The sequence below is a fragment of the Dermacentor albipictus genome, chromosome 7, assembly GCF_038994185.2.
Source record: "Dermacentor albipictus isolate Rhodes 1998 colony chromosome 7, USDA_Dalb.pri_finalv2, whole genome shotgun sequence".
Taxonomy (NCBI): domain Eukaryota; kingdom Metazoa; phylum Arthropoda; class Arachnida; order Ixodida; family Ixodidae; genus Dermacentor; species Dermacentor albipictus.
This window is the reverse complement of record NC_091827.1, coordinates 74,936,421-75,058,316: the sequence shown is the minus strand read 5'-3', so window position 1 is coordinate 75,058,316 and position 121,896 is coordinate 74,936,421. Positions and strand designations below refer to the sequence as shown.

The 121,896-nt window shown below is 47.6% G+C and overlaps 1 protein-coding gene across 1 annotated transcript; it reads right to left on the bottom strand.

Annotated features, from left to right (window-relative positions):
* Positions 1 to 327: 327 nt before the first annotated feature.
* On the bottom strand, positions 328 to 114,147 carry LOC135899100 (scoloptoxin SSD14-like). Its single transcript, XM_065428378.1, has 13 exons — positions 114,006 to 114,147; positions 106,650 to 106,931; positions 101,809 to 101,931; positions 98,230 to 98,315; positions 92,948 to 93,140; positions 92,325 to 92,467; positions 80,496 to 80,646; positions 59,855 to 59,935; positions 35,061 to 35,127; positions 23,817 to 23,974; positions 15,072 to 15,285; positions 2,864 to 2,968; positions 328 to 573 (listed from the first exon to the last, which is right to left on the bottom strand). Exons 1-13 carry the CDS (start codon positions 114,026 to 114,028, stop codon positions 349 to 351), a joined length of 1,851 nt encoding a protein of 616 aa, XP_065284450.1. The 5' UTR covers positions 114,029 to 114,147; the 3' UTR covers positions 328 to 348.
* Positions 114,148 to 121,896: the final 7,749 nt, after the last annotated feature.

The following is a 121,896-nucleotide window of genomic DNA, read 5'->3' as shown; positions in this document are numbered from 1 at the left end:
GCCTACCATTTATACACTTGCCTGCCTGGTCGGTGATACATTTCCTCCAGGTTACATTGAAGCGGTAGATCATGGAAGCTCTGCACTTACGTATTGAAACAGGCTGAAAACAAACTTTTATCAGCAAGCAATTACTTCTTAAGAACCCCTACATTTCAAATTTTGCCTGCCATTTATGCTTGCATTTGCCACATTTCTTCAATACGCGAACTTCGTCGCACTGGTATCGGGAAACCTAGAAAGTCGCACAGTATTATATTGAGCGCTTCAGTCGCACTATCACCTTCACGGTAAAAACTAAGAAAAAAGAAAAAAAAACACATTGAGTAGATCTTCCAATATTGCTCTTTATTTGTGTCTGTTCTTTGTCTGCTTGGAAAGAATGTCTTTCATTATCTGCTCAATCACGTGGCATTCTTTTGTCCTCACGCAGTAGTCTTTCGATCTGACTGCGTTGTACTTCTCGACCGCCGTTGTTTCCTCGCCGTCACTGGTACCATCGCAGTGCACGTTGTCGTTCGGGGCGAGCCATGACACGAGGGGCTTCTTGGCGAATATTCCACTGGCCGTGGCCTGCAATACCAAAGGGGGCACTTCGTTGAACGCTGCTCTCAGACGAATCAAAATACGGATGTATTGATTGGATTTAATACCGAGCTATATCATCTATCTCAGTGCAAATTTATGCATGCGTGGCGAAGTGCCTTTAATATTTGTGCTTTGCAAGCTATTTACAATCACGCCTCTTGTCCTGCCATCTGTGTTGTAAGAGTTTCTGGGCCCCGTCAAGTTGTCTGGAAAACGTTTCTAATTATTCTTGGCTCTTGTGCCTGATGACCCAGCGTAGGGAGCTTCGTCATATTCAATTTGTGCTTTCAATTCAATATTTTCAAATATTCAATTTGACCCACAGATGAATGAACAGGGAGTTGTGCTCCTTGGAAGCTTCCTATGCGGGCAAGAGTGCAAAAGTGCAAGTACCGTCAACTTCATGTTTAGAAGCTGAGAGTGTGAGTGTTGGCATTATTCGTGCAGAGCTAGTAATCAGTCAGGGCGCTATGATGTGTCAAGTGCGCATTTACAGCATCTTCCAATCTCTGCTTGGTAACCGCGCAGTGTGCAAGTAATTTTCTTTTTCAAATTTTACATTATTAGACAAGTAGAACGAATGCATGCCTTGCACTAGTCTGACGCCTTCAGCACAATTCTTGCCTTATCACTAGAAAAGAAGTTTCGCTGTTTGTGTCCGTACCGCGCTACGAGGTGACTAAATTAAATTAGGCCTGATTCATTTAGAGGGCTCATTGATTTAGAGTAAACCATTTAGTGTTTAAACAAGACTATTATCTATACCAGGCACCTTTCCAGTTTCGACATTTTATGGTTTGATAACGATATTTCTGGGCTGCCTCCGTTAAGCTTTTTTATGTGTCAAGCAGTCAAGTACGTCGATATCATAATCTCGGTTCGATTTGCAGGAGGAGCGCCTTTTCCTAATGTAAACGTTTTAGTGAAATTCAAATTAGTTGAGATCCGTTTAACAACTGCCCTTATCTGAGCATACCCAACTGACTTATCCACTGCCGTGGTGTCATTCCGCTTTCCTACTAGGTTGGTGTATTAGTCATATCAACAGGTAGCATTTCAGATAGCATGTGTAGTTAACGATTAGTGCCAGAAGTATTTTCCCCACACCAGCAGTGAACAGCTTTCTATAAGTGCTCTAGCGTGCTTGCTGCAGTTACGTACTGTAGGGAAAATACGCATTCAGGAAACTTGAAAACCCGAGCTCAGCCAATTCCGTTGCTCAGAAGAGGCAAGGAATCTGAGCCACTTTTCTTTACTGCAACGAAAACAACAAGCTCTGAATGCAGCATGAATGCACTTGCAATTTTATTTTTTAGAACTCCTTAGACGACAGCAATGATCACACAGGGTTATAAAAATAGGCAGAATGTTTCTCTTAAGATAGATAACGTGAGAGCTTTCTGAAGTGCAAGATTTCTGTTATGCGAGGATATTCTGTAAAATTTTACTAAATCGGCCACGATTTGTTTTACATACCTCTAAAATTGACTAATTATTTGTTCTTTTTGCAACTTTGGCACCTTTGGGATTTTATTGCGGAAAATATAAGTAATGTAACTCCTCATGGCTTCTTTTATTTTTCAACCAACTCACTGTTCATTCCTCGGAACATTTTAAAACCTTCTCGTTTTAGCTAAATTGCCTTCACAGGGGCATCTATTCGGTATCAGTGAGAGGCGCTTGCTTGCTCAAGAAGCGAAATTCACAAATTTTCAAAAAGCATTGTGCTCGTCATTAGTCCAAGCTTCGGTGAGCCAGTATTTCCAATGGTTCGAAACAGAAAAAATGTTTGGTGGTGCACGACGTTTTATTTTCGCGTGAAAGGTTTTCTTTATTAGCAAATTTGCAAGTCGCAATAACGCTTCGCACATTTATTCCATTACCATATTCGGATTCAATATCTGTGCCTGTACTGTTTTTCGCCATGTCGGGCGATGACGTACTGTTTGCGACGCGTAAGATTGTTTAAGAGCAAGAAAGCCACTTCTAGCGTATAAGATAGCAACATTATTTCACAAGAATAGCGTTAAAACTATATTTCTCAATTAGCTAAAATTTTGCCACAATACTGTTTGATGTCACATTTACTAATGTTTTCTGTTTTCGTAAAGCAGCGCTTTTGCCGTCATGCAGGACTGATATAATTGGAAAGAGAACCTCGGAAAGGGAACAAGAATGATTTTTATTTGAAGAAGTGTGGTTAAACACACCCCGTAAGCTCTCCCAAATTTTCGTTCTTTAGCGCATGTGCCGCAAATAAATGACAAACACCAACCTCAATGTCGGGATCGTTGTCTGCGGTCACGGGTGGTGTGGGAAGGGTTCTAGTCGGCGACCGGACGCAGGTAGAAACATTGCGAGTAAAGATGCACTTTAAGACCTGCGAAGAAATAGCTGTGTAAGCAGCTTCTCTAAATTAAATATTAACTTTAGAGAGGTATGCTAATCTGACAACAAAGACACCTAAGACCGCGAAGATATATGCGACATTTCAGACCTTTCAGACCCTTTCGTTCGAAAGGCACAACAGTTGCTCGTGTGTTCATAGGCGCTCACATGTTCGAAATATGTCGATCCCGTATTTGGTCTATGATGTGTAAATAAGCTGAATGGGCTACAGTGGTGTTTCCCAAGGTTTGGTTTTGTGCAAACGACTGTACAAGCGAAGGGCAATACAATGAACTTGTTTGTTGTGCGGCAGCTGCAAGTACTTCTCCCGAAGACGTTACTTGATCTTTACAATCCCTGGGTACACATCGTGAGAAAGCTCTAAAAACGTAAGTGCTACCTTCCCTATTGTAACGATGCCTTCTGCAAACATGAGCAAACTTTCAGCTACAGTCAAGTGTTCTGAACCTTCTCAGTATAAATTCTTTTCAGTCGACAGTTTGCCTCGGACTAGGCATGATGCGCGAAGGAACTTCAGACTTATCTCAGCTGTACAATTTTCAGCATTTCCAACTTTGAAGTTGTTCATGTCTAAAACCAACGACGCCAGTAAAACAAAAATAAGGTCACTATAGACGCCCCCGCTCTGCCAACAAGTGGCCGTGGCCACTTGAAAAGGTGGTCGTTTTTGAAACATTTATGTAAATGTGTTTCTGGGTTTCAGCATCGCTGCTGCTGACGAGAAGTTCCTCCTGCTGTCAACAGCGCAAGACTTTGAAGGGACACGAGATCAGAAGACGACCCCACCCCGAGCGCTTACTTTCAACAACTTGTATTCGAAAGAAACACGGCTTCGTATACATTTGCCCACGTGTGTCACAGACGCGTCATTGTAGATGTGAAACAAGCACTCCTGCGCACTCAAGAAAGCGAGTGCACGTGCAAACGCTCAAGTTCTATTTTTTGTTTGAAACACGGACAGCGTACTAGCACATTGATCTCGAAGTCTGGCAGTCTCGGCTGCTTCAATAATCTTCTCAACCAGCTGTTCATTGTGTTTTTCTAGCACTTCACAGGGTCTGAATTCTACGGCACAAGCATTGGAGTGAAATCCCTGACTTCGGTGCCTAGATTCCTGGCCGTATGCTCAACATTAACTTTATGTTCTTTAAGTCTTTCTATTGTGCTTCTTCCAGTTTGCTCTATATACTTTTTCCCACAGTTCAAAGGTATAGAATGCACCACTGCTTCTGCGCAATAAACAAAGCGGCGCTGGTGAATTATCGTGCACCCTTGCTGCTTTATCGTCTTTTTACTATTGACGCGTCGGCAAACGCTTTTCAGTTTTTCTGGGTGAGTGAGCGCAGCATTAACTCCAGCTTTGCGCCCTATCTTTTTCAAGCGGTTAGATATGTTGTGCACGCATGGCAGGGCCAGCATCCTTCGCTTTTCTTTCGTTTATGTGTTCTCACCACCTTGCTCGACATTTATACCTTCGAGCTTCAGGTTCTTCCTGACTCGTTCCACAACACTTAACACATAACTACTTCAAATTCGAATATAGTTACTACCTACAAATACAAGGGATAAGTATGGGTATGCCTTTTGCACCAACCAATCGGAACATATTTATGAGAATTCTAGAACCAGATTTTCTATGGCGCTGCACTGACAAGCCCCACACATACCTACGATACTTAGACGACATATTGATAATATGGGGACGCGACGTAATAGTTGTGCGGAAACCAGCAAGGAGGGAAAAAATTAATAAAAGGAAATAAGACATCCACCTCATTGTAGCGATTGCTACAAGGGAAACCGATACGGGTTCCTCGAAAGAAAAGTCTCGCAGTTCGAGAAAAATTCGTCCTGATTCGGTACTAGAACCCGGGACTACCGCCTTTCCGGGGCAGCTGCTCTACCATCTGAGCTAAGCAGGCAGCTAGCAGATAGCAGGGCGAAGTCAAATTTATTGACAGCTCCATGCGAGGGCAAGTGCTTGACGTAATTGTTCTGCGGACACCGGCAAGGAGGAGGGAAGTAATTAATAAAGCGAAATGAGACATCCACCTAATCGTAGCAATTGCCACAAAGGAAACCAATACGCGTTCCTCCAAAGAAAAGCCTCCCAGGACGAATGTTTGTTCAACTACGTAGCCTTTCTTTCGAGGAACCCGCATGGGTTTCCTCTGTAGCAATTTCTACGATTAGGTGGATGTCTCATTTTCCTTTATGTGAGGATATAGTCAATACAGCCTAGATAATACAGGCAGTGTTCTCGCAGATCTAGTCAGCCATTGCGCATTGCTTCAGTATTATTATTTCCGTCGTCTTTGAGGGTGACCACCATCTACCACTCGACCAGGATATTTGAAATTTGTATCGCATGAGGAATCGCCCAACACGAGGCAAATAAAGCGAAAACAATGCTGGCAAACTTCAGTCAAGGATTTAAACACCTGGAGCGCCATAACATAAAGCTATTACAAGCTCTTGACGTCAAATTTACGCAACCACAGATACAAGCATCGGATCATAAACCACGGCGCTGTGTGAGCAACCAGATGAAGCGCCCTCCTAACTTATAGAAGGTCTGTTTGGTTAGCTTTCAAAACGATTAAGATTGGCTACAATGAGCGGTTTTTCTTGTTTGATTGGCTTACACGAAATAACCGATAAAGAGCGTGGCGCTGGTGAGTGCGATTGGTCCTACTTCCCTTTTCCTTACTTTTCTTGCGGGGGCTCGTCAAAAATCGCAGCAGCGCGCAAAGTAGTGTTAAAATGCCACCAGAACGATTACTCAACAAAGTATCGTTAGCAAAGCAATGTCATACATGTGCCAAAAAGTATCGGTAACCTTATAGTGTGATGCCAAATATTTTAGTATACGCAAAAAAGCCCATGCTCCCTGGAAGCTCCAAGCAGCTACTACAACAGGGATCGGAGGGCAGCCATCTCCTATCCCTTCCGGAACGGGGAAGTCTAGGGCTATTCAGAAAACATTTGTTTTGTTCTACATATTAAGACGCTTTTAACGCGCGCACGTCCCTTTGGCGCGATGAGTTTTCGCGGTTTCATGACGGCGCATAACAGACAGGCAAACTTTGTGCAGCCCGAAATAGTTTGACATGTATTTTCTCGCAAATAGTGAAAAAGGCATCGAATGAGAATTCATTTTTCTTTCGTTTAGTCTAATCATGCATAATCAGCGCGCACATATCATAATACATGGGGCGTTTTCGCTCTTTTACTGACGTCGCGTGGCAGACAGGTGCGGTGGGTGGTTGCTCGAAGATTTTGTGACCAATCGTGGATGGCTGATTGCAGAGTTAAAATCGGAAAGTTTGTAATAGATTTACGTTAAACGCCCGTGAACAGCAACATGAAGATTGCCTGCGTGGAAAAAGTTACAGCAGTTCGCGATTCGCAGGTCCTCTAAGATTCAGTCGCACCTACAATGGTGGCTGGTGTTACTTAACGAAGTTTCACTATTACTCGTTTTCGAAGGTATAAGAAAGCACAACTCAAAGGTCTCCTCAAGCAATACAAGAGCTGCTTCTCGTCATCACTGGTTATTAGGAAATCCTTAGCCACTGGTTTCATCAGATCGTTGAGCGATATAACACAGAACTATAACAATCTGTTTTATTCCAATCCTCTGACCTCACATTTACGTAACCATCTACGTAAGCACTCGACGGTAAGCCGCAGCGGTGTTGGAAAACCCCAATCAAACACATTACTCAATTATAGTAGGTCTTTCTTTCTTGCTTTCAAAGGGAATAGCACTGCTTACATTAGGCAGATTTTCAGATAGAATTGGCTGACAAGGCCACGCGCACACTCAAGTGAAGGGGGTTTTGCTGAGGCCGAATCAGCACCGTGAAAGAGGATAACCGGATGAAGACGGTGCTGCCGGCGTCTGGCGTTTGGTCCATTTCCCTTTTATTTAGCTTGCGGTGGCTGGACGAAAACCGCGGCGTCGTCAAATGAATGTTAAAAACGGCGCCAGAACGAATCCTCAGCTAAGAAGAGGTGGCAGAGATAGGTTGTTCTGGTGCCAACAGGAATCAATAAGGTTATACTGCTATAGAAATGTTTCTGTTATACGCAAATAAATTCATGCTCCCTGGCAGCTTAGAGTAGGAAGCGCCAGAGCAATCAGCGGTCAGCCATCATATATTCCTTTCGGAACACGGCAGTCTCCGGCTATTGAGAAAAAAATTCACCATTGTTCTGCATGTAATGACAAAAACGGGCGGCAGAACAAGACGAAGAAGACGGTTGTTGTTCGCGATCGCCCCGCTCGGCCGTTGCCTCTCACTGTGCACTCATACAAAACCACGAGCGCATTTAACCTTAAACGCGTACTATGAATTGGTGGAGCACGCTGGTTCCACTTTTCATCCTGGAACTCCCTACCCGGACTCTACCTCGAGCCTTGGCAATGCCTGCTGACGTGCAACAGCAAAGTGTTACCGCAACACCGGCGGCCGCCTGCTCCGGAGTAGAAATATAGTGAGGCCCTGTCATTTTCAATATCACTGACGAACACGACGCCGAGGACTGGCTCACTTCGTATGAGAGGGTAAACGTCCTGACTTGCATTTCAGATGCTGGACTGCAGTTTTATTTGCAGAAGTGCCACTTCTCCGCCCGCCGGCTTACCATCTTGGGTCATGTTGTCAGCAAGGACGGTGTCCTTCCCGACCCTGCAGAGCTTCGTGCCATCGCTGAGTTCCCCAGGCCGTCTACGCTGAAAGAACTCCGTAGCTGTAGAGGCCTGTTTTTGCACTTTCACCAATTCGTGCCTAATTTCGCGTCCATAATCGCCCCCTTAACGCCGCTGCTTGGCAACAGCCAATGCATCTCGGCATGGTCTACCACTTCGGTTGACGCGTTCGCCACATTACGCCATCTTTTGATCATCATCAGCATCATCAGCATCATCATCATCATCATCAGCCTGGTTACGCCCACTTCAGGGCAAAGGCCTCTCCCATACTTCTCGAACAACCCCGGTCATCTATTGATATTCCAACCTATTGTACGCCACTTTGACCCGGACGCTCCTACCGAAATCGACATGGATGCAAGTGGAGTAGGCCTCGGCGCTATTCTTGCCCAGAGTACGTCTGGCTTCGACGAGTACGTCGTCTCTTACGCCAGCCGCACTCTCGCCAAAGCGGAGACGAACTATTCGGTCACCGAAAAAGAATGTCTTGCAACCGTTGGGCAATCACCAAATTTCTACCTTACGTATATGGCCATCCATTTGACGTCGTGACCTATCACCACGCACTGTGCTGGTTGTCGTCATTAAAAGGCCCATCTTGCCCCCTAGGTTGTTGGGTACTGCGTCTACAAGACTATCAAATCCGTGTTCTCTACCGGTCGGGCAGTAAGCATTTGGATGCCGGCGCTCTTTCGCGCTCACCACTCCCCGATGAACATGGTGCTCCGTCTATCTCCAGCTAAGATTATTCGCCTCTTACATTCACCGACATGCCAGCAGAGCAACGCCGGGATATTTGTATAGCCTCTCTTCTAGAGTATGTATCTCAACAGTCACCACGTACCGCCAGCTTCTCGCTTCGGTGCACTGGTCGTCACTTTGCCATCCACGAAAGGCTCCTGTACCGCCGCAACTGCCTACCTGATGGCCGTAAATGGTTGCTAGTGATTCCTCGGAATCTACGTTCTGACATATGTGCCTCTTTTCATGCATATCCACAATACACCAAAGGCTCTGTACTAAAGACGTATGCACGCTTTTGACTTCGACACTATTGGCGAGGAAGGCACCCCTTCGTTAAGTAGTACGTCCGCTCGTGTTCAAAGTCCCAACGCCGCAAGAGCCCTTCTCAAAAGTAACAGGGCAGCTCCAACTATTGTCTTGTCCCTCCTGGCCTTTTGACCATAACAGCATTGATTTGTACGGTTAATTTGTAGGGATTTACCATACACCAAAATGGCAACCGCTGTGTCGTTCTCGCCGTGGACCACCTCACGCGCTACGCCGAAACTTCAGCGGTCCAAAAGCCACAGCACGTGAAGTCGGCTTGTTCATCCTTCGCAACCCCGTTCTTCGACGCAGTGCGCATCGCGAGATAATGAGTGACCGTGGTCCTTCATTCCTCTCCGAAACTGTACAAGCCCTCCATCGCGAATGCAAAATTCTTCATAGATCTAGAAGCGCCTAGCAATCGCAAGGCGCTTCAGTCACCTTCAGTCATACACACCAAAGTGGTATGACTGAACGCTTTAATCGTACTCTCGGCGACATACTCGCCACGTACGCCTCCACTGACGACACTATCTCGGACCGCATCCTTTCCTTTATTATGTATGCTTACAATAGCGCCACTAAGTCTGCCACGGGATTCCCTCCCTTTTGTCTTCTTTATGGTCGCAAACCTTCCTCGTATATGGACACGTCTCTTTTGTATCGCCCCGACGCTTTAGAACCTACGACTATATCTGAAGCCGCCACTTATGGCGAAGAATGTCGTCGGACAGCACGTTCTCTTCCCGCGCAAAACCAAGGCAGCCAGAAACATGGCCTGGACGCAGGCTGGTGTTTTCCGTCATATTCACCTGGAACGCTACTAAGGCTCCGCGTTCCCTCATATACTCCCGGCCTTTATACAAAATTCAACTAAAAAAATCACGGCCCTTACCGGTTTTATGACAGAGGTCCCCGGACAGCTACGTCATTGATCCTATTCAGCCATCTACGGACCATTGGCGTCGCGCACGCGAAACTGGTCATGTCGACCGACTGAAGCCGCACTACGACCAACCAGTGCTGCCTGTTTCATAGGTCGCCAGGATGGGTCCTTTCTCACGAAGAGAAGAAGACGAAGAGAAGACGGTTGTTGTTGTCGGCGCTCGCGCTCGTCCCGTTTGGCAGTGGCCTCTATTCATATAAAACGGTGAGCGCATTAAAGCTCAAACACCGCAAGACCACCAGGTCAAAGACACTTTCCTAGGGACAATAAAAGCCGACGACTGCCAAACATCAGTGAGCTGACATGGAGCTAAGAGGAAGCCTTGTTGCTTTCTTGGAAGGGAAGGTGGACTTTCTCCTAAAGGTATTTAGGCACCGATTTTTGTCGTTTTCATTACAGAAAAGCGAAATATTCTTCGCCCCTACGCACCAAATAATCTCTGGTTGTGCTTTCGAAACGGCGGCCTGAAGTTCTGCATGCCCTTCATGATGACCAAATCACACGGCATCTGGGTTTCTCCCGTACACTCAGGAGGTTGCAGGAGAAGTAATACTGGCCATGCCTCAACGCCGACGTCACTCATTACTTCAATATGTACCGCAGCTTGCTAAGATGTAAGATACTAACGACAAAGCCAGCGGAATTCCTACAGTTAAGACAGCCTCTTTCGCGACTATTTCCGCAGATCGGAATAAACTTACTTGGACGTTTTCGACGTCATCACCGGGAAACAAGTGAACCGGGGTGGCCAGCAGCCACCGTACGCGCTGTGGGGAAACGAAAGCCCCGCCCACAGGTAGTGTAGTGTAAGTAGCCAGACTCGTAGTCGAGAACAATTCGCTGCGACATGGTGCGCCAGAAGTCCCCATTACTACCACGGAACGGGTTTTACAGCGGAGCCTATTCAAGCTATCCTCCAGTAACGACATGCAAGTCACCGCGCGACAGCTGCTTACCACCAGCGGAAGAAAGAACTTTCGGAGAGGCTAATGGATTGCCAATGCACGTCGACGTCGAACACAAAACGTGGGAGGCGGCCTTCCGTGAGTATCCTTCGCCTAAAAGACGGCACTGCAAGAAACAACGCAGGTCACGCCGTTCAAGTTAGTTTATGGAAGGAAGCCGACGACGATTCTCGACACCATGCTGCCGCACGTCATCGATGAAGAGAATCTCAACGACGTCCTCTATCTGTCACGCGCACAGGAAGCGTGACGACTCACCTGCCACCGCACGAAGAACGAGCAAAGGATTAACAGTTGACACCAAAATATTCTATGATGCTACATGGAATACGAATTCAGTAGCAGTGTTTGGGTTTGGACACAGATTCGCTGAAAGAACTTCGTGAAAACGCTATAACGGACGCTACAAGATCACCCGGCGTATTGGCGCCATGGACTATGAGTTCTGGCCGGACCACAATACTCAGACAACGTGGTGTCTGTTGCGATATGAAGTAGTCCGTGTTATGCGCATTAAGCGTTTGCACCATCGATAACGAAATAGGGTAATTTGTTCTTTCTTTGTTTGTTAGTTTTCTTTACTACGCGTTCTTTAGTTTTCGCTCTCTTGTTTTTGGCACAGGCACTATGCTTTTTATGAGGTGCGCATAGACACGTGCACTAATTTATCCGATTTCCAGGGACTGAATTTCGCCAGCTAAGTTATCGCTAAGCACAAGCGGCACCTGCATGCTTTGTAACTTGCTTGAAGCCGGTGCCTGTCGCAATATGAAGTAGTGCATGTTATGCACATTAGGCCTTTGCGCCATCGATAACGAAATCGGGGACATTGTTCTTTGTTTGTTTGTTTGTTTTCTTTACTACGTGTACTTTAGTTCTCGCTCTCGTGTTTTTGGCAACGGCACTATGCTTTTTATGAGGTACGCATAGACACGTGTAATAATTTATCCGTTTTCCAGGGACTGCATTTCGCCCGCTAAGTTATCGCTAAGGACAAGCGGCACCTGCATGATTTGTAAGGTGCTTGAAGGCGGTGCCTGTCGCAATATGAAGTAGTCGATGTTATGCACATTAGGCCTTTGCACTACAGATAACGAAATCGGGGACTTTGTTCTTTGTTTGTTTGTTAGTTTTCTTTACTACGCGTTTTTTAGTTTTCGCTCTCGTTTTTTTGGAACCGGCACTATGCTTTTTATGAGGTGCGCATAGACACTTTTACTAATTTATCCGTTTTCCAGGGACTGAATTTCGCCAGCTAAGTTATCGCTAAGCACACGCGGCAGCACCTGCATGATTTGTAACTTGCTTGAAGCCGGTGCCTGTCGCAATATGAAGTAGTCTATGTTATGCACATTAGGCCTTTGCACCGTCGATAACGAAATCGGGGACATTGCTCTTTGTTTGTTTGTTAGTTTTCTTTACTACGTGTGCATTAGTTCTCGCACTCGTGTTTTTGGCAACGGCACTATGCTTTTTATGAGGTACGCATAGACACGTGTACTAATTTATCCGTTTTCCAGGGGCTGCATTTCGCCCGCTAAGCTATCGCTAAGCACAAGTGGCACCTGCATGATTTGTAACTTGCTTGAATGTCATCATTGATATTAACTGTTGTGTGTGTTCTCGCTGGACTTTGAGTGATTTGATTGCATACGCGACATAATCATTTAGTACTTTCTGGTAAGCACGCGAGTGCCATAGATTTGAATGAAACGGTCGACGACTCGAGTATAGAAGTCTACACACTCGGCCCACAGATCCGATTTCCACAATCTGCGACTGTTCTCGTCACTATCGCTGAACTTTAGGATACACTTTTCTTTTTGCTGGGCACGAGTTGGCCAGACTACGAGTTAAAAGTTTGCTAAATATTCGAAAGTCATACTTTTGATAGTGCGTTAGTCTACGTCGTCACGGCAACTTGTCAATCTGCGAAAATTGATTGTAGGCTTATTGTTACCTTTTAAAAAAACCAACCTGTAATTGGCACCAAGCAACGACAAGGGCTTTTGCATACATTCAGTCATCAGTTAAGCAGTTCTTCTTCATGGTGTACCAGGACGCGGAGCAAAGAGAGATATGGCTATTTAGCAAACAGCTTAGATAGCAACTCAGTTTACAGGGTGCAGACAGGCTCAATTTTTACTAGCAAGGTGACAGTCTTCACAAACACATTTGGCTACGGCAATGAGGCGATAGAGAACAGTTGCCTAAATTAGTTCGGTGGCTCTGCGCAGCCCCGAACATCAACTCTTTATTATAAGATTATGTATGCAAGAATATTCGGAATCTCATTTCCAAGGTCTGGCTTCAGCGAGAAAATATATGTTTGCACAAGATGGCACCCTCCGTTTATGAGAAGTGAATGTCGCTCCAAATGAACTTTGTAACGAGTGACGCTCTTCCCTGTCTCACATTCTTAATTCATCTTGTTTCGCGTTCCATGGTGCCATCAAAACTATCAATTAACCAGTACATGCACCGTTATTCTTGTTTGAGTAAATTTCCCGTTATACCTGAAAAAGTCCCCCAAGTACTTTTATCCGTAGCAACATTTCACATAATAAAGGAAATAGAGCAAATGGTGTTTCACAGGTTTAGAATATTTTACATTTCTTTTAGCAAAACAACGAATAAGTGAAACTGCGTTTAAGTGAAATAGTAACTGTTATTCGCAGCAGTGTTCGTGATATTTTTACCTAATATGCATAGCATCCTTCCACACACCTGCAGCTGTAACTTTGTTTAACCCTGTCTCTGCTAGCTCAACTATATGGCTCATCACACAAAAACTTTCCCAAGTCCAAAAAAGAAATCTAAATATTAGTGCGTGCCTTTGAATGTGCCTTTTTTAGTTACTTCCTCAACTCTGACTTTGGCTAAAATACCGGCCCTCAGTATGAGAAAATTATGTAATTACAATACCTCTAGGCTTCGTGGTTCTCTACTTAGCACAACTGGCAGTCATATTCTCGCCACTGTAAAAGTTATTTCCTCTGTTTAGGTAAGCGCCTATATTTTTATATATATAGAAATGCATCTCAAAAACCCACAATGACATGATCAAAGGGAATTCACTTCTAGATATCTTGTAGGCAATGACACGATGACACTAAAAAAATTGTTAAACTGGCAGTTAAATGCCAGGGCACGCTTCCCGTCCTGTGCAAAAGGCGCACTGCGTTCACGGCCTCTGTGATTTTCAAGGTAAAATTATTCAGTGGAAATTGTATATATATATAGCAAGTCTCAATTGCACAATCTAAAACGTTTCTTGCGAAAAAAAAATTATTGAGCAGCCGACACACACTACCGGAAAAACAGTTTGGGATCTCATGGCCCTAATTCTTGGTGAGCTTCTAACATTAATATTACCCCAACATAGCCGTGAACAACATTATATTCTTCGACAAATGGAAAAGGTAGCTAGGCAAAGGACAAAAGGTCCATTCAATTCATGCCACGTAAATTTTCGCTGATGTGGGAATAATGTAGCTATCAAAGTGCATGAACTAAAACGTCAAATCATTTCGGGAGACGGCAGCAAACATGTTCTTTTGCTGATTTTGTTCACGGATCAACTCCATCGCGTAATATATGCTACAATAAACTGAGCAATCACTCACTTCTTTGACCACACTGAAACGCTGAAGTTTCGTATTCGGATTCTCGTTACTGACGATAGCGCAGCGAGTGCGACAAAACGAGAAATCTTTTCTTTTCTATATTACAAAATCCAAAACATCAATAACACCTAATTTCTAAACCAAAGTGCCTAAAAGTGCCCAAATGGTATGTTCTTATAAACGTTTGTACTAATTTCCCTAGCTGCGGCAGGAAATCAACCGCTCAGCTGCTCTGGAACTGGCATTTTGCAGAGAGACTACTCTCGCTTTTCTGACTCAGTTGCTTATGGATAGAAATATTCACAATGCGATCTTACACTGCGTCTGAAGAGGAAAAATTTTTCTTTCGTTTCTTTCATTGGTATCACAGTCATTACTATCATTAGCAGTATGCTGCAAGCTTCCATAAGCAAGTACCAAACACAAATCCTGACTTATTGGCAGCTCAAATATCTTTTTGACGTGCTGCATCTCAGCTTGCGGAGAAAGGCTTTCATATCTCATTAACTATGTATTGGCGTATCTGAAACCAAAAATGCATTGATAAAAGCACCCTACGTTACGTATTTCGTATCTCATCAGTTGGAATAAATTGTTCGGTCGTGCACATATTTCATTAATTTACATGAGACGTTGTTCCGGCTTAAGTGGAAACCTCTGAAGAATTTTTTTCGCTTACGTATTTCACCTCAAGTAAACGATATGAAAATGTCTGCTCACGGCCGCGTTTGCCACGTCCGCGCTTCCTTATCACTGTGCGCGCAGGTTACCTCAACCAAAGCCCACATTCCAGGAAGTCCTCCTCCGGCCCCCGCCTGGAAGCGGAGGACTCGCTGTCCGCTCTTTTTCGCGAACACGGCGACCATAGATGTCCTGGGCTGCTTGCCGCCTTTAAGACCATTTGGCATGTCGGGTGTCGTGGCGAACGCGCTCATGTAGTTGTTCATGATGAGGCCTGGTACTGAAGCCTTCTTGCTTCCAAACCTGCACGCGGGACAATGCGCGCGTTTTACCGCCTTACTTCGTGCTTCGCTGCGCACTTTGAGTGGAAGGCCAATCACCCTTACTCTCGTTCAGCCTATCTTTCATCGCAAAGCGGAAAGATCAGCAAAGTGTTTCCGCTTACTTCTCAAAAAGCGTTTCCGTTGAAATCACATAATATAAGCCAGTGTGGTCGCCACGTGTTGGAATTAATTGCTTTTATAGCTCACTTACAATACAAATGTGGAATTATGGTCCCCATAATTCTTTTCGAAGACCGTTTTACTTATATCTGTACCTGTATTTGAACATATAACAGGGCATCACGAAGAAACAAGGACGAAGCCAAGCAGGATGGGCGCAAACTTTGTACTGCATTGTGAAGTAGCAGTGACGGTGAAGAAGGCAGCAAAACTGTTAACAAAACTAGCGTTTTATTGGCCAAACTTGTGCCCTCAAAAGCAGGCTACACTCAAAAGAACAACGATAGTGGCGTACACACTCGGCGATCGTCGAAAATCTGATCAGCGGGTCAAGCACGTCGGCTTTTATACATCAGTCGTCCTACATTCCAGACTCATCGCAGGGACCCGCGGGTCTTCCACAAAGTTCTACACCATTCGCGTCACGCGATGAAATTAGATAACACAAGGTTCCGTAAAAACATACAGCTGGGGTGTGATCGGAGATCGTTGTTCGGTCCGTTCGTTCGGTTACCGGCACGCGGGATTGACTTACTCCGCGCCGACGCCGCCAGCCGCGGGGCGCCGCCACGTTTTTGGTGATGTCAAAATGACGACACGCTCCTGTCAATCATATTGCCACCGAGCACGTCGTCTGCTAGGCGCCGAACCCGACGGCAGTTGGGAAGTCTTTAGGGATCATCGCTCGTTACGAGACCGGCTTCGCATGGCACGTCTAGTGGGTTGAATTGTATCCAAACGGCGGCTTCGACAGCTGAATTGCACTCTCCGATCCATTCCATAGTTTAATTCGAGAAAAATGGCGCTTGCGTTGAGAACTTCGGTAGTTGCGCTGGCGTTGCTCGAGGAGGAAGGAGAGCGAGTGGCGGTGCGAAACGCGTTTGAAGAAACGGTAGAAAGCGAATTGCGGTGTCGCTTTCGTTTCACGAAACAAATAGTGCGTTGGATGTATGTACAACAAATTGGACCCCATCTTCAGTGCCAGTGAGCCACTGGAATGTTGTTGCTGGCTCTTGAAAATTGCGCTACTGTTCCCGTCGTTTCTTTTCTCTTTTTTCTTATCGTTGTACACGACACCACCTAGCGACGACGCAGAGAAACTGAAGACAATCCTTGCTCAAATGCCCTTGGGACAACGTCGGTATACCCTTCCAAATACTCGACGAGGCTTTTGAGCTCCAGGTCTGCTCGTTGCTGTTCAGCGAAGTATTCTGCATATATTATTCCAAGGAAGCCGTCGTCATCCTCGTCATCTTGCGGCGGTGGATCAATGACAGCGCGTGAGCGGCAATCGGCATCAGACTGTTTTCGTCCGGACTTGTAGGTTACCGTGATGTCGTACTGTTGTAGTCAGAGGCTCCACCGCGCCAGCCATCCTGAAGGATCCTGTAAATTCGCTACCCAACACAACGCGTAATGCTCCCTGACGGCTTTTAACAGCCTGTCATATCGACAAGGGCGAAATTACGCTGTAGCCCAAACGATGGCGAGGCATTCTTTTTCGTTCGTAGAATAATTGCCTTCCGCTTTTGACTGCGACCGGCTAGTGTATGCTATCAGCCGTTCAAGTCCGCCTTTCCTCTGGACTAGGACGGCACCGAGGCCTAGGCTACTCGCGTCAGTGTGGCTTTCGGTATCGGCATCCTCGTCGAAGTGCGCTAGGACTGGCAGCGACTGCATGCGTTGTTTGAGTTGTTTCAGTTCTTGAAATGCGTCGGCCTGCGTAAATTCCCTTTTGAACTCGACGTCACATTTTGTCAGATGCGTCAGTGGTTCAGAGATGCGTGAAAAGTCATTGACAAACTGCCTGTAGTAGGCGCACATGCCAAGAAATCTACCCACTGTCTTCTTGCCGATGGGCTGCAGAAACTTTGCGATGGCAGCTGTCTTCTGCTGGTCGGGGTGGGCCTCAAATTTGCTTATGACGTGTCCCAGGAACAGAAGCTCACCGTAGGCGAAGCGGCACTTTTCCGGCTTCAGAGTGCGCCATGATGATCTGATGGACTTTATTACTGTCGCAAGCCGCCTGAGGTGGTCGTCGAAATTTTCGGCGAAGAGGGGGACATCCAAATAAACAAGACAGGTCCGCCATTTCAATCTTGCTAACGCCGTGTCCACGACGCGCTGTTACGTTGCAGGCGCCTAGCAGTCCGAATGGACTGCTAGGCGCCTGAACCTTGAACTCGTAGAGGCAGTGTGGCGTGATGAAGGCTGTCTTTTAGCGATCTCTCCCGTCCACTTCCTTTTGCCAGTAGCCACACTTCAGATCCATCGACGAGACATATTTAGCATTGCAGAGCCGATCCAATGCATCGTCTATCCGTGCGAGGGGGTATACGTCTTCATACGTATAATATAAGAAAATATAAGTATACGCATATTTCAGGTATACGTCCTTCTTCGTGATCGTGTTAAGTCAACGGTAATCGACACAGAAACATAGGGTTCCATCATTTTTCTTCACCAAGACTACATAAGATTCCCGCGGGATTTTCGACGGCTGGATGATGTCGTCACGCAGCATTTCGACGGCTTTTTGCCTAATATGTTCACGTTCTCGCGTTTAAGCTGGTAAAGGCTCTGACGGAGTGGTCGAGCGTACTCTTTGGTCATTATGCGATGCTTTGCGAGTGATGTTTGTGGAATCCTCGATGACGTCGAAAAGCAGTCTTTCTATCATGAAGCAGACTTCTGAGCTGTTGCTGCCTAATGATGGGGAGACTAGGATTTGTGTCGAAGTATGGTTCGGGTATTATGGTCGTCGGGTTCCGATAGGTCAAATTCGATAGGTCAAACGCATTGCTGGTTTCCAGAATTTCCTCGATGTATGCGATCGCCGTGTCCTCGTTGATCTGCTTGAACTCCAGGCTAAAGTTTGACAGCAACACTTTCGTTTTTTCTCCATGCAGACGACCGATCCCTCTTGCGACCCAAATTTCACGGTCGAGTAATAGACGTTGGTCACCCTCGATGACGTCTTCTACGTCAGCGGGTGTTTCGGTGCTGACGGAAATAATAATGCTGGAACGCGACGCGACGCCCACATCATCTTCGAGCACACTTAAGGCGCGGTGACTGCGAGAGCTCTCCGGCGGTATTGCTGATTTTCCGACAGCGTTGTGGATTTCCACTAAGGATCGATGATTGCGCCGTATTGGTTCAGGAAGTCCATGTCGAGAATGATGTCTCGTGAACGTTGTTGGAGGAAAATGAAAGTGGCGGGGTAAGTCAGGTCATGAACGGTAATTCTTGCCCTGCGGATTCCAGTCGCTGGAATGAGGTGCCCTCCGGTCCGAATTTTAGGGCATTCCAATGCAGACTCAACTTTCTTCAACTGTGCATTCGATGCGTCCAGTCACGACGGAGTAATCGGACCCTGTGTCCACTAAGGCTTTGACTTCGTTGCCGTCGAGATGCAGGTCGAGCTCGGTGGTGCTTCGTCTTGCGTTACTGTTACGTCTTGGCGTCGGATCCCGGCTGCGTCGCGTAGAGCTGTGGATTATACGTGGCGTCGTCAGGTCGTCTTTCATCGGCGCATTTTTGCTTCCAGACTTCGTGGGGACGGTGGCGTGTCGTTGTTATGTTATTGTTATGTCGCCGATAAATTCTCTTCGGCGTCGTCATCGGCGGCCGAGGACCTGCGTCAGTTTGACGAACAGCAGCCGCACCTCCATCGGTTGCTCCATTGGTTTTCCGGATATGGGCTCGCAGAGCGGCCTCAGGCTGGGCCAGTGTATGGACGACGCTGCGGCGACAAGTAGGGGCCTGGTGATGGCGAACGGGACGATGGTGGAGAGCTCCACTGAGTAGCGGCAAGGTAGTCGGTGATATAGCAAAGTTGTTCGCCAAGCTGTGGTCGCGGCACGTTAAAGGTGAACCCTCGCAGTCCCATCTCCCGGTATTGGCATCGCCGGTAGACGTGGCCCGCTTCTCCGCAGTGGTAGCAGAGCGGGCGGCGGTCAGGAGCGCGCCAGACGTCTGTCTTCCTCGGGTAGCAGCGCTTGGTGACGGGTGGACGTACTGGTGGCGGCGGCGGTGGACGACGGAATAGGGCGTTAAAGGGCCCTGGCGCAATCACGGAGGGGGGCCTTGAGGGCGTCCGATGGCGGCGTAGGGTATCGCTGGCTGAGGCTACAGTAATTGTGGTTGCACCTCAGAAACTCCAAACGATCACTGACCCTCTTCTTTCATGATGTCGGCGATTGAGGCCACTTGAGGTTGTGACGAAGGCAAGACCTTGCAAAGTTATTCGCGCACAATGGCCCTGATCGTCTCTTGAAAGTCGTCGGAACGCAGTCATTGGATGGCACACCTCAGCGTGAGCGCTTGTCAGGTATACTGCCGAGTGCGCATTTCCAGAGTTTTCTCGATTGTCAATGCCTCTGCACAAAACTCAGCTAAGGTCTTGGGCAGGTTGCGAATCAGTCCAGCGAAAAGTTCTTCATTAACGAGAAAGCGGACTTTTTTCTCATCCGACATTTCTAGGAAGGCGTGCCCGAAAAGACTCCTCCGTGAATATCGATATGCTCTCATTGAGGAGCTGTACTCTGGCTTCTAGTAGTGCTTGGGCGCGCTTTTTACGCACGACGCTTGTGAATGTTTGCAGGAAGCCGCTTCGCAACAAGTCCCACATCGTTAAGGTGGCTACTCGATTCTCGAACCACGTCCTCGCGGCGTCTTTTAATGCGAAATGGACATGCCGCAACTTGTCGGCGCTGATCCAGCTGTTAAACGTAGCGACCCTCTCATACGCTTCCAGCCAGCTTTCCGGGTCCTCGAGTGTAGAACCGCGGAAGGTCGGTGTCTCATGGGCTGCTGCAGAACTATTGGGGACGCTGCGGCTGTTATTGTGGCTGTCTAGGCCATGATCTTCTTGGTTGTCTCTGGTATAAGTCTCTGCTCCGAGGGCAGCTGATGAAGCCGGTGGCTTGCTTGATGTTCCGGGACGACCCTGATATTGTCTTTCAGGTCCGGGCTGGGATTACGGCTTGTCGGGGGCATCCGGTAAATGAACGTAAAGCACGTCCACCAGACGTCGCGCAGTAGTGACGGTGAAGAAGGCAGCACATTTTGATTATCGAAACTAGTGCTTTAGTAGGCGAACTTGTGCCCTCAAGAGCACGCTACACTGAAAAAAACCAACGATAGCAGCGAACACACTGGGCGATCATCGAAAATCTGATCACTGTGTCAAGCGCGTCGGCTTTTATACATCAGTCATCGAATGTTCCAGACTAATTGCTGAGACCCGCATGTTTTTCACTAAGTTCTACACCTTTCGCGCCACGCGATGAAACCAGATAACACAAGGTTCGGTACAAACAGACAGCGGATAAAGCCATCGATACCTTTCGAGAAACATTATGCGGGAGCGTCCTGCGCTGTGCGATGAAATTTCTTAAGCGGTGAAACCTGGTCGCCCAATAGAGATATACAAGTACACGTGTCAATACTTTCGAACATCAAAGCGAGCCTATGTTAGGACACATCAGGTCAACGCGTGCGAGACAACTTTCATAATCTGCACCTATTCTTTAGAATTACCTCCCAGACACTGGTAGCTTAGGACCAAATAATTAAATGTTCCATACCTCAGTAAGGAAGCTTTCATGGCGGTGAGGCCACCTTATGTCACTCTGAAAGCTTCCTTACTGAGGGACCCTCGGTTAAGGATTCCGTGGTGCTTCCTCAGTGTAAGGTAGCTCCGAGGTTGCCTCAGGCATCCTTATGCCGCTCCTGGCCCTGAACGAGCACCCCACCTCATTGCTTAGCCACGTGACGTTTGCTTGCGCATGCGCGCTGTCGCCCACTTGCGGAGAAGGGCGCGCACGGTACGTCTTGCCAGGTATCTTCGTTTCAGTCACGCGTGCGGCATAAAAGTGTTGCTAGCCGTTGCACGACGCCGGCGTGCCAGCGTTACTGGAGCCCATCAAGTTTTGCACTGCAATGTGGTACTTTTTATGTTTAGTAAACAAAACTACAAGAAAGCGTCCACGTATGTCCATATTAGTTACTCAATTTAAACATTAGGCGACAATACAACATTTCTTTATTCAATAACGGTGTTCGTGTAAAGCTTTTAAGAAATCATCACGAACCCAGGCATGCGGCAACCGCTCCTTAATGGAGGACTGGCGAAGGGAGCTTTCAGAGTACGCTTGCTTCCTCCATCGGTCCTCCGCTCTAAGGAGGCCTTGCGTAAAGTTAGGAGGCGCTCGAAAGAGAGGAACGTTTCATTGTGTGGGCCTTAGCCCACGTTCGAGTACGTGAGACACACCAGTGGCGTAGCAATAGGGGAGGCCGGGGGGCCGTGGGCCCCGCGTGCAAGGGGCCTCAGGAGGGGGGGGGGGGGTGTCATATACGTCTGAAGACATCCCTCTTTCCGCCGGCTGCACCCGGGGGGTGTACAGAAGACCTATGGGCCCCGGGTGCCAGACGACCTAGCTACGCCACTGATACACACATCTAAAGATGGTATGTAAACTTTGCTGATATACAGGGTGTTTCAGCGAACGCTTACAAAAGTGTTCGCAGAAAGTCAATTTTACATGTCAATTTCTTGTGCCAGTATTGTACGCCCCTTCGAATAGACCAGCTCATGAACTAGAGATGTGAAATCAACCACAGGCAACTTTTAAAGATTTTTAAAGTGTTTGCTCAAACACCCTGTATATGGGACAATGTGCCACATGTAAATGATTTCACTTACACATTGCGCAAGAATGCGCATACCGCTTTCTATCACAACAGGTACACCCTTGAGCAAAAGTATACGGACCACAAGGTCGCCAGAAAGACTGGATTCCTTCGTAATCAACATGCAAAAAATAAAATTGGCGGTTGCACTGGGAAGTTTGCAATGGTAATGTAGCCTTTAAATTCAAGTTTTTTCATGCGCAGAGGGAAAATTGGCTTCATCATGGAATCCACGGTTCGTATACTTTTGCTCACGGGTGAACGTCTATGTAACAAGATGTCCGTTAGCTGCAACTATTTTGCGTGAACTCGCACATAGGTCACAAATTTTTGTTTTAATATATTAAAAATACTTCAACTACATTTTATTCTCGGCATCTTGTAGTTCGTGATATAATATGGCACGTCTTTCCATATAAGTAAGCTTAAAATATTTGCAGACCATGTTTCACGTATTCCGGAAACCCAAGTGGAATGCGATTAAGATTACCTGCAGAACTCATACATAAGTACATTAAAATGGAGATGTGCTTTTGCTTAGTATTCGCTGGGCCAGGGCATCTTTGTAGTAAAAACATAAGGAGAGCAGGTTTCTATATTGAGATCTTTATTTTTTCAAAAGTTGCAGTTATTTAGGCAAATAAACAAAACGAAAGAGAGAGAAGCCTTCGGTCCAAAATAGGAAACGTCTCCATATGTAAAAGAACATTGTTATTCCTTCAGTCATTCTTTCCGCTATTCAATTTAAAAGAAAGGTCGTCATCGTAACTTCTTTGTTGTTACGCTAGTTACTACTTGTATCTAATTCACAGTTCATACACCTTCAAGTAACTCTCACACATTAAAAACGTTAACAAAAGAATGCACTAAGTATCTTCCTAAATATCTACTCTACAGCAAATCTTGGAGTTTTTTCATTGTAACCGGTGAGTTTGCGAGGTTTAAATACATGGAATCAATTTACATAACGACACCCCTTCGGAGTTATGTGCCATCAAACTCGCTATAAAGATACATTGTTGTTACAATTCGTATTTTTAAAGAAAGGCGTTTGTACAAAAGTATCTCGGATGCCCTTGTGTTTCGTTCCTCACTTTCGGAAATATCTCAACTTTATCCTCCAAAATCATTCCACGGAAAGGCTTTATTAGTCACTTTTTAAGTTCATTATATGTTTAAATTTCTCCTTCTAGTATTGACCACTCTTCGAATAATCCAACTCAAGGTCAAGAATTTCGCTATCTGCAGCAGGTAACTTTCTTAGATTTTGTAGAAGTTAAAAATAAGCAATCCGTACACGTTATGGCAAAAATTTTTTTATCCCACGCAATAACTGCATTTCAAATTGCTAGCTGAACCTGCTAGTAACAATTAGTATCTTGCTTAGTCAGCGAGGTTACTGTCTCTGCTCTTACCTACTGCAGCGGTACTACGCTAGTAAATAATGTGTTTTAAGTAATAGGTACAACGGCATTTTTAAGCGTTCTTGTTATAATGAAGCAGAGAAAAACAAGCACCGAGATTTCGAGCCTAGTCAGCGCCCATTTCCTGACTAGACATGTTTATTTGACACCTTCAGGTTGTTTTCTGGAGCTTATCTGTGTAGGACAGTACAGTAATTTTATGCGAACTTACGGTTCGTTGATGCCGGAGATGATAGTCACGGCTTCGTAACCCTTGATTATAGATAAGTGGACACCACCGTAGTCTGGAACGATCTTGTGCTGTGAGCTCCTGGCTGGTTGGTTATAAGCAATGCTGTCCTCTATTTCTTTCACAAGTTGCGGAAAGCCCTGTAAAGGTGCGTTTGTTGAAATTTGTTAGACAAGAATAACACGCGCTGTAATTGAGTGTTCATAGGGGCTGAACACGTGGATCTGTTTTTGTCGGGGTCTCTCATTTACTGAAGGGGCCCATTTGCGTTTGTTGTTATATTCTTCGGAAGTTACATATATTACGAAAATTCATTGAGTCAAGTGACGCGATTGCACCTCTTGATGTAAACCTAAAGAAAGGCTAGTGTCCTGCAATAGTGCAAGTAATAAACCTAAAGAGAGGAATCTACTCAGTGCGCTACTAGCGAGTTTTACAGAGAATCTGGTAAGTCCTAGTTTCACCAGGACTCTGTCCATGTGTACACACAAAGCTATGATCCTCGGGATGGGCTCCAGCATTGTGGTCATCTTCCACATCTGGCCTGTGGGCGCCCACTGGCGCTACCGCGCGAACGCGCTCGTGCCACTGCTCCCGCGTTCGTCGTCGCCATTAATTATTTAGACTACTAGGTAACGGTAATAACACTGCATTATTTAATGGAGCAATCATTCAATTGAGTAATAACGTATTATTAGGTAATAATCTTTGTGGCCATATCACGCTGTCATTCTGATAGCGCACAGACTGTTAACACGTGACGTCTACGTCACCCCCTTTCCAAGTGTACATATATCGCTCCCTCCCATGAATAAAGCACTTTCGTTACCGGACCGCCGGCCTGCCTACATGGTGGCAGCGGTGCAACGCTCAGCGGGGCAGTCGCAGAACGCCTGGGGTTTATATACCGCGTACAGAAAGTCGCCAGTGAAGAACTATATCACCCAGCCCAACCTTTCGCAGATGTTTTCAGTGGGCTAGGACAACTGAAAGGCGTAGAGTACTCGATGAAGCTGAAACCCGGCAGCGCGGGAACCGTCGTGCCTGCTAGGAGGGTCCCCGTCGCCCTGCAAGACAAAGTTCTGGCAGAACTGCAGCGCATGGAGCAGCAGGGCGTCATTACTAAGGTAAATGAACCAACCGAATGGTCTAGCCACATGGTGACGGTAGTGAAAAAAGAAAAAGTGCGTATTTGCCTTGATCCAACAGCCCTGAACAAACAGTTGCTTCGAGAAAATTACCCCATGCCAACTTTAGAAGAGATAGTTCCGCGGCTGTCCGGGCAAGTTTTTTTCTACGCTTGATGCAGCATCGGGATTTTGGCAGATTAAGCTAACGGAAGAAAGTTCAAAAATCTGCACTATGAGTACGCCACACGGGCGCTATCGATTCCTCCTAATGCCCTTTGGAATATCGTCAGTCCCAGAAATTTTTCAAGTTGCAATGCTTCGTTTGCTACACGGTTTACCCGGTGTCACAGTTGTAATGCATGATATACTAGTCTGGGGCAAGACAAAACATGAGCATGACTGCAACCTGACACGCGTACTGACGCGCTGCCGTGAGCACAATCTGCGACTTAACCTCAAAAAATGCACCTTCCTGCAGGCGGAGGTTCACTACTTGGGACACATCCTCACTACGCAAGTCCTGCGCATCGACCCGGAGCGTGTTCTGGAAATACCCGAGCCTAAGACCAGTAAGCAACTGCAAATTTTTCTCGGCACAATGAACTATGTACAGCGTTTCATTCCCAACATGTCTGTCTTGACGGAACCGCTAAGAGAACTACTGCGAAAAGATAACGCATGGGTCTGGACAGAAAAGCAACAGGCCAGTTTTGAAGCACTGCGCCAGCCACTGATAACGGCGCCGATTCTTTCCTACTTCGACCCGAAGAAGGCAGTCACGCTTTCTGTCGATGCTAGCCAGTCGGGATTAGGGGCTGTTTTTATGCAAGATGGCCATCCCGTAGCCGTCTCGTCCAGATCTCTAACAGAAGCACAACCGTGTTATGCGCAGATTGAAAAAGAAACGCTTGCGATGGTACATGGGTGCACGAAATTCCATGATTATATTTTCGGCCAAGCAGATGTGATCGTCGAAACGGATCACCGGCCTTTGATACCGATCTTCACCAAGCCCCTGCATCAGTGCCAGCTTCGTTTGCAGCGAATGCGCCTCAGCTTGCAGCGCTACCCAATAACTTTGCAATACAAACCGGGTAAAGAGCTATTCCCAGCGGACGCGTTATCGCGGTTTCCTAATAAGATGGCACTGCAAGAAGAAACCGAGCAGTTTCAAGTGAATGTGCTTGACTATGTTTCAGCGTCGGAACACCGCTTGAAAACCTTGCGGAATGCTAAAAACGAGGATCTGGCACTTATCATCATCCGTGAATACGCAGAGACGGCGTGGCCGAACTACAAGGATGCCGTCCCAGAGCCGGGAAGGCCATACTGGACCTACAAGGAAGAAGTTCACGCACAAGATGGGCTAGTCTTCCGAAGCAACAAGGTAATTATACCGAAATCGAAACGGGCAGAGATGATGCAGCTCCTTCACACAGCGCGTGCTGGAGCAGATAAGATGAAAGCGAGGGCCAGCAGTGTAATGTTTTGGCCAAATATGTCCGCAGATATTAAACAGTTTTGCAAGACGGGCAAGGTATGCCAAATGCACCAGCCACGAAACCAGAAAAGGCCCCTATTGAGCCATGATGTTGCGACCCTGCCATGGGAGTCCGTTGGCGTGGATCTGTTTCACTATGGTGGTCGGGAGTTCGCCGTCATGGTTGACTTCTATTCCTTTTTCTTCGAAGTCCGAGAACTTCGCCACACCACGTCTAATGCGCTGAAGACTTGGTGTGTACAAGTTTTTTCAGTGCATGGACTGCCACAGAAGCTGTATAGTGACAATGGGCCCCCCTTCAGCAGCTCAGATTTCAAGGATTTTTTAAGAAAACTAGACATTGTGCATGTCACGTCAAGTCCATATCACCCGCGTTCTAATGGCATGACGGAAAGAGCTGTTCAGGAGGCCAAGAAGCTGCTCAAAAAGTGGTCTTTTCGCACACCAGATTTTGAAATTGCTCGGCTTGAGTGGCGTAATACCCCCAGGGACCCGGTTTTGAAGTCTCCTGTGCAGAGGCTCATGGGTCGGCAGACCCGGACCCTCCTGCCGGTACCAACAACTCACCTGGAGCCAGACGCCATACCCAGCAAGGATGTCCACGACCGTCTCCAGGCGATCCGGCGCAGGCAAAAGATCCACTACGACCGCAGCGCCAGGAACCTTTCCCCACTGACGCCGGGACAACGCGTAACGACGTACGACATTCTCCAGAAAACCTGGTCTCCAGCTATTGTTCTAAGGCCAGCCGCAACGCCAAGATCTACGATTGTGAAGACCGAAGACGGTCGTGAAATTCGTCGCACAAGAGAGCACCTGCGGGAGGCAGCACCTCAACCGGAGCCAGAATCAAACCCGCAGGGGCCTTCAGAAGAGGAGCTCCAGCCTGGACATCAGCACTTACGCAGGAGCACAAGATTGCGTCGGGAACCCTGTCGATACCCGTTGCCAGATGAAACTTGTAGACCGTCTCATCATTAAAGGGGAGATGTGGCCATATCACGCTGTCATTCTGATAGCGCACAGACTGTTAACACGTGACGTCTACGTCACCCCGTTTCCAAGTGTACATATATCGCTCCCTCCCATGAATAAAGCACTTTCGTTACCGCACCACCGGCCTGCCTACAATCTTTTACAATACAATAATTAGTTATTCCGTTTATTAATTATCAATTAATAAACGGAATAACTATAATTGCTTGCGAGTCCCTATTGCAAAAACCAGCATTTTCAAGTGCCCTCCGGTGTGCAACCAGCTCCAGTGAGAACACTGGATAAGAGCTAGGTCACACTGGATGAGAAGCTGGTTTCAGTGCTATGACGCTGGGGCGCATTGGTTTGTGCTGCACACGCACTGGTTCTCACCGCAGTTCGCTGGCTCGCACTGGAAACTGCGTTCGTTGCGTTTCTATGGAAGGTACGAATATTCAACTCTAGATACTAATATCTTGTCCTGAATAAGGCTACATCTTCGGGTCATAAAAGTATATTTCGTGTCGCAGCCAGGCTCATGCCCTCTTCATGCATACGTTCATTTGACATTGAAAATCACTTTCGATTTTTGCATTTCCCTTTTGACTGGGTGGATAGCACCATTCTTGACAAAATCACGCAAACGCATATGACGCCTCGTTCGTTAGTAGATTGTACGCAACCGATCACTGTGAGTTGTCGCTGTGGTAGCAATGTTGTGGTGTCGACATGAAACGCAAAAGTCCTTCAGGCGCGCTCGAACGGACTCCCAGAGAGCCTGCGGCTGATTGATATTATGGCACCGATCACAAAGCTGAGGCAATTCGAGTGCTTCCACTTTCCCTAGTATACTGAAAGATAATAGATAAAAGGCTCTAAGGCTCAAATACATTTCAGCAATCGCCCGGTGCCCGCGCCAAGACCATTCTCTTCCACCGAAGCTTAGGCCTAGCATGCCCACCCAGTCCGTCTACACGCTATCCGCCAGTCTGGGCTCAGGACTCAACAAGTCTGACAAGGTTAAATCACTATGTTCCAACAACGGCATCGGTGTTCTTAAATAAACATTTTTTTCGTGCGATCAGCGATCAGCGCCGATGTAACGTTTTATAATCATACGTGCATGTGCTGTCACCAAAGTCGGCCAGCACTAGCTTACACTTCTCTGACGAAGATGTAGGACTAGACAGACGCGTCCATTGAAACAGATCGTTGAACGCAGAAGATGTTGCATGTCCCATGCCCGAAGAACAAGAAATGGCTACCAAAATCGGCAGCAACAATCCATGCAGCGTCCGAGTTTGGCGGTTCATTGAGGACTTCTTCGAAGTTCAAATAACAATCGCTAAAGCAAATCAGTGTTGTGGGACTTCCAGGCATACTATTCATTATAGACAGCCGTTATTCATTATATATACAGCCGTACGCTTTAGTTGCGTGGTGATTCCGCATCTGGAATGTCTACGCGAAGCGCGTCTGCGAAAAGTAAAAGTGCACCTGAGTGTTGATATGGAAAATTATGGACACCATGTCGTTTGCTGGCGTTGTTTAGCGTTAAAGTACCGAGGGTTGGGATCTGTAGGTCACTGTTACGATGGTTGACGGGCGGACGCAACGCCCCTCCCGTCGTGAACGACACAGTCGTACCAGCCGAAGAACGCCGGGTTGATTCACACTCGGAAATATAGAGAAAAGGTAAGTGGGGAGGGAAGGTGTGATAGAAAGAGTGCCGCACTAAAGGAAATAGGTTGCTTCTCAAGTTTATGGCTTACCGCAGTCATAGCGTCGAATCCTGGCGGCAACCTTTTTATTTTTACTTTTTTTCTTCATTGCTATAAAACGCTCTCTGTTCATTTCCACATTCAAAAAAATATATGCGATGCCCAAGCACTACGTATTTCATGCACTGGAGCTCCGTCTCGCGACTAGTACCCAGCGCCCCAGCATCTAGAGCGCAATACTGGCCCATAATCCGGCATGGCACTGGGCACTGGGTTTTGCAATAGGGCATTTATAAATAAGAAACACGAAGACGTAATCAATTTTGCACACAAGTTCTTAAGGGCTATTTCGCCCCGGATCGTCTCCGTGTATAGAAACAAAACTCCTCATTTGTGGGCCGATCCCGAAGACAGTACAATGCCGGGCCAACCCGCGGTGGAGGAGCAGCTCGCGGTTAAGGGGCCCGCATACGCAACTTCGCTCATCTACCTTCTTCTCAGAGTGGGAAGGCACTCAGCGTTCTTTTTTTATGAGTCTGGTCAAAATGACTGTCAATATAGGGCGCCCATTCGTAGACATTCAGAACTTCAATTTTAATAATATGTGGGGTTTTACGTGCCAAAACCACTTTCTGATTATGAGGCACGCCGTAGTGGGGGACTCCGGAAATTTTGACCACCTGGGGTTCTTTAACGTGCACCTAAATCTAAGTACACGGGTGTTTTCGCATTTCGCCTCCATCGAAATGCGGCCGCCGTGGCCGGGATTTGATCCCGCGACCTCGTGCTCAGCAGCCTAACACCATAGCTACTGAGCAACCACGGCGGGTAATTTCAATTTTGTAAATTACAGAGCAAATCAACACCACAGTATTAGCTACACCATGCATCACTGCGCAGTTTGGCGGACTTTAAGAATTTATTGTTCCACGTTCAACATCTGCCTATGACTTCGCCAATATATATATATATTATAATATCAGGAGTATATTGGCCGTCTCTTTCATACTTATTGATGAAACATTTTACTGTATCAGTTACCAATAAAACAATGACGCCGAATTTACTGAAAATAAATACGCACCATATAGCAGGAAGTGAACTGTATTGTACATGGGAGAAAGATTTTGCTCTAAAGTTGATATAAAGCACATGAGAATGGATCATCTCTGTTTTCTTTTTGTGGAGGAGGGGGGGGGGGATAACCATTTCAGAGAGCAAACGTCCAGATTTAGTGGCTGCTGTGAGTACATTGTTTAAGATATACATCCCTTAAGAAAAATTCTAGAAAGGTGCAAAATTTTCAAGAACGCATGAAGCTTAAAATCACACAACAATCTAAAATAATGTCACAATTTCTATCGTGTACGTAACATTGCGTCAGAAGCTTGAAACATTTATGGATTATACAAAGATAAGATACTCCACTAATTGCGGAGTAGGACTTTTGCACTCTTAGTCAAGTCTTGCCTCTGTAAAAGCCTTCGTAAAAGCATTATTTTTTTTATTTCTGTCGACACCGCATATACCTGTACTTTCAACTCCTACTATACAAGACAAAACATGGGTGACCTACTTTCTGGTCATGGCTGTATGCGGTCGATTAGGGAGCGCAGAACCTCTAAGCGGCCCTGCCAAATTGGCGCAAGAAAACGCGCGCTGATGCGCTGAGAGAATGTTAAAAACGAAAAGCTGTAAAGAGCGGAGAGCGAGACAACTGCTTTGACGACTGCGGTCTCAAAAGAGCACGAAAAGCAAGAGGTGGACCAAGGGAACGGATGCACTGAGAAAGAAGTAGCGGTCTTTGTGCGTTCCTTAGAGGATTCGATTGGCAGAAAGAAGAAAAGGCTGCGCCGGCTGGGAAGGAATAAAAACATGGCGGAAGATAGCTGGAAGTGTCCATTGCTGTCGCTGCCAATTCTTGTCATTTCTTTGTACCAGCGAGCTAAGGCTACTGTGTTCGTGTTGAGAATTCATCTGGCCGCGACGATAAATCCCCTCAGCGATCTCTGTGATCTTCAATTCCACCGAGGTTACCGGAAATTGCAATAAGCCAGTGCGACCGCTACAGCTTGTGTAAGTCTTCCGACCAAGCAGGGGCGATCAGCGGCGGCGGGCAGCCATGTGTACTGGATCAGGCGGTTGCGAAGGTGTGCGCGAAGTACAGCAGTGAAGCAGCGTCGATTCCGTAGGTTAATTATCGCTTACGATACTCTATGGTTGCTAAATGTTTCATTTCTGGCGTCGCATTATTCATTCGTCGCACGGCTGTATCAACGTCCTATAACTGCATGCTCAGTTCCCTTCTTTGACCTACAAATGCAATATTTCAGCTCTTCTTTTTTTTTCTTTGCGCAGCCTAATGACCTAATCGTCGAAATATCATGCACGAATGTTTGTTTGCACCTGCACTTAAAGCGGTGCTAATAAGCCCATGAAGCGTTGTAACCATGAATTATTCCGTTTTTATCACTGCTTTGCACACCTAGAAGGAATTCATTGCGTTTTTTACTTGAAAGTTGTCGAAGGATGGTAATGTTTTGAAACGTTTTTGGTCTGTTACGTACTTTCTGTTGTGTAGTCTGTAGATTTGCGACGATTTCTTTGTGTCCTGTACAACGCATCAGGTTCACTAAAATTCAAAGTGTAATTTGACTCCCTCGTGCATGCATCACGGGCAAATATTTATTCATCTCTGACAAAGTAGCAGCTCCGAAATGCTGGTTCAAGAAACGCTCTAGAATCAAAATTATCCATGAACGTCCTCTAGGTGAGCTGTACTCTCGTCACTCGGAAAGGAGGCGAAGTTTTATGCCACTAGCAAAATTACGAAAGCGTAATGTCTGACGTACAGTGTAGCGGTTTCCAGTTTCCTGGCCGCCTGAAACAGTTATGTTTCTCAGCACCTGTGTTGTCGCATCATCTTCGCGAAAAGCAGCACTGCATGTCAAAAACTATTTTAAACGAAATCAAAACATCAATAAGGCGAAAATTTTGCGTATTGTGAAACTACATAGTGTTGATTTTTGTCTAAGGGATGTCAACTAGTCCCACCCTATTCATTAAAAAACAGTACTTGAGAGCCTCTGTATCTGAAAGTGTCAAATTTCACTTTTTTTACATTCTCATCGAAATAATTTTTGCTATACAGCAATAATGTGCTACAGTTGTAAGAACTCCCCCAGGGAAAGCAGAACACCTGCCTCTCCAGTGAAAGTTCAGAGTGGCCCAGAGCATTGTTAAGCAAAAATCAAGCCAGGAATTCATGTTCGTTACAGGGAGCAAAGATCGTATGAGTATGATGAACCAGAAGAAAAAGCTAATAGCTTGAAGTACATGAGTGGGCTGGGGCTGACCAAACAACCTGTTTACTGATAACATGCTAATAATAATTAGGCAGCACGTAGATGCACTGTAACGTCACCACAGGTACAGAAACATTTTGAGAGCCGCGTCATTGACTTGGGTTCATTTCTCAAGAGTTCACAGTCATTGAGTTCGTTTAGGTGAGTGTAAATGTATGAATGTGGAGTTGAATGCCAGTTCGTGTTAGTGGAAGAAATTAGTACGAACGAGTGACAGCTGACACGATGACCCGATTAGACATTACCCGCATGTGTGGAAAAATATGCCTGACAAAAAGAAAACATAAGGCCATGCCCAGGGCTTAGATTTTAAAGGGACCAGCTTTATGGGGAACGTCTTCTGCATACTGTATAAAACACAATTGGACGTATTTTCCTCACTTTTGTAACTTGCTCAGAGCACTAGGTATCTCCGTCCTTATTGGTATCACTTATTACTTTGTTTACAGTAGGTAAGGAATCATTTCATTCAGGTCAAATACAATTCAAATTCAAATACAACGCTGTAACTTGAAAGGCCGGACACACTCACATGTCCTTGAGTAGTTGAGCCGAGTTATAATAAAAGGAAAGAAAGGTGCACTAAGCAACAAGATGCAGTGTTTTACAGCAACATCGCGCATGTCAAGCAATAAAAGGCAGCTTGCGCACAGTCTGGACAATGGTTCTTTTTTCCTACATGCTGCAAATACAGCACCGTCGAGAGTGGAGTGCTAGGCAAACCGCAATGAGGGCATGCACATTAAAAGGTCTCGGATCCTCTTCTTGCTGCCTCAGAACTTTATGGCAAACACTGAGACAGATTTCCAGCAATATCATTTTTGTATCGGCTTTCAACAGCTATTGAACAATACATAGCCCTAACAGGGTCTAGGTGCCACCTTGTCTGGCATTTTCTAACACCAAGTGGAATTTCTTATTCCTTCCAGGTACGACTATGGCATAGAGTTCAAGGGGTCATCAGGATACAGAAGCTTTGACACCTACAAATGCTATCTGATGTGTTAGTGGTGAAGACGCAATTATGCCAAATAAAATGCATATTTGGGAAGGCTTCTTTCCCTATTAGTATTGCACACATAAGAGCTTCACTTAGAGTTCTCCACCGCTATGCAAAGACAGCGACATCTAAACAACATGAGCTCCACAGGACAATAATTTTTTATGTTACTTGTCTCTATGAAGCGAGAAGAAAGGGGGGTGAACCAAGGGGCCAGATTTTTATTAGTCATATCATAAGAAGCCAACAAACACTGACACGAAGGACAACAGAGGGGAAATTACTTGTGTTTAATGAATGAAATAAAGAAACGTTAAATTAATGGAAAGTAAAGTGGATGAAAAAACAACTTGCCGCAGGTGGGAACCGAACCCACAACCTTCCGATTTCACGAATTTCCCCTATGTTGTCCTTCGTGTCAGTGTTTGTTGGCTTCTTATGATTTGTCTCTAAGAAGGGCTCCTAATTAAAGTACGTGCATTTTTCATGCAGAACTTTTGTCCAGACTTGCCATAGGTCTTTTCATTAAAACTACGTGCACTTAGCTGTCTAAAGCCTCCATAGAGAACAAGTGTATGATATAGATAGCAGGTGTATGTACACTTCAATAAAGCAGGCAAGAAAGTTGGTGACCAAGTACAGGGTAACTGGCAGTGACGCAATACAACCAGCAGTTATCGAAAAGAAAGTGGTAGAAACAGAGGCTGCAAATTCCATGTAAAAAATGGAAACGAAAAAGCCATGAAGATTTACAAGAATGAAAAGAAATCAATTAGGAGGAAAAATCTGCACGATAAAACGAAAAAGACTGCCTCGCTAATTGAGGCTCACGCTGATTGTCTAAGGACAAAAACACACCGCAGCAAATATTAAAAATTTGATGACGCATGTGCCTGCTGCAACCAAAATCTTCATGCCACTCAGCATATTCTAATGGTATGCAGGGGATTCACCCAGCTGGACCAGTACGTAGCATACAACTTGCAGAAGGGCTTAGATTTAATGTAGACGGAAGTACCAACCTGTCAGCAGTCGATATAAGCAAGAAATGTTTTCAGTATTGGTGGAAAAAAGCACGGAAGAAAGAGACTGATACGACCTAATCCATTTCAGCCATAGGCAGCTGTACGAGGCAGATAGAGAAGTTTGAAAAGATGCATACAAGAATGCTACCAGGAAAAGCATTGATAGCATACCTCAGTATACTCAAGCAGGATAGGTGACGATTTGTTCCCGCCCCGTTTCAAAGAGGATGCCACTAAATCATCCTCATCATCATCAAGTGGGTGATAGGAGCCAAGCTGCATACACGTTCAAATCTTGGAAGAACATGTCACTATGTTGCTTGAATGTAAATCGCATTTACGTCGACATTCAATGCTAGATGGATTCTTCGTGTCTTTTTACTCAGTTTTCATGGCTTGATGTTCTATAAAAATGGGAGGCGGTGAAAACCTTAAAAATGACATCTGTAGAGGGATTCCGAATTATGTTCTTCTCTGCACGCTTAGACTATGTAATGCCGTTCTCTTACTTTGTCGGGTGCATCTCCATCGAGGTCTGGTAACTTTGCCAGCACGCTGCTCAGGCTCTGCTCCAAGCTGCGGAAAGAAGGCAGTAGAATGCGTCAGACTAGTGCCGACCGACAAGGAAGCATTATTGGATTGCGAGCAATTACCGTCAACTATGCCTGTGCCTGCCACGTCCCATACTTTCTCTCTCTCTGTCTCTCTACTCTTTATCTCTGTATCTCTCTCTATTGATGCATATATATAGAGGCAGAGACTTTCTTCCGGCTACGCTTTAAACGTACAAAACTTTCAGCGACGTTACAAGGAGAACAGAGTAAATATTTATTTACACTGGCGTGCACCACCATACGATTGGTGATCAAAGTTTACAAGTGTAAATATAATGATATATGCGCATTCATCCTCCGTTGTAGTACTGGCGAACTTCGCTTCTACCTTCGCCAAAAGCAATCAAGGTAAAACTTATTTTTCTGCCCGTTTCGACAGCAAATATTCTGAAAGAAAAACAGTGCTATCGGAATGGCAAGTTTTCGGTAGAGAAGAAAGGCATGTAATCAGAGGTACTTTCCATGGTTTACGTAAGATCCCAGCTTCGCGACGTTCGAATTATTTACAATTTATTTTACTTGAGCGCTCTCAATGCTGATGCTCGACCAACTAGCTCAACATAGAAAAGTGAGCAAACAGCCGGAGCTGTGTTAATCTCCTCATAAGTCCGAAATTAAAGGGTGCGCTTTCGCGAAATCTGTGGGAGTCCGGATATTTTTGTTATGATTACTGAGCCTAAAAGAGGCCCTTCAGCCTCCAAATTTAGTATTTATGGTAAAACGAAGGTCGTTTCCTGCAAATAACTTACACCGGTGGCACAAATATTTATGCCACGTCAGGCCAGACATCCTAAGTGCAAAAGATTTAATGACAGATACTGACCTCCTAGTGGTTATTCAATAAATTATGAAACTAATTTTAATATTTGTAACATGTAGATGGACAAGTTATTAGGTTGATCGCGTCATATATAGTATAAGGAACTATAGTAAGTTCGAGCAGTGATGCAGTCCCAATCGCTGTGCTTCTCCTTGAACAGGTCTGTGCGTCTTTTAGGGTACTTTCACACGGCATTTGAAAGAGGTCGCATAACCGATGATGACTGGCGACTACGGAGAGCCTCGTGACGGCCAGTGTTTCATCAGGTAAGTGCTTCATGCCCATCGAAAAACCAAGGTTTCTCGCCATTAGCGCCGTTCAAGTCTGCTCGCACTCCCGTCGCCCCGTAATATAGGCTCCCCCGTATGAAAACGTCCGTTTACAGCGCCCCTCTTTCGTTCGGCACGTTTCCCAGTGCGGTCGCGCGACTGAAACGTTTACCAACAATCCAAGCAGTTGCTTTCCGACCAAAGGGATCATTTGCGACCATTTGTAACCCGTCTCCTTGCCGCCAACTTGTCGCGCGACCTCTGTGTGTAACCAGTATGAATGCACCCTTATATGACAATGTCTGTCATTACTTTTCCTGCAAAAATGAGTCATACTATTTTCTTTTGTTTAGTCAACTGCTATCTCTAGATTCACTCCTATGTTCATGATCATTATCTTGTGATAAATTGACGCTATATTCTGAAATATTTGCCTCTCCACGTAGTAAAATTGCGAGAAAAATTACTAGGAGACCGAGGCTTTTACATCACTTGCTGTCTCGGCGAATAGATGGTGTAGAACTTGAGGCATATCGAATACGTACGTGTCCCGAAGGAATGAACATACGCAGTAAAGATCTTGATAATTACATTAGTTTAGACCTAGAGGTTTACTTCTGCGCAGCCTACGAGAAGCCGTCGCCGCTGCTCTCAAGCGGTGCGCAAAGGCCCGTAGATGTGATATCAGCCATAAATATTTGACTACGATAATTTACCAGGACTGAAACATTGGGCAAGTTCGTTTTCGTTCGAGGTAAAAAACTGCCCTTATTGAACAGCGGAGAAATCACGTATTCACACATACAGAAATTATCAAGAATGCCGCCCATAAAAAGAAATGGAAAGAAACTGCACCTCTGCAATTGAATTGAATTGAATTTCATTTCTAGTTCATTCAAACGTAGGTAGACTGAGACTAAAGGCATAAAGCCTGACAAAGGTCTCAAACCCACGAACGACAGGTTTGACAGCAGATCAAACATATATGCACAATTTCGCGCGTTACAACAGCGTTGGTTACTGTGAAAATTCATGGCAGCAATGTATACATGGTCATTCAATTCTTCAAATGTATAGTTCAATGTACAGCAACGGCTAAGTACACGCAAGCATTTGAGATTCTAATGGCGCGCTAAAATTGTACAATTATACAGGAAATAAAGGTTAGCGAATTTATGGACCAATATAGAGCAAGAACCTGCGCAAAAAAAAAGATTAAAAGAAAATAAAAGATCCTAATTTTGTGCCAAAAGTAATAAAACACTGGGAACAGCAGGTGGATGGAAACATATTTGTGTTAATACAAAACCCAACAATAAGTAATAAGTGAAACCATATGTGAATCCTGAAAAGAAAATATATGTAATTTATGGCAGAAACATTTTTCATTTTACTACACGCATTTATTAAATATTAAAGTATATGTCCACCCTATCTAACCAATACCTTATTCCTTCTTTAAATGTCTGTAAGGAATAAGATATTGCTTAGATAGGGAAGACAAATACTTTAAAATTGAAACGCGTGTAAAAAAATGAAAAATGTTTCTGCCATACATAAACCGCACTAATGAATGAATGAATAAATGAACCGCACAAAAAAAGTGCAGAGCATGGATGTATCAGAACGCGCCATATTATGTGAGGCGCTGATAAGTCTTTGCACAGGAACTGTGTTTATAGAGCGTTTTATTGAGCACGCCGCCATTTTACGATCACGGCGCCGTCTATCGTCTACACTATGCTGGTATGTGGGACCGCGCTGGAGGCTGAAACGTGTACGTGCTGTTAACGAGTGGCAAGTTTTCGAACTTTCTGGAGAGCTTTCAACTTGTTGTTCAGAGTGGGAAACATCTTAGCGTGCCATCACTAAGTTTTAGCTTCGATATAGCCAAAATATCGAAGGGCGACGACCCTAGAGGCGCTCCCGCAGCTCTGCCGACCATAGAAATAGGAGGCGGGTCAAGCCTGAACATTATCGATACGTAATGCATACATGTAACGTGTTAGTATTGCTTATGTAGCGTTTACCTCTATTAAGGTAACGCTCAGGCGACCACAATCAGTGGTGTCTCCATGTTTCATGCGGTCTGCTGCACAAGTGTGCATCCGACTCCAGGTAACCGCGAAGCTCGGAGGAAACGCGTTTTGTTAGCTTCCGTGCTCCTAAAATTTTCGCGGTAGGATTTTTTAAACTGCGACGAGGTTTAGTGCCGTTCACAAGGATGTGTAACACTAGGTAAATCAAGCCACTGCAAGGGCTGTCCGTAGCACGGTGCTCGCTCACGATCGCGGCATGGTCCTTCTTCTTCCGCTTCACACGGCACATACACAGGGGCGCGTCTGCTTCATTACAATGCCCCGAGAGCAAAGCGTAGCCATCCTGGCAGCTCAGGGTGCAGAGAAGATGAGCGGGTAGTAATACGGTTTCAGGCGGTTAACATGTACTGGCTCTCGCCCACGACGACGCAGGTCTGGTGACATGGTGAGCGGCTCGACGATGTAGTTGACCGGTGAAGTGGCCTCGTTGATACGGTACGGACCGTGATAACGGGCCAGGAGTTTGGATGAAAGGCCAGGAATGTGGGCCCGTATCCAAAACCACACAAGCGAACCAGAAGGAAAGTTGTGCGGTGGTTGATGAGCATGGTCATGTCTTGTCTTTTGACGTTTTTGAGTCTCACTAGTCAGGGCACGTGCCAGCTGACGGCAATCTTCAGCATATTTGGCGACTTCGTAAAGTGGAGTATACTCTGTAGCATCGGGTTGGTATGGCAGTAGGATGTCCAAACGGCATGAAGGTTCACGGCCATACAGAAGAAAAAAGGGGGAAAAGCCGGCGGTCGCTTGCGTCGCGGTGTTGTATGCGAACGTAACAAAGGGCATGAAATATAGATCCGCAACATGTCACCAGTGTGCGATTGAAGCGCTTGGTCAGACCGGTGGTTTGGGGATGGTACGCCGTCGATTTGCGATGAATTATCCTGCACTCAGCGAGGAGGGCTTGGATGCCCTCCGGCAGGAAGACACGGCCCCTATCACTCAGTAACTCTCGGGGAGTATCGTGGGGAAGAACAAAATTGCGAAGGATGAAAAAACCAACGTCACGGGCGGTCGTTGCTGGCAGAACTGCAGTCTCAGCATAGCGAGTAAGGTGATCTACGCGGACAATAATCCACGGATTTCCAGGCCTGCTGCACGGAAACGGGCCGTAGAGGTCGATGTCGATGCAGTCCAATGGACGAGACGGGCATGGTAGAGGCTGCAACAGTCCTGTGAAACGCTGGGTAGGTATCCTGCCTTGTTGGCATGTAGTGCAAGACTGAATGTACTTTTGCACAAAATTGCACATGCCTCTCCAATAATAGCGCTTACGCAACCTTGTGTATGTTTTGAGGACGCCGGCATGAGCGCTTAGGGGATCAGCGTGAAAAGACGCACTGACGTCAGAGCACATATGACGAGGTATAGCTAGGAGCCATTTGCGTCCGTCGGGCATGTACTTGCGGCGATATAGAATATTGTCCCGCACGGAAACGTGGGTTGCTTGGCGAGGCAGTGCTCGTGTCGAAGGGACATCAGACGGAGCGGCAAGGTAGTCAAGTAACATTGCAAGGGTTGGGTCCTTGCGCTGCACTGTGAGCATGTCAGTGATGGTGAACGGTGACAGGGTGGACGAGGAAGCTGACAAAGACGCCAAGTGAGGCGTCAGTGGGGAGCGAGAGAGCGCATCAGCGACAGAGTGCTTGCGACCGGAGCGGTACATGACGCGGATGTCGTACTCTTGCAAGCGAAGCGTCCAACGTCCCAAGCTATTTCAAGGAAGACAGGCAGCAGAAAAGACAAGAAGACAAGACAGCTATTTCAAGGAAGAAAGCCAACAAAACGCATGGTGGTCAGCAACAACGGCGAAAGAACGGCCGTAATGGTATGGGCGAAACTTGCTTATTGCCCAGATGATCGCGAGGCACTCCTTTTCTGTGACGGAGTAATTTAATTCTGCTTTCTTTAGAGTACGGGTCGCATAAGCGACGACGTATTCATCATAGGCAGCTCTTCGTTGCGCTAAGACAGCGCCAAGGCCAACTCCGCAGGCGTCAGTATGGACTTCCGTGGGAGCATCAGGGTCGTAGTGGCGAAGAATCGGTGGTGAGGTCAACAAGTGGCGCCACTGCTGAAATGCTGCGTCACACTCAGGTGACTACGCTGCTATGCCGTTACTCGCAGAAAGCAAACTTGTGAAAGGCGCCACGATGGATGTGCAATTGCGTACGAAGCGACGAAAATTGTAACATAGGTAAAAAAAACTTCTGAGGGTTTTGATAAACGTGGGCATTGGGAAGTCTGCAAAGGAGCGGAGCTTGTCGCGGTCCGGCAGGACGCCGTCTTTTGAGATAACATCACCCAATATGGTTAGCTTTCTTGCAGAAAAGTGGCACTTCTTGAGGTTAAGCTATAGGCCGACAGATGCGAGACAGGTCAGAATGTTATGCAGGTGAGCGAGGTGTGTCTGAAGATGGGTTGAGAAGACAACGATGTCGTCTAGGTAACAAACAGGTCTTCCATTTGTGGCCGCGAAGGATGGTGTCGATCATACGCTCAAAAGTAGCAGGCGCGTTGCATAACCCGAAAGGCATGACGTTAAACTCTTAGAGGTCATCGGCTGTAAAGAACGCCGTTTTCGCACGGTGAGGCTTGGTCATTGGAACTTGCCAGTACCCGAAGCGCAGATCCAAAGAACTGAAGTTTTCTGCGCCTTGTAAACAGTCGAGAGCGTCATCAATTCGAGGCAGTGGATAAACGGATTTTCTCGTTATCTTGCTTAGGCGTCTGTAGTCGACACAAAAGCGAATGGAGCCATTTTTTTTTCACCAATACGACAGGTGAAGACCAAGGACTTTGAGAGGGGCGGATGACTCTACGTTTGAGCATGTCGTCCACTTGCTCCGTGATGATTCAGCGCTCTTTGGCGGAGACACAATACGGGTGCTCTCGCAAGGGGGAGCGGGACCCGGTTTCGATGGTGTGAGAAACACCGGTAGCACGGCCCAGTGACGTCTGAGGACAGTCGAAAGAAGAGACAAACTTGTGAAGGAGAGCAAGAACTTGGCGGCGATGAGGTGGAGAAAGAGCACGGTCGATGGCGTTGTCGAAACCACTGAAGGTGATGAGCGCGGAGAGCGAAGCGATGGCGTCAACGTGATGGAGGGAGCCGGTAGGAACAAGGAGGTCGTCGACGTAGTCGACCACCTGGAAGCATCCTACGGTCTCTCCACGCAGCAAGCTGATAGGGTACTGGTAGTAGTTCGTGACCTGTATCACAGTTGGCCAAGATGTTACTGTACGCACGGCAAACGGAAGAACAATGCCCTTGCGTTGAGCAAACACATCGGACGGCGTGAACACTACAGTGGCGTCAGATGCGGCATCAGACGACAAGCCAACAGCCATCGATGACTCAGGTGAGTCCCGACGACACAGCCACCGGGACTCAGGGGTCGGCATCAACAGTGCGTTTGTCGGCAGTCAGGAGATTTGGTCGGCAGTGATTCACATAGTGGTAAAAGCGACACTTCCGCACGCGAGCAGTCAATGACAGCATGATGACGTTACAGGAAATCCCAACCAAGGATGAGGTCGTGAGAGCAAGATGGTAGCACGAAGCACCCGATTATGTACAGAACGTCGTTGATGACGGCACGGGCCATGCATAAAGCTGAAGGGTGAATTCGCTGCCCAATGGCAGTGGCGAGCACCAGGCCAGAGCGAACTGTAGTCAGTTTTCCTAGCTTGCGGCAAAGGCTTTCGTGAATGATGGAAACGGTTGGTCCGGTATCGACTAGTGCCACTGCGTGTACTCCCTCTACAAAAACGGTAATGACATATTGCGGCGAGGATTGAGGTGGTGAGAATGTCGATGTATTTGCAGTTCTTCCCTCAGCAACTGCAGCAGTCAGTTTCCCTCTTCAGTGGGAACTCGACGACGCAGGGGTGAAATCGAACGCCGACCAGGGTAGGGGAACGCCGTGTTTCCAACGGGCGATCAGTGTCGAGACGTCGCGGTGAAACAGGAGGCGTGGCGCCGTATTGTGGTAAGTAGCTGGGCGTGTCACAACTGCTATGACCAGTTGGGGCGCGGCGGCGACAGAAGCGCGCCACATGGCCAGCAATGCCGCAGGCTAAGCAGATAGGCCGGTTGTGTTGAGTGCGCCACGTCTCGTCGGAACAAAAAACTGTGGTGATGGTCGGGCAACTGAAAATGAAACCTGATGCACGGGCGATGAAAAGGAAGCTGTCTGCGCAGGTGGCTGTGCAACCACAGCTGCATAACTGCGCGGCAGCGACGTAGTGTGAGTGGGGAAGTTGGTATGGGCCAGCGGCCTACTCATAGGATTGGGTGGGGGGTTTTAGGAGCTGCAGGAAGCGCTTCAGATATCTGAGTTTGGATGGCTTGCTCCAGCGTTGGAGGCAAAGCTGCCGTAGGTGCGTCGCTGTGAGGCAGCAGCGAGAGCTGCTTGGCCACCTCTTCACGAATAAAATCTTTAACATGCTGCGAGTGGGTCGAGTTGGTTATTTCAGTAGAAACCGTGAAGCTCGAGACGGAATGGGCGTGCTGAATGTTCTGGCAGGCGATGCAACGTTGGCGGCGTCTCGTAAAAGCTCTGGCAGAGGTTAATGAGGACTGATACGCAAGTTAGGCTTTCGGCCAGCAACATCTTGAATGCCCTGTCCTCGATGCCCTTGAGGATGTGTTTGACCTTGTCATCCTCTGACATGCTGGTGTTTACGCGCTTGCACAAATCGAGAACATCCTCGATGTAGCTGGGGAATGTCTCTCCAAGCTGCTCTGCGCGCTGGTGTGGACGCTGTTCAGCGCGAAGCTTACGCAAAGCTGGGCGATCAAACACTTCAACAAGCAGAGTCTTAAGCACGGACCAGCTTGTAAAGTCTGATTCGCGGTTGAAGAACCAAAGTTTGGCTATGTCGGCTAGGTAGAAAGGAACGTGGGTCAGCTTAGACTGGTCATCCCATTTGTTATGGGCACTTACACGTTCGTACGATGACAGCCAGTCTTCCACGTTGTGTTCGGCGGTCCCACTGAAAATGGGTGGGTCGAGTTGACGAGCGACGCCGGCGCAGATGACGGTGGCAGCCGGTGGTGCAGGCAAGGAGGTGGCGGGATCATGCATAGTGCTGGGCGATCTTGTTGGCAGGGTTCGAGTGCGGAGCTTCAGGACGAGGCGAAGGATCTCAGAAACCTCCACCAAATGCGACTAGGTTCGTTGTCTTTCACAACGTTGTGGAACGCTAGGTAAATCAAGGCACTGCAAGGGCTGTCCGTAGCACGGGGCTCGCTCGCGGTCACGGGACGGCCTTTCGTCTTCCTCTTCAGACGGCGCATACACAAGGGCGAGTCTCCTTCATTACAAAACAATGTTTATCTGGCCCCCGGGCATCAAGCTTTACAAAATAAATAACTGCAATATAACTCGACATAAATGGCTGTTAACATGAACAAAATGAGCGGATGACAGTGGCAGCGAATATGCCAAGATCAACCAGACACACGCGATGCGTTGATAGATCATGCGCACTCTTAGGTCTCGAATGATGACTGTGCGTGCAAGGCCACCTAGCCTACTCCAGAGCGCTGAAAAACGAAAAACTACTCTTTGCAACAGCAATTTTATATTTCTGTAGCAGAGCCACGTGCGATCAGCGGCGTCGACAGCTTGCTGGCGAGATTCAGAAGAACGGCAGAGCCCATGTAAATTAGGCCTGGCCGGCACACGGTAGGCATGGCTTTGGTTACAGAATCGGAGAGAACACCTTCATTTCTTAGTCACCTACTGTTTTCATAATACGGTATCGGTCAACTTCAGCTTAGACCTTGGGAGCCAAGCATGAAATCTTTGAACACGTTCGGACAGAATAAGTTTAATGTGCGTGCACGACGAAATAGTTAACTTCGTTCATTCTCAGTAGTGGCCCGACTCGAGTACACGCCTTTCCTTCATATCCCTGTTTGATCACGGGTTTCGAGTTCGTCACCATGCGATCACTGGGAACAAAACCTTCTGAACATACAGGCGATGATATCAAGTCCTCTCTGTTTATGCTGGAAATACACAACGGACGCTTCTGTTTTATCACAGCGGCGTTGTCCCCAAAGCCGCCGCGGCTGAAGATGCACTTCAGGCTTGCTTCCTAAAGTTATTTTCGCAGTCGAATAGAGCATAGTGATAGCCCATCGATCTCGAGCCATCTCACATCGCAGAAATTCCAGACAGAACGCGTTCGCCTTGCACTAATTCGCAATTAAACTGCTGCCTTTCTAAGCTGCCGTAGAGGAGAAAGCGGAATTCGCACATACCAACGCGAGGAGGAGAGCGGCGCGGCGCGCTGGTTCGAGGCTGTGCTCCTCCTCACCGGTAAAACGGTCAAGAGTTGTCCGTCGTAGGGGTGCTGTTTGGTTTCATTACCTAATTTCATTGGTATTCTTTTAAGGTGTGTGAATGTGTTTTATCAATAAAGCGTCATTGTGAGTCTGCGCTTGTTCGTGTGTTCCGCCCATCCGTTTTCTATTACCGGCATTTTTCAGAATGGATGACTTGTTCAGTAAAAGTATGTACGAGTTGGAGTACTAGCACAAAAATCTTCGATATTCTTCTTTCCGTTGTCATAAATACGTCATTATGAAAGTTGCGAAACCGTGGGTGTGAATAGTCAAATCTTACACAGTTCTTGCAGTTTTCAAGGAATGTATGCTTACGGCGCATGTGCTTCAGGCCGTGTATGCGACATATGCAAAGAAAGCCACTAGCACTGACTACCCAGCATAAAATATTACCTGAAGTTGAATGCCACCGTGACTACAAATCCACGTACGAAATACCTGTAAAATTAAAAATTTTAAACTCGCCAATCGGGAGAATTATATTTTTTTAGACACCATAGGTAACTTCGGATAATGTGAAGGCCTAGCGCAAGCAGTTTGATAGCTGCATGACCGTGGGGCTAGCACAAATATCGAGGCATTTTTTCCAAACAGGATTATGTCTTGATATGCGAACTCTTCTAATGACCCTTTAATCCCAGCGTGGACTCTTATTAGCTTTAGCGCGGGACGAGTAATCTTGTGAACTTTATTTATAGTGAGCAGTCCAATGTTTGATTTCAGAGAACATAAAGAGGGGCGTAACTTCATTGCGAGGCTTTGTAAGCACGGCTCGCCACGTGATCGCACAAGACAGTGACGCGGATGCTGACGCACGACATTTCTTTTGCTGCCTCTCTTGCTTCATCTACGTGCACGATTGCCGTGTGCAATGTAATCACCGGCAAAATTTCGTCATCCAGTGACGACGAACTGATCAGACGGTAGTTGCCTCTTTACTACACATGGCCGAACACTTTCTGGCCTAGGCGTCGTCAAACCAACTGCCTGTCCTACAATATCCACGAGATTTAATGGCTGCTTTGATTTCCAGACTTACCTATAGGAGGCGACCGAAGCTTACGCAGGGGCTGCATTCTGTAGCGGTTTGCTTTGGAACCGGTTCCGTCTGGCTGTTACGTCTGGATTACGTCACTCGGAGAAAGAGTGGAAGGGGGCGGCATAGGGGCAACCAATCAACGAGCGGCGGTCTGCCGAAAGATCATTTCAGCATTTTTGTTTGTACTTAGGGGACGGTATAGCAATTGAAGGATGTTGCTTGTTTGATAGAAAAACCTTGGTTTGTATAGAACACTTGCAAATATAATTTTCAGTTGTAAATGTGAGCTTGCGGTGCAGACGGCTACTGAGAGTTGTAATTTTATTTGTGTTGTTTTCTTATTTAGTCACCACGTGGTGTGCCATACGTTATGCAAACAACTTGCCTCGCTTTGTTTACGTTTTGGACTTCTTTGCACGCCGAAACTGAAACGATGTCGTCGCACAAATACAGGCGGCTGGGTCCTCATGTTTGCGCGAGGCAGCGCGAAATACTCCTTTCATTTGTCGAGGAGCACCCCTACCTAGCAAAGGCATCGTGTGTGTTGGGCCAGCAGATGACGGCGGCTTGCTGTTGCGCCATGGATGGGAATGTAACCCATCCTTTTTCTTTGCCCACAACCGTAATGGCTTTGGCGACGGCCGTATTGATCCGGCTGACCGAAGGCTGCGACAGAGCAATCGCTTCTTCATTCACGACGCACTGTTGAAAGCACCCGGTGGCAAAAAACCACCGCGCGCACAGCACTTTCATCGTAGTGTCGACACCACGAAACCTTTGAGGTCCGAGATGTTCTTCCAGCTCATCGCAAAGACGTCGCACTATGTCTTTGACAGCCTGAAATGCTTTCGAAACTCTTCTTCGGCCATGCCGAACGTGTCGCGTCGTTGCCTCTCGTCGCGTAGTTGTCTTTCGGCGTTCGCCAGCAGCACAACCAAAGGAGCCGCCATTGCCGTCCCTCTCTCCTCTCGTCTAGGTGCCGGCTCGTCAGCTGGCGCGAGACTAGCCGGCAGCCACAGTTACCCTAGCTACCCTCGACATCATGGTCGCCACTGCGTGCGACCCTCGAGCGAACCACTTCTCCGCGGTTCCTCCCGTAGCAGGGAACCGGTTCCTTTCCAGATGATTGGCAACCTGTGTGACCTCAACAACATGTGTCGTCCCGCCCACCAGGGATGAAGACAACGAAGCGCCGACCAATGGCAACAGCCAGACCGAACCGGTTCCGAAGCGAACCGCTACAGAATACGGCCCCAGGATGTGATAGCGCCGCCTTGGCAGCAGCTAGGTTCCCCCTAGATGAATGTAACTTCTTTTTTAAATCCAGATAAGCAACATTATCATGTGTTATTTACTATCCCTACAATAAAATGCGATCTTACTGCTAAATTTTAGTAAGCACTGAGTAGCGGTGGGTGGAATTTCTTTTTTTGCTGATAAATATAAAACCCTCGAGCACGACAGGGGCAACAGCTGAGAAAAACTGGAAGCGCAGCCACTATAATGGCACAGTACCGCAGTCATGGTTCAGGGATCAGCAAAACTGCAAGCAGCACGGCCTGCACGGCTCATGATATGCGGCCTTGCAGTAGAAAGTATTTGCCCAACATTGTTGTTCTGGCCATATTGTTTACATCACTCGTTGAAGTTCATGTCGCCGACTATTCCACGTTACAGTTGACTGACTGCACCTGCCTTAACATAAAATTACGTAAGTTCCCAGCTGCACCCTCTATGTACATTTTGTATTGTCTGGGTCCTAAGAAATGAGCGTATATATATGTATGTGTGTGTGTGTGTGTGCGCGTGTGGGGGGTATGACCTATACGAGCCCCTTGGTACCCCTTGTCTTGTATATATATTCTTCTGTACACCTAGCATCCCCGTAACATATTCGTGAGCGGCGCGGGGTACAAAGGCTGGAAACGGAGCTCCGCATTGTACGACGCATCACCATCACAGTCGCATGCTACGCCACTGTCACCTTCGGTTGTGATTGTGCAACCCAAGGATCCTGAAACTTTCCGTGGGGCCGATGACGCCGACGTTGAAGGTGGCCATGTACGAACGCGTGAGTGGAATCAACAGATGGGACCCAACGCTTATGCTAGCTAACCTGTTGTTCTACCCAAGAGGCACGGCAAAGGTGTGGTACGAAAAGCACGAAGAGGAGCTAAGCAGCTGCGACCAATGCAAAGAGAAATTGACAGAGTTGCTTGGCAAGCCAGCTGGCCATGAAATTGCCACAAAGCATGAAATGGCCTCCCGCGCCCAATTCCCATGGAGTCCTATGTCTCCTACATCCAGGACGTGCTGGCACTTTGCCGTAAGGCCTATAACGCCATGACAAACTGAGAAGGTCGGGCACGTGCTTAAGGGCATTGCTGACGACGCGTTTAATCTGCTCATATGCAAAAGTTGCTCTACAGTTGATGCAATCATTAAGGAGTACCGACAATTCAAGCAGGCCAACACCCGACGCGTCTTGCAACCATTCGCCCGACTTCCCTATACTGCCGCAACATCGACGTGTGAAGATCACCCCGCGCAGCAGCATGCGTCGGCATCAGAGCACGTGGTGCGAATCGTTAGAGGTGAACTGGATGCGACGGGCCCGCAGCTTTCTGTTCGCATAGCCCTGATGCTACCACATTTTCAATTCCTCTAGAACAAGCCATCGCTCGCCAGGAACATGAAAACATTGATTTACATTCTGTGTGTGCTCTCGCCAATTCCAAAGCTAACGAACGCCCTTCTACTATTTTCGCTCCACCCGGACGCTTCTCTCCGCGTTATGGCAACCCGACTGAGTGGAGAACTGCGGACGACCAGCCGATATGTTTCACTTGTCGTCACTGTCACGATCCCCCCGCGTTCGTGAACAAGGCAGGGCTCAAGGCACCCTCCGTTAGATGGACGCTCCGCAGCGTGGTGGTGCTAAACGATGACTGACCGCCGACCAGCTGTGCTCCTCGGTGTTTATTGCACTGCAGTGACCAATGTTGCCTGCCGAGCTTGGCAGGCCACCGAGCCTGGCGGCGAACGAACATTATGCATGAGGGGACGCCACATGCTTGCTACAGCCGCATTGGTCTTGTCGCCCTATACTGTCACAACTCGTGGCCCTCAACACCTCGCACGCCGACCAACCTTAGCCGTTTTCATGGAAATGCCCGCAATGTTTTGCCCACCGCAGTGTCTAACAGAGCCGCCAACTCTGCTAAAAACGCGTGGTACAGCCGCTCACTAGCGCCACGCGAACACCAGTCTCGTTCATCGCAAACACATCGTCTATCTTCCCGTTCGCAGCAGCCGCGTCGGCTTTCGTCCCTTGTGGCGTTTGGCCGCACCCTTTCGGAAAATTAAGAAATGGAACCCTCGGAGGTGGTGCTGCATTGCCTACTACCGCAGCAAATAATGTATCTGTGCCAACGAGGAGAAGTGTAATAGACGTTAAAATAGACGGCGTACTTGTCCAAGCACTCATCGACACAGGAGCCCACGCATCTGTGATGAGTGCTAGTCTCCGAAGACGATTAAAGAAGGTCCGCACCACAGCAGCTCCCCGAGTGTTTCGTGCGGCCGTCGGCGGCGGGCTGGTTGTTCTTGGAATGTGTACTGCGCGTTTAATTATAGCCCGCCGCCCTACTTCCGTTCTCTTTGCTGTGATCCACAACTGCCCTCACGATGTTATCATTGGATTAGACTTTTTATCCACTCATTCTGCTCTCATCGACTGTGCGACCGGCGTTCTTCAGTTGGAACTGCCTCAGCTCGCCGATGCTCCGAGCAACGCCCCACCGCACTTCTGCTCGCTTCACGATGTGCGTCTGTCACCCGAGCCAGTTACTTATGTCACCGTAACCGACCAGCCACAGGTTCCTTATGTTGGATACGTGCTTCGCCCGATCATCAATGTGCTTTTGAACCGGAATATTGCTGTTCCGCGTACGTTGGTCGCGGTTACTAATAACGACGTCATTCTACCACTTCTGAATTTCAGCCTGTGCCCACAAGTGATTCCGGCCGGAATGTTCTTCGCCAGCGTTATTAGTGGTTCCGCACTTGACATTGAGCGTCTGAATGCCGAGAGTGGCATGTTAGCGCCAATTTGCGCTAACAGCTCTAGTTCCTTAACGGACGACTTCGCGAACATGATTGCACCTGACCTCATCTCTGCAAAGGCCATGGACATACGTCACCTGCTTGAATTGTACAGTGACATCTTTGATTTCGGCAACAGGTCTTTAGGCCAATGGTCTGTCATTCACCCCCGTATAAACACTGGAGACACGAATCCTATTTGTCGGCATCCATATCGGGTATCGCATGCTGAACATCGAGTCATCCAATCAGAAGTGGACAAAATGCTCAGCAAATGGGTCATCGAGCCATCAGTCAGCCCTTGGGCTTCGCATGCCCTCCTTGTGAAAAAGGAAGATGGTACCTGGCGTTATTGCGTCGATTATCACGACTTAAATAAGATCACGTGAAAATGCGTCTACCCACTACCACGCATCAATGACCCCTTGGACTGCTTGCACGGAGCTGAATACTTCTCTTCGATCGATCTTCGTTCCGGCTGCCGGCAGGTTTCAGTTGATTAAATGGACAGCGAGAAGACGGCCTGCATCACGCTGGATGGCTTATATCAGTTCAAAGTCATGCCCTTTGGCGTATGCAATGCTCCTGCGACATTTGAACGTATGATGCACTCTCGTCTGCGACACTACAAATGGACCACCTGTCTTTGTTACCTTCACGACGTTATTGATTTTTCTCGCACGTTCGGCAGCCACCTTACCGTCTCGCTGCAATTCTTGCTGTCTTCCGAAAAGCCAGCCTTCAACTGAACCCCACGAAGTGTAAATTCGGGCGCCGTCAGTTTACTGCGTTGGGGCACCTCGTTGACGCATCCGGTGTCCATCCAGATCCAGAAAAAGTTTGCGCCGTACGCACTTTCCCTGTGCCGCGTTGTGCTTCTGACATGCGCTGGTTCTTCGGCCTGCTTCCTTACTTTTGCCATTTCGTCAAAAACTTTTCCGACGTTCCTCGGCCTTTGAGAGGTCTGCTAAAAATGAACACGCCATTGTCATGGGGCCCAGAGCAGGCTCCGGGCCCTATGAGAATGGCGAATCGCCGATTCTCATGGTCAATGGCGAATCGCCATGAGGATCGCCGCTCTCATCGGGGTTCTGACCACCCCTCCCACACTTGCCCACTTTAATCCACCTGCGCCGACCGAAGTCGACACTGACGCCCAACAGCAGAATGGTACCAAGTGTGTGATAACTTACGCCAGCAGCCTGCATGCTGTCGCCTGCCGAGAGAAATCACTCCATCAGCGATTGGGAGTACTCTGCTTTAGTTTGGGCTGTCGCCAAGTTCCGGCCATATTTGTATGGCCGCAGGTCTTCGGTCGTTACAGACCACCATGCCTTCTGCTGGCTGTATTCCCTCCGGGACCCCACAGGACGGCTTGGTCACTGGGCTTTGCAGCTCCAGGAATTTTCATTGTTGTCAACTATAAGTCTGGACGTCTGCAAAAGGGCGTTGACTGCCTCTCGCGTCACGCCTTGGATCCACCCGATCCTCTTGCGCAGGATCAGTTGACTTGCGTGATGGCTTTGAGTGACATGACCAACATGCGAGCTGAACAACAAGGCGACGCGTCCTCACAGTCCATCATCGCCAGAAGGCAGCCTGGCAGAACCGACGGCATGTTGCGCATGTTCGTGCTGCATGACGGCATCCTGTACTGCCGCAATAGCAGCCCTGACGGGTCTTAGTTGCGGCTTGTCCTTCCTGGTCATCTGCGATCCGGCGTTCTCGAATAACTTCATGATGCACCGACGGCACGACACCTAGAAGTTTTGCGTACATACGACCACGTACGACGCCGGTTCTTCTGGCCGGGTCTCTACGGCTCTGTGCGTCATGTCACAACTTGCGAGTTGTGTCAGTGCCGGAAGAGACCTCCCTGCCACCTATCGGCCGTCTCCACCCAATTCAAGTTCCCTTTGAATCATACTTTCGCGTAGGCCTCGACCTGCTTAGACCTTTTCCGACGACGACCAGACGGAATATGTAGATTACCGTCGCTACTGATTATGTGACACGCTACGCGATAACAAAGGCGTTGCCGACTAGTTGCGCTACTAGTTTTTCCTTCACGACGTCATTCTCTAGCACGGTGCCCCTCGACAGTTACTTACACGCCTCGGCCGCTCGTTCTTGTCTCGAGTTGTGCACGCCCTCCTGCGCTCTTGTGCCACTGAGCACGAGCTGCCCTCCGCCTTCCACCCACAAACGAACGGCCTTACGGAACGTCTCAACTGAACACTCACAGAGATGCTGTCGATGTACGTTTCCAACAATCACCGCAACTGGGACGCCCTGCTGGCCTGCGCGACATTCGCACACAACTCGTCCCGACATGACACCGTAGGATATTCACCCTTTTATCTTTTGTATGGTCGCGACCCCACTTTGCCCTTTGACACCATCCTACCTACCGTGCCCCACGTTGCCACTGAGTACGCTCGTGAAGTCATCGATCGTGCTCACATGGCGGCTGAAGTTGCCCGATCCCGCTTATTAGCCTCGCAGCAACTGCAAAAAGAGCGTTATGACCGGTGCCATCGCGATGCTTAGTTCACCCCAGGTGCTTGGGTGCTGCTTTGGTCACCATGTCGTCAGGTCGGCCTCTCTCAGAAACTTCTCTCTCGCTTCACGGGGCCTTATGAAGTCATACGCCAAGTTAACGACGTCAATTATGAAATCCTGCCGTCACATTTTTATCCATCCTCAAGTCCGCCGCCTGTTGACGTCGTGCACGTTTCGCGGCAGAAGCCATACTTCGCTCGCAGTTCTTGGCCTGCCATGCGCCGAGACGGTGCTTCACCACCCGGGGTTCCTGTTACTGAAGGATGAACGAAGCCATGAAGAAGATGGCAAGACGCTGGCTTGCCATTTTGTATATATACTGGAAATATAATCAACTATACTCCCACCACCCCGTAACAATATATATATATATATATATATATATATATATTGTTACGCTCTTAGGTGCATAGTGGGTTCACGCCTCAACAAACAGTATGCGGGGGCGCCGAAGAGTGGTGAACGAGAAGGACGACGTGTGGCTGGCTGTCTGAATCTCGACAGGTGCTCAGCTGATCTAGGCCATCGCTTCTAACTCTACCCGGCTTCAAAGAAACGCCTTTTGTGGGCGCAACAGAGTGGTGGAGGTGCGGGGTACGACAGGACGTACCACGGAGTCGCAACATCCAGAACTTCGCCGGAGCCGTCGTCTTGCCGGTCTCTTGCCAACGACCTTCCCTATGGCTCAGGACGGAGGTGGACAAATGCCAGCTCTAGTTTCACCTTCTCAAAGGTCAGCGCCAGTTGGACATTTGCGGCACTACATGGAACCACGCTCGTTCGCGGGAAAAGTGGGCGAAGACGTCGACGAGTGGCTGACGCACTACGCAAGGGTGAGCCGCTACAACCGTTGGGATTCTGTCACTCAGCTTGAATATGTCGCGCTCTTTCTGAGTGAGACAGCGCTGATGTGGTATGAAAACCACGAAGACTCCCTAACAACGTGGGAGCACTTTGTCGAGGAAATTAAGAAGTGTTTTTTGCAACACCCACGCCAAACAGAAACGTGCCGAGAGAACACTTGCTCAAAGAGCTCAAGCTCCTGGAGAAACATGCACTATATACATAGAGGAAATCCTCAAGCTGTGCAAAATCGTCAATCCGCAGATGTCCGAGGAAGACCGAGTCGGACATCTCCTCAAGGGAATTGCCGAAGATGTATACAATTTCCTCATAAGTCGGGAACACGTTGATTCCGTCTCAGATGTCGTGCGTCATTGCCGTACGTTTGAGACGTTGAGAACACTTTGCATTGTGCCAAAGTTTGGACGCCTGGCGAATGTGACAACCATTGCCAGCGTCGATGAGAGTCCGTCTGCCGATCTTTCGTCTACTATACGGCAGATCGTGCGTGAAGAACTGCTGCGGCACCAGGAACTTGCGCGCGACGTCATACGACAACCTGACGCTTATTACGCGCAACACATCGCGCCTGCCGCACCCTGCGCTTCCTGGCAACCGGCGGTATGTGTCACAGACGTCAACCACAGAGGTGCTCCATGGTCACGTGAGGACACATTTACGCCCGAACACCGACCAGCAGAACACCCTCGCCCCAGCAGATTTGCACGCAGACCGACCGTTCCTCCTGTGCAGCAGGCTCAGCCGCTCCGCTCTGCTACACGCCCCCCCCACGGCTGAGCGCTTCGAAGGGCAGTTCATCGATCGTCGTTTACCTGTGTGCTATAGCTGTGGCGACTTGGGTCACATTGCCAGGTACTGCAATCGCCGCCAACCCCCGAGGTTCGACCGATCGACGATGTCTAGGCGGTACCGCGGTCCTCTGGGCGAAACATATTCGCCCTCGCACACCTATTTAGGAAGCTTGCCTCACCAGCACCCGGAGCCGCTATGGAACCGTTCTCTAGCATCCGATCGCAGCTTGACACCACCACCCGCTCCTCGTGTAAGCCGGTCGCCCTCTCCGCGGCGTCGATACCCGTCGCCACCTCCGGAAAACTAGCCAGCGCGGCCGTTGGAGGTGAGGTCGCTGGACAATCTTCGATATCGACAGAGATACCTCCAACCATTTGTATGTTCAAGAATAAGGTGTTTGTATTAATTGACGGGGTTTCATCCATGGCCTTAGTGGACACGGGAGCAACCATTTCAGTGATGAGTCTTGCGTTTAAAAGCCTCCTAGGACGAAAGGTGATGTTTCGCTGGGACCGTGCCGATACGTTTCGCGGAGTGAGTGGACAGTTGTTGTATCCTGTGGGCGTGTGTAATGTAGACGTAACCTTGGGTGGTCAAATATTTAACGCGGAGTTCGCTGTTCTACCTCATTCTACGCATGATGTAATCCTGGGCCTTGATTTTTTGAAACTGTGTGGTGCCACCGTCGACTGCAAAACGGGTAAAATCGGTGTAGGTACGAGCTTTTCTGCTGCGTTTATGGAAGGCCTACCGTATAGTGAAAGTGTGCTTTGTGTATCCCGGGATACCGTTGTGCCTCCGTTATCCGCAACGTCTGTTTTAGTCGCCTGTTTCCCCACCACCGATTGAACGTTTGACGCTTCCGTGGAGCCCGTTCACCTGAGTTGCATCAAGAAGAATGTACTGATACCGTATTGCACGCTGTCAGTCGTTCAGGGACGCACCAACTTATGGGCCGTAAACTGTTCCAGTGAACCTGCAATACTACCACAGGGTCTGAAACTTGCCGCCTACCATGAAGATCACGTGCTATCGCTCGCCATTCTTACAGAGGCCCTTGATTCTGCGGATGAGCGCCATTGCGCTAATGTCTGCCCTGCGGCGCACTCCTCATTTCTGACTATGGTAAACAAGTCGCTCAGCACAAAGCAGCGTCACGAAGTGGCGAATATTCTGCGAAAACATGCCCGACTGTTTGACTTTTTCCAGCAAGAGGGACCACCATTGTTTCCTCCTTCTCGTATACACCATCGCATAGATACGGGGTCTGCCCAACCGCTGCGACAGAAACCATACAGAGTCTCACCATCGGAACGCAAGGCGATCAATGACCAAGTCCACGAAATGCTAAATAAGAATGTAATCCAAGAATCCTGTAGTCCGTGGGCAGCGCCAGTGATCCTGGTTAGAAAGAAAGATGGTTCATGGCGATTTTGTGTTGACTACCGCCGCCTCAATACCATAACTAAAAAGGACGTATATCCTCTTCCGCGTATTGATGATGCTATCGACTGCCTCTCATCAGCGTCTTACTTTTCGTCGGTTGACTTGAGGTCGGGGTACTGGCAGATTCCTATGCACGAGGCAGACAAGGAGAAAACGGCATTTGTAACACCAGATGGACTTTTTGAATTTAATGTGATGCCGTTCGGGCTCTGTAATGCACCTGCAACTTTCGAGCACTTCATGGACAACATCCTGCGTGGTTTGAAGTGGGAAGTATGCATGTGCTATCTAGATGATGTAGTGATTTTCGGGCGCACGTTCAGTGAGCACAACGCACGTCTCGATCTTGTGCTAGACTGCTTGGAAACAGCGGGTTTGGTCCTCAACTCGAAGAAGTGCCATTTTGGAGAGCGCCAAACACTCGTTCTGGGACACCTAGTGGATAAGGACGGTATACGACCTGATCCAGCGAAGACTGCTACGGTGGAATCCTTCAAGTAACCTCGCCATGTAAAAGAGCTACGCAGTTTCCTAGGGCTTTGCTCGTACTTCCGCCGGTTTATTCGTGGATTTGCCAAAATCGCGTATCCGCTGACATGCCTCCTCCAGAAGGGCGTTCCCTTTGAATGGACTCCTGAATGTGAAGCTAGTTTTCGTGAGCTGAAGTCTCGTCTGACGTCTCACCCCATACTCCGACACTTCGACCATGCGGCTCCCACAGAAGTTCATACGGACGCTAGCGGAATTGGCATCGGCGCTGTCCTTATTCAACGCGTCGACACCAAAGAACACGTCGTCGCCTATGCGAGTCGTTCTTTAAGTAAGCCCGAGCGTAACTACACCGTTACAGAGCAAGAATGTCTTGCAGTTATTTTCGCAGTACAGCGCTTCCGGTCGTACCTGTACGGGCGCCCCTTCACTGTGGTGACAGACCATCATTCTCTCTGCTGGCTGGTTAATCTCCGTGATCCGTCGGGCCGGCTTGCGCGTTGGACACTCCGTTTACAGGAATATAACTTTACCGTTTCTTATAAAAGCGGCCGCCGACACGCCGACGCTGACTGCCTCTCGCGCATGCCGCTTCCAACGACGGACTGCGACGCGGACAACTTCGACTGCTATATTCGGTCACTGAAGCCGGGATTTCCTGATATAAATACCTTCAAGGTCGAGCAACAAAAAGACAGAACTTTAGAACCACTGCTTATTACTGCAAGGCAATCAGCACCATCCTCTCGTTTCTGTGTTCGTGATGGGGTTCTCTACAAAAAGAACTATTCTACCACAGGCCCACGATATCTTCTGGTGGTCCCGGAGAGTCTCCGTGTCTCCGTCTTGCGCGCTATGCATGACGATCCAACATCTGGACATTTGGGTTCTGCGCGAACTCTCTACCGCCTTCAAGAAAGGTTCTACTGGCCTAAAATGCGCCAGACGACCGCCCAGTATGTGTCTAGCTGCAGCGAGTGTCAACGTTAAAAGCGTCCGACGAGTGCTCCTCCTGGTCAACTCCATCCAGTGCCACCCCCCAGCACTCCCTTTGAGCAAGTTAGCATCGACATCCTCGGTCCTTTTCCGCGTTCATCCGATGGGAATCGCTGGATTATCGTGTGTGCCGATCACTTGACACGCTACTGTGAGACAGCTGCAATACCTTCGGCTACTGCAACCGAAGTGTGCATTTTTCTGCTGCGTTTTGTCATTCTCAGACATGGACCTCCCAGAGTCATCATCAGCGATCGTGGGCGGCAGTTCACTGCAGACGTGGTCGAAGAGATGCTTCGTCTATGTGCTTCAAGGTTTCGACATTCCACCCCGTATCATCCCCAAACAAATGGCCTTACGGAACGCACGAACAGAACTCTTACTAACATGCTGTCCATGTATGTCGAGTCAGATCATGAGAACTGGGACAGCGTGCTACCTTTCATTACGTACGCCTTTAACACCTCAAAGCATGAAGTTACGGGCTACAGTCCCTTCTTTCTTCTTTACGCTCATCCGCCTCGTTATACACTAGACACTATCTTCCCGTTTTCCAGCCACGATAATCTTTGTATATCAGAAACAGTCTCTCTTGCTGAAGAAGCCCGACGACTTGCTTCGTTACGCACCCTTGTTTCACAAGACCGCTCGAAGGCACGCTGCGACCGCAGACGCCGACACGTGATATATGACCCTGGTGATTTAGTGTTGCTCTGGAAACCAACCAGGAAACGTGGACTATGTGAAAAACTGCTGGCCCACTATGTTGGACCCTATGTTATTACGGAGCGCATCAGCGAATTAACCTACCGCATAGCACGTCTCACATCAAATGGCCGACGGTCAGCCAAGACTGAACTTTCGCATGTCGCCCGTTTAAAGCCCTTTATTTCTCGACAGCCTGTTTGACTTGCCCGGCGGGCTTCGTCTGCGCGGAGGGAAAACTCTGTTGCGGCCACAAAAGGCGTTTCTTTGAAGCCGGGTAGAGTTAGAAGCGATGGCCTAGATCAGCTGAGGGCCTGTCGAGATTCAGACAGCCAGCCACACGTCGTCTTTCTCGTTCACCACTCTTCGGTGCCCCCGCATACTGTTTGTTGAGGCGTGAACCCACTATGCACCTAAGAGCGTAACAATATATATATATATATATATATATATATATATATATATATATATATATATATTGTGACGGGGTGGTGGGAGTATAGTACATTATATTTCCAATATATATACAAAATGAGTCTGCGTAGTTAAGTTGGCTGACCGCGAACAAGCCGCCGCAAAATTAGCTGTTGTTGAAATGTAGGAAATGTTACAGAAACGGAGATTAATGTGGGCGAAAACGTGACATGTCGCCGGTGGGAGCCGATGCCACAACCTCCGCATCAAAACTGCGTTGCACTGTCAAATGTGCTATGGCGACGGCTATCAACCCGTCCACCAACTTGGGCATGTTTACTAGATCTCGCCTTAGGAGGGTTAGCCAGCGCCGCTCAGAGCAGAGGTGGGCGGATGTAGAACATCCTCTTTTGCCCGATAGCGTCACGTAACACGTGATCTCAGGAGATCGGCACGTGGCTAACAAACCCTCACATGCTACCTGATAACATCAAGGCTGCCAGGTTCGACACGCTCGCAATGAGTAAACGAAAGAACAAAGGAAACCAAGGGGCTTCATTTTGTCAATAATTACCCTATATATGTATATGTATGCAAGCAAGATTGAAGGGGTTCACGCCGAACCCCCCCTTTTTTAAACCGAACCCTTTAAAAAAAAAGACGAATGGTATGGCGTATGTTTTTACTGACGTTTCTACTGTGTATGTCCCCAGAAATGAATTTCGCCACGATATTGACTTCTAAATTGTCTTTCGTGACTGCTTTACCTTCTTAACAACAGAAAAAAATTTAGGTAAGGCAATGAATAACTATCTCCAAAACTTGATTTCACAGTGTTCCAGCCATTCGCCGAGAAAAAAAAATAACATTAGGGACATTAACAGCTTTTTGAAGCAAAAAGGTAATGTCCAGAAATCAAGGCACAACATAAGAAAACGTCTTAGAGTGGAAAGCTGAGCGAACTGGTATACATTAATAATGGGAACAGCGCTAACAACACGACGCCAGGTTAGTCGTGGAAGCAGCACACATGAGCTAAAAAGCACCTTGTGCATTAGAACAGCCTTCGATAGCGCTTTCTCAGAAGTAATTAACGTACCCAGATAGCTCGATACTGTAACAGGTGCCCTGTATACACGTGGCCCGGTTTTGCGTTCCTCGATTGACCATGTGATCGCTTGTGTCACTTATATACCTGATGTGTGTTTCAGTCAACGTAGTTGTGAGTCAGCTCTCGTCCTGTACCCTTTCACACCATCCTCGTCTTGTGCTCCGCTAATTGACGCTGAGAAAACGTCGCCTTAGCTCCTCGCAACGGACTTTTGCTTTAACGGCCGCCTCAGCTGACATATGAGGTCCTTCTCTGAAATGTGCATAAACCGTTTTGCAAGGTGAATAATGCGCTCGATTTCATTTCAGCAAAACATTTGATCAGGTGCACTTTGGTTTAGAATGCCCACATTTGTCCACGAATGTGGCCACTAGAAGCGACAGGGTTAAGGCAGTAGCCAATTTTATTATGCACCACAGCAGTTCCAAACTACACGTGCGGTAGGAGAAGCCGTATTGGAAATTTCTCTAATGAGTATAACCGCCACCAAACCCTTCGTCCCTAGGATTTGACAGCGATAGCTATCAAAAGTTTGTTTCATGCAACTTTTGCATCGTCTGTATCAGCTGGCGTCCTGACTGCCCGCCAGAAAAAGTTGCCAAGAAAATGAAATCCTCATACCTGGGGTTGAAGAGCAAATCTATGCCTTGTGCTAAGGCTTCCGAACCTTCATCTTCGTTCTGCTTCAACTTATGCGAGAGCCTGCAATACGGAAATAAAAAAAAATTATCAAGAGAAATGCTAAAGGTGCAAGAAAGCAGTATATTATCAATGCAAAACTGATCTGCACTTTTCCTTTTCCAATATATCGCCCAGGGCAAGGGATGAAGTAATATTTTGATTTGCTGTATCAATTTTAAGCACGTGCACAATTATTTATGGTGCTTACCTAGGGTCATGTCAATATTCGAAACTCTCCAACAGCGAATCAACTATTGCCCCATAAGATTCAATCTTCAAATCAGATTTGTCTATCTGTAAATAGGACTAGTCTTCAAATTGATTTTCAACATCTTATATCAGCAAAACTACGCGTCCAATCGTGAATTCTGAAACAACATACCATAATATACATCACAGCGACTACAGTAGACACAGAACAGAAGAAGAGCGAAGCACGCAACATCGTCCAGGGTGCAATACTATTCTAGTTACAGGGCAACCTTTCGCATTCACCAGCGTTTCGTGAGAGATCAAATTAAGTTCTAGAATTCTTTCATTGCCCCAGTTAGGCTTTAATGTGGAACACTTCGTAACGTGTAATGTATTGACAGAAACTTGCGCATTTTGTGAATATACTACGCTATGAAGATCTTTTATTTCACATGTGAGAACGCCACTACGTTATTCTAAAAACATAACAGCAAACGATATTCGAATCGATTAGCTTTTTGCACTATTCAATTCTCATTCGATTCGGTTTGAAAACTTGCTATTCGAACACCCGTAAGCTTTATATCGCCATCGAACGCTACGCTATGAGAGACGTTGCAATATATAATTCCGTGATAGTTTCTACTACCTGGGTTTTTAATGTTCCCCTAGATCTATATATTAGAAATATTACTAATTCATTTATTTATTCAGCTTTATTTTTGAATTTTTCTATTGTATTTACCTAATGCTCATCCCCATGTGGAATGCCTTCGCGAGTGTGTGACCATAGCGGAACACTAACCTTCTGCTCTGAACGTGAGAAATGCCACCGACAGACCTGCGCAGCTAAAGACCGTAGATGAATGATCACTGTAGAAAATCTCTCAGTGGACTTGTCAGATACTGCGCAAGCAACTTGGGCAGTTGCTCATCTGGACTTCATGCAACGAATGATTGAGTGACCAACTGACTGGAACCATGGCTCAGTGTGTCGTTGAGGATGACGCAGTGTCCCTCAAGTAAGACCTTATGCAGCTGCCTAATTGGTGAATCGGATTAGAGCGAAATAATTTTTTTAGTAAGTAATGTAGTTGTAGCTATGCTAGATTAGATAAGTCATTTATTGCGAAAGAATCTTAGTAGCTCCAAATAATATTGATTAGGGTTTATCATCAACATCAGCCTGGTTACGCCCACTGCAGAGCAAAGGCCACACCGATACTTCTCCAACTACTCCGGTCACGTGCTAATTGCGGCCGTGTTGTCCCTGGAAACTTCTTGATCTCATCCGTCAACCTAACTCTCTGCCGTCCCATGCTATGCTTCCATTCTCTTGCAATCCAGTCCGTAACCCTTAATGACCACCGGTTATTTTCGCTCCTCATTACATGCCCTGCCACTGCCCGTTCTTTTTCTTGATTTCAACTAATATTTCATTAACTCCCGTGTGTTCCCTCGCCCAATCTGCTCATTTCTTATGCTTTAGCGTTACACCCATAATTCTTCTTTCCATAGCTCGTTGCGCCGTCCTAAATTTAGGTAGAACCCTTTTCGTAAGCCTCCAGGATCCTGCCGCGTACGTGAGTACTGGTAAGACACAGCTGTTATACACTTTTCTCTTCAGGGATAATGGCAGCCTGTTGTACATGACCTGAGAATGCCTGCCAAATGCCCCCTAGCCCATTCTTATTCTTCTGATTATTTCAGTCTCATGATCCGGATGCGCGGTCACTACCTGTCCGAAGTAGATGTATTCCCTGGCCAATTCCAGTGCCTGGCTACCTACCATAAACATCTGTTCTCTTCCAAGACTGTTAAACATTAGTTTTCTGAAGATTAATTTTTAGACCCACTCTTCTGCTTTGCCTGTCCAGGTCCGTGAGCATGCATTGAAATTGGTCCCCTATGTTACTAAGCAAGGCAATATCATCAACCAATCGCAAGTTACTAGGATATTCACCATTAACTCTTATCCCCAATTCTTCCCAATCCAGGTGTGTGAATACCTCCTGTAAACAGGCTGTGAATAGCATTGGAAAGATTGTATCTGCCTGCCTGACGCCCTTCCTTATTGGGATTTTGTTGCTTTCTTTATGGAGGACTACAGAGGCTGTATAGCCAGTGTAGATATCTCAGTATATTTACATTCGGCTCCTCTACATCCTGATTCCGTAATGCCTGCATGACTACTGAGGTTTCGACTGACTCAAACGTTTTCTCATAATCAATGAGAGCTATATATAAGGGTTGTTTATATTCCGCACACTTCTCTATCACCTGATTGACAGTGTGAACATGGTCTATTGTTGAGTAGCTTTTAAGAAATCCTGCCTGGTTCTTTGGTTGACAGAAGTCTAAGGGGTTTCTGATTCTGTTTGCGATTACCTTAGTAAATAATTTGGAGACAACGGACAGTAAGCTGATCGGTCTATAATTTTTCAAGTCTTTGGTGTCGTCTTTTTTATGGATTATGATTATGTCGCCATTCTTGCAAGATTCCGGTACGCTCGAGGTCATGAGGAATTACGTATACAGGATGGCCAGTTTTGCTAGCACAATGTGCCGCCATCCTTCAACAAATCTGCTGTTACCTGATCCTCCCCAGCTTCCTTACCCTTTTGCATAGCTCCAAAGGTTTTCTTTACTTCTTTCGACGTTACTTGTGGGATGTCAAATTCCTCGAGACTACTCCCTCTTCCAGTATCTTCGTGGGTGCCACTGGTACTATATAAATCTCTATAGAACTCCTCAGCCACTTGAATTACCTTATCCATAATAGTAATAATATTACTGGGTTTGTCCCTTAACGCATACAACTAAGTCTTGCCTATTCCTAGTTTCTCCATCACTGCTTTTAGCCTTCCTCCGTTCCTGAGAGCATGTTCAATTCTATCCATATTATACTTCCTTACGTCAGCTGTCTTACCTTTTTGATTAACTTGGAATATTCTGCATGTTCTATTCTAGCTGCAGGCTTAGAGTATTTCCTACATTGGCGTTTCTTACTCAGAGCTTTCGTCTCCTGCAGTAGCTTACTGATATCCTGTCAAACGAAGTTACCACCGACTTCTATGGCACACTTCTTAATGATGCCCATAAGATTCTCGTTCATTGCTTCAACACACACACAAAAGCAAAGCAAAGTCTTCCACAAAGAACATTGCTTTTGGCATTATCACACCATCGTCTAACAGTGTCCTAATGATAGACCGACGTTATAGTCCAGCAAATCACCTAATTTGATATACCTAAACTCGCGTATAACGAGCTATAAATGCCTCTTGTACCTTCTCCAAAATCAGACATGAGGCCCTGTAGTGGATTCGTCGAAATATATTTGTTTGGCTCTAATGCCTGTTTCAAGGGGTCCAGGTTTACTCCCTACATAAATCATATTTCCCACTCATAATCTCAGACGTCGAGCTCATCCCCCCTCCCCCACCTACGGTACTACGACCAATCGCTGCGATGGGCGCGGCGAGCGGTGAGCACAGAGGGCTGGAGATTCTTCGAAATTTTGCCAACAGATATTTTGCGCTTCGTTCTGGCTATGGAAGTTGTTGGAAAATGTATGTATTGTAGAAAAAAGAAATTAATAAAGCTAACTAATCGTGCCGAGCGGTCAATTGCGCAAGACGTACGTTTCATGAGCACCGAAACCGTGCACAACGCTGATCAAAATTCGCAGTTGCAATTCGCTTATGTTGGTTCTATGCATTTGGTGACAGGCTACGTTGCTAAACAACATTTTTCTCACCTTGTTTTAAGTTGCCGATAGAAAGCCCGTTCATGTGTCTTGCAGTTATGCACACGCTCGGCGACTTTTAACTACTACGAGGAGTCACTCACAATGCAACACACCCTTCTTATGTCGCCCCAATGTTGTGGTTTATTTCGTGCCTGCTACTAGCAATATACATAAACACCACAGTTGTAGGGCGTTATTCATTCACGGTGTTATCCATTACGAATAGGTTTCACACGTGCGGAGCAATTCAAAGAATTTGCGGCTGCAGTCACATGCTGTAACGAAGGGACATGATATGACAGGGTAATACGTAGTATCCAACGCCTCAACGTCGCGCAAAACGCATGGCCAATAATTTCATGTCTGCCTGCGTACGCCTGTGCCTGCCTCCTTTCACACCTTTTTCCCTTGTGAGATCAGAGTCCCCATTTCAAGATTTTGTTATTTCCGCTGCGAGACACCATTGCTTATCAAGCTCACAAAGCGAACCTGTAAACTATGTATTGCAATAAATTCTCGACAATGGCGTATTTAACACTACAACTGGGGATAAACTTCATCGTCAATTTCCTTTAGAAGCGGTAAAACACTATTAGCATCAAGTAAACAATTTGATATTATTTTTCAGATGCATCATTCTTCCGTACAGAGAAACCAATCACCCACGAATATCTTACAGACATTGTATCCTTACTGAACCTGCACTACCCTCACTATAAAATGCCATTCCTCCTTGTAGTTACTACAATGATTTTAAAACATATCACCGTATAGTAAACAACTACTATTTTACCATCGTCATCCCCGTGCTTGCTTGTTTTTCTCTCTTTCTCTGACTATTCTAAAACACTTGCGAAAATGTGACACTTTGTAAACATTCGAACATATCATTAAGCTATGCACTAAGTAAATTGGTAGAAATTGGTAGGAAAATTGTTAGGAAAAGAATTATGACAGAACGCAATCCCGCAATTTTATGACAAATCGTATTCCTAAAGTCCCATTTTTTTAACACCTGTAGTGCTAATTCAAAGACTCGTGGATCCGGGTGCATGCTGCATACTCCGTTATTGCGCAACGTTGCTTTGGCCTTCGCTTGCCAAGATCTGCCGTGAAGATGGTGGCATGCCTACGACCATATGACGCTGACGCAGTGATGATGCCATAGGGAAGAAAGGATGATATCGCTGGAATGGTAAATGCGCGTAAGGAGGACTGCGTGAAAGTAAAAACATGTCGATTCTCAAATTGTGACGATGGCATAACGGCGACATTGTGACAAAGACGACAAAAAGACAAGGAGGTGCCGCGACACTTTGACAACTGTCTCACGACAACCGGACGAAGATACGAGAATGAGGACGATGGCACAATCACAACAACATGGCGACGCGACGGTTTGACAAGGGATGCATGATAGCGTCTGTCTGACGAATTAGCAATGAACACGATGATGTCACAACGGCAGCATCACGATTTCATGACGGCAGCCCATGATTACTATAGAATGACGAACGAGAAATGAAGTGCATGGATGCTAAAAGCTGGTGTGAGGACGACGTGATGACAACGGGATGACTATTCTTACGTCTCAAAAAGCCGATGAGCATTCCTTGGGTCCTTCTAAAGAGGCAGCAATTTCATTAACACATGCCCAGACGGCGAAAGGCCCAACGTAGACTCTGATGGGAAAACAAAGCAGCTCACTTCGAGGCGAGCAGAACTGACACCCTCCGTGGAAGCGGTAACTACAGCGAAGACCACTCTACCTGACCCTGGTAGCTGACCGTCACAGAGAGTCTACTAATTGATTAAGAGGGCCACCGTCTAGGACTACCGTGAGAACTGCGTCAACTTTTTCTTTCCAAATCGCCCCACGGTTGCGACGTATGTGCGGCGATAGTGCAACAAAGGGCGCGGAGTATGGCAAGATGGTGTAACGTCATCAGTCAAATATTTCGAACCATTCGACGACTGTGATTGGCCGAGACACAGTCATCACATTCCCAGGTCTAGTCAACTAGGGTAATAAACTGCTTTAATGGAGGAGAACTTTCATGCAATGGTGTGTCCTGACGTCTACTGAAGTGTATCCTGAAGTGTCCTGATGTGTGCTCAGACATAAAGTAAGCTAAGACATTTCAAATGTTCCTCGACGGAGCAGGCTTCTGTACCTGGATTCAGTGTGTATAATGTAAAATAAACAATTTATCTTTCACTCCTACTTCAGGACGTACTGAGCCCTGCGCCTGGAAGACTCCTGGCTTAAACGCTATCCCGAGTCCGACAGTTTACTTACGTGATGACGATAATGAAACGACAGCTCGACGGTGATGGCACAATGACAAGAGTATAAGGACGTATGCATGAGGATGACTGTATGATGACTATGCAATGGCGACGATGACAAGACAAAGACATGATGACAATAGCACAATGACATGATGACCTGCATGGCATCAATGGTTGGACTGCAACGGTATGGCAAGTGTTGGAGGATGAAGATTGAGTGACTGTGATGGCACGTCGACGACGGCATTACTACGAATGTCAGATAGAGGCGTGATATCGACTGAGATACGATGACGGCCTAAGAAGGGCAGCATCGTCCCGATTGAACGGAAACATTAGGATTACAATACACAAAAGAGGAAAGGTTGATGTAGATCGAATGATGAAGGCGGATGGCAATGATGTCACAGCGACAATAGGGTGACGTTACTCATGTGATGACACTGATAAAATAACAGCTTGACGACGACGTCATGACGACAGCTGTGTGAAACCTGTGGCCTTATGGCGATAGCATGAAGAAAGTCAGATGACAAAGCTTGAATAACTCGATGCAGTGGTCCTGACGGCATCAAGACTTCAAACACAAGCTCAGTTAGCCAAGCTATTTGGACTACTTGATTGCAGAAGAAGGAATGACGACGACAGCATAACAAGAGCGAGACCAGAAAGCCTGAATGACCACGATTGAATGAGGAAGAAGGTAATACTTTGGCGGTGTGACAACGAATGCATGACCACTGTATGATGGAGATGGCCAGAAGTCTACGGCATCAGGAGTACAGATGACAAAGCTGAAATTATGGTGTTGCAATGACCACCATCGCATCGCATCCACGAGCCTATAGCTGTTGGCTAGAGCTACCAGAAAACTTGGGCTACTGGCTCGGGGTAGATGGTGTGACAATGACGGCATGATGTGTAAAATCAAGAGGCTGCAATGTCGATAATGGGATGACCACAATAGCTTATCAACCAGGAGCACATACCTCTAGAGCAGTCTCAGCAGGATGGCAACTTCGCCGATCCATCGACGTCATTCCTCGTTATTCCTTGTGTCATAATCATAATGTCCTCATTCAATTGTGATAATGCCGTGGTTGTCATACCATCATCGCCATTGTGTCATCGTCGCATGGACGCAATCATGCATTCGCTTTTATACTGTCGTCTACATGTCATTGCAGTCGTGCCATCGTCGTCATTTTCGCCTCCTCATACGGTTGTGTCATAGAGTTATAGATCATTGTCGCCATGCCGTCCTCCTTACGCGCATTTGTCGTTCCATCGATGTCATTCTTTCTTCAAAATCCCTTCGTGAGTGCGCCAACGTCGTAAACTACTCGTTATGCTTCCATGCTCATGGGTGACTTTGACAAGTGCAGCAAGCATGTGACGCCCCCTCAGCCATAATGTTCGTTCACCCGCCAGGCTCGGTGGCCTGCTAAGCTTGGCAGGCAACATTTGTCAAGGCACTGCAATAAAAACCGACCAGCTCGGCGGTCAGTCATCTTTCAGCACCACCACACTGCAGAGCGTCGGGCTAACGGAGGGTGCCTCGAGCCCTCCCTTGTTCATGAACCCGGGTGGATCGTGACACTGGTGACGAGTACCCACGGATCGTCCCATGCCACCGCGAGCGGCGAAACACCGCCGCCCGTTGCTGCCTTCATGCCGCTGTACGGAATACTCGAGCCGTTCGAAGGAGATCGGTCCGCCTGGCCAATTTACGCAGTAAATTGGGCAGTAATTTACGCAATAAATGTAGGGCAGCAAATGGAATATAATAGGGCTCAGTGAAGTTAGGAGGCCAAAAGAATCATATACAGTGTTAAAAAGCGGTCACGTCCTGTGCTACCGAGGCTTAGCGGAGAGACGAGAACTAGCAGTCGGATTCCTGATTAATAAGAATATAGCTGGTAACATACAAGAATTCTATAGCATTACCGACAGGGTGGCAGGTCTTGCTGTAAAACTTAATAACAGGTACAAAATGAAGATTCTACAGGTCCACGCCCCTACATCCAGTCATGATGACCAGGAAGTCGAAAGCTTCTATGACGACATGGAATCGGAGATGGGTAGAGTGAAAACTAAATACACTCTACTAATGGGTGACTTTAATGCCAAGGTAGGCAAGAAAACGGCTGGAGACAAGGCAGTGGGGGAATATGACATAGGCACTAGAAATAGCAGCGGAGAGTTATTAGTAGAGTTTGCGGAACAGAATAATATTAAGATAATGAACACCTTCTTCCGCAAGCGGGATAGCCGAAAAAGGACGTGGAGTCTCGCCCTAGTCTTCTAGTGGAGTCTCGCCCTAGTCTTCTAGTCTCGCCCGAACGGCGAGACTAGAAATGAAATAGACTTCATACTCTGCGGCTTCCAGACGACGACGACGAACGTGCCAGTAGGCGGCGAAGACCAGCTCCCGCTTCTGAAAATGATTTCGGTGATTTAATTTGAGCCCAGTTCGACTATTTTAGTGCCAACGGACTCTTTAAGTTGTGGCGATCCCGCAGACACCCGACTCTTGAAGGTGGGTGGCCTTGTTGCGATTTCATCGGCCTTTTCCGTCCAGGCTACGCCGCTGCGACGTTAACCCTTGCCGCGCTTGTGTTAGCGCGGCGAAGTGCTGCTGCGGCGCCAGCTCTTCTCGTCAGTGTCTGCCGTGATGGAATGCGAAGTGGAAGGGGAGCTTCTGACTCCCGAGGAATTTTCCAAGGATCTCGGATGGCAAACAGTTGCTGCCAGGCGCTCCGGAGCCAAATCAGCGCCCGTCGAGCGAGTTGGTGCCATTTCTACCGGCGCTAAGCCAAATGACAACGCGACAGCAAAGGGTCACCGAGACCGCAGCAGCGCTAAAGCCAAAATTATTCGGGGTGGAAGGATGCCTCCGTTGCCCAAAATAGACGCGAAGATCATCGTCAGGCCGAAGGGAGGTCTGAACATCAGCAAGGTGGGGGCGACAGTTGTGGCCGAGGCCATATGGAACGCAGTCGGTTTCGACCAGGCGAAGCGGGACTCGGACACGATGTGCCGAATTTCCAACAAAATATCATGGTCATCAGCACCCCCAGCAGAGAAAAGGCGACCCTCTACGTCAGGGTCGAGTGCATCGCTGTTGGCGGCCAGCAGCACGAGGTGAATGCGTACGAGGCAGCGCTCAACTCTACGTGCAAAGGCGTCATCCGCGGCATCGCACCGAGTGAAGGCCCGGAGAAGCTCGATCGCAAGATTGTCAACTTGAAGAACCCACTGGCCTTGGGAGCCAAACGAATCAAGAGCACGGGCACCGTGGTTGTGGTCTTCGGCGGCTACAAGGTGCCAAACTACGTGTCGTACGGTGGCACACTTGTCAGGTGTGCATTATATAGGAAGCAAGTGGAGGTGTGCTACGCCTGTGGCCGCCTCGGGCATCGAGCGGACGTCTGCCCCTCGCCGGACGAAACTATGTGCAGGGGATGCGGCATCGCCAACCCGGACGAACAACACATGTGCGACCCCAAATGCAGGCTGTGCGGAGGCCGACACTTCACCGCTGCCAAGGAATGCAAGCAGAGGTACCAGACGCCGTACCTCGTCAGACGCAGGCGCGGGGACCGATCACGAGCCAATAGAAGCAAGTCTCCGGCCCTCGCCATGGGCGAGCGACAACTCCCGGCCGCCGCCGGTCGCTCCGCGGCTCGCGGGAGCTCTAGATCCAGGAGCCCCTCTCCGCCTTCCGGACGCCGTTCCAGGTCCAGGGGAAGATCCCGGTCCAGGGGCAGATCTATGTACAGGGGCAGATCCGGAAGCCACTCCAGGAGCCGCTCTGTCTCGAGGGCCAGGTATGGGTCCAGTGCCGGCCAGCAGAGGAAGAGAAAGTCGACGCTATCGTGGGCAGATATGGTTGCTGGCGGCGCCCACGCGAGATCCTACCGGGGCCCACGCGACCCGCTTCCAGAGCAATCCAGGGACGCCGAGGTAGCGCGCCTTATGAAGGAAAACGCGGACTTAAAAGAAATGATCAGATAGATGGCTAGTGAAATGACAGAGATTAAGAAATTGGTAATCAGTCAAAGTGCTACATCCAACGCGTCGGCACCGACCGCCACAGAAGCACCAGTTCCGGTCTGCGACTCGGCCGGCGCCGCCAAGCGTAGGGCAGTTTCCAGTAAGGACGATTCAGACTCGCAAACTTATGAGATCAAAGGCATGCTGGCTACGCTCACTAAGAGTGTGCAGCAGTTACAACAAGGCTTAGCACAGGTGCAAGTCGCCCTTGATGACCCGAGGAGAGGCCTAGGCGCGCTGGCCGATCGCATGGACGCCCTCGAGCGTCTGGTGATCCCGAATAATAATACCTCCGTAACTCCGATGCAGGTTGTTGTTCCGAACGCGTCGGGGACTCAGATCAGGGCTACGAGCACATCGGCTCGTCAGAGTGGGGGGAACTTCTTGCGTGCACCTGTGCTTACAGCGGGTACCCCGGACACTTTATCTAATCATGGATAGTTCCAAAGAGGAGTTCAAAATTTGGCAATGGAACTGCAGGGGGTACTCCAATAAGAGGGCTCCTTTGCAGCAATATTTAACATCGCTACCTAACAAACCACAAGTAATAGCATTACAGGAAACCCTCGTCTCTGCCGCATCCCTCTCTGGTTATCGTGCCGTCTCCGTGCAGGGCGAAGGTCGGGGAGTGTGCACGTTAATTGACAGGAGGCTTACACACTTGTCTCACGACCTGAAGCTGGCGAGTTGCAAGGTCGAATACGTCATGGCGGAGGTTCTGCTCAACACGAGACAACGCAACCAGCGAAGAAACAGCGTGTTTATTCTCAACATCTACAGCAATCCTAGGCACTCGCAACAGCAGTTCAAAACGACACTCAAGAAGTCCGTCGACCTGGCCGGCACCCATCCCTTGGTCGTCGTCGGAGATTTCAACGCACCGTACGGCGTGTGGGGCTACGTCTACGACACGAGCAAGGGCCGGGGTCTGTGGCAGAACGCCAACGAAATGGACCTCACGCTCATCACGGACAATGCGTTCCCCACCCGAATCGTCAACTGGGTGAGCCGGGACACCACCCCTGATCTGGCGTTCGTGAAGAACGTCGAGGGAGCCGAGTGGAGCAACACCACAATAAATTTTGGTAGCGACCATTATGTGCTCGAGACCCACTTCGAAGTCACCCGAAGTAAATCCAGGGAATTCACTGTCACGGACTGGGACCTTTTTCGCAAGCTCCGCGGCAACGACAGCGCACCCGTCCCCAAAGACCTGGAAGATTGGTGCGAGCGAATCAAGAGCGACGCCGAGTCATCCACTAAGAAGATCGTCAGCGACCTGGAGGTAGAAAAGATGGACAGTAGGCTGGCCCATCTGATCGAGGCCAAGCAGGCGCTGCTTCTAAGATGGAAGGGACAAAGGTTTAACCGAAGATTGAGGAAAAAGATCTCCGAGCTTAACAAGGCCATCGAAGATCACTGTCGGACCCTCGGCAAGCAGCAATGGGATGAGGTCTGTGACTCGGTAGACGGGCAGATGCGTAACGGCAAGTCCTGGGGCATGCTTAAACATCTCCTCGACGAGGGCAGCACCAGATCCAGTCAGAGACACACGCTCGCCAGAGCCCTGCACGAAGCTACCACATCCTGTTCCGGGGACGAGCTGGTTGCCAAGCTCATGGTGAAATACCTTCCCATAAAGCGTGGAAACGAGGAAGACCGGTTTCCTGACTACCTCGGCCCAAGCCGTCCGGAATTGGACGAAGACTTTACCGTGGGGGAAATTAGGCAAGCCATTTTCGCGCTCAAGGGGAAGTGTGCGCCAGGTGCCGACAGAATCACCAACAAGATGCTGCGGAACCTTTACGACGGTTCGATCGCATACCTCACCGAGAAGATCAACGAAACCTGGAAAAACGGCAGCGTCCCAGAGCAATGGAAGACCGCCAACGTCGTCCTGATCCCCAAACCCGGCAAGGCTCCAAACGTGGACAACCTCCGACCGATCTCTCTCACCTCCTGCGTTGGGAAAGTGGCGGAGCATGTCGTCCTCAACAGATTACACAGATATCTTGAAGAGAACAACATCTATACTCACAACATGATTGGCTTTCGTGCCGGCCTCTCGTCGCAGGACGCCATGAAGATGATCAAACATCAAATCATCGACGGCAGTACCAGAGACACCAGGGCCCTGCTCGGACTCGACCTCCAGAAAGCCTTTGACAACGTTCTCCACGAATACATTCTGGCCTCCGTGGCAGACCTCGAGCTGGGCCCCAGACTATATAACTACGTCCGTTCGTTCCTGACGGGGAGGAAAGCGAAGCTGCGGATCGGCGACTTTGTCTCCGACGAGGTGCTCCTCGGCCCACGGGGCACGCCGCAAGGCTCGGTCATTTCTCCTGCACTCTTCAACATCTGCATGATCGGCCTCTCGAGGAATCTGGCCCAAGTTGAAGGTATCAAACACACCATCTACGCAGACGACATCACCATCTGGTGCACCGGCGGTAGCGAAGGGCAAGTGGAAAGCGCCATGCAAGAGGCGGTAGACGTCACGGAGCAGTACCTGCTACCCACCGGACTCAGATGCTCCCCGACCAAATCTGAGCTTCTCCTTTATAGAAAAGAAAAAGGGCGCAGACCCAACGGATGGAAACCGGTCTCGGAAAGTGACATTCACCTGTTCACTCGGAGCGGTGACCCGATACCCAGGGTCGACACCATCAGAGTCCTGGGTATGTTTATAGAATCACGCGGCGGCAACGGCACTGCGTTACGCAAGATAATTGCGAAAACCGACAATGCTTTTCGCCTTGTACGAAGGGTCACGAACAGATATCATGGCCTCAAGGAGGACAACCTGCTTCGGCTCATCAACGCCTTTGTGCTGTGTCACTTCACCTACACGGTGGCCATGCACAACTGGCTCAGAGCCGAGCGGGAAAAGCTTAATGCCCTCATTAGAAAATTCTTCAAGAGAGCCCTCGGGCTGCCCGTCAGAACGCATACAGAGGACCTCCTTCGGCTCGGCATACACAACACCATGGAGGAGATAGCCGAGGCTCAGGAACGGGCCCAGCTAACTCGGCTGTCCACCACGCCGGCCGGCAGGCGTATCCTCGAGGAGATCGGACTCGCACCAACCAAGAACTTGGCTGAAGACACCCAAATCGCCAGAGAAATAGGGGAGAAGATCGTGGTCGCCCCTTTGCCCCGCAATGTTCATCCCGTTCACAACGCAGGTCGTCGCAAGGCAAGATCATTGAATATGCTAAAGCAAGTAAACAGGGACAAAATCGCAGCAAGCTTCGTGGACGCAGTTGCATACCGAGACGGCAAGGCTTTTGCGGTTTCCGTCGTTGACACGCTGGGCAAAGTTATCAACTGTGCTTCCGTCCGGACGACGAACCCAGAGGTGGCCGAGCAAGTGGCTATTGCACTCGCCATGCAAGACGGTCGGAGAGACAGGGTGTATAGCGATTCGAAAGCCGCCATCAGGGCATTCCAGAAAGGCCGGGTAGCCCGGCAGGTAGTTCAAATTCTGAAAGGCGCCAAACACGGCAACACCTCCATGCACTCGATCCTTTGGTTCCCTGCACACGTCGGGGCGATTGAGGGGGTTCCTCTGAACCTCAACGAGTCTGCCCACGAGGCTGCGCGTGGCTTTACCGACCGCGCTGCCCTCGGGTCGGGCGACTCTCTCCCCGGACACCGAGACGCTCCTCTCACACACAATGAAATAACTAAATTCTTCTACTTAGAGAGAAGGGTTTTCCCCCCGCCTCACTCCAAGTTAAGCAGGCCGCAGGCGGTCACACTAAGACTTCTACAAACGAACTCGTACCCAAATCCGGCGTCCCTTAATAGCATATATCCAGAGATTTATACGAATTGTTCTTGCGTGGCCTGTGGTGAGGTAGCTACGTTGCCTCATATGCTCTGGGAGTGCGAGTCGCTGGGCCCGAAGTTCACCAAGGAAGAGTGGGACGCCCTCCTGCGAAGTCCCGTCTTTGAGGATCAAATCCTGGCCGTTCAGCGCGCCCGCGATCGGGCCGGCAGACTAGATCTGTCAGTCCCGTCGTGGGATTAGCCAGGTGCGCGTTTTATCGCGCTTTGCTGGACCAAATAAAAGTTTATTCACTCACTCACTCACTCATACTCTGCGCTAACCCTGGCATCATACAAGATGAGGACGTGCTCGGCAAGGTGCGCTGCAGTGACCACAGCATGGTAAGAACTCGAATCACCCTAGACCTGAGGAGGGAACGGAAGAAACTGGTACATAAGAAGCCGATTAGTGAGTTAGCGGCAAGAGGCAAACTAGAGGACTTCCAGATCAAGCTACAGAACAGGTATTCGGCTTTAACTCAGGAAGAGGACCTTAGTGTTGAAGCAATGAACGACAATCTTGTGGGCATCATTAAGGAGTGTGCAATGGAAGTCGGTGGTAACTCCGTTAAGCAGGATACCAGCAAACTGTCGCAGGAGACGAAAGATCTGATCAAGAAACGCCAATGTATGAAAGCTTCTAACCCTACAGCTAGAATAGAACAGGCAGAACTTTCGAAGTTAATCAGCAAGCGTAAGACAGCTGACACAAGGAAGTATAATGTGGATAGAATTGAACATGCTCTCAGGAATGGAGGAAGCCTAAAAACGGTGAAGAAGAAACTAGGAATTGGCAAGAATCAGATGTATGCGTTAAGAGACAAAGCCGGCAATATCATTACTAATATGGATGAGATAGTTCAAGCGGCTGAGGAGTTCTATAGGGATTTATACAGTACCAGTGGCACCAACGACGACAATGGAAGAGAAAATAGTCTAGAGGAATTCGAAATACCAAAGGTAACGCCGGAAGAAGTAAAGAAAGCCTTGGGAGATATGCAAAGGAGGAAGGCAGCTGGCGAAGATCAGGTAACGGCAGATTTGTTGATGGATCGTGGATAGATTGTTCTAGAGAAACTGGCCACCCTGTATACGCAATGCCTCATGACCTCGAGTGTACCGGAATCTTGGAAGAACGCTGACATAATCCTAATCCATAAGAAAGGCGACGCCAAAGACTTGACAAATTATAGACCGATCAGCTTGCTGTCAGTTGCCTACAAACTATTTACTAAGGTAATAGCTAATAGAATTAGGAACACCTTAGATTTCTGTCAAGAAAAGGACCAGGCAGGATTCCGTAAAGGCTATTCAACAATAGATCATATTCACACTATCAATCAGGTGATAGAGAAATGTGCGGAATATAACAAACCTGTATATACCGCTTTCATTGATTACGAGAAAGCGTTTCATTCTGTCGAAACCTCAGCAGTCATGGAGGCATTACGGAATCAGGGTGTAGACGAGCCGTATGTAAAAATAGTGAAAGATATCTATAGCGGCTCCACAGCCACCGTAGTCCTCCATGAAGCAAGCAACAAAACCCCAATAAAGAAAGGCGTCAGGCAGGGAGATACGATCTCTGCAATGCCATTCAAAGCGCGTTTACAGGAGGTATTCAAAGACCTGGATTGGGAAGAATCGGGGATAAAAGTTAATAGAGAATACCTTAGTAACTTGCGATTCGCTGATGATATTGCCTTTCTTAGTAACTCAGGGGACCAATTGCAATGCATGCTCACTGACCTGGAGAGGCAAAGCAGAAGAGTGGGTCTAAAAATTAATCTGCAGGAAACTAAAGTAATGTTTAACAGTCTCGGAAGAGAACAGCAATTTACAATAGGCAGTGAGGCACTGGAAGTCGTAAGAGAATACATCTACTTAGGGCAGGTAGTGAGGGCGGACCCGGATCATGAGACGGAAATAATCAGAAGAATAAGAATCGGCTGGGGTGCGTTGGGCAGGCATTCTCAGATCATGAACAGCAGGTTGCCATTATCCCTGAAGAGAAAAGTACATAATAGCTGTGTCTTAGCAGTACTCACCTACGGGGCAGAAACCTGGGGGCTTACGAAAAGGGTTCTACTCAAATTGAGGACGACGCAACGAGGTATGGAAAGAAGAATGATAGGTGTGACGTTAAGGGATAAGAAAAGAGCAGATTGGGTGAGGGAACAAACGTGAGTAAATGACATCTTAGCTGAAATCAAGAAAAAGAAATGGGCATGGGCAGGACATGTAATGAGGAGGGAAGGTAACCGATGGTCATTAAGGGTTACGGACTGTATCCCAAGGGAAGGGAAGCGTAGCAGGGGGCGGCAGAAAGTTAGGTGGGTGGATGAGATTAAGAAGTTTGCAGGGACGGCATGGCCTCAAGTAGTAAATGACCGGGGTTGTTGGAGAAGTATGGGAGAGGCCTTTGCCCTGCACTGGGTGCACCCAGGCTGATGATGATGATGATGAAGAAGAAGAAGAAGTCCACGTGTCCTTCCGGGTAAATGATACACCCGAGGCGAAACAGCGGGATATTTTCCTGGCCAGCTGCGGGACCCAGGTCTTCAGCGCCTTGCTCGACCTTCTCAAGCCAGCCACGCCGCACATTACGACGCTGGGTGAGCTGCTCGCCATACTGCGCTCGCATTTCAAGCCAACACCGTCCACACTAATGGAGCGTTTCCGCTTCAACAACCGGAGCCGCCAGGAAGGAGACCCTGGGGAAGTTCGTTGCTGCGCTGCGAAGGTTAGCGAGTGCTTGTGTTATCGGGAACCAGCTGGACTCGCTGCTCAAGGAGCGTTCCGTCTGCGGAATCAACAACACCGCCATGCAGACGCGACTCCTGGAGCTTCCCGAGCCCTCGCTGGATGACGCCGTGAAGGCAGCGCTGACAATAGAAGCTTCCGCCAAGGACACCGGTGAGATTAACCGTGCGACTGGCTCAGCGTCGGCGGACGTGGCGGTCAACGAGTTGGCGACAAAGAGCAGTACCTGTGGTCGCTGTGGTGGTGCCCGCTTCCTCTCGCAGTGCCAATTCTCTCAAGCACAATGCTTTACGTGCGGGAAAACTGCGCACCTCGCATGTGTATGCCGCAGGGGGAGGACGAACAGCAAACAGCAGCAGCAGCCTGATTCAAGCCCAGGTAACACACAAGCCCACAGCCAGGGTAGACGTCGCAAGGGTATGCGGCGGGGGCGTGTGGCAGCAGGCTCAAGTTCTTCCGTGGCCAGGCTCTACGTCGTGGCCGAGAACACGCTGATTTTCGACATGTGGCACACAGGCTTTGTACCATCGCCTATGCCTCCGTACATGCTGACCGACGAAATCTGCGGGCACCCCATTTCCATGGAGCTGGACACAGAGTCCAGCGTGTCAGTAACGGCCGGGAAACTCTTGTTAGTGGCTCTTGTTAGTGGGAAACATGTCATTTCCCAGGCAGGCCTAGTCCCGGTTCCCCGCAAAGTTGATGCTGTGCTCAAGGCACCTAAGCACCAGAACAAGAACGATCTCCAGAGCTACCTCGGCTTTATCAACTTCTGCAGGAGTTTTCGGCCGAACCTGCCGCAGCATCTACAGCCGCTCCATCCTCTGCTTCGAGATGCTCAACAATGGGTCTGGAAGAAAGGGCAGGACCGCGCCTTCCAGCACAGCAAGGAGCTAATCACCAAGGCTCCAGTGCTGGTGCAGTTCGATCCTGCCAAGCCGGTCATCCTTACTGTAGATGCGTCGCCGTACAGTGTGGTAGCTGTCCTGGAAAACCGGGACAAATATGGCCAGGAACGCCCTGTGCCATTTGCTTCTCGACGGCTTCATGCTGTAGAGCAACGTTACAGCCAGCTGGAGAAGGAATGTTTGGCCTTCATGTTCGGTGTCGAACGCTTCCACCTGTATGTCTGGCGCCGGAATTTCGAGGCGGTCATCGACCACAAGCCGCTGTTGGGGCTGCTGGGGCCTGACAAGGCAGTTCCTGTGCAGGCATCACCTCGAGTGGTAGGCTGCACCTTGAGGCTGGCAGCGTACAGTTACCAGCTGGTTTACCGTCCGGGAAAGGACCTCGGACCTGCTGATGCCCTGAGCCTCCTGCCCCTGCCAGAGCTGCCTGACACTTTGCCAGAACCTGCTCAAGTGTTCATGCTGGAACATGCGTACCCGGAGGTGCTCTCCAGACCTGCGGTATCTCAAGCGACCAGCCGGGAACTAGTCCTGTCTCAGGTGGTCAAGGCGGTGTCCCGGGGAGACAAATCGGTGCTGCTGGCCATGGTGCAGCGACACTGAGCTGAGCTTGCAACAGGGCTCCCTACTGTGGGGTTCTAGGGTGGTGATCCCACAAAGTCTCCAGTCCAGGGTCCTGCAGTTGCTGCATGCGGGTCATGCTGGCGTTGAAAAGACCAGGCTGGTGGCGCGGTCCCATGTTTACTGGCCTGGCCTGGATCAGGACATCGCTCACTTGGTGCAGAGCTGCCAAATCTGCCAGGAGCATCAGCGAGCCTCGAGTCATGTGGAAATCACCCCCTGACCGTTCCTACAGGGACCCTCGTCCCGCCTACACGTGAATTTTGGGGGACCCTTCAAGGGCCATTACTTCCTGGTGGTTGGTGGACGCCTTCTCGAAGTGGGTGGAGGTTCTACTTGTCACCACTCCATCAGCAGCCGCGTCTTCGGCGCCCAGGGGTTGCCAGATCTCACCGTGTCCGACAATGGTCCTGCTTTCGCCAGCACAAAGTGTCTGGCCTGCCTGACGAAGAACAGAATCCGCCGGACGATGGTTCCGCCGTATCACCCTGCTTCAAATGGAGCAGCCGAGCGGGTGGTGCAAACCAACAAAGACAAGCTCAAGAAGAGCCAGACTAGGGATTTCAGGACGCAGATTGCACATATACTGTGTCAGTATCGGACCACGCCTCACGATGTCACTGGCCGTGCCCCCTGTGAACTCCTGCTGGGTGGAATGGTCAAGACGCCCTTGGACATCTTGCATCTGGACTTCCGATCAACAGTGCTCTTGAAGCAGCTGATGCAAAAGCTGGCTGCTAAGGGTGCCATCCCGGGCCTTTTCCAGGGTTGGGAGCTCCAGTTCTCGCCAGGAACATCCGTCCTGGCCCACCCTGGTCTGCCAGACAGTTGGTGTCTCCTGCCAGCGCTTCATCACTGCTCGTCCGCGTGCCAGATGGTGGGTGACATGTGGCGCAGACACGCCGACCATGTCAGGCCTCGCCTCGGGACCTGGCCAGCACCCTCGACTGCCACTTCTGAGTTCCAGCCCGCAGGAGGAATAGCGGCAGCACCAGTCGCTTCCAGCGGAGCACCACCCACCTCGGAGGGGGCAACCGTAGCCAGTGGTGTGGCACCAGTTAGACCAGTGTCCAGTCCGGCACCACTCAGAAGGCCGACCACTATGGACCCTCCTGATGGAGTGAGGCTGGATCAGGCAACACCCGGCGTTGCCACACGCGACCCGTCAACACCGCTGCCCAGGCGGAGTACTCGACGGCGGAGGCCACCGGACCGTTACTCGCCTGGATAGCAGGCACCGTCGACCCAGCTAGGGTGGAGGCAGAGCCTCGTATTTTCAACGTGTACGTTTCTTTCTTTTATTTAACAAACAACTCGGGGTAAGGGGGTGTAGCAAGCATGTGACGCCCCCTCAGGTATAATGTTCGTTCGCCCGTCAGGCTCGGTGGCCTGCCAAGCTCGGCAGGCAAGATTGGTCATGGTACTGCAATAAACACCGACGAGCACAGCTGCTCGGCGGTCGGTCATCGTTCATCACCACCACGCTTCGCCGCCACCACCAGCCGAGTTCCATAGCAAAGTATGACGATATCAGAATATGTAGCATATAGCCGTATCTATGAGTGTCAGAATCACAACAACAAGTGCTAATAAACAGGACATCGGGAATATGGCCCGTGACTAAATTGCTCGACTGCTATTTGTATTATCATCGACACTCATCCTGAGATTAATTCTTCCGTCATATTTTTTCTATCAGTCCCACATACATGTCCTGAGTGCTTTTGTTAATTGTGTTTTCTACTGTTTATAAAAACAAAAGGTTTTCCCGCTTTCCACATTGTTGCAAGTGCTTCATAGCAGTTAGAGAGAGAGAGATAAATAAGCGCAGGCACGGGTGTTCATGACGAAGTCGCTTTTACAGCGAAAATATTTTTTGGGCTACGATTCTGTACATTTGTGTTCTGCATTTGCAAAAAGCGTGGGCGATCCTGGAGATGGTGCAACACCAGGCCGTCCCACTGCGAAGGTGAAGCAGGTTTGAAGCCCTACGCGAACTTGCAAAGTTCTATACCTTCCTTCCAAATGGAACCTTTATCAGATAATAAGCTTATAAAACAGTTACTATGCTTTGACTCGAGTCTGCCATGTCTAAATCCTCACCACCCTGTCTTCGAGTCGCATGCCTATTTTTTTTGGGGGGGGGGGGACCAGCGGCACTTACTTGAGCGATGTCCACGGAATCACTGGGAGGAGTAACACACCGCTGGATGGAAAAGGTGGAGTATAAAATGTGTAGTCAAAAAATTCTCTCTTCACTGGCTGAGACCAGGTAGGTTTGTAGTTTTTGAAGTCGTCCTTGGTCAACACAGCATCTGCAAAACAAACCAGCACATGTTAATGTCTTTTTTTTATATTGTAGGTTGCAGATAGAGCGGGTGTAGACTGCGGAGGCTGCCCTCGCTTAAGGTGCACTTCTGTCTGTTTTGATGTCTACTGCTTCAAGTTCTCTAGCCAACTCCGACGAGACCTGATTTCGGCAAAATGATGATAAATTAGTAGTGTACAACGCTAAAGCAATCTTGGCGAAGCTTTAACAGTGGCAATTTCATGGATGTTTCATCATCATCAGCCTGGTTACGCCCACTGCAGGGCAAAGACCTCTCCCATACTTCTCCAACTACCACTGTCATGTACTAACTGTGGCCATGTTGTCCCTGCAAACTTCTCAATCTCAACGGCCCACCTAGCTTTCTGCTGCCCCCTGATACGCTTCCCTCCCCTTGGAATTCATTCCGTAACCTTTAATGACCATCGGTTACCTTCCCCCTCATTATATGTCCTGCCCATGCCCATTTCTTTTTCTTGATTTCAACTACGATGTCATTCATTCGCGTTTGTTCCCTCACCCAATCTGCTCTTTTCTTATCCCTTAACGTTACACCCATCATTCTTCTTTCCATAGCTCGTTGCGTCGTCCTCAATTTAAGCAGAACCCCTTTCGTAAGCCTCCAGGTATCTGCCCCATACGTGGGTACTGGTAAGACACAGCTGTTATACACGTTTCTTTTTAGGGATAGTGGCAACCTGCTGTTCATGATTTGAGAATGCCTGCCAAACGCACCCCAGCCCATTCTTATTCTTCTGGTTATTTCAGTCTCATGATCCGGATCCGTGGTCACTACCTGCCCTAACTAGATGTATTCCCTTACCACTTCCAGTGCCTTGCTACCTGTCGTAAACTGGCGTTCTCTTCCAAGACTGCTGAATTTTACTTTAGTTTTATGCAGATTAATTTTGAGACCCACCATTATGCTTTGCTTGCCTAGGTCAGTGAGCATGCATTTCAATTGGTCCCCTGAATTACTAAGCAAGTTATTGCAAGTTACTAAGGTATTCTTTATTAGCTCTTATCCCCAATTTTTCCCAACCCAGGCCTTTGAATACCTGCTGTAAACACGCTGTGAATAGCATTGGAGAGATGGTATCTCCCTGTCTGACTCCTTTCTTTATTGAGATTTTGTTGCTTTCTTTATGGAGGATTATGGTGGCTGTGGAGCCACTATAGATATCTTTCACTATTTTTACATATGGCTCTTCTACACCCTGATTCAGTAATGCCTCCATGACTGCTGAGGTTTCGACTGAATCAAACGCTTTTTCGTGATCAATTAAAGCTATATATAAGGGCTGGTTACATTCCGCACATTTCTCTATCACCTGATTGATAGTGTGAATATGGTCTATTATTGAGTAGCTCTTTACGGAATCCCGCCTGGTCCTTTGGTTGACAGAAGTCTAAAGTGTTTCTGATTCTATTTGCGATTACCTTAGTAAATACTTTGAAGGCAACGGACAGTAAGCTGATAGGTCTATAATTTTAGAGTGCAGCTCTTTGGCGTCCGTTCCTGGGTTTCGCGTCGTCGTCGGCGTTGTCGGCCTCGTAACCAGCTCCGCCCCCCTTCGCTGGAGTGGGAGACGAAGGACGCAAGCCGCGAATGGCGGAGACCAATGAGAGCGGCCCCTTCAGTGACGTGCGCGCGCGATGCTGGTGTCATGCGGACCCTCCTTACGGCTCGATGCGCACTCGTGTCTGGTCTCAGCCGATCCGCTCGTTTCGTACTATCGTCTGCTCGCGCCAAAGCTCTCGCCCGCGCCTGTTTGGTTCTGTTGGGTCGGTCTCGTTCGCGCTTGTTTTGGTTGTTATTGTGTGAGATTGTTTCTTAATCTGATTGTATGCGCTATGCGAATTGTATAGTACTTTCTGGAAGCCATGCGGCACCAGCGATCACACTGGAACCTTTGACGAGTCATGTATAAACGCCGGCTCGCTTGATCCGCAGATCAAATTTTCGACCATTACCGACTCTGCTACATGTGTCTCTCAAATTCTTTGCTTCAAAATATCGCGAAATGGAAACACGTATAGAGCTGCGCTCAAATTTCGCATTAGGGAGTATCGTAATCGTCGGATAATTTTTTTCAAGTCTTTGGTGTTCCCTCTCTTATGGATTAGGATTATCTTAGCATTCTTCCAAGATTCCGGTACGCTCGAGGTGATGAGGCATTGTGTATATAGGGTGGCCAGCCTTTCTAGAACGATGTTCCCACCATCCTTCAAAATATCTGCTGTTACCTGATCCTCCCCAGCTGCCTTCCCCCTTTGCATAGCTCCCAAGGCGTCCTTTACTTCTTCCGGCATTACTTGTGGGATTTCAAATTCCTCTAGACTATTACCAGCCTTTAAATAGCATTGAAGCAGATGACGCATGCACCCGGTGGCCAGGACACGTGACATCAAACCCGACAGATGTTCCACATCCTGCCGCGGGTGAAGTCCAATAGGTCATGCAGAGAAGATGCGCCGCTTTTTATGGTTGAAGTTGCTGCTTTGAAAGCGTCACGTTAAGCGGGACTTTTTTTCCGGATGCGTGATCTCTTATTTCAAACTGAAAAGTCCCCACGGAGTTTGCTCTTCACCTACTTTCCCTAGCCCAATAGCCACATTACGCGATACAAATTTGGTTGGAGTTGCAGATTTAGTGAATATACTAATTGTGCGTTTTTTTGTCGCCCTTCAGGTTAGCAAAGCCGCTACTTCATGATTCCTTGCGCTGAGCTTTAAGACTGAAAGAATGAAACAACACAAGAGGCATAGACTAAGCGCCAAATACCACCTCTTTAATCTTGTCAGCGAACACGTCTCGTCGTGTTTTTATCTTTCTGCGTTAAAACTCTCCGCAATGCAATCGCGGACGTGCGCAGCAATCCCCGTTCACAGCTTTACTAAATGCTGATACAGCTGGAGACCGCAGCGAAAATATGGACAACTGACGAGCTTTCTGAGTGATTTACACTAAGAGATTCTTTTTTCGAAGACATTTTGGTTTCTTATCACAGGAGAGGCATGTAAGTGTCATATTATTATGACGCAGGAGGCAGCGACGAGCTATTAGAACACACCGACATCTTTTTGGTATTCTCGCGCATATTGCCATTATACATTAATGCACTTGAAAGTGGATGAAAAAACTACTTGCCGCAAGTGGGGAACGATCCCGCGTCTTCGCATTTCGCGTGCGACGCTCCACCAACTCAGCTACCTCGGCGCCGTCTTCCCATTCATTTCCTGGGGTATGATGCGTTACTATTACATCTAACCTTGAGAGTGTTCGCCAGCGCCACCACACACAAACGTTGGAGGCGGATGTGGAACATCGTCCCTGCCGCAGGCGTCCCGAGTACGTGATCTTTTGGCGGGAAGGCAACTGCACAATAACCCCACACGTGCTACCTGAAGGCATCAATGCTGCCGGATTCGAGACCCTCGTTAGGTAATGAACGAGAAAAAAGGGAGTTAACCGATGGACCCAATGGTTATTAATCTTATCTTAAGAAGTCAACAAATACACCAATAACAACACAGGGGAAAGTACTTGTACGTGCTAATTGAAATTAAGAAATTTTCAATTAATGGAATTTAAAGTGGATGAAAAAAGAACTTGTCGCCGGTGCGGAACGATCCTATGTCTAATCATTACGCGTGCGATGCTATACCAAATGAGCTATCCCGGTGCCGTGTTCCCATCTACTTCCTGGGGTATTAATGTGTTACTACTTGAGCTAACCCTAGGAGGCTTAGCCAGATCCAGCCCTCATAAACATTGGCGGCGGATGTGGAACATCCTTTCTGCCGCAGGCATCACAAGTACGTGATCTTTTTGGGTGAACGCAACTGGTCAATAAACCCACATGTGCTCCCTGAAGGCATCAATGTAGCCGGATTCGAGGCTCTCGTCATGTAATGAATGCGAAGAAAAGGAGTTAACTGACAGGCCCAATCATTATTGATCACATGATAAGAAGCCAACAAAGACACCAAGGACAACCCAGGAGGAAATTGCTTGCACTTACCGACTGAAATAAAGAAATTACAAATTCATGGAATTGAAAGCCGATGAAAAAACAACTTGCCCCTAGTGGGGAACTATCCCACGTCTTCGCATTACGCGTGCTATATTGTACGCAACTCGGGACGTCTCGGTAAGCGCTGAAAATTTTCCACTTGTTATTTTTACGCACACGTTTTAAGTGCTGTTCAAATTCAACGAAAATATATCGTGTATCTAGGCACGCTCACGACCGCGTGCATGCGTGAGATTCGGGAAACAAGACATTAGGGCCACCAAGAATTGACACTGTGTCGGGCAACCTGCGACGACCAGCAAAACGAGCAAACGGCAGAAAAATCAGTGGATCTCTTAGGCACGTAGGACCCTCTGGGCCGCATTTCCAGGCGACAAGGTTGCCTTGCGGCCTGCGGGATTATCTTACTGAGCTATGTCGTATGCTCGATTGCGATAGTCGGAAGTTCAAATCCCCCCTTCTTTTTTATTTTAAGTTTACGATGGTGCATCTGCTTACCACATCCTCCCGTGCACTACATCTGCAGGCTTGGAGTGGAGCCTGACTCCGGCGAAAGATGCCGAGAGCGAGTGGGGCTATACTAATCCAGGTACAACCATATTAGGAAGGCCCACTAAGCTTGAACACACTCTCTCACCAGAACAGGAATTGGCATCCCTGATGCAGTATTCGGCCACAAACTCCCCAATGATATCGACAATTAACTCACGGCCCTCAGTCCCCAGCATCTCTGGAGCACCTGTCCAAGGTGGCGGTCAGACCTGTAATACAGCAGAGGGTGCTAACAGTCTCAGGGTCCGGACAGGCCGCCAATGGAAACAGACCCTGTCAACCTTTGATTGGCAAACTTTGTCGAGTGAGGCTAGCTTAGCAGTACTGTTAGACGAAATATCAGACATTGTTTGGGATATCATCGGCCTTAGTGAGGTTCGAAGAACTGGTGAGGCTTATACGTTGCTGAGTAACAGCCCTGTCTCTACTATAGAGGTCTGTCAGATAAGAAGCAACACGGAGTAGGATTGTTAATCCATAAGGACATAGCGGGCAACATTGACGAATTCAACAGCATTACTGAGAAGGTAGCCGTAGTCGTAGTCGAACATAATAAGAAGTATAGATTAAAGGTAGTACAAGCCTACACTCCAACATCCAGCCAGAACAATGAGGAAGTAGATCAGTTTTATGAAGATGCTGAATTAGCGATGAGAAAGGTGCAAACTCGATATACAATAGTGATGAGTGACTTCAATGCAAAAGTGGAAAAAAACCAGGCGGGTGAACCGGCACTTGGCAGCTACAGCGTCGATTCTAGAAACACTAGAGGAAAAGTGCTGGTAGAATTCGCAGAAAGGAATAAACTGACAGTAATGAACACCTTTTTCAGGAAGCGTAGCCGTAATGCCCTAATGGTGAATCAAGGAACGAAATAGATTCCATACTTTGTACCAATCCCTGCATAGTGAGAGATGTGAAGTGACAGGTAGCGTAAAGTGCAGTGATCATAGGTTAGTGAGGGCAGGGATTCACCTCAATTTGAAAAGAGAAATAGTAAAATTGGTCAAGACGAAAGGAGTCAACTTAGAGGCAGTAGGGGCAAAAACAGACAAATTTAGGCTGGTACTTGCAAACAAATTTGCAGCCTTAGAACAGAGAGATGATGATGACAAAAAGCTAATGAAATAAACCGTAACAAGGCAGGCTTCAGAGGTAGCATCTAAAGAGGGAGGCAAGGCACCAGAGCAGCCTGTAGGCAAGCTCTCTCAAATAACAAAAGACCTAATAAAGAAACGACAAAGAATGAAAGTGTCCAACTCAAGAGATAAGATAGAATTCGCGGAACTATCAAAACTGATTAACAAGGCGAAAATAAATGATATTCGCAATTATAAAATGAGAAAGGCTGAGGAAGCCGTAAAGAATGGTCGCAGCCTGAAATAAGTGAGAAGGAAACTTGGCATAAGACAAACCAATATGTATGCACTGAAAGATAAGCAGGGTAATATCATCAGCAATCTCGAAGGTATAATAAATGAAGCGGAAATATTCTATACTGACCTATACAGTACCCAAAGTGCTCAGGAGTACTCTATTCCAACAAATATGAACAGTATACAGAAACTCCTCCTATAACTAGAGATTAGGTCAGAAGGGCCTTGCAAGGCAACAAACGGGGAAAAGAGGCAGGAGAGGATGGAATAACAGTCCATTTAATCAAAGATTGAGCAGACCTAATGCTAGGAAAACTGGTGGCTCTCTATATGGAATGTCTATCAATTGCAAGGGTCCCAGAAAACTGGAAGAATGCAAACGTTATACTAATGCACAAAAAGGGAGACATTTAAGAACTAAAACTATAGGCCTATAAGCTTACCCCCAGTAGTATATAAAATATTTACCAAAGTTTTCTCCAATAGGATGAGGGCAACACTGGCCCTTAATCAACCAAGGGAACAGGCGGGCTTCATGAAAGGATTTTCTACAATGGATCACATCGATGTCATTAATCACGTTATCGAGAAATCCGCAGAGTACAATAAGCATCTCTGTATGGCTTTCATAGATTAAGAAAAAGTACTTGATTCAGTACAGATACCAGCAGTCATAGAGGCATTGCGTAATAAAGGAGTATATACCGCTTACGTAAATACCTTGGAAAATATCGACAGAGACTCCACCCCCACCTTAATTCTACACCAGAAACGTAGGAAGATACCTATAAAGAAAGGAGCCAAAAAAGGCGACACAATTTCTCCAATGCTATTCACTGCGTGCTTGGAAGATATGTTCGAGCGTTTAAACTAGGAAGGTTTGGGAGTAAGGATCGACAGCGAATACATCAGCAACCTTCGGGTTGCGGATGACATTGTTCTATTCAGCAACACTGTAGACGAGTTACAACAAATGATTGAGGACCTTAACACAGAGAGTGTAAGAGTAGGGCTGAAAATTAAGTAAGAGTAGACTGAATATTACGCTTTCCTCGCCACAGCATGTATAGGTGGGGTTGTTCTAAAGGGGAGAGGATGTAAGGCTGGAGGGTGCGGAAACGAGGGAAGGTGTGTTAGCGTGTCGAATTGAGAGTAAAAGAACGCTGTGCACAAGGCCAAAGCCAGGGCCACCCCCCACCCGGCCTACCCCTTCCGGTCTGTCAACGCACGCTTGTTATCCGGCGTGTCAGAAGTCCTTGACACGCCGGCTAACACGCGTGCGTTGACAGAACAGGGTGGGGGTCCTGGCTTTGGCCTTGTGCACAGCGTTCCTCTACTGTCAATTCGACACGCTAACACACCTTCCCTCGTTTCCGCACCCTCCACCTCACACCCTCTCCCCTTTAGAAGAACCCCACCTATGTATACTGTGGCGAGTATATACTATCTGTGGCGAGGAAAGCGTACGTCGCCTTGAAGAAGACCAGTCCACTTACGAAACGTTGGCTCCTGCATTCACCTTGTTCACATTTTTCTCATGACCACGGCAAGGAAATTCTCAGAAGAATAAAAATGAGTTGGATCGCATACGGCAGACATCGTGAGCTCCTGAGTGGAAGCTTACCATTATCATTGAAAAGGAAGGTATACAAGCAGTGCATTTTACCGGTTCTGACAAATGGGGCAGGCACTTGGAGACTGACAAAGAAACTTAAGAAATTGAGGACTGCGCAAAGGGCGATGGAACGGAGAATGAAGAATGCGATGGAATGAAGAATAACATTTCCTCACAGGTGCGCATTTTTGCAGATGACTGCGTTCTTTATCGTTCCATCAAATGTGCCGATGATCATGAAATCCTCCAAAAAGATCTTGAACTTATTTCTATTTGGTCTAAGACTTGGCTAATGAAGCTTAACGTTTCTAAATAGAAAATTATCTATTTTAGCCACAAGCATACTAAATCTACGTTTCCTCATCACATAATTACCATCACTATTTTGCATGATACTCAATATAAATATCTTGGTGTTCACCTAACTTCGACTCTCTTGTGGTCAACGGACATTGCATACATATGCACGAATGCTTCAACATCTTTAGGGTACATCAGACTCAAGTTGCATAATTCTGCTAAAGACATTCGTAAAGTTGCTTATCTGGCATTTGTACGACCTCAGCTTGAATGCGCCGCATCCGTCTGGCCTCCGCATGAAAAATACTTGATCGAAAAACTCGAATCCGTCCAGAATAGGGCTGCGCGCTTTATTTCACCTTGTTATGAGTGTAACAAAAGCACAACACAAATTAAACTCGACCTCTCACTACAGCGCTTGCAGGATTGTCGTGATATAGCCACGATATCATTATTTCATAAATGTGTTCTTAATACAGCTCCATCAGTTCTGCCTCTTGAACCCCCTCATTACAGGTCTCACCGGCTGTACAATCAGTTCATTTTCATGCGTGTCTGCGGAAAGACTAATTCATTTAACTAGTCCGCTCTTCCAGGAGCCATTCAGCTTTGGTACAATCTTTCTAACGCCATCGCTTATGAGAGTGACCAGGAAAAATTCCGGCATGTTCTAGCAACGCATTTTTCAAAGTCTACATAACCTAACGTGTTATTTTTTGTGGTGTTTCCTGTTATTTTTGTGCTACTACCCCTCAAATACTCTTTTTATAGCCATATATTGTCCCGCTCGCTCTGTAATTCTATTGGTTATATTTTACTTTGTGAAAATTTCTTGTTCACTGACCTCTACGTTCAATAGCATTCGGTTTGTCTTTTGCACAATTTTAACACTACATTACTGCATGTTAGCGCATTCCTTACGCTATATTTTTTGTATATGTAATCACATATGTAATCTCTTTATTGTATAACCTTTGAGTGTACTCTCCCCCTTACACACTGCCTCTAGGGGTGGGTAAGGCATCTGTAAATAAAAAATAAAACAAGATAAGATTAAGAGACAGAAAGAGAGTGGTTTGGATCACAGAGCAAACGGGTATAGATGATCTTGTAATAGAAGTTTAGAGAAAAAAATGGCGCTGGGCAGGTCACGTAATGCGCAGATTAGATAACCGTTGGATAATTAGGGTGACAAAATTGGTACCAAGAGAAGGGACGCGCAGTAGAGGACGACAGGAGATTAGGTGGTGCGATGAAATCAGGAAATTTGCGGGTGCCAGTTTTCATCGGCTGGCGCAGGACAGGGGTAATGGAGATCTCGGGGAGAGGCCTTCGTCCTGCAGTGGACATAATATATGATGATGACGACGACGACGACGACGATGATGATGATGATTATGATGATGATGACGATGACTGTATTAATCGAGCTACCGTGGCGCCGTCTTCCCGTCCACTTTAGGGCTATTGCTGTGTTATTACTGGAACTAACCCTGGGAGTGTTAGCCAGCGCCACCACTCACAAACCTTGGTGACTGATGTGGAACTTCCTTTCTGCCGCAAGGGTCATGTGTACGTGATGTTTTAGGGTGAAAGCAACTGGTCGAAAAACCCACACGTGCTACCTGAGGGCACCAATGTTGCTGGATTCGAGACCCGTGGGATCGTTCCCCACCTGCGGAAAGTTGTTTTTTCATCCACTTTCAATTCCAATAATTTATAATTTCTTTATTTCAATTATAAGTACAAGAAATTTCCCAGTGTTGTCCTTCGTGTCTTTGTTAACATGTTGGCTTCTTATGACATGATTAATAAAAATTTGGGACCCTCGGTTAATTCCCTTTTTCCTCGTTCATTACATAACGAGGTTCTCGAATCCGGCAACATTGATGCCTGCAGGTAGCACGTGTGGATTGACCATTTGCCTTCACCCAAAACGATCATGTACTCATGACGCCTGTGGCAGAAAGGATCCTCCACATCCGCTGCCAAGGTTTGTGAGTGGTGGCGCGGGCTAACACTCCTAAGGTCAGTTCTAGTAGTAACACATAAATACCCCGGAAATTGGATGGGAAGACGGCGCCGTGGTAGCTCGATTGGTAGAGCATCGCACGTGCAATGCGAAGACGTGGGATTGTTTCCCACCTGCGTCGAGTTGTTTTTTTCATTCACTTTCATTGCCATTAATTTATCATTGCTTTGATTCAATCAGTAAGTACAACTCATTTCCCCTATGTTGTCCTTGGTGCCTTTGTTTGTTGGTTGCTCATGGCTTCCTAGGTTTGTGGTTTTGCGCATCTGATTACTCGGACTTTTACCGAGTAAAGTACCGACGCCCATTGCACTATCTCCAGGATCGGTGAGCTCTAGTAAACGCATTGACCCTGGATACAGTGCCATGTTACCAGGGTGCATTCCCGGAGACAGTAAAATGCGCCGTCGCGTAGTTGACGTGGTGGGGTTTCCCGTAATGCTGCCTTCCCTGGCAGGTAGTCAATGGCTGTGCTGCGATACACTGCGCAGAATATAATAATTTCTTTACCACTGCACGAAAGTTTCGCTTCTTAGATTTTAACATATGGACGGGATATGCATAGTTCCTTTCTTTTAGGTTTTATTTTTATTATCTATACAGTTCGAAAGGATATTTCCGCAGCATAAATATGACACACCAACCTCACGTAAACTTACGGCAAAGGAAGAAAAACTAGCAGCGCTATGCGAGTAAATAGAGTACTATTATGCAAAATTCTTTCTTACATTACGTTTTTTTTCATATTGGATGCCACATTAAATTATATAGACTTTACAACAAGAATCTACATGATTGAGTTCTGGCTCCCATGTCGACAACTTGTGCAAATAGAGCTACCTGTATTGGCATGGTTAATAAAGGGATTTCACCGAACTTCGTCCTTTTGGCTTCACACGGCTTAGTGACATTGCCTGCTACACGCGATGATTCTCTTTAATTATACGCGTGTGCAGCAACCTATCGCTCTTCACGCGTTCGAGATGTTTTGATTGCTTGGAAATAAAAGAATATAAATCGCAATAATGTTACGAGGCCAGCCGAGCCCGCCCCCCCCTCCCCCCAACGAGGAATAAATAAATCAGCGTACTTCTTATTGTTGTCATGGTAACCGAACGTTCGTACTTCCAGAGTTCGTTCCTTTAATTTTCGCTGGAAGCTTATGGTAGTCAGCCACTTCGTGTGTTTTCTGGTGTGCCTATTAGGTTTCGCGATTTAGTGATGGCCCATAACAATCGCATGTAGGCTCTCTAATGACGTAGCGATTTCCATCAGGTCACGGAACACAGCTGTCGCTCACACTGGCGACCATCTGAGATGGTTTCTGTCAGTTTTTGTCAAGCTCTCCTGCATGTCAATTTTTCATAGAAGTAAACATTTTGATAAGATTAGAAATACGTAACATCACACTTACCAGGGCACTGAGAATTCTATGCGAAATTCAGGAAAATAAAGTTGGACATGACCTTGATGTTTGTCTTCGAATAACTAACCTGTCTTCTGCGAATTTTTGCGAAAACAGTACTCAAAGATTTCTTTCTAAACTCATTGGGCATAGAAGTGACATAAGCAGGTACAAAGTGCCTCAGAAGAGGCTTGCCTACGTTTCCATGGATGGACTTATCTTTGTCGAGTTGGGTGTTTCCCAGTAGCATGCCCCTAAAACTGTAATGGGCACAGCAGCGCAGCATGAATGTGCTTTCAGGTCACCAGGGATATGAGCGGTTTACCCAAAGACTAAATAACTTTTACCTGCTCCCAGGCCGTTGATAATTTCTTCGCAGACTTCGGTGTAGAAATGATCTGCGTCTTTCTTCGAAATATCCTCCAGAAGTTTTGCCAGATCCAGCTGCACAAGCTTGTCGCCTTCCTTGCTGACGCCATCGAAGATTTTCCTAGAGCAACCAAATGTACGGCATTGACCACATCATGATTTCGCTACAATTTCAAACAAGCAAAATAACAGCGTTATCAACAAGCACGACGACAACAAGACAAACAAAGACAACACCAGCTTCAACAAAAAGCTTCCGCCAACTTTGGTAACCGCTAGCGAAAGGACTCCCAGAAAAGAGAATGAATAAACAAGCAAAAGACCGAGAAATACAGAGAGAGAGAGAAAACAACGACTGGCATAATTTCTCCCTGTCCGTCCTCATTGTCTATGTCCCATATTTGTCTCGTATTTTTTTTTTTCTCGCTCAGCACACTCTGCACTAAACCAACCATCCAATAATTATTCGTGGTAAGCGGGGAAATTGCCAAAATGTGGTATCCGGATTCACTTGCTCTGAATGTATGAAGGCGATGAATCAAATTTACGGACACAAGTCAGCGACTATGCGGAAAATACGGAGAATGCCTATGATGCGTACTTGATATCTGTATTGGATAATTCAGTTGCATGCTTGGCGAGAACTTTTGCAAAGTGCTTCTTGATGGGAAAGCCGTTTTTGGCCAACTTAATAGCGGGGGCGAAGAGATCTTCCCATTTCATGGTTCCTCTGAGTCTTTCGTGAAGTTCCTTGTATCCTCGTAGTGCTCCCGGGACAATGGACGCATTGGCTCCTGCGATGCACCAAGATGAGCAAACGTGTCATGACTGCTAATTCATTTGTTGTCCCGAAACCCAGAGATATCACTGACGGGGTTCCTTTCAAAGCCGGTTCTTGCTGCCGGTTGGTATGTTAAGAATATTTAAAAAAAAGCATTGTGAAGAGAGTTTTCTTTGCTCACTACCTACGGATTCCGTGTAACTGAGATCTGGCTATCTCTGTTTCAAACCCTGTTCCGAAATGGGTAATATAGTTACTTCAGGATGTCGTAGCGAGGCACAAGAGGTATCAAAAGGTCTCAAATAAGAACACTCAGGAATAATTGCAGAACCTGCAATGTTACTGGCACCAATGTTACTGCCACCGGTGTAATTAGCGTTAATATGATGCAAAACTAACGACGTCACTCAACTGCAGACTGCGTCACCCCGGGTGGCCTGCCTGGCCCTTAGGTAAAAAAAAAATCTCAACCAAAGTCATCAAACTAGATGTGAAAGCAAACAACGTTCACTTACGACAAGCGCGAAAAAAAGCGAACGAAAGAGCTTACAAGAATAAAATATACAAACGGTTGACAAAAAACTTTTGAGCTCCGACCATGGAACGAATAACATAAAGTAAATTATTCTAAAATATTGTGCAACATTGTATTATTGCAATATCTATAATCTTCCCTCCGCCAATTCCAGTACATATAAACATAAAGTGCATAAGTCAACGTTGTCTTCCTTCCCTTTGACTGTCATGAATAGGCATTCTTCTTTAAGTTTATTTGTCAGTCACCGAACGAACGTTCATCAGCTCAATTTACTTGTGTTACTACTGAGAAACAAGATTTTTTCCGAGTTAGCTGCGGTTGCTTATGGAACTTATGGAAAGCGAGAATAGGACCGTAAGACTTCCGTTTACTTTGGAGAAAGCAACCATGTCCTTGTGTTCCGTGCAATGAAAACTACTTTTCTATTATTGAGGAAATGACGGAGGTTAATATGTAAGATCGCTAGCGTTGCCGGTCGTGGCGTAGATGCCACGGCCCTGCACTTTTCTCCGTGGTGCATGCGTTCGATTGCTGCCACGGCGGCCACATTTCCATACAGTCAGAAAGCCAGGAAAAAGAAATTAATACGCAAGTGCACCGCGCCTTGGGCGCCTCTTTAAGGCATAGCGAATAAAAATTTTGCCGCCGAGCTTTCGAGCCCAAAGGAAAGCTCGGTTGCAAGAATGGCCAAGAGAGCGCTGTTTTGAAATAAATAGAGGGAAAATACTAAATTTATTGATTTTCTCATAAACTACAGCACTTTGCGGCCACGTCGTGATAGACAGTGTGTATGATAGACAGTGTTATGTGACGCTAATTCTGACAGATTCTGCTGCCGAGACTTCCGAGACCATTCCGTGCGACTGAAGCAATCTCGGAGGCAATGCTGCAGCTCTCGTTCCCTTCCAATAGACACCAACAGCCATCATCCGCTGGCTCGCGAAGCCTGCGCCTCGGCCAGTGCGAAGCGGCATGGGCGGCTGTGAACTATGCGTAATGCGCCGCCTCGTTGTGTCGTAATCGTGCTGCAAGCGAATCAGGATGCACATGCGAAGTGTGCGAACGAGTGAGCGGTATGTACTAGGCCTAGAACCGAGGTCGCGCGCGTGCGATAGTAAGGACTCACATCGTCTTCAGTAAGAGAAAAACAAATATCTTGCGACAGTGTCGCTTCATTTTACGCGAACATTGTCTACGCAAGCGTACCACATGCCCGAGCGACAAACATGGCGTGTCACGAAGTGAAGGCTCCCCGGACAGCTGTCAATAGGGCCGGTAGACATAGCTCGCCGAGCGCTGAGATCAATAGCGTTTGCAATCCAGGGGAGGCATTGTGTAAGAATGCACCTAGTGGACATATAAATTTCGTCTGCTGCTGAAGTACTGATTGCCTGTGGCGCCTGGTTGCTTCGGGCGCGCAGCCAAGCCCAGCCAACCAGAAATTCAACAGCAGACAAAATGGACGTGTCCACTAGCTCTACGCTTACAGAATACGTCCCTTGTTCAAGCTCGTCATAGAGCAATTACCTTTTTCTAGACGACTAATGGTCTCACAAGTATGCCATGCGCAAACAAAGGCAGTTCATTTTCCCAACACTGCTAGTACAAAATGAAATATGCAGAGATGCCTCGCCGAGACTGGCGGTGTGTGCTGCGCATCCGCGGAATTTATATCGCACTGCGGTTACGGTTATAGCCAGCGGTTATACTGGTAATGGGCTCAGCTTAGTAGCATTACCGTGTCTTAGAGAACGAATGATCTACGTAGATAATCGTCGTTTGTGGTTATGCCAGAGTTGATATTTTGTGCCTGCTTAGTCACCGGAATGGAGTGTCTCCCTTTTTTCTTCGTATTTTATACGGGATTTAGCTCAGTTGCCGATAGTGATATATACACAAGCAATTCGAAGAATTTCCACTTTCGCCCGAAAGGCGAAGGATCGATTGCGATGGCAAATTGGCCTCGTAAAAAGGATATTAGTAGTAGTAGGAATTTGTCTCGTACTGTGGCAACTGACCTAGCTGCAGGTTATGTAATTATTGGGCTCTACCGAGTAGAAAGACTGAGTCTTAGAGAAGGATCTACGTAGGCAATGATCATGGCTTGGCTAGTAAAGTGTGGTTCCCTGAGTTGACGTTTTATGCCTGCTTATTCGCGGCTATTGGGTGTGCTCTATTTTTGCTCTTATATATTTAACTTAGCACAGTTACCGATAGTGATATATAAAAAATCTATTCGAAAACAGTGATAGCTTCGTTCAAAAAACGAAGCGTTGGTTGCTAGAAAATTAACTGAAAGCTACACGAAGAAAGGATAGTAACTCTATCGGCCCTAGAAGCATGGAAACATTCGCTAGTAAACGGGGGTAAACTAGTAAACGCTAGTAAACTAGTAAACATTCGCTATTTTAAACTAGTAAACTGCGCGCTGACCCCATGCTTGGGGTAAGCGCGAACAGACATTCATGGACCAACACACACGCTGACCACGGACACTCCCTTTGAAAACGCAGGCGTAAGCAAGGGCACCAAAAGCAGCGAGCGAAGTCACCTTCGTGCTGTCCATCGTTTCAACACTAACTCAGAAGCGAGAAAAAACAGCAGCGCAAAGCTACGAGCCGCCGACCCATCTAGACACTGCCCGCAAAGTACATCGCCGTAAAGATAAAGCCCACGTGATTATGCGCGGCCCAGCATTACTACCGAAGTACAATGCGCCCCCCGCCCCCCTGCCTCCCTGCCTCGCTTCTCCCTGGTTCCGTGCGCGCGACGGAAGACGGCGCGCTTCCTCCCCATTTTCCTCCCATCAGCGCACAAGAATGAGCCGCGATCGTCGGTTCCCCTAGCGTTCATTCTCGATATACGCACTTGCAGCAGGAGAACGCTGCCCCCCTCCCTCCTTTTCATGGCGTTTCATGCACCAGAAAAAGCCAGGACAGCTGGCTCCACTCGCGTGCTTTCAACGGCACCTAGAGAATACGGCACGCCGCGGCGGTGTTATCGCCCTTGAACTTCGGGCGAAACATCATGGCGACGCCGCCGGGAGAAAATTCGCACAGAATGTGCACACAATCGCTATTGCAATAAAATATTCACATTGATGACTAGATGCTGTTCCAATAGAAGACGCAATCGCATAGCACAGGTTTCGATACTTTATTCATAGTTTGAATTTTCGCATATTCCTAAGATTTATGCGTGTAACGTCATAGAACTTGTAGGCTATAGTACGAGCTCGTACGAACACTTCCAGATACGCATAGCTCCGAATAGTCTCCGAAACGCAGGCTATCGCCACACATGCGAGAGCCATGCACAGGCCATGAGCACTACATGAGTAGCCTGTTACATGAGCAAGCCATGTAACGTGTAGCACTGTACACAGGGACATGTTATAGTCAATGGGTTCAACGATAAACGAAGTGTAGCCGCGTACAACAAAGACCTAAGTCGTGCATCGAAATCGGGTAAGCGTTAGGCAAGGCGCTAGACGGGGTTAACTGGAGAACGCCGGCATAAGTCTTCCTCCTGCAGCGTACATAAACTATTATGATGTAATTATATATTTTCACAACAATTTGACAATTAGTTGAACGGAACGCAGTTGATATCTTCGCCAGTGTCAAAGCATATAATGCCCTGGTCTACTGTATTTTCCATCAAATGAAAGGCAGCTCAGGTAGCAACGAAGTGGTTCTCGACTGCGTATCGTTATCTTGCAGCATATAAAGACTCGAGGCAAACATCCGACGTAGCGGTTGGCATGAGCGCCACCGTCGACTCGATGTTCCGCACTAAATACAAGCAGCGTAAGATCGCTCCCATGCACAGAACGCTTAAGGCGCGAGTGAAACCTTGCGAGGCTGGACTGAGAAGCTTGTTTTCCCGATCGCGCGCGCGCAAGACAGGAAGGCCGGAAAAAATTGGACGTGTTTCTGCCGCACGCAAAGCCGCACAGGGGAGGGGGTGGGAGAAGAAGGAGTAGGAAGGGAGGAGGGGTAGGAGGGGTAGGAGAGGGTATGGCAAGCATGCAGCTCCAGCAGTGGTTGCGAGGCCCCTCCTTTAAGACGATCTGCGGCGGGTACAAAGCCTACGCGTACTCAGGGCTAAGCCTTTGCTCCATTCTCGCCGCTGAGTTCACATCAAAGCAAGAGGCAGCGCGGATGGCAATTCGCTCGCCGCTGCTGCCGCTCTTTTTCAAACAGGTGTTTTCAGAGGGAAAGTCCACGGTCATAGAGTCAGATGTGTTCACGTTTGCCTGTGTGCACGTGACGCCACGCTTGTTAATTTGTTCAGCTACCGAATGTTTATATGTGTATACGGCCGATGAAACCACTACCTTCACTCGTATATCCCTCTAATAATTTTCTATGGCAATCGATGCTTTGCTTTGACGGCGAAATCGCGACATTTTTTTTTCTTTCCGACTTCTGCGTGGCAAACCTTTTTTTTCAATTATTTTAGGTTTCTAGCCCAGTTATTCGCGTTACTGCGATAGTTCTCCGTTGTGTTGCTCATTGCCACTAGAAGGAACTCAAAGATGAATCAGCGAATAAAAATGTACCTCGCTTGACTGCATTCTCATCCACGTTGGTCACGTCAGCTGGCGATATTCCAAGGGCATTCAAAGCTTCGACTTTATTTCTTTTCCTGTGTGTGGCACAAATCAAAAGGCAACAGATTGAGACTCTTCAACAACCACTCTTTTTTTCTACACAAATTTCTCGCGACGAGTCGTGGCTTCAGATAATTTTATTGTTAGGCTAAATAATATTCACAAATATTGACTTGTTTGCATTGATGAAATTGGTCTACTGTGCACTTAGGATTCCAGAGGCGAAATATAATATTGCTCGGATGGGCACAAGGCACAAACCTACGGCTTCGGTTGTAGCTCAGAGTCAATTTGTATAAATAAAGAAGACGAAACGCAAATGGTAAGTTGCCGAATATTTGGTCTCCGGAATATAAAGTCATATATTTACATTTCTCGGCCCTTCACCTTCCAGCTTCAAATCGATATAGAGGCGAAGTTATGCAAACATCAACACGCGCTTGGGCGATAAGTTATCTTTTCAGATGCACTCGGCAGCTCCCTTAGTAGATACAAGGAAACTGGGTGGCGCAGAAGGCTACACTTCTCTTTTCAAAATGCCCAATAATGTGTACGAGAGAACAGCCGCCGCCGCTGCCCGATTGGTAGCGCAAGGACGTTCTAATCGCGACGTTCTGTCTTTCAATCCAACCAAACGAAAGTCGTTTATTTATGCGCTTTCATTTCGCTTTTAATTCGAAGACTTCATTTAAAAAGCTACCTATAATTTCCCCTAAGTTTTCCATCACTTCATTATGAGTTACCTTCGAATGGTCGTGCGTTGCAGCAAAATGCGCCCGTTGTTTCCCTTCTTCTCGACTCGAGCTAGTTGGTTACAACATAACAGAACTACACGCCGTGGATGAAGGAAAAAGAATGGTATGAAGCACTGCTAGAAAACTTGAATAAAATAAGAAATAGACGCTAAGAAGTTCGTGTAAGATAGACCTTCCCACAGGTACCGGCAAGCGGTATCTCACAGCTGTCGAGCTCAGCGAGCGTATTGGGGATAGTACAGTAGAAAGTATGTGGCTAAGGTTAATTCCGACAAGCGCTTGAGATCTACGACAAATACAAAAGCTTTAATGGTCAGTCAATCTTTTGGGTCCTATTTGCCAGCGGTCAACGCGCAGACAGTCCCCGAAAAAAACTGTAGGTGGCGTCAGATGCCGTTTTCCTTGGCGAGGATAGTGGCCCTAGGTCATGCTGGCTCCTATTTTCTTATCTTATCTTTCATCTTTGGTAATAGGGCACAGAGGGGACAGGAGGGAAGGCACATCGCCCGTGCATTCGCTGCGTCCCATCTGGGCCAAAATCACTTTATCTTCGAATTTGGTCCTGAGAGGTAATTGGGGCATTGCGCCCGTGGCCACCTGTCTATTTTATAACAATGCACAAGCTAAAGAAATGTATTTCAGGACGCTTCCCGAATTTCAACAACTTTCAGTTAGCAACGTCCAGAGGGTATGCCTGTATATTGCTATGAGTACTTATGGCACTTATTTGCAACTTTGCTACTGCTTTATAGCAACGATTTAATTATGACCAAAATTCTACTATAACACAGCAATGAAGTTACGACAAAATAAAGTAGATACGCATATCATCTAAAGGGTGTGCTGAAGCTTCGTTCGGCTTCTGGAACATGTTTTAGTGGAAACCTTACACAATGATGGACGCTGTCACACTGAAGTTCAGCAGATAGCCGAAAGGGTAATGGCCAAACGTACAAGAGATGTGTCACATGGTCTACCACAGTATGGCGTGGCTGGCTTCAGGCGCTTTTAAAGCGAAGATACCATGCAGAACATTCTGGCCATCAGAGTTTCCTCTGCCAGAATGGTTCACACAATATTGAAATAGCGTGTCATATGAAAATTTCTTCTTGTTATTCCATAAGATCACTTATTAACTATTAAGCCATGCTGTCTTGTACAATATCATCAAGCGTTACCACTATATATTCTTGAAAACCAATATGCCTGGTTGGCGTCCTTTCGTTCAGTTTTAGTCGTCCGAACTTGGTACCTTTCTTTGTATGCGTTTCTTCTTTTTAAAAATACAGATGGCTGTAATAAAGTAAAACATACTTCATACGAAGGTTTCATCATAAAAGTGTATTATTTGGGCCAAAATCAGCGCTTTACGCCACGTCGAGAAACATCTGTCGCACGCTTATTTCCCCCTATGCCCACAATGACCAAGCGCAGTTTCATATCAACGTCGTCCTTTTTAATGTCTTATGGAAGAGGCTGAAATGATGGCACACAGGAACCTAAGGCTCCGCCGGCCTTAATGTGCTTGGGGTGAACCTAAGACTGCGAGGAAATGTTATTGTATAACACATAGAGTTTCCTATCGAGTTTTCATCGAATCTGGTGCTGCCATCGTGCTGCCACTATGAGAGTGGCAGTTAGTACATAGATTTGTCTGATATTCGTGCTTGCAACTTCCATCGCTTTGTACAATGTGCTTTATGTGCGTGCACTGTCCTCAGCTTAAAAGCAATTTAGACTATTATAAATGCAGAACACCCTTCTAACACGCATAAACGCTACAAATTGCAGCTGTTCCACTCGAGGTCAGCAAATCGAAAGGCGCCAAGTATCTCAACTCACTGGCTTGCCCGCATAAATTATAAATGTAGTTGTGTGCCGCTCGTTAATGCATGCGTCCATGTCCTGATTGTTTCAATATCGTGCTTCTGCGCTAGAGTTCCTGTGCTATAACCTTGCTGCCGGAGAATTTAAATAATGCTTGTCTTATTACCTAAAACACGGTACTTTGTTGAGAATGATGAATCTACACGGCGGCGATGCCGTTCAAAAGAGAGAAACGAAGTTGAGGCAAATTCATGCACTAACCCCAGTTCCCATGCTGGCTGAATCATCCCATTTGCAGATCCCGCTGACACTTGCCCCAGAGTTTGCTCAAGTAATTACTGCGTGTAACTATAGTGTCTTGACGTGAGTCACCTATTGGTGGACCATAGCTATGGCACCACGTCATCCATCACTGCATTAGACCACCGGAGTGCCCCACTGTAGCATGAAAGGATGCTTCCTTTATGGGGGTAGATTGCGAGCATCCTTTTCATTCCAAGAGCAACCACGGTCCTTAACCACAAGACAAGACCTAGCCCATCCGCTACACGAGCTGTTGAGCAAGTGGAGGGTAACACAAGTGGGATACTCTGAGCTGCAATCAACGTCGATTTCAAACAGGTCATCTTGTCTTGTCCCGCCGCAGCCAGCCTCAGGGGCGAGCACAACCGAACTCTATGGTTGGCGTGGTATGACAAGCGGGTGGCACCGCAAGGAGGCAGCACCGCAACATTTAAGTTTTGCTTGGCTGTGCTAATAAGGCAGGCATGCTTTGTTTCACCTTATACCTCACCCCTATCGTAGGCTAAAGGCTATCCTTTCCGATAAAAGTTTCAATTTGCTATGAGTGCGAGTCAAGACAGCGCACGACCTCGCAGCCAATGTCTGAAGCTTTGCATTTCGCGAGATGCTCGAGTCATTTGGAAAGCGGGGCCTATGCTCTCACTCGTTGAAGTAGAGCGCCAGGAATCCCCCGCCGAGTCCCATCAGGTGCGGAGCCGCGACACCCATACAGAGAAGTGCGGAGACAGCAGCGTCGCCGAGGTTTCCGTTCTTCGAGAAGACATCGCTGCGAGAAAACGAACGGAAAATCGTTAGCACACGTGAGACTTAATTAGGGATTCATAGAAGGAAACCCCCTAAAATAACTAAGGAGCTTTGAAAGACAGAACAAAGCCAGACCCTAGTTCCATTATTGCAACCAATCGCTCTTCAAAGGGTATTCAAGGAATACACTTCCGACTTATTATTGCGGCCATGGCTGTTGACGGCGCACCTGTTAAGAGACGGTTCCACGGTAGCACAACTGCCGGCAATCCAACATACGTCATTGTTTTGAATATTTGCTTTGAAAGGTAACTGTTTGATCGATCTGAGGCGAAGCATTCGTGAAGCAGGTAATCAAATGCTATACATTTGCTCATTTAGTCCTCCGTCTGAAACGTAAACGAATCTGGGACGCACGCACGAGCTCTCTCACACCCGTGCTACGCAATACGACACACCCGATGATTAGCTTCAAGATCTAATTGGCGTTCGCACGATGGAAGCATGCACGGGAGTGGGACCATGTGGTAAGTCCATTGGGCTGTACAGCCTGCCGCTGTACTGGTCGGCTCATCACCGCTTCCAGACGGAAACCCTGAAGTTTTGCTGCCAGTAGCCAGACACTTTTTGCTCATCGACAATGCGGTTGGAAATCTCGGAGAGCCAAGCAATAGGATTCCAGCCACTGCGCCTCCAGGCCTTCGCCGCGATGTGATCGGGTCCTGCTGCTTTGTCGTGCTTCATACTCTTCATCACCTCATGCATCCACCTCTACTGTGGTGGTGAACGGAACGGCAACGGCAACGGAAGATGTTGGCGGAGCGGTGGTAGCGTAAACTCTCCAGTCGAAATCTTCTAGAAGTGCCGCCGCCATGACTTCGCTCTCTCGTCCACTATTAGAATGCCGCGTTTATCGGCAACGTAGTGGAACCCCCCGGTGTCGGCGTTTTTCGAGGTGGGAGGGATATAGCTCTACCTTTGTCCTCCACTGATAGACCTCAATATAGCGTGCCACTATCTTCGCCACACTTGCTTTCTCACCGCGATTGAGATTCTGCGGTAGACTTCCAATTTCGCAGATGTATGGTTGCATACAAAGACCACGCAGAGGCTCTTGCTTTCTCCGTCAATGCCCCCCCCCCCCCCCCCCCGACTTTCCTCGCCCGCAGCTACGCGTCGTGATTTACGAAGTGGACGCAAGGACTGGTGCTGCGGAGAGTAGCGCGGCCATGGATACATTTCTTCTGCGCTTGTCACGACTGCCAAGCAAATTCGCAGCGTTATCTGTGTCTGCACAGCGGCGAATTCGACAGCAGGGAGCTTTCGAAATGCTTTGGTGCCAGCGGAAGTACAAGCAAAGAATAGCCGTGAGGCAGTTGTGGGAACAGTTGAGCTGCCCTCACCTGCCTTCGCCTTTATTTGGAACGCGCGCCAGTCCCGGTCACTTTTGTCGCAGTTACCACCTTCGTTGTTGTTTCAATGCGAACAGCTTTTTTAGGAGAGTAAGAAGTGTTTTCACTTGTCTAGCAGAATGTGTACGCGCGCTCGTTTCAAATCAAATCAAACATTTGTTTTTCATTTGGACAAAATAAGTGGAGGGCTTTGACAGAAAGCCGCGGTTAGGTGCATGAGCAAGAACAGTGCATAGCAAGAAAACACGACGATCATGCATATGACCAAAGGTACAAAACAGGTATAAAATAATCGAGGCAAGAATTGCTAGAAAGTTAATGCAGGGCCTAAATTGAACCAAAAACATCATATATAAACGAGAATCCAATTCCTAAGATGTCCAGAAGGAAAAATACAAAATAGTGAGATGCAGAAATTCAATATAAACATGCATAAAGTAGTACCTGTTGTCTAAAAAGAGAGGTCACAAAACAGTGTACCTAGAAAAAGTAGCCGCAATACAGCGACAAGAATAACAATGAAGAGAACTGTATAGTCGACACAGCAAGGCCTTACAAATTCAAAAGATGAGCTTAGTCCTTCATTTCTATGCAATAAATTTGAAAACCTGATACATAATACTCGTTCAATAAATGAGGTAGGCTATTTTCTTACAACTTGAGACCGCAAGTTCAAAGGAACACCGGAACCTTCTAGTATGCTGACTTTAGTGTTTTGTACACAAAATTGTTGCGTTCTCAAGTCGCCATGTCATTCAAAAGGAAATTCTCCCTCTATAGCTAACCTGTCGCAGTAAAACTTTGCTTTTGATATACTGTACTTCTTGAACACGAATGACACGGGTTCAGCTAGCACAATGTTTTATTAGGTTCTCTCGATTTACAATTCACTTTAAGCGGTGCCTGCTGCCGTTCTTACTTTGGGGCTTCTTCCTCTATACAACTGCCGTTGTACAAATTTACTTACCAATAAGATGGAATTAAATTGAATAAAGTGCAAATTTTTGTTTCGGCCTATAATATTAAGAGTAGGTTCGTTCGTGCTGCGGTTACCCCCAGACTAAGCGGCAGCAATACACGTGGGCATGAGAAAGAGATTTGTAAACAAGCAACTTCTCTGATTGCAGAAGGGCTAACAACAAGAATGATAGCTTTTCATTTTGTGTCATTTCTGCAACGCCCCCAGTGTTCGCGTCGAATTAGGCATAGACAGAGGCGCTGTGTGTGTTCAACAGAAGCGAAAGCAAAAGCGTAAGCAGTCTAGTGGAAATGTGTGCTTTTCGGTAAGAAGTAACGCATTACCAAAGAGGACCAACTACAGAAACGAATGTTTGGTTGAACCGCTAGGAATGCCTGTTTGTCCACAAACAATACACTCCATTGCATCTTTCTTTGATATAGTTCGTAAAATGCATTTAGTGATGCGAAATGTTGCACGGATTATTCACATACCAAAGAATCAATTATGTTTTGATGGTAAACAGCCAGAATTATTACATTGTTGCCACATTGCTACTGCCCGGTGCGTTTAAAAAGAGGCCACGCCCACGTTGCCTTTTCTGTAATCGCTGCTCCTGGTTGCAACGTGCATTTAATCATTCGTACGGCGCGCAGGTCCTTCCTTAGACAATAAACTATTAGAATATGAGCACCCCCCCCCCTCCTTATCGTGGTGTACATCACTTTAACACATTGCAGAGACGTTCGCGACCACGGAGCCTACGACAGCAAACAATCTTTTTTTTTCTCTAAAACGTCGAGGCTGGCTTTCACTTGATGTACAATTTCCCAAGACATGGCGGCCAACCATCCCCCAAAACGGCAGTTACTGGGCGTACGTTTCTTTACTTTTGCTTTGCTGCTGAAGTACGATGGTAAGGCATTCCTTACCGTTGAAGGAGACAACGATACACTAATAGCCCATTATCCACAATTTAGGTAGCGTGATGGCGTAACGCTATGTATAGCCCTCCTGTTCAAATAATGTGCAAGAGAGAAAGCAGTATACTTTCACGGTATAGAAGACAGATTCAAGCCCAAACTTGTTTCATCCGCAAGGAAGCGTCTTTATGGAGCTGAACAATGTTTATGGCTATGAAAGGCATGAAATAACCCTATCTTTTAAGAATTTCCACCATTCCAATCTAAGAGAAACAAAAGGCTACCTATACTTTATGTGTGATAGAAAGCTTGCGCATTAGGTATTCAGCGCTAGACAACATTCTTCCGAGGTTTGGTGCAAAACTGCTACCCTCGGCATTCTTTGACTCAACAAAGTACGCAGCATTGTTCTTGATTGCAATGCTGTGAAGGCGAAGTTGTCTTCTTTACAGGGTTTGCAAGAAAAAGGACGATATTCATAAAGAACCACTTCCTGGAATAAAATGCATTTTTTCTATTCTAATTCATGCAAATTGCAGAAATGTTTTCATATTTCATTCACTGGATATATTTTAGTGAAACTTATTTCACGTGAGAGAAGTTAATTCATGAAATGTCAGAAACCCGAATTTTCTTTAGGTTATGTTTATTTTAAATTGCCTCTGTTTGGTTGGTTTCATGAACGCAGACAGAGAAAGAAAGTAGAAAGGGTAAAGCAAACAAGGCTAACCAGCTAAGGAAATTCAGAATTTTAGCCTTCGCTGGGGAGAAAGAGGCCGGCAGGTAGAGAGATAGGAGATGGGAGAGAAAGAAAGAAAGTGAGCACCGACTCACTGTCACAGCCGGTCACTATCGCTGAACAATAAATAAAACCAAGTTTCTAATGCCATACTTCTGCACCAAAAGGAGGTATTACAATACAGTAAACAGCACCTGCTAGCGCACCTCAACCATACACATTTTTATGTATTTACAGGTTAAGTAAATATTTCACAATGTTTGCGATGGTTCAGAGGTAGTCCTGATATGGCATCTTGCTATAATTCAATGTGGTGCGCATAAATAAATTTCATTTCCTTTTAGAATTATTGTGCACATATCAGATAATTGCTAAATCTTTTTTTCATTACGGAGTTTAAAAGGTTTAGACCTAGTACTTGGCCGTTCTTTTTGGAAAATTGCGCTTGGGAGAATGTTTTTGTAACGTTGCTGGCCTAAATTGAAGATCCACTAAATCTATTTACGGGATTTTTTATTTGCCATTTAAAATCCAACAAAATTCGAGAATATCGGTGCACTGGTGTCCGACACAAAATGATTTGTAAGTTCCTGTACATTACATATGATCTCCTCCCCAACGCATGCTTCCTCCTCACGAGGATCGAAACATGCCCGAAGTTTATCAGCTGTGTTCTCTTTCACAGACACTCTAACTCTGAGAACGCACCTGACGACAGACGAGCACTCGTGGACGTCCGACACTGTCGCCCACTCGGCGAACTCGTACTCCTCCGGTGCCAGCAATTCCATCAAGCGACGATTTACAGGCAGGATCACTGAAGAGACCAAGAGCAAAGGAAGAACGAAGAACAAGCAGCAACAGCAACAGCAACAGCAGGCGCATCCGAGGCACCAGGCGGACATGAGACCACCCGCGTTGCTCCCTGCGGCCACGTTGACACCTCCTCCCATCTGGGGGACTGCCATCCCTGGTTCCTGCTGCGTGACACTGGCACAGAAAAAAATGATAATGAAGGACATGTCACAGTAACAGCAACACGCACTGAAAACTTCTGCTGAAACCAGGAAAAATCCAAGAAAACATAATACAGAAATGTTGTAATACGGAAACATTGACTCAAAAAAAAAATTCCGTTTGTGCTACAGAACAATTCCTTTTTGTTGCCGCAGATTGATTAGTCTAAATTAAACTGAAAATTAAGTTGAATGAATTGAGATTTGTTTGTTGCCCCGTTATCTGTTATTACCTTTCGTGGGCAGCTTAATCAGTCACGTTAACGTAGGCAGAAAAATCTATGGGTAAGCCAGTGAGTCCCAATTTCAATAGAGCCAGGCATCGCATTCAAAGAATGGTTATATACCTATAGTGGTAGAGCTGCCCTTTGGATCTGTCCAAGGAGGTTAAATAAAAACTGCTGGGCTCGGCTGAAGCCGGCGGTGGCCACTTTGCAAGAAGTGGCCTGCCAAAAACTTCGCTGCTCTGTTCGCCGACGTTTCCAGTGGTTTTCAAATGTTTAACGTATTTTACAGCTCTAATACAAGACTGTAGGCTGTGAGGCGAACCATACTGGAGGTCTACCGATCGCAGTCATCGAAGTAATGGGGCGTTTTTTTTTTTAATTTGGCGGGCATCAATATGCAGCTGCCGCAAAATAGAAAGAGAAATCGCGCAATAATTAGCGTTTATTAACCTTATTATGCGATGTAAAAATTAATTCAGAATGAAAGCTGCCAGAAGAAAATGCAATCGAAAACGGAAAATGTAGCACGAAAAGTAGCAGTATAGATGCAATAAACTTAAGAATGCATTATCATCTCCACTACCATCAAGTCTTGCCGCAGCTTCAGCATGCTCATCGCATCGAGGGCCTCAGAACTTCTGCGGTAGCCGTTTCCTGGTAGCCTTAAAAATAAAACTTTCCTTTATTCTCGAGCAAGGCAATGCTACTCTGAATCCTTATTCAGAGTAGCATCCATTTAAATGAGAAGGATAACGCTAACGTGTCAACTGCTTGTACGACAACATTATTTAAAACACCCCAGCGTGCTAGCGCATTTTGGGATCCGCATAGCACCCCGCACGGCAAGATACGACGATCCCGAATACACAAGCTGCGTCGACTGGCATTCTTTTGCCCCCCGCAAGATGGCAACATGGCTGCTTCACATGACGGGCACTCCCTAAACTCCAGCAGTTTTTTTATTTAACCACCTTGTATCTGTCACGTAGCAGAGGGTATCCTGTGTACGATTGCCTTTTCACTAGGTGTAAGCTCTGACGCTGGTTGATATGTTACGGAGGCATCGCAGCATTCGACACCTTCATACTGCAGTAAACGTGCCGTTGCAAAAGACGCAAAGCTACTCTGACAAGTAAGGAAACTTCCCAATATTTTTTTTTCAAAGCGACAGAAACACCATTGATAGAAATAAGGGATAAATGAAACGAATAATAACTTTATAACAGAAGATTTCTTTGAAGGAAAAGATAAACTTACTTCATTCTATACACATATTTTCCAGTGTAGTCGGAAAATCAATTTTTGATTCTTACAACAGATTGCTCTTCATACTATATTAAACCAAAACAGGTAACGTGCCTCCGGTAACGTAAGCTCCCGTGTCCTCTTACTGCTCCTAGACGACTTGTCGGTCTCCCGGCTTTCCTCCTCTTTAACCGGGGTCACTTCATTTTTTTCTGAGGCTTCTCAATGTCTTCAACGTCGGTGTCAGATGCCGAAGCTCGCGTTTCAGGAAAAGCGGCTTTCTTGTCTTGGTTGCCGGTTGGTGTAATGCTTGCTGGGCGCAGTGTGGGCGCTGGTTCATCCCGTCGTCCGCTAGGAACCTCCTCGGCCTCCACTTCGTCCATGAGGTGATCGGATACGTGCTCGCTCTTCACAGGCCCTGCAACGCTTGCATATGTCCTCGAGTATCCACTCTCGTCACCGACACACAGTGCAACGTGGAATACGGCGTTCTCTCCGGATGAGACCTGCTCCGTGGCAACGTAGACATAACGGTGCCCTCCCCGGCACGACAACAAGGGTGTCGTCTCCGGCAATCCGTAGTTCATGTGGGAGGTCGTCCACTGTGACGTCCGGTTTAGGCTTGAGGCTCACCGTAAGTGTTGAAGAACCCTTGTCCCTAAGCCTTGTACCCGTCACCACTCTGTATTCACCTTGCAGTAGGGGGGGTCAAGGCCACTGTCATGACGTCGTCATGGACGCTGTGCCGCAGCGAATGAATCTTCAGTCGCGTATACTGGTCACAGGGGTCGAGTACCGTGAAACGGTGATTCTTGGCTGCTATATCGCCAATAGCGAGCCACCCGCATTCTTCACTGTAACTGCCCAGACGTGATACATTTGGTAAGCCCCCAGGGCAACCACCTCGGAGAGCATAGCCAAACAAATAAGTGCGTCCTCCAAATCTTCGACATGATGCGGGCGTGCCTTGACGTCCACGTGAAAAAAAAAAACAGTATGCAGTGCTGCATCACCTGATGGAAGTCGAGGTGAAATAATCTGGTAGGCCTGCGTCGTTTCTTCAATAGTCGCGTTACCGTGGCCTTCATAGTCCGCAACCTATAGACGAGTAGGGCTCGACATCGCGTGACTGTACTCATCAGTGGCCGGAAGTGGAATCCTTGCGAGCAGAATTAATCGACACTCCGATGCACAGGTACAATGGATGTGGGAAATTTGTTCTTCAGAACTCCCCACGATGGGGGAAGGTTCATAAAATGAAAAAATGTCACCAACCCTTCTTCAACATGAAGCCAAAAAGGAAAACATACACAGGAAAACAAGGCTTCGCATTTAAAGAAACATTTGTGCTCTACCATCTGAACTAACAAGGAGGGCGAATGAATCGGCGTCTCGAAGCACGGAAACAATAAAAAATTTGGAGGACGCTTAAGCTTCGCCTCTACGAGTGAAGCGTCATAGCCTTGAAGGGCGCCTTATTGCTTTTCATGCTTTTATGGCAATGGCTGCTTAAATAACCTAAGGTTTACCGGGAAACGCTGGCTGCGAACGCCATGCACGAAGGTTAGCTTTCTGGTAGAAACGCGGCCTCTAGTGTGCGTATATCTCGTGTAATTGTTTCGCACTTTTAATATTTCAGCCTGAGAAGAGCTAGCATAAAATATATGCCCTGTCGGTGTTTTCTTTCATTACATTAGTTTGTGGACTGCCATTCTCAAAATTTCCAGGAATAACTTCGTAAAGAATGAAAGGTAAGATATTGGCAACTTTGGTGGTTAGGAAGTGGTTGGGTATGCGTGGTCCAGAATTTCGTTCGCAATTATTTTTGCGTAAGCGACGTTCAACGCCGATGCCGGATTTTCTGCGACACGGGCTCTTTAACGCTGTCGTGTTAATATGACACATCAGTTTTGCGGAATCTCGCGAGGTGGAGGATCCTTTACGAAAGGAAAAATCGACAGCTGCCTGTATGTACCACGCACCCACAAAAGAAATCCTACATGTTTCTCAGAAACAAGCTTCGTAGTTCGGCGGAATGCTCACGAAAGTTAAAGAATTCACCGGCGATTACGAAACACCGTATTCCAAAATTTCACCGCAGATCTCTAAGTGTTTTCATTGCGCGGTACATTGGCTGGCACGGACAACCTACCTCGTGCAACACGTTGCTAACGGAGCGATGTGTGGCTCGACTGCGTCTCCAATCTGGAGATCGCGAGAGGCAGCACGTGGGTCACGTGTGGGCGCCATTCACAGCCGGCACCGCAGACAGACCTCTCAGACGACGCGTGCAACATTGGCTCCATGGCGCAACCATCGTCGTTGCACGAGCCGCACCGCGCTTTCGCCATACCCCATTCCACGTTCCGCTTCCACGCACCTGCCTCGTCTGCTTTGATGATGATAGTGATCTAAATAAAGGAAGCACGCTTGATTCTGCAACCCGTGAGGGAGCACGGGGAAGCGTCGCGCTTTCCTCCTCGCGTCTTTTATCTCCCGCTGCGCTCCGCGCTCCCTCTCTTATCCATTGCTGTGCTCGTTCGCCCTTCACGACACAGGACACTACTACGTGCGCTCCTGACATTCGCCGAGGCTGTCAGCCTCGCCGACCGCCTTTAGCTCCATCGCATTTCCGCGGCATGCTGCTGTTTCTGGTCCACTTTCCCTCCCTCTACTTTCATTCCCTACCCCCTGTGCAGCGCGGTTGAGGTGTCCTCTGCTGAGAGACAGTTACTGCGCTGCACTTTACCCCAACCTTTCCTTCCCATCTACACCAATCTCCTTCTCTCTCGATTGCGCCAACTCCGAGGCTCGCCCTAGGAACGGGTGCCCTTTAAAGGCCGCCACACATTCAGCGTTTTCACCGGCGTTCTCCGGCGCTGCGTCTCTCAGTGTCCTCGCATGAACGCGTGCCAGACAGAGTATCCAGCCACACGAGCGGCACGCGGACCAGCACTGATTGGTCTGCGCTCATCGAGCCGCTTTCGGCGGTGGCGCGAGGTCTGGCGTCTCTTGCGCGCGCCGCCCTCAGCGTCGACGTTGAGCGACGCCGAGAGAACGCTAAATGTGGGGCGCCCTTTACAGTCCAACGTAGCGTTGACGCGCGTGCTCGAATGCTCGGCGACGCCACGCCAGCGAATCCTACGCGAATCGCCGGCGTCTCGTCGCTCGTGGCGGTGCGTTCCCCTGCACATTGCAGCGAGCTCGCGTTTTCCTATCTTCAAGCTCCTAGTTTCGCACAATATGAGCTTGCGTCTTGGCGGCGCCGGGCGAACCTGGCATCACCAACCTCAGCTAACGCTGGCTGACGCGCACGCTGCGTCGGAATATAAGGTGGCCTTAAGCTCTACGTAATGTTTGCTGCATAATAATCTAGACCATTTTGTCGTCCCCGACAACGAAAGGCACCGGCAAAACGTGCTTTCAATACCACTTATTTACATAAAAATTAAGTTGCAAGTAGGCGATGCTAAGTCATGCCAAGTGATGCCTCAAAGATGCAAGTAGGTGATGCCAAGTCATGTTTCTGTGAAAAGAGTGGTTTTCGACACAAGGAATGCGCTTGAGAAGACGATTAGTTACATTCGGGTCATAAACAGGAAATGGGGTTTACCACACTATTAACAGGCCCCTCGGTAATAAGGGCTCGCCTGAAAAGCGATTATGACCCTGTCCTTACCTTCGTTCCTAAGGAAAATGTCAAAAATGTTTTTTTTTACATCTTTCTGTACATATGTATATTTCATCGTTTTGCGTTAATGTTGGCCTTTTTATGTTTATGCATCGATATCTTTTTACCGATCGTCTCTTGTGATAAACTGCACCATATGACGACTCTTCGTAGGCCTTTGAGGTCTTTCAAAATAAGAAAATAAAACAACATAAATCACGCTGTATGCAATAGTTGCATCATTGCAGTACGTTTTCTGCGTCGCGCATGCTCCACGAATAAAAACTTCACTGGCACTGTGCACACAGAGCCAGCGTGTGTCGTATCTTCCTTTTGTGGTTCGTATTAGGTGTTTGCGCTGTATATTTAAGTTCAGAATTATGTACCAACTAGGCCCAAACGAAGTTTTACTGAAGCTCCAAGAATACATTCCAGTCGATCAACCTCAGCCTAGTCACGCATAAACGTTTCTACAAAATAACTGTCGTAAAGAATTCTGGCGTTAGCGTGTGTACGGGAGGTTTTTGTATTATGGATCAGCCAGTCCAGCGTGATAGCCTACTACATTGATTTTTCTTGCCTTCGCCTTCCTAGTCTCGAAGAGTTCCTTTGTTTGTTTTTGATCATTCACAATTCGTTAGATGGGGGTTAAATTGATATCCGCTCGTGTACTCATAGATAACTGAGCTGAGTTCATCCTCGGCAGCATTGTTAAGAACTAGCACGGTGAGATGCTGAGTCCATTAGCGTCTCAAGCGGCCACGACAATCGTGAACACAGCCAAGTGGGGCAGGGGCGTCTTAAGCTTTCCTTCCTCCGTGTATGCACAAGTTGCCCGTGGCAGTGAAGATGATACACTGACAGCATCCTAGGTGTCATTTTAGAAAGCCATCACGGCGAATAACTGCGCGCATGAACTCACGTGCACGTTATCCGTATTCAAGTTAACGTTGAAGAACCCCACTTGGTAAAAGATATGATGAAGTCCCTTTCTACTGCGTGCCTCATAATTATACAGCGGTTTTAGCAGTGAACATCCTAAATTTGATTTTGTTTTTTCCACAAACGAGACCACGCGTTGTCATTTGAACCGTTCCCCGTTGTTATGCATGTAGAGATAATTGTCTTGCAGTGTCACGAATTGTATTATTCCTAGGAAATCTAGAAAGAATGCAGCGCGATAAATACGTTCACAAAAATTATTGAAGCCGCATGCACGAAAGTCAGACAACCTCATGCACTAGCCTTCGTTCTCATGATACCGAAACAATCGCGGGCGTGACAGTTTCCTCTAATGATTTTTGCAGTTACATAGCATAAACATAAGAGCTAAAACCCCAGAACTCCATAAGGGCACTTTGAAGTAACTGTGAACGTTGCCTTATGTCATTCTGTCGAGTGGGTCTACATATGCGCAACTCTGTAAGGAATAGGCAGCTTCTAGCCCTCCAACATATCATTGGGAATTTCGCAGTGACTTCTACAAAATCCCGAGCACCACAGCGGAGCGATATCGTATTCAATGCGAATAAAGCGTTTCCACCCCCACGCTTTCAAACATGAACTCTAAGTAAGCGATACGTCTGCGAGTTTATAGCTCATAGCCGCTATTAAATACTCGACCGGTAAGGGTAGTCTATAACTCGCGATGTTGGAGTTTTCCCAAAATGCGAGCGGCAACTCCTATACGGTTCGCACACGGGCACGTTTGGCTGCCATTGGGCCTGACCGGGAGGAAACTTCACTAGCGTCACTGGATCCCTCCCGGAGTATTTACGCAAATGGTCCCGTAGCATTCAAGAAATTTTATACCGATTGTGTTCGATCGCGATCGGAAGTGCACACTGTGAGACCCGTGTCTCTTTCCGTACCCAGGACAGTGCTTGCCACAGACATGTTCACTTACTTATATGCCCCGGCCTCGGCCATTTGCGATCGTGATTGTTGGTTGCTCCTGAGGATCGGCGATGCGGGACCCAGCGGCGATCTCTTCTTGTTCTGTTCGAGCTCAACACGCGACACGTGAATCGCGCTCCTGCTCCTCACACCATGGCGTTTACCCACTACGGAGGATTGTCAAAGAAGCTTGTGGTCCATGACTTGAAAAGATAAAAAAATTTGAGGACGCTTAAGCGTCGCCTTTATGAGCGCAACGCGAACGCATTCAAAGATCTCTCAGAGCTGTCACACTTCCCCGCAAATAAGGTTTATGTGACCGTAATGTTTACCGACAAGCGCTTGCGGCGAATGTTGTGCATGAAATCGGGCTTTCTGGCAGAAACTCCGCCTCTTCCGTGGGCTGATTGCGGTCAAAAGCGACAGCCGCGATCAAGAAAAATTAAGTTTATGGTTTCTGTTATTGTTTCGCACTTTTAACATTTATGTCTCAGAAGATTTCACAGAAAAGGCATGCGCTGTCGATGTTTTCTTTAATGACATGCGATTGTGGGCTGTTATTCTCTAAATTCCAAGTAATAAATTTGACAAGAAAGTATTACATGGTATGAGCAACTTCAGTGCGAGCTGGAGTGGCGCTATAACACGCATATACCGCATGCCATAGCGCAAGGCATGGCACATAAATATACCTAACTATATACGGAAACTTACGGTAATGGACACATCCCGCCGACGGCGGCACTGACACCGAATTTGCTGAAACATTATGGTCTTAACGGTCTCGCGTTAAAGCTTACAAAAGCTAGGCAAGAGGGAAATTGTAAAACTATAACTAGGGCAGAAGTATGCACGACTGCCTTTCTAAGTATGTGGTAGCTTCTTTTATCTAATTTCTGTAAAACAGCTTGCGTGTTCGCAGCGGGCCCACTTTTATAAAGCCAGCACCTTTGAGGATAACAGAGTACCATCTGTTGTAGAAGACGACAGTTCAACCGACGCTACTCTACCATCGCAGTCTGCCATTTGTACTCTAGCCGACTCAGAGAAGAATTATTGCGCCTGACTTGCCGTCCGAGCACGCTGATAAGCTTAATGCGTTCTGTTTTAATACCGGGGTATTTTTTCTTTACTTTAATGATTTCCCTTCGGCAACAAAAACAGCTGTAAGATGTCGCATAAACACCGGCGATGCCCCTACTATTCATAACCGCCCGTACCGAGTATCGCCGGCTGAGCGTCAAGTTACCCTCGAAGGAGTTCGCAGAATGCTTGCCAAGAACCCTATTGTATCACCGTGTTGTCCTTCGGTGTCACCTGTTGTCTTGGTTAAAAAGAAAGATGGCTCATGGCGATTTCGCGTATATTATCGGCACATTAACAGACTTACAAAAAAAGAACGTGTATCCCCTACCTCGCACTCATGATGCCCTTGACTGCCGCCACGGTGCTCACTGTTTCTCTTCTAATGACCTTCGCTCCGGCTACTGACAGGTTGATGTGGCCGGTGAAGACCTTTGTAACACCCGATAGTCTTTATGAATTCAAAGTGATGCCGGGCCAGATTTGAATGCATGATGGACTCTCGTCTTCATGGTTTCAAATAGTCCACGTGCCTTTGCTACTTAGACGACGTTACTGTTTGGACGACATTTGCCGCGCACCTGGACCACTTATCAGCAGTCGTAGACGTTTTTCCTCGAGCTGGCCTGAAACTAAAGGCATCAGAGGGCCACTTGGGCCTTCGTCAGATTAACGTACTTGGACATCTCGTTGAAGAGAACAGAGTGCAACTGGACCAAACCAAAATTCATGCTGTTACAAACTTCTCCATTAAGAAGTCTGCCAAGGATGGCCGCAGCTTTATCCGCCTATGCTCGTGCTTTCGCCGCTTCGTGAAAAATTTCCCGGCCATCGCACGACCACTCACCGATCTTTTGAAGAAAGACACCACTTCCAAGTGGGGCAATAACGAGGCCTCTGCGTTCGCGCATCTAATACACCTTCTTACCAAGGCACCCGTTCTAGCTCATTTTGATCCTTCTGCCCCTGCCGAAGTTCCTACCGATGTCATCGACCACATAATCGGCGCAGTACTAGCACCACGTCAGTGCAGCCACGACTGTGTTATGGCTTACCCCAGCAGGCTCCTCTCAAGCTCTCAGTGCAACTATTCCATCAATGAGCGTGAGTGTCTGGCCCTAGTGTAGGTGGTTGCGGAGTCCCGGACATACTTATATGACCGATCATTTTCGGTCGTCACAGACCATCACGCGCTTTGCTGGTTGTGAGCTCTAAAAGAACCTAGAGGACGACTTAGTCGCTTGGTGGTACACCTAAAAGAATATTCGTATTCAATCGTACATATATCTGGCCCTCTCCACGAGGACGCTCATTATCTGTCCCCTTATCGGGTCGCCCAGCCTGGCACCGCCGACAGTAGCACCGTCAACGGCATTTTCTCTATGTCCGCCTTTGCTAACATCGCCGATGAGCAGTACCGGGACCCATCGCTGCGAGCGCTCATCGAGCATATGCTCTCTTCACCTACCGACGCCTTTCTTCACCGATATATCCTCCAGGACTTGCATTCTGTAGCGCAGGAACTTTCTCCCTGACAGATCTGATCTTGTCGTGCCCAAAATTTACGACGGACTGTGTTATTTGAGCTCCATGAAGCACCCACTGCAAGACACCTTGGAATGTCTTTCACGTACGACCACGTTCGCCGCCGCTTCTACTGGCCCGGTCTAGCTCACTCCATTTGACGCTATGTTGCTGCCTGTGATTCCTGCCAGTGCCGGAAAACGCCTCCTGTGTTGCCTGCCGGTCATCTCCAGCCGATCACCGTCCTTGTGGAACCTTTATTCCGAGTCAGATTACGTCTCCCTAGCCCCTTTCGCACATCATCCTCGCGCAACCAATTAGTAGGCATTGCAACTGATTACGCCACCCGATAGGCCATCACACGGGCTCTCCCGACGAGTTGCGCTACTCACGTCGCAGACTTTCTCTTCCACGACATCATTTTGCTTCACGGCGCCGCGCGATAGCTGCTTACTGACCGCGGTGGCAACTTTTTGTGAAAACTTATCAGAGACATTGTACGTTCCGGCTCCACTCAACACAACTTGACCACCTCATACCATCCTTAGACCAATGGACTGACTGAGCGGTTGAGCTGTACATTCACAGAAATGCTGTCCATGTAACGACCACCATGATTGGAACCTTGCCCTTCTTTACGTCATATTTGCCTTCTTCTCACCACGAGATTCTGCAATTTTCTCCATTTTATGTATTTTGTAGTTGCAAATCGACCTTGCCCCTTGATACCGCACTTCTTCCTGCTGTGACCCCAACAAGCGAGTGTGCGCGCTACGCCATCGTCCTGCCCGACCATGCTCGCCAGCTTGCACGTACTAGACCGACAGCCTGGCTAACTACTTAGCAGCATCAGTACCACGCCGCCACCAAGACGTACCGTACTCGTCTGGTGTGCTCGTGCTCCTGCTGTCACCCTCTCCCCGGTAGCACACAGTCTTCAAAACGTCGTATTAATGGATTCAACGCCTCAAACAGCTTTTTGACCAAAGTCGACGCATTAAACACGTCGCAAACTGGATAGCTTAAAAACCAGGGGGGAATACGTTTCGAAAACGTTTTCATAAGTCTGGCTGTATCTGTTAGCGTGCTGGGTATTCGACGGCGCCGTTCATGGAGGGAGAATTCTCTATTTATCATGTGGCACTGGTGTCAATTGCTGCTGTATTCGCCCTACATGAGCATGAGTTCGGCTAGGAAAAAGAAGCCTTTTGTGGTGTTGACCTCACTTCAGAAGAGACGGACGATTTCAAACGAAGTTGACACCGCAGCAGGCCAAGAAGGAATGGCGCGCGAGTGCAGTAACATCGAAGCCGCTCTTTGTGAGGCGGACAACGGCACCACAGCGACTTCGGAGGAGCGCTGCCAGTCAGTAGACCATGCGGGTGTTAGTGCTGATTCTGACAGCGCATCCTCTACTTCAATAGCTTTGGCTTTTTCATAAACTTTATCACCATTCAATTTTTCTGACGATTTCTTTCAGTGCCCTGCAGTAATTTTTTTTCATTACCGCTAGTGCAAACGTGAAACAATCGATATGTCACTCTCATCGTCTTGCAAATGTATTTATACCGCGCAGTATCGTAGAATGGAACACTGAAGGATACGCAGCAAAATTCAAAGAGTTGCTACACACTGAGCGCAGTGCCCGACCTATTTGATTTCTTTTCTTTTTACGCGTTTTTTTTTTCACAGTTTCTTACACAACGAGTTGTATTTTACCGATGGCTTATTATTCTTTCCCCTGTTCCATTTTGTAAGCATTCTCATGCGGTGTATTTATAAGGCTTATTCTATATTACGCAGGAATGAAGAGATGCAGTTAAAGAGCGGAAATTATTTTCGATGGCACCAAAGGAATGCATCGGTGCATCCGTTACAGTAGGAATGTGCTCTACAGAAAATATTGCGGTGAATTCTACTGTGACCACAGTGCATACAAAAATAATGTGCAGAAACCACCGTCGATGAATGTCAGTACAAGTGAATAGCCCCAATGAGCGAGCGAACGAAAGAACGAGAGAGAGCGGGTGATATATAGTTGGCGAGAGAGCAAAAGAACGAACGAACGTGTTCCTTTCACATCAACAGAACTTACGACCGCCCACTGACCTCTTAACAAGCATCAAAATAGCCGGAGACAGTGAGTTATTCTCTTTAATATTCACGGAACTCAATGCTATGGTCTCGGAACGTTTGGGCGCATAGCTTGGTGCGATCACGCATGGTAAGACGCGCCGATCGTCTAATCACAATGATGCGGCACTGACGGCGTCCGAAATGAAAGGCCTGCGAAACGCGCACCGGGAACGGTCAGCTCACTGCTCTCGTTTGAGTCGGAGCGGCATATCGAGCAAGCGAGCCAGCGCACAAAAGAACGTATCAGGGAGGGCGGCGTCTGGCTCCGCGACATTCTTCACAGTCGATACACAGAAACGCACTATGCGCAGGACACGCCGACGCGCGCACCAAGGGCTCACACCGCGGCACTTCAACAGCCCGTCAACTACCGTCAACCACCGTCAACACAATCCAACCTTACGCAAGGTGGCGATACGATACCGTCGTCACATTGGTCACATGACCAAGCGTGTAGCGAGGACTGCCGTGGCTGCCGCTATGGCTGCCATGCGAAAGCGGTGTGTGCATAGTTCCACAATTGTTCTCGTTGGGGCAGTCGTGTGTTTCACACTGTTTTCGGTTGCGCTGTCCAATGTGAAGCAAGTAATGTGTTTTGTTGCCTTACTTCGCACTGCGTGTGCAGCGATTTGTTTGTATGCTTTTAATTTTGAGCGACGCTGAGCTGTGGCCAAGGCTGCCATGCGAAAGCGGTCTGTGCATAGTTTCGCAATTGTACTCGTGTGAGCAGTCGTGTGTTCCTCACTGTTTTCGGTTGCGCTGTCCTTTTTTCAAGTAAGTATTGTGCCTTGTTGTCTTACTTGGCACTGCATGTGCAGGGATTTGTTTGTGTGATTTTAATTTGGAGAGCCGCTGAGTTTTTCATTCGAGAGCGCGGAGTGGAGGGCACTAATTTTCTCTTCAAGCTCATTGTCATGTCATTTTCAGTGACGTTGTAATTAAGGCCTTAAGAGCACTATTACGATGAAAGTTAGATACGAAATGTTGCTTTTAGGTGCCTGGCAGGAAACTCTTCTTGGAACTTCCATCAAGAAAAAACGAGATTTAAGGGCAAGTGGTAGGCAGCTGTAAATAAACATAGCGAAATTTCGCTGCGATAAAAATGAGTGACCCCGAAGATTTTCGAAGGAAGTATTTGTCCAGCGCTCGGCTTCAATGTGCGATTACGCGCTTAAAATTATAGATCATTTCGGCGTTGGAAGATGTACCAAGGTCAACGGGCCAATTCGCATTAGAGTCTCAACATGAGGCAGGGAAGGGAGACACGCGTTGCGCCTCTTTTGAAGTCCGAGGGCAAAAATTAGTTTTGGATGAAGACTCAGAACAATGGATCAAAATTAATGCATGGCTTAAGCTTGTAAATGATTCTACCGCGAAGGCTCAGCCAAAGAATGGAGTATTGGGCCGGAAAAATGCGTATTATCTCAGAGAGACAGATTTATAAATTGTGTGGAAACAATAGGAGCAACAGAATTGCCATGGTTGAAAGCGGTAAACGAGTTTGTCAAACGATAGCACAGTTTTGCTTCCTTTGGGAAAGAACACAGTCGCTGCTCGGAGCTGTCAGCAACTACCTTGTTTACAATTGCACCACAAGAAAACACACAAACTCTGCTCGGCGCGGCAGCAACAACGAGCGAATCGACTTTCCTGCTGCGTAAATGATCGCCGCTCACACTACATGGGGTTACAAATACCAATCTAAACGAGGCAAGGCTCTAGCAAAGGCTATGGAGGACCAAGAAATGGCGCTCCTTAATGAACCGGGCGTCGCCACCCGAAAGGGAAACAGCGTCAACAGGGACACCATCCCGGACCTGTCGTGGATGGCGGGCTCCCTAGAAGTGGCCTGGCGGAACGAAGACGTAGACCTGGGCTCCGACCACAGCATCATAAGTGTAACGATCAAGGGACCAAGGTACCGGGCAGCCCTCGGCAAAGCCCGGATCACCGACTGGGACCGAATGCGCAAGCACACGGACGAAGACAACGAGACCTCCGGAGAAAACGCGGAGGTGGGCAGACATCAAACGTACGCAGAATGGGCGTGAGAACAAAAGATCGTGCTCGACAGATTTACTCAAGAAGTTGTGACAACAATGCAGACGCCCTTCGTCGACGCCAAACTAGCACACATGTGGGAGGCGCGGCACTCGCTCACGCGAAGATGGAAGCGTCAACGACGAAACAAGAAGCTCGTCAAACGCATCGCGCTCCTCAACAAACAGATCGCTGAATACGCAACCAAGCTGTGCCGAGAGAACTGGATGAATACGTGCGACGGGCTGCAGGGAAAGCTGTCGGCGCGCAAGACCTGGTGCGTGCTCAGACACCTGATCGACCCGCAAACGCAACCTCACCAAAGTTCTGAACGCTTACGATGGCAACGGCCAAAGGCTCATTGAAGACCTCAAGGCGATCTACCTCAAGACGGAGAGAGGGCGATTTCCGATACCGGAGGAGTACGGGGGACCGGAAAATCCGGCATTGGATGAACCGTTCACCATCACGGAGTTAATAACAGCCATAGACGAGAGTAATAAGGCGAGCGCACCCGGAACGGACGCCATTACATACAAGCTGCTCAATAACATGAGTGATGCGGCGGCACGCGGGCTCCTGGGTCACATCAGCAGAACCTGGGAAAGCTCGAAGTTGCCCGCAGAATGGAAAGAGGCCGAGGTACGGTTCATACCTAAACCCGGCAAACCTCTGACCATCGAGAACATGCGCCCCATCTCGCTCACGTCCTGTGTGGGCAAGGTCATGGCACGCATGGTTCTCAGAAGACTTCAAGCACACCTGGACGAGACAAATCAGATGCCGGCGACCATGTATGGATTCCGCCAGCACCTGAGCACCCAAGACGTCTTCATCCAATTACACGAACTGGTGATGAAAAGAGCAACGAGGCACGCGCCCCGGGGTTTACTGGCTTTGGACCTCAAAGGGGCCTTCGACAACGTGTCCCACGCCAGCGTGCTCGAGAACCTGCGCAAGACGGGGTGTGGCCGCGAGAGCTACGGCTATATCAAAGATTTTCTAACCAATAGAACAGGAACTATCCGGGTAGGAAATGAGCGGTCAGAGCCTGTGGAGCTCGGAGACAGGGGTACCCCAGAGGGGTCTGTCCTGTCGCCTCTGCTTTTCAACCTAGC

Bases quoted from the DNA above. Each gene is read 5' to 3' on its own strand.
- LOC135899100 (XM_065428378.1), bottom strand. From the start codon at position 114,028: ATGGCCGAGGCCGGGGCATATAA. The intron at 59,936-80,495 runs GTAAGTGCCGCT...TCCGTATTGCAG, and splicing joins ATTCCGTGGACATCGCTCAA to GCTCTCGCATAAGTTGAAGC. The intron at 35,128-59,854 runs GTATGAGGATTT...TTCTTTCCGCAG, and splicing joins GATTTGCTCTTCAACCCCAG to CTTGGAGCAGAGCCTGAGCA.